Source organism: Bombina bombina, chromosome 3, assembly GCF_027579735.1.
Source record: "Bombina bombina isolate aBomBom1 chromosome 3, aBomBom1.pri, whole genome shotgun sequence".
In the NCBI taxonomy this organism is placed as follows: Eukaryota; Metazoa; Chordata; class Amphibia; order Anura; family Bombinatoridae; genus Bombina; species Bombina bombina.
The window spans coordinates 374,450,796-374,594,974 of NC_069501.1; the positions used below are offsets into that span (position 1 = coordinate 374,450,796).

At 38.9% G+C, this 144,179-nt stretch overlaps 1 protein-coding gene and 1 pseudogene across 1 annotated transcript; one reads left to right on the forward strand and one right to left on the reverse strand.

Moving 5' to 3' along the window:
* Window positions 1-39,078: 39,078 nt before the first annotated feature.
* Window positions 39,079-116,357, reverse strand: TMEM183A (transmembrane protein 183A). The gene is made up of 8 exons (XM_053706516.1): window positions 116,105-116,357; window positions 112,837-112,926; window positions 111,623-111,781; window positions 105,219-105,381; window positions 93,789-93,969; window positions 67,739-67,819; window positions 61,695-61,850; window positions 39,079-40,936 (listed from the first exon to the last, which is right to left on the reverse strand). The coding sequence occupies exons 1-8, from the start codon at window positions 116,166-116,168 to the stop codon at window positions 40,751-40,753; spliced, it is 1,080 nt and encodes a 359-aa protein (XP_053562491.1). The 5' UTR covers window positions 116,169-116,357; the 3' UTR covers window positions 39,079-40,750.
* Window positions 116,358-140,375: 24,018 nt separating this feature from the next.
* Window positions 140,376-140,555, forward strand: LOC128654994 (uncharacterized; annotated as a pseudogene).
* The last annotated feature ends 3,624 nt before the right edge of the window (window positions 140,556-144,179 follow it).

Here is a 144,179-nt window from a genome sequence, read left to right on the forward strand (position 1 = left end):
CCATCACTGTGTATCTAACTATAAATTTCATCTTCTGATAACCAATTAGGGACAACGTACCCCTCTCTTATATTGTCTTAGCACGGTTCCCCTTAAACTGTACCCATTTAGATAGTTCCCATTAATTAATCACCCCCCTATTTGAACTTGAATAGTTATGCAAATGTATGGGTGATAGGCTCATTCTAGATATTTGCTCCCAGGGCAGTTCACAACCCTATCTGCTAGGGTATACATATGTGACATATATAGTCTCATTGAAAGTACCAATTATGGTACAGAAGTGTGGCTCCATACTTAACATTTATTCTAGGGCTATGTCTCCTCTACAGGTTACATAATGGGTTATACCTATGGTCTTATTTTATTGTTGTACTCCCATGGACTTATATATCAGCAGGTGGTTTGGTATTTAAGTGTGCCTTTATCCCTCTGTTTCCATTTCACTGCTGTTAATTATGTTATATTGAAAGCCCAAAAGGGCCAATGTTACCACATTAATGGTCCATGAGCGACCACCTATAACATCAGTTTTCCTCCTTTATATTTTATGAACTTATTGGGGGGCCAAGAGTGTCCCCTTGTGGCATTGGAGGAACTCACATTTGTTAGAATATTGCAGTATACATGTACTTTTGTTTCCTTTGTCTATGCATGTATTGTGTATACTTATACAATCGTACTGTTATGTTTATTGAATTTTCAATAAAGCTTTTGAAAACTAAAAAAAAAAAAAAAAATCTATATACCAATGAAGCCCTTTACTAAAAAAAAAAAAAAAAAAAGGACAAACCCAGGTATAGGTCTGAAAAACTTGTTACACAGGATGAAAAAATCATCTTCAGTACAAGATACAGTAGACAATATGATTCCATTATTAAGATTATCAAAAAGAATTTACCTATACTCATGGGAGACGCACTTTTGAATCCTATTGTTAAGAAAGGTTTTCGTTTCGTCTCACTATGTAATCAAACCTTAGGAAATCGCTTGTCACCTGGCATGATCCGCAGTCAGGCTCAAAAAGACAACTGGTTAACGTACAAAGGCCACTATAAATGTGACAGAACCAATTGCAAAGCTTGTGGTCATGCCATGGTTACTAAGCAATTTCAATCCTGTGTCACCCAAAGAATATACAATTTGGATCATTTTTCAAATTGTAAGAATAAATATGTTGTCTATTTGATCAGATGTCAATCATGTAACCTACAGTATGTAGGTATGACTACTAGGGAAGTCCGAGAGAGGATCAGAGAACATCTCAATGACATCTCTAACATTACTCCATGTTCAGCATTGGCAGAACACTTTATTGTCAAACATGACTGTAAGGTGGACACATTCAAATGGCTTGTGATTGAACAAATCCGCCGTCCCCAAAGAGGGGGAAATTTGGATGAAATCCTTTCCAAAAGAGAAGCCTTTTGGATTTTTGTTTTGAGAACGAGAGTACCTTTAGGCTTTAATATTGATTCAGACATTATAAATGTCTGGACATAGAACTTTTTACTCATTAGCCTGCCCGATATAGACACATTACAGCTTAATATGTATTTAAGAGGTTATGTACAGTATAAGTTGATGATGATACTAATTGATAGCTCTTATTGCTGTTACTGTTGCCTTTATTTTTTCGTTCAGCTGTTGGGAGGATAGGAGAATAGGGTTGACTCTATGTTTAATGTGAGAGTGGACTGTAGGGTGTTTATTTAAGACCAATTTTTGGCTTTATCTTTCCACCCTTTCTCCAGTGCCGCTAAAATTTGAGGACCTGGAGTCTCTCTTCCCAAAGCTCAATCATGATGTTTGTGTTTTAAACCATAATAATGTTTTCTTTTTACATATATTTGAAGGGATAAGGCGATGCTATTCAGCATTAATGTCTATCTTTAAGAGGGCATATATCGACACCTTTACTAACTCACATCAAACAGTATGACCAACAGTTTTTTTTTGGTATGGGTTTAAGAGCTGTTTCTAAAATTATATATTAGAGAAAGTGAGAAATTGGCATTTATTAATATTAGTTTCCTAAGATCAGGGTGTACAGCATATTATAATAATATCCAGTACATAAGGTGTTCTTATTATATCCTACTGTTGATTGTCATCCTTAGTATTATTGTGTTCAATCACTATCAACATATTCTTCTTTTTAAGGGGTTAAAATTCAAGAAGGAGTTCACAAAATCTCAGCAATTAATTGTTCAATGAATTAATTAACCAACCAGTTTTGACCTTAGGGTATATACATGTCCAACATTGTATAGTTTACAGGTCACAGCTGAAGGCGTGAGCCGAAACGCGTCTGACCATTTCCTTGTCTACATGTAGTTTGTTTTTATAATCTTATCTTTCCGTGTGTTGACCACAATAAATGTGCTCTTTGTTTTGCAAATTTTTCTGCCTGAGACCCGCTTTTTTGTTAATACAGCCAGCACCTGTCCCCTTGGAATTAAAGAGGACTTTTTTATACTTAACAGTCAAAAGAGACATTTTATTTATACCAATACTCTATTCTATTGTTATTGTTGAAATATCTCCTGTATGCATGGATGTGTATATATAGATATATATATTTATTGCTTATATAGGATTGTATTATATCATATAATAAGTAAGATTTACACTATTGAATACACATTCAATGTATTTGCATATCGCTATTTTTAGGTCAGCGCCCCCTCCCTGCAGTTAGGGTCTACCTCTATTACCATGAGACAGTTAACTACACTACTCAGATTATTTACACAAATATGGGATGACACCACAAATCAACTTAGTCTCTCATATTGTATGAGGGCTAAATTCTGATGTTAAACGTAGGGTAGCCATCTCCCAATATAGAGACCTTAAAGCAAACATTCTCTACCTCCAGGAGACTCACTTCCTCAAGGAACAGATACCTAAATACTGGTCTAGATTTTTCATGCAACCCTGCCATGTCACTACCACCACCAAAAAAAGGGGAGTATCCATACTTATACACTCTTCACTAAGATTTGTTCATGAATCCACGATTGCAGACAAGGAAGGTAGATACCTGATAGTTACGGGGAAATTAAATAATGCAGAAATACCTCTATGTAATATATACGCTCTCAATGAAAACAAGAGACATTCTTTAGACACATAACGTACTGTATATGTTAACACAATGGTCCCAAAGTAAAATTATATTAGCTGGGGATTTGAATATTATAATGTCAGCAATAACCCCACAAGAGTAAATGCTATAATCAGACAGTTAAACTTATGCAGGAACACCTAGCACTACACTTGCTTATAGAAACTTGGCAAATTCTCTACAGGAAAACCACAGATACCAACTTTTACTCAGCAGCTTATAATACATACACAAGGTTAGATTAGACTTGTTGTCAAGGACGCATTGCAAACCTTTGTCCCAATTCATCAAAGGAATTGCCTTCAAAGTAATCTTAGAATATGACACTTTCAAGTTTGAGTGCCCATATATGGAGTTTCCTGCCCAAGATGTATAATATAGTTACAGACCCCCTGTAGACAACAGTCACTTAGTCTCAACTGATATTTGAATATACCAAGATTCTCAGGGATTCTGGCCCTTATCATCTAAGTGTTAACTACCCCATACTGAGTTCAAATACATGAAGCTCAGACGTACATCTCAATGGGAAATAGCAGGAGAAAACAGAGAAACATCTTTAACCCTGTAAGTGCTGAAAGCATATAAGAATTTAAATCTTGATAGCTGAAAAAGAAGTTAGAAACTCATCTATATGAATTGTGTAATTTTCAAATGTTTCATTTATACTCAGATCATATTGAAAATATCTATCTATCTATCTATCTATCTATATATATATATATATATATATATATATATATATATATATATATATATATATATATATATATACTGTATATGCATTGATCTGAAAATTATACTATATTGGATAAATGTCCTATATTAAATGAATGGCTGTATTGATGAATTCAAAATGTTTTGCAAACCTTCAGGATAAAAAAATAAATACAAAAATAATGCTTTTCTTTCTTTTTCAGAGCCTGGTTTGACAGGGAAATTCCAAGACTGATACATACTAAATAAACTGTCCTATGAATATTTATCCTAAACATAAGTCCATGCACTCAACAATTATTAGAAATATGGAATATACTGTATTTATATTAAGATACAATATAATGCCAGGATGTTGAATGCTATGATTCTGTGAAGAGCAAATAATTAACAGTACAGTATAATTGCTTACTAATATGATACTAGAAGTATACTCATGTTAAGTCTTGATAAATATATGCTAAATTATATTAGATGGGACATATATGTTGACTAGATAAGTTTATTAATATCAGGAAATAGTGAGTATACTAAATATACAATTAAACAACTATAAGAATAACTGTATTTTCTGTAGCACTTTAATAGTGAAACAGTTTTTCTATGTCTGCTGCCCCCTAGTGGACTAAAACGGTGTAACAGCCAAACGGATTGACTGTTAAAACCCATACAATCCCAGTAAGCCAATGAAATGTTCAGCACCGATAAGAGCATATCCAAATATTCACCAATCATTAGAATAGTGGTGGGCTGTATGACTTGACATAAAAGCCTGATGCATAGGAGAAAAGAGATATTTGCTGGAATTTTGACTGACTGAAAACCTGCTGCCTTTGGCACACAGTCTCAATTAGCAAAATTGGGCTAACCTTTATTTATCCATAATTACAATACCTCTCATATGAAGTGAACAGATTTATCTGAAAAAGCTGAAACTTCAAATTGGTTAAGTTGTAATGTATGGCAGTGGTTATAATTTAATATTTTAAATTTTATTTTAAATACATTCATTGTTGCTACAGTTTAATTGAAGCTGGTGAATTAAAGGGATATTTGGTATTTTAAATGTATAGTCAAAGTCCTGTGTAACTAGTCATATTAATTCTAAATAATAATCGGCTAGATTACGAGTTGTGCGTTAGGGTAAAAAAGCAGCATTAAGAGGTCCTAATGCTGCTTTTCTATGCTCGCTGCTATTACGAGTCTTGCAGGTTTAGGGTAACTGCACACTTCTTTGGCCTTACCGCAAAATGACTTACGTAAACTTCGTAAAGTCTTTTTTCTATGGGACTTCCATAATGCTGATATTACGAGTCTGTCCTGGTAGGCCAAAAAGTGAGCAGTACACCCTCCCCTGTCAAGAGTCCTAACGCATTTAAAAGTCTGTAGTTAAGAGTTTTATGGTACAACGCCGTAACATAAAACTCATAACTAAAGTGCTAAAAAGTACACTAACACCCATAAACTACCTATTAACCCCTAAACCGAGGCCCTCCCGTATCGCAAATACTAAAATAAAAATTTGAATCTGCCGCTCCGGACACCGTCGCCACCTACATTATATTTATGAACCCTTAATCTGCTGCCCCCAACATCGCCACCACCTACCTACACTTATTAATCTCTACTCTGCCGCCCCCAACGTTGCCGCCACAATATTAAAGCTATTAACCCCTAAACCTGAGTCTAACCCTAACACCTCCTAACTTAAAGATAATTTAAATAAATCTAAATAAATATTCCTATCATTAACTAAATTATTCCTATTTAAAACTAAATACTTTTCTGTAAAATAAACCCTAAGATAGCTACAATGTAACTATTAGTTATATTGTAGCTATCTTAGGGTTTATTTTACAGGTTTAGGGATAGACTTAGGTTTAGGTGTTAATAACTTTAATATAGTGGCAGTGGTTAATAAGTGTAGGTAGGTGGCGGTGACATTTGGGGCGGCAGATTAGGGGTTAATAAATATAATGTAGGTGTCGGCGATGTCGGGGGCGGCATATTAGGGGTTAATAAATATAATGTAGATGGCAGCGATGTTGGGGGCAGCAGATTAGGGGTTCATAAGTATAATGTAGGTGGCGGCGGTGTCCGGAGCGGCAGATTAGGGGTTAATAATTATAATGTAGGTGTCGGCGATGTCAGGAGCAGCATTTTAGGGGTTAATAAGTGTAAGATTAGGGGTGTTTAGACTCGGGGTTCATGTTAGGGTGTTAGGTGTAAATATAACATATATTTCCCCATAGGAATCAATGGGGCTGCGTTAAGGAGTTTTACGCTGCTTTTTCGCAGGTGTTAGGCTTTTTTTCAGCCGGATCTCCCCGTTGATTCCTATGGAGAAATCGTGCACAAGCACGTTACACCAGCTCACTGCTGACTTAAGCAGCGCTGGTATTGGAGTGTGGTAATGGGCAAAGTTTTGCTCAACGCTCACTTCTTGTCTTTTAACGATGGGTTTCTGAAAACTCGTAATACCAGCGCTGTAGGGAAGTGAGCGGTGAGAGAAAACGGCTTGTTAGCACTGCATAGCCTCTAACGCAAAACTCGTAATCTAGGTGTTTATTTGCTAGAAATGAATTTGTACTTTTATATTTATACGTCAATCTTACTTATTGTGAAATCTCTTAGAAATTGCATATAAATTGGTTATTGTTTTAATAATATACAATTTCTCCTATGGTTATAAGTTCAGCATTAGAGTTATTTGCTAATTATAGACTATTCTGGTATTATCATTTGGGGTATTTTAATGTGATTCATTGTGAGTAAGGTTAATTTTAGAGATATATTTTGGTTTGCTTTGTAAAGAATATTGTAACAGCACAAACATATAATTGGTTCATAATCTAGTTTCTACATAAATATAATATACGGTGTCTATAAAGGTAACTAATCTAGAATTAAGGAATAAATATTGATTTTAATAAATATATTGTGACGTACTGTATATACATTTTATTGGTTGGCAACTGCTGAGATAATATATACAACATTTTATTGGTGGTTACTGCTAAGATAATAATAAATAATAATTTTGTAACCTAGTCATATACTAACAGATACAAGCAATATACTTCACTCCTAAAGCACAGGTCTCGGCGGCGGGATATAAGTCTAAACTATTTCCCATTTTGAATGGGACAAGACAGGGATGCCTTCTTACCCCTTTAATATTCGCACTCTGCATGGAACCACTAGCAGCTAAAGTGAGACTTTCCCAAGATATAGCTGGGGTCACAATTCAGAAGAAGGAGTAAGATATCGCTATTTTCAGGTGATATCTTGTTAACACTTACCAAACCGCTTATAACTCTACCTAATTTATACTGCACTTTAGACAAATTTTCACAAATCCCTGGTTATAAAATCAACATAGCAAAATGTGAGGCTCTACCAATAGCTATGCCACAACAAACCAAAAAACTAATAGAAGTCAACTTCAATTTCACATGGGTGAAACACACTTTCAAATAACTAGCTACCTAGTCAATTGAACCAACTTTATAAATTTAATTAGAGAAAGAGGAAGTAAAACGGAGCACCAGATCAGCGTTAAAAATAAGATGCTTTATTTAGTACAAACTTTAAAAATAGCTCATAGCATTCAAATGGGAGATGCAGGGAAACCTCCCCAGCTAGTGAAAAGACGGCTGATGCTTTTTGGTTTCTGCCCACATATCATCTCTACTCCCACCTCTCTTCTTAGTTTTAACCTGTTCAATAATGGTCCTTCTGAAACTGTCAACTTTCTTATTGTGGACCATAGTGAAAGGGTTAAAGCCTCTTGAGCGGCAGCCTGAAACTATATATGAAACAGCATACATTATTATCTAAATAATAATTTGAATTGTATTAATAATTTATAGCTAAAGATACATAGTTTACATACATTGTCATGAAATAGTTAATTCCACTAAATATTACGATTGGTAATGAAGCCCTGAATGCAAAGGATTATGGGTGAAACACATGTTGGCTGAAGTTTGCTCGTATGCAACTCCTGGGAGCTTAAAATTTATGGTCACAAACGGCCCTGCAGTGTAGGATCAAGAAGAAGAGGTCATGTGTTTGGCTTTAAACAGTGTCTGTAATGGGGAGTACAAAGAATCCTAACAATAGCTAAAAGCCATGGGATGTCTGTGAGTAAATAACCAGAAGGGACTAAGTTATGTGAAGGGGGTATAGCTACACGTAGGTAATATATCTCTTGCTTTATGAAGTTAAAGGATTGGGAACCTTCAACTGAGCCAAATTTGCTGATAGTAAATCTCCCTGTCACAGTAATACTTGGTATGTTTCTGTCTTCCTGGTAACCTGTACATCCGGCTAATAACTAACAGCTGTCTGTCTGACATCAGTACATATTGAGACACTGCTTGAGCTGAAAGATTGAGTGAATGTTCTTTTCCAATATCAAGAACTGATGGAAAATAAATGTATATATACATAAAAAGGGGACTGCTTTTTAACCCTTGCAAATCTGGACACTCTGAAATAAGCATGCTTTGTTTCTAACAATACACCAGCACTGGTTACTATTTGTCTCAAACATGGACTTTTTTTGCTTAGTTTCTTTGTGTGCATATAAGATTTATGAATAAGATTTGTGATGAATTGCAAATTAAGAATGTATACAGGGATAGGCACGGACCAAGGCTGTGGCGGACATTTTTCAAAGTACAGACATTAGTGAAGGACATCAAGGTACATTTCAAATTAAAAACATAAAAAAACACTCTTTACAGAGAGGGTAGTGGATACATGGTGGAATAGCCATCCAGCAGAAGTGGTAGATACAGTGAAGTAGTTTAAACATGCATTGGATATGCATAAGGTTATGTTAGATATAAGATAAGGCCAGGAACTAATAAAAGTATTCAGAAAATTGGGCCGACTAGATAGGCCGAATGGTTCCTATCTGCCGACATATTCTATGTTTCTATAAGTCAGGAGAGCGACACTTTGCTGTCAAATGGGCTGCACATTGGATGCCCCTGGTTTAGTTCCACAAGAACAAATTAGTCATCTAATCAAACAAGTTTAAAATAACATTTATATAAAGACTGCTTGAGGTATTACCTTTTATTTTTTTTGGTTATATTGAGAGTCTGCAACTCCTGACCAAACCCACTCACCTTGATGTTAATTGCATGATCATCATGATTGGTTACTTACTTGGTTACATAAGGTTTGTCAGAGTAGGCAGCGGTCTTCTACACACAGAAACCAGCACCATGCTGCCGCACAGATCAATGAATTGTGATGGGTCACGACTCATGGTTAGTTGACTGCAGGCAGCTTGCTTCTTCCCTCACTTTCCCGCTACTTAGCGTGGCACCGCTTGGGTCAAGGAGGAGTGAGGACCAGCATTCATCTGTCCTTCTCCTCCCTCCCCTCCACAAAACAGGTGGCGGAGACTGCAAGGGCCAGTCACGGACACCAGTGTCCGTATACGGACACCTTGCCTATCCCTGAATGTATATATATTTATGCACCCAAGAGATAATTGCTTATGACTGCTTCTGCTGTATGAATGGGTATTAACCATTGCTGCACTTGTAGTATTCTTGTTTTTGTTTTGTTTTTTTCTCTGTTCTTTGGTCTTAAAGAACTATCGGGTAGATTACGAGTTTTGCGTTATGAGCTGTGTGGTGCTAACGTGCACTTTACTCTCACCGCTCACTTTACTTTCCTACAGCGCTGGTATTACAGGTTTTTACAAACCCGGCATTAAAAGGCAAGAAGTGAGCGTAGAGCAAAATTGTGCTCCACACCGCACTCCAATACCAGTGTTGCTTAAGTGCAAAAAAGCAGCGCAAATCTCAGTAACGCAGCCCCATTGATTCCTATGGGGAAACTAAATTTATGTTTACACCTAACACGAACCCCGAGTCTAAGCACCCCTAATCTTACACTTATTAACCCCTAATCTGCCGCTCCGGACATCGCCGCCACCTACATTATACTTATGAACCCCTAATCTGCCGCTCCGGACATCGCCGCCACCTACATTATACTTATGAACCCCTAATCTGCTGCCCCCAACATTGCCGACACCTACATTATATTTATTAACCCCTAATCTCCCTCCCTAATGTCGCCGCAACCTACCTACATTTATTAACCCCTAATCTGTCGCCCCCAACGTCGCCGCCACTATATTATATTTATTAACCCCTAAATCTAACTCTAACCCTAATCCTAACACCCTCTAACTTAAACATAATTTAAATAAATCTAAATAAAATTACTATCATTAACTAAATTATTCCTATTTAAAACTAAATACTTACCTATAAAATAAACCCTAAGCTAGCTACAATATAACTAATAGTTACATTGTATCTAGCTTAGGGTTTATTTTTATTTTACAGGCAAGTTTGTATTTATTTTAACTAGGTAGAATAGTTACTAAATAGTTATTAACTATTTAATAACTACCTAGCTAAAATAAATACAAATTGACCTGTAAAATAAAAACAAATTCACAGCAGTAGGCAACCAATGAGATTGTGAGGGGGCATTTTAAAGCCTCACAGGAAGATTGAGCAAATGTAGTCTATGAATAAGGCATAAGAGCCGAAACGCGTCAGACTGGCCTAATTCTGTGATGATTTATTCTATTTAAAGTATACTGCACGTTAGCAATAAGGATTTATTGATTGAATAAAGCTTTCACTCTTTTACCCAAGCGGCAACTCTTGCATATTTTTGAAAATTTCGGCCAAGGAGAGGGCCTTTTGTGTGCTGCTACAGGGCGTTCGGCCCGGGTTTGCTCGAGGGAACTACGGGCACTCACTTGCATTTTTTCTGCTGCCAAGACCGGTGTAAACTGACAGTTGCCTGGACGACTGTTCGCCGAGTCTGCCCCCCCATTGGTTAGGATCGGTCACGAGGGAGTGACGTCAGACGCCAACAGAAGAATCCCGCAACCACCACGGAGCGGAGGGACAGAGCGGAGAGATTCAACGGGAGGGGTAAGACGGATGAGACGAACAGAGGTGAGAGGAATTACCTTGATCTCTTTCAGTGACCGATAGCAGCACGGATACTCACAAGCCAGTGGAACAACCATTTGTCTATAAGTTACACTAACACCTAACCATACACTACAATTAAATAAATTCCCTACATTAAATACAATTAAATAAATTAAATAAAATTAGCTAAATTACAAAAAAAAACAGCAAATACTAAACAAATTACAAGATATTTAAACTAATTACACCTAATCTAAGAGCCCTATAAAAATAAAAAAGCCCCCCAAAATAAAATAAAACCCCTAGCCTAAACTAATCAGCTCTTTTACCTGTGAAAAAAAATACAAACAACCCCCCAACAGTAAATCCCACCACCCACACAACCAACTCCCCAAATAAAACCCTAACTAAAAAAACCTAAGTTCCCCATTGCCCTGAAAAGGGCATTTGGATGGGCATTGCCCTTAAAATGGCATTTAGCTCTATTGCAGCCCAAAGCCCCAACCTAAAAATAAACCCACCCAATACACCCTTAAAAAATCCTGACACTAACCCCCCAAAAAATTCACTTACTGGGAGAAGTCTTCATCCAAGCGGCAAGATGTCCTCAACGAAGCCGGCAGAAGTGGGCCTCCAGACGGGCAGAAGTGGTCCTCCAGACAGCATCTTCTATCTTCATCCTTCCGACGCGGAGCGGCTCCATCTTCAAGACATCCGGCGCGGAGCAACCTCTTCAATCGACGGCTTCTTCGGAATGAATGTACCTTTAAGTGACGTCATCCAAGATGGTATCCCTTAGATTCTGATTGGCTGATAGAATTCTATCAGTCAATCGGAATTAAGGTAGAAAAAAATCCTATTGGCTGTTCCAATAGAATGCATGCTCAATCCTATTGGCTGATTGGATCAAGTGTCAAATAGAGTTTAATGTGAATTCGAAACATCTGTAATGACGCAAGCATCGATCTGCGTTGGATTGAGATCGCTGGATCGCATCTTACGTCACAAATTTCAACATTTGACGATCTTGCCATTTTGATAACTACAGCGGATCAATCTCGCGACAAGTATGTTGTGGAATTTAAGCGTATTATTTGTTGACGCTTTGTTAAATTGACCCCTAAGTGTTAACCAGAAACATCACTGTTTTGTGAGGTCCCTGTACCAATAAAGTTTTTTTAACTGAGTCATAGCTGGAGAGTTTTCATAAATTCTTGGACATTTCTCACTGAAACAAGATCTTTCACAGCCTTGCTGATAACTACTCGACTACCCCTCTGACCGACAGCCTGTGAGGATAGGGTTGCCAGGTATCCGGTATTGGACCGGACTGTCCGATATTTCAGGTTACTGCCCAGTAATATTATTTCCCAAAAAACGATATAGCCTTAGGTAGTTAAGACGCGTTTTTAATTTTTTTAAATGTTTTTACTTCCGTGGCCGGGGTCCAGGCCGCATTCGGCTATACCCAACCTACCTACCCAGTATGTTAGTAACCCGTTTCCACCGGCACCCCTTCTAGGTCTACTAGTCATCTCTCAGCTCAGCTGTAGCGATTCCTGATGTGCCTCTGCCTCAGCCTGCACTGTGCGTGCTGCCTGTGTGAGACTGTCGGGATGCGCTGTCTACCACATACTGGTGTGTGACTTTGAGTGTGAATTCACTCAGTCAAAGCCAGCAAGATAGGACCTACTGGGATCTTTAAATAATTTACTTTGCAGCCAGGCAGCACCAGCCAATAAGCCACTGAATTAGTCACAGTGAGATCTTAGATCAGACTCTCTACAATTAAATACAATCAAACAATGAGGTATGTCTAAGTCTCAGTTCTTTTAAATATTTGTTATATTTTAATATCATCCTTCCTTCACCTACACAAAAAAATATATATAGACACACACACATATACATATATATAGTACCCTGGTAGAATTTATGATTTTTTTGGCCATTTTTAAGAGAATATGAATGATAACACAAAAACGTTTCTTTCACTCATGGTTAGTGTTTGGCTGAAGCCATTTATTATCAATCAACTGTTTTTACTCTTTTTAAATCATAATGACAACAGAAACTACCCAAATGACCCTGATCAAAAGTTTACATACCCTGGTGATTTTGGCCTGATAACATGCACACAAGTTGACACAAAGCGGTTTGAATGGCTATTAAAGGTAATCATCCTCACCTGTGATCTGTTTGCTTGTAATTAGTGTGTGTGTATAAAAGGTCAATGAGTTTATGGACTCCTGACAAACCCTTGCATCTTTCATCCAGTGCTGCACTGACGTTTCTGGATTCTGAGTCATGGGGAAAGAAAAAGAATTGTCAAAGGATCTGTGGGAAAAAAAGGTAGTTGAACTGTATAAAACAGGAAATGGATATAAAAAGATATCCAAGGAATTGAGAATGCAAATCAGCAGTGTTCAAACTCTAATCAAGAAGTGGAAAAAAAAAGAAAAAATTGTAACTGCACATACCTCATAGCAGAGTAACCTGCACGCCATTCTCCCGCTGAAGTTACCTCTCTCCTCAGACATATGTGAGAACAGCAATGGATCTTAGTTACAACCTGCTAAGATCATAGAAAACTCAGGCAGATTCTTCTTCTATTTACTGCCTGGGATAAAATAGTACAACTCCGGTACCATTTAAAATAACAAACTTTTGATTGAAGATAAAAAACTAACTATATTTCACCACTCTCTCTTACTACCTCCATGCGTGTTGAGAGTTGCAAGAGAATGACTGGATATGGCAGTTAGGGGAGGAGCTATATAACAGCTCTGCTGTGGGTGTCCTCTTGCAACTTCCTGTTGGGAATAAGAATATCCCACAAGTAATGGATGATCCGTGGACTGGATACACCTTACAAGAGAAACCCCTGTTTTCCACCAACTGTCTTTTTACAACTGAACAGTGTAACTGTCCTTCTGCAACCAGAATCACATACTCATGCTCCTTAAACTAGTTCCAAGCATCACATTGTCTATCATAAAGTTCCTAGTCATCCTGGAAACTGTGAGACCACCCAAATAGGTGGTTTGGATACATTAGAATGCATTTGTTTCGGATTAATTCGGATTCATTTGGATTCAAATAAATTTGGATGTATTTGGATGGATTCGGTTCGGATTCGATTTGTAAATTCCGAAGTTCGGTTTGTGTTAGGTGGGATGTGCTGTGTATTAGACTAGTATAATACACAGCACATAGTATTTGGGTGGTCTCACAGTTTCCAGGATGACTAGGAACTTTATGATAGACAATGTGATGCCTGAAACTGGTTTAAGGAGCATGAGTATGTGATTCTGGTTGCAGTAAGACAGTTACACTGTTCAGTTGTAAAAAGACAGTTGGTGGAAAACAGGTGTTTTGATTGTTGAGTAGTGATGTCGCGAATAGTTTGCCGGCGAATAGTTCCCGGCGAACATAGCATGTTCGCGTTCGCCGCGGTGGGCGAACATATGCGATGTTCGATCCGCCCCTATTCTTCATCATTGAGTAAACTTTGACCCTTTACCTCACAGTCAGCAGACACATTACAGCCATCAGCGGCAGACACTCCCTCCCAGACCCTCCCACCTCCTGGACAGCATCCATTTTAGATTCATTTGGAAGCTGCATTCTTAGTGAGAGGAGGGACAGTGTAGCTGCTGCTGATTTAATAGGGAAATTGATAGCTAGGCTAGTGTATTCAGTGTCCACTACAGTCCTGAAGGACTCATCTGATCTCTGCTGTAAGGACAGCACCCCAAAAAGCCCTTTTTAGGGCTAGAACATCAGTCTGCTTTTTTTTCCTGTGTAATCTAATTGCAGTTGCCTGCCTGCCAGCGTGTGTCAGGCTCACAGCGTATACTGTGCCCACTTGCCCAGTGCCACCACTCATATCTGGTGTAACAGTAGTGTACATTTAAAAAAACAACACTTTTTTGACTGTGAAATAATAGCAGACAGCTGCCAGTACCCAAGATGGCTGCTAATAAGGCAGATGGGGAGGGTTAGAGAGTTGTTTTGGGGGGATCAGGGAGGTTGGGGGCTAAGGGGGGATGCTACACCACAGCATATGTAAATATGCTAAAAAAAATTACAAAAAATTTAAAAACCTTTTATTTTAGTACTGGCAGACTTTCTGCTTAAGATGGCGGGGACAATTGTGGTGTGGGGGAGGGAAGGGAGCTGTTTGGGAGGGATCAGGGGGTCTGATGTGTCAGGTGGGAGGCTGATCTCTACACTAAAGCTAAAATTAACCCTGCAAGATCCCTACAAACTACCTAATTAACCCCATCACTGCTAACCATAATACACGTGTGATGCGCAGCAGCATTTAGCGGCCTTCTAATTACTAGAAAGCAACGCCAAAGTCATATATGTCTGCTATTTCTGAACAAAGGGGATCCCAGAAAAGCATTTACAACCATTTGTGCCATAATTGCACAAGCTGTTTGTAAATGATTTCAGTGAGAAACCTAAAATTGTGAAAAATGTAAAGTTTTTTTTTTATTTGATCGCATTTGGCGGTGAAATAGTGGCATGAAATATACCAAAATGGGCCTAGATCAATACTTTGGGTTGTCTACTACACTACGCTTAAGCTAAAATTAACTCTACAAGCTCCCTACATGCTCCCTAATTAACCCCTTCACTGCTGGGCATAAAACACACGTGGTGCGCAGTGGCATTTAGCAGCCTTCTAATTACCAAAAAGCAACGCCAAAGCCATATAAGTCTGCTATTTCTGAACAAAGGGGATCCCAGAGAAGCATTTACAACCATTTATGCCATAATTGCATAAGTTGTTTGTAAATAATTTCTGTGAGAAACCTAAAGTTTGTGAAAAAGTGAACAATTTTTTTTTATTTGATCGCATTTGGCGGTGAAATGGTGGCATGAAATATACCAAAATGGGCCTAGATCAATACTTTGGGATGTCTTCTAAAAAAAATATATACATGTCAAGGAATATTCAGGTATTCCTGACAGATATCAGGGTTCCAATGTAACTAGCGCTCATTTTGAAAAAAAGTGGTTTTGAAATAGCAAAGTGCTTCTTGTATTTATTTCCCTATAACTTGCAAAAAAAGCAAAGAACATGTTAACATTGGGTATTTCTAAACTATTTAGCATGGTTGTTTTTTGGTGGTTGTAGATGTGTAACAGATTTTGGGGGTCAAAGTTAGAAAAAGTGTGTTTTTTTCCATTTTTTCCTCATATTTTATAATATTTTAATAATAAATTATATGATATGATGAAAATAATGGTATCTTTAGAAAGTCCATTTAGTGGTGAGAAAAACGGTATATAATATGTGTGGGTACAGTAAATGAGTAAGAGGAAAATTACAGCTAAACACAAACACAGCAGAAATGTAAAAATAGCCCTGGTCCTTAAGGGAAAGAAATTGAAAAATGACCTTGGTCCTTAAGGGGTTAAAAAAACTAGAAATTTGACTGTAAAATAATAGCAGTCAGTGGAGGGGGGCGGGATCGCGTGTGCACGTGAGGGCGGGCGCGTGCACGGGGAGGGAGCGGGTGTGAACCGCTACACTACAGAAAAAGTTGGTGTACAATTTTTTAAAAAAAGGAATAAAAATTATAAAAAAAAAGATCAGGCAGGTGGTGGGGGTTGGTCTGTGGGGGGGGGGGGGGAAGCTACACTACAGAAAAAAAAAATAAAAACAGAAAAAACTACTTTTTTTGCAAACTGGGTACTGGCAGACAGCTGCCAGTACCCAAGATGGCCGCCAATACGGCAGATGGGGAGGGTTAGAGAGCTGTTTTGGGGTGATCAGGGAGGTTGGGGGCTAAGGGGGGATGCTACACCACAGCATATGTAAATATGCTAAAAAAAAATAATTAAATTTCAATTTAAAAACCTTTTATTTTAGTACTGGCAGACTTTCTGCCAGTACTTAAGATGGCGGGGACAATTGTGGGGTGGGGGAGGGAAAGGAGCTGTTTGAGAGAGATCAGGGGGTCTGATGTGTCAGGTGGGAGGCTGATCTCTACACTAAAGCTAAAATTAACCCTGCAAGCTCCATTTGAGGCGCAGCAGCATTTAGCGGCCTTCTAATTACCAGAAAGCAACGCCAAAGTCATATATGTCTGCTATTTCTGAACAAAAGGGATCCCAGAGAAGCATTTACAACCATTTATGCCATAATTGCATAAGTTGTTTGTAAATAATTTCTGTGAGAAACCTAAAGTTTGTGAAAAAGTGAACAATTTTTTTTTATTTGATCGCATTTGGCGGTGAAATGGTGGCATGAAATATATCAAAATAGGCCTAGATCAATACTTTGGGATGTCTTCTAAAAAAATATATATACATGTCAAGGGATATTCAGGTATTCCTGACAGATATCAGGGTTCCAATGTAACTAGCGCTCATTTTGAAAAAAAGTGGTTTTGAAATAGCAAAGTGCTTCTTGTATTTATTTCCCTATAACTTGCAAAAAAAGCAAAGAACATGTTAACATTGGGTATTTCTAAACTCAGGACAAAATATAGAAACTATTTAGCATGGTTGTTTTTTGGTGGTTGTAAATGTGTAACAGATTTTTCAGGGCCTGCCAGGGCACAGTGTCACCCCAGTGCAACTCATATCTGGTGTAACAGTAGTGTACATTAAAAATTTTTTGACTGTAATAGATTGAATAGCAGTTAGTTGTCTGCAAGCATGTGTGTCAGGCCTACAGCGTCTACTCTGCCAACTTCTGCCAGTGCACAGTGCCACTCATATCTGTTGTCACAGTAGCTTGCACGCATAGTACCACTAATCGAAAAAAAAATGACAGACAGAGGCAGGCCACCCCGCAGGGGCCGTCGTGGTTGTGGTGCTGTGATTCCCTTTGGCCCTAGAATAATGCCCAGTGTTCAGAGGCCACGTACCCTGAACTCGAAAAGTTCTGAGGACATAGTTGACTGGCTAACACAGGACACCCAATCTTCTACAGCTTCCGCTCAGAACCTTGACGCACCATCCTCCTCCAGCTTAGCTTCGACACCTCTCAAGTTACCACTCTCCCGCCTGCCGCCACCACCAACACTAGCACCACAGCCGCTTCACTCGATCTGTCAGAGGAGTTATTTACACATCAGTTGGAAGAAATGAGTGATGCGCAACCATTATTGCCAGAAGGCAGTATTACACACATGGACGTACGGTGTGATGATGATGATGTTGTACCCGCTGAGGGAGTTTGGTCTGTCACTGTGAAGCAGGCGTAACCCTTACAATACCTGATCGATACAACATCATACCTGATGTTTTAAAGCACGTTATTCCAAACAATTTAGGAATGTTAGGTGATTTATGCCCTTTATGGAGTAAAACCAGACTCTGTGCTTAGGCTGGTTATTGAACTCTATCGAACACTATGACAGATATGGAGGTACCTAGTGAACATAGGAACTACTTTTCGCTTGCTGAAGTTAACGATTTGGACTTGGCAGGTCTTGAATTAGAGGAGTTCTTTACATTGGACATTGCTAATACTAAATTAAGTGACTTATTTTACAACATGGAACAACTACATACTAAAGAATTGAGACTTAAGTTGGATACTTGGATAATGAACAAATATGTGTCTCAAAATATGATCCCTCATGGTTTGAGGGTTAAAAAGTTCCCTACATTTGAAGTATCAGACTCTGATTTTATCAGGGAGTGGAATGGCATACTTTCAGAATGTTCTATACGCCTTATGCTTATCAAATATAAAACTGACCAATTATTTGTTATCAGAAATGAAATTGTTTCTTTACAGGCTGAACTTAATAAGCATCAATTAAATGAGGGGTATGGTGAGTTTGACAAAATGTTACAAGATGTAATTGAAAATGTTAAGAAAGAAATCATACAAGTCAAACATGTTAAATTTCTCAGAGACCAAAAAGATTACTCTACTGGTCAAATTTTTATTTGGCATAAGACACATAGACGTAGGCCATCCTGGTTTAATCGCGATAATGAGAATGGTGATAGTAATGAAATTGTATCAGGAACCACTGGGAACAATTGTAGGAGAAGGAGGAGAAGGAATAGAGGAAAAAGTGTTTGCCACAGAAAATGTTGCCAGCCGGTTGGCATTATGAAGTGTAGATGATATGTCGCCCATAGACAAGCACCCTAGCATAAACACTAAAGGGTGTGTCAGATGAGAGAATATATGATATGAACCATATATGGTGGCAAGTGTACTGACAGAATGTGTGCTGGCCAATTTCTATGATCCTTGTAAAAAGTAGACATGTGCGTTTCGTTTTGTTCTGAATTGAAATTCGGATGAATTTGTCATATTCGGAGCTTCGGATCAATTCGAATTTTGAAATTACTGTAGCAACAAAACTAATGAATAAATCTGAATTAGTTTGGATTTATTTGTTACATTCGTATGGCCAGTATATTAGGTGATATCACTCTGCTATGGGTTACACCTAATTTTACAGTACATAATACTAGTCTAATACACAGCACATCCCACCTAACACATACCGAACTTCCGAATTTACAAATCGAATCCGAACCGAATACATCCAAATACATTAAAATGTATACTAATCCAAATGAATCCGAAACAAATGCATTTGAATGTATCCGAATTCGAATCGATCCGAAAATGAAATTCGAAAAAATCTGAATCGTTCCGAAACAAATTTTTCCGCCGCGCACACGTCTAGTAAAAAGAGCTACTCTAGAATATGAGAGATATTTAGTAGACATGAGCACGGGCAAACAAAAAATTATATATAATTTTCAAAATGTTCAGTTTAGCCGAATATTGGCTTCAGTTTAGTTATTGTTTTTGTTTCCAATGGCATGGAGAGTCCACAAATCCATTCAATTACTAGTGGGAATTCAACTCCAGGCCACCAGGTGGAGGCAAAGAATACCCCAGCAAAACGTCAAGTATCCTCCCACTACCCACAATCCCCAGTCATTATTTGCCTGCGTAACATTGTAGGTGATGTGCAAAGGTGTCTGAAGAAATCAAGTTGTTAAAGGGACATAATACTCATATGCTAACTCACTTGAAACTGATGCAGTATAACTATAAAAAGCTGACAGGAAAATATCACCTGAGCAGCTGTATGTAAAAAAGGAAGATATATTACCTCACAACTTCCTCAGCTCAGCTGAGTTAGTTCTGTGTAAAAAGTTATACTTCAGCTGCTGCCCAGCTGTAGGTAAGAAAAATAAATAAATGAAAAAATTAAAAGCAGCCAATCAGCATCAGCATTGCTGAGGTCATGAACTTTTACTGTGATCTCATGAGATTTGACCTAACTCTCATGAGATTTCATGGTAAACTTCCTTAAAGGGACACTGAACCCAAATGTTTTTTTCGTGATTCAGATAGAGCATGACATTTTAAGCAACTTTCTAATTTACTCCTATTATCAAATTTTCTTCATTCTCTTGGTATCTTTATTTGAAATGCAAGAATGTAAGTTTAGATGCCGGCTCATTTTTGGTGAACAACCTGAGTTGTCCTTTCTGCTTGGTGGATAAATTCATCCACCAATAAAAAAGTGCTGTCCAGAGGACTGAACCAAAAAAAGCTCAGATGACTTCTTTTTCAAATATAGATACCAAGAGAACGAAGGAAAATTGATAATAGGAGTAAATTGGAAAGTGGCTTAAAAGTGCATGCTCTATCTGAATCACACACAAAAAATAATTGGATTCAGTGTCCCTTCAAACTGAATAGGGAAATAAGATGAGTGTGCACGAAAGCTCACTCCCTTAGCTGTCCCGGGACAGACATACTGATTTGCTGCTTAGAAGTCCTTTACAATGGGATGTGGCTACTGAGGAACTTTTGAGGTAAAATATCCATCCAAATCCATCCAAGCTTCTGTCTCTACCTTTTAAGGGTAAGACTTTATTTGGTCCTGGTTTGGCAGAGATCATTTCCATGGTTACTGGTGGAAAAGGAGTGTTTTTACCACAAGATAAGAAGAATAGACACAAGGGTCGTCAGACTTCTAATTTTCGTTCCTTTCGTAACTTTAAGGGACAGAAATCTTCCTCTTCTAAATCTGAGCAAGCCAAGACTTCTTGGAGAGGTAGCCCGTCCTGGAATAAGGGTAAGCAGTCCAGAAATCCTTCCGCTGATGCTAAGTCAGCATGAAGGGACCGCACTCGATCCAGTTCTTTATCAGGTAGGGAGCAGGCTTTCCTTCTTTCAGCAGGCTTGGATTTGCGATGTTCCAGATCCTTGGGCAGTGAATGTAGTCTCCCAGGGATACAGGATAGGATTTAGATCTTGTTCCCAAAGGGACAGATTTCTTATTATCAAGATTATCAATAAACCAGGTAAAGACAGAGGCCTTCTTAAATTGCGTAAGGGGTCGGTTTTCTCTGGGAGTAATTATCCCAGTTCCTCTAGCAGAACAGGGTCAGGGATTTAATCAAATCTTTTTGTGGTTCCCAAAAAGGGAGGGAACTTTTCAATGCTTTCTAGACCTCAAGTCTCACAAGGTTCCGTCCTTCAAAATGGAGACTATTCATTCTATTCTCCCTCTGGTTCAGGAGGGTCAATTTATGACCATCATAGGCCTAAAGGATGCATATCTTCATGTGCCTAACTACAGGGAACATTTCAAGTTCCTGATGTTCACTTTTTTGGATCAACATTTCCAATTTGTAGCCCTTCCTTTTGGCCTTTCCACTGCTCCTCGAATCTTTACGAAGGTTCTAGGGGCTCTTCTGACTGGGGCCAGGTCTCCAGGGATTGCAGTGGCTCCTTACCTGGACTATATATTGGTTCAGGTACCATCTTTTCAGTTAGCAAAATTTCCATACAGATTCTCTGTTAGTCATTCTCTGCTCTCTCAGGTGGAAGGAGAATCTAAGGAAAACTTCCTTGGTGCCAAATACAAGGGTATGTTTTCTGGGAACAATCATAGACTCAGAGGTCAGAAAATTCAAGTTTCTGAAGGCCTGTCATTCTCTTCAGTCCTCTGTTCATCCATCAGTGGCAGTATGCATGGAAGAAATTGGTCTCATGGTGGCATCCATGGACATTATTCCATTTGCTTGCTTCCATCTGTGTCCTCTACAGTTATGTATGCTGAGTTAATATAATGGAGACCATTTGGATCTCTCTCAGAGGCTAATTTTAGACAAGGATTTCTCTGTCTTGGTGGATCTACCAGGACCATTTGTCTCAGGGTGTTTGTTTCCTGAGACCTTATTGGGAGATTGTGACCATGTATGCCAGCCTGATGGGCTGGGGAGCAGTTTGGGGGTCCCTAAGAGCTCAGGGATTTTGGACTCAGAAGGAGTCTGCCCTCCCTATAAATATTCTAAAATTGAGAGCAATTCTCAATGCTCTAACAGCTTGGCCTCAACTAAGTTTAGTCCGGTTTATCAGATTTCAATTGGACAACCTCACTGTGGTGGCGTATATATCAAACACCAAGCAGGAACTCCAAGCTTGTTAGCTATGAAGGAGGTGACTCACATTCTTCAGTGGGCAGAATCTCACAATTGTCATCTCTCTGCCATTTATATCCCATGGGTGGACAACTGTGCAGCGGATTATCTAAGCAGGAAGACGTTTCATTCAGGGGAATGGGCTCTCCATCTGGAAGTTTTCTCATGTTAACACTCAAATGGGGAGTTCCGGAGCTGGATCTGATGGCATCTCGATTAAGCTTCCAAAATACGGAGCAAGATCAAGAGATCCTCAAGCAGCTCTGGTAGACGCCCTGTCAGTGCCATGGGACTTCAGTCTAATTTATCTGTTTTCTCCGGTTGCCCTCCTTCCTCGGGTGATAGCTTGTATCAAACAGGAGCAGGCTTCTAATAGCTCCAGTGTGGCCTAGCAGAACTTGGTTTGCGGAACTAGTGAAGATGTAATTTCCCCTGTGGAAATTTCCTCTGAGGAAGGATCTTCTACTTCAGGGTTCCTTGATCCATCCAAACTTAGTCTCTTTGAAGCTGTTTGGAGATTGAACTCTTAGTCTTGTCCAGGCAAGGTTTTTCTGTGAAGGTTATTGAGACTATGATTCAGGCTTGTAAGCACCTTCATTGGTGTGGATCTAGGGGTTTTTCTTGGAGTCAGGTGAGAATTCCCCATATCTTGTCCTTTCTTCAGGAGGGCCTGGAGAAGGGTTTATCAGTCAGTACCCTAAAGAGTCAGATTTCGGCTCTGTCGATTCTTCTGCAGAAGAGTCTGGCAATTTTGCCAGATGTTCAATATTTTGTCCAGGTTTTGGTTAGAATCAGGCCTGTGTTTAGGTCAATTGCTCCTCCTTGGAGACTTACTCTAGTTCTTAAAGTTCTGCAGCAGGCTCCATTTGAGCCTATGCATTCTATTGATATTAAGTTATTGTCCTGGGAGGTTTTTGTTTCTGCTGGCAATTTCCTCTGCCCATAGTTTCGGAGCTTTCGGCTCTACAGTGTGATTCTTCTGATCTTATTCTTCATGCAGATAAGGCGGTTCTCCATACTAAATTAGGATTCCTACCTAAGGTGGTTTCGGAACGAAATATTAACCAAGAAATTGTTGTTCCTTCTTTTTGTTCTAATCCTTCCTCTAAGAAGGAGCGGTTGTTGCACAATCTGGATGTTGTGTGTGCTTTGTAGTTTTATTTACAGGCTACGGAAGATTTTCATCAATCTTCTGCTCTTTTTGGGTAAACTGAGGGGTCAGAAGGCCACTTCTTCTACTTTCTCCTGGTTGAGAAGTGTTTTTCGATTGGCTTATGAGACAGCTGGACAGCAGCCTCCAGAAAAAATTACGGCTCACTCCACTAGGGCTGTCGCTTCCTCTTGGGCCTTTAAAAATGATGCTTCTATGGAACAGATTTGCAAGGCGGCCACTTAGTGGTCATTGCATACTTTTTACAAATTTTATGTTTTTGCCTCAGCTGAGGCTTTTTTTGGGAGGAAAGTTCTTCAAGCAGTGGTGCCTTCTGTTTAGGTTCTCCTGTCTTGTGTATCCCTCCCTTCCATTCTGTGGACTCTAGCTTTGGTATTGGTTTCCACTAGTAATTGAATGGATTTGTGGACTCTCCAAGCCATTGGAAAGAAAACAATTTATACTTACCTGATAAATTATTTTCTTTCCTGGCATGGAAAGTCCACGACCCGCCCTTATTTTAAGACGGCATTTTGTTATTTTTTAAACCTCAGGCACCTCTATACCTTTTGTGTCTTCTTCTCTTTCCATAATTCCTCATCTGAATGACTAGGGATTGTGGGTAGTGGGAGGATACTTGAAGCTTTGCTGGGGTGTGCTTTGCCTCCACCTGGTGACCAGGAGTTGAATTCCCACTAGTAATTGATTGGATTCATGGACTCTCCATGCGAGGGAAGAAAATAATTTATCAGGTAAGTATAAATTATGTTTTTTATAAATGGGATCAACAAATTTACAACTAATTAAAAAAAAAAATCAAATTCAAACATTTAAAAGACCCTTTCTTTTAATACAAACAGAACATATTGTGGTCAATTATAATCCTTTATAAAACTTATTTACTGATTTTTCTACAAAATTCATTATAGCTTATGTGGATTTTTGTAGTTAAACCATTTGATGGTGCTGGAAAAAAAACACAGAAGCACAAAAAACAGATCTAAGTGTAGTAAAAAGTCAATATATCATAGATGCTCTAAAAACCACACTCACACTTTTAAACCTCAAACAGTCATGGTATGGTAAAAGCACATCTGAAGACAGTTAAACAATATTTCAGGTGATCACTCTGAGATCACCACTCTGACCTGTGAATTTCATCGGTCATAAGGATCTAACTCCATGTCCGATCTATGATCCCTGTATAACGAATAAGGGTCCTGAGATGACACTGGGCTTCCCAGAGTAGGCGTGTCCACTCCAATTCACTGATGATCCTTTCAGTCAGAAAACCTCTCTATTGCTAGAGTAGCATTCTCAAGCCGGCGTGAACGCTCAGTATGTTTCATCAGTGGTAGAGGATCTAGTCATATATTTTACAACCATTCATGGTTTTTATTATTTTGTGTGTATATTAATATATATATATATTTTACATTATATTGTGTTTAATCTCAATTATTAATACAAAGGGGAACAATATAACACGTGTTTATATATAAACATTCCTTTTAGGGGGCGCTCTTATGGTGAATTTTATATCACTGTTTACTGGCTTAAATCATTTGATATTTCTCAATTTGTTAACTCTCCTATAATGGCAATACATTTTTTTCAATTACTTGAAGTTTTAAAGGGACATTAAACTGCTAGGGATAACTACCCTAGGATAATTACTATCTAGATTGTAAGTTCCCACAGGAACAGGACTCCCAATTCCCCCTGTATTTATTTGTTACATTTTGTCTGGTGTCTCATATTGTATGGTCCTTTTATCTTTGTTACCCATGGACAGTGCTGCGGAATCTGTTGGCGCTTTATAAATAATGAATAATAATACTTACTGTTATTGTATTTGATATTGTTCATGCAGCTCTCTTCAAACTCATTCTCCTATTTTAATAGCTGGCTGCCACGGTAATCTTACAGCCTGTGAGAGGAGCTGTGCACACTCACAGATCAGTAATACTGCCTATTTTGTACAGCTGTGTAATGTGCTTCAGGTTAGTGTGCATGATACATCATATGAGCTTTACACTTTGGCAGTTGCTGCATTGCTCTATATTATTGCCATGTTCTTTATTAAATATATTTTCTGTAACTACAAAACTGGGTAAAAAAATACAAAAATGTAAAACTCACATGATATATTATGCACACTAACCTGAAGCACATTATACAGCTGTAAAAAATAAGCAAAATTACTGATCTGTGAGTGTGCACAGCTTCTGTCACAGGCTGGGAGAATACCCGAGATCGAAGATGGCTGCCCGCAGTACAAAGCTTTAGTATCTGGCACCTTCAAGCTATAAAAACAGGAGAACTAATTTATAAAGAGCTGAAGTAACAAGAGGAAATTGAACAACATAGTCAAAAGTTACTATTCTTTTGTAATTGTGCTCAGCAGTTTAGTTGAAATGATTTTTTATTAAACTCAAGTAGTCATGACAATGGCAGAACAGGTAATCACTTAACACACATGATCATAAAAGACCTTCATAACATTTGTGTAAGCAGCAAAAGATTAACATTTCTTTCCCTAAGCAGGGTAATGTCAATTTAGAAAGTTCTTGTAAATGTCCTTGATATGTTTTACCACAAAAGTCTTTTTCCTGGATCAAAAAGCTCCATCATGGTTCACAACCTTCTAACGTAGATATATATATATGTATATATATTCCCCTTTTTTTTACATGAACAAATAAACAATAAAAACATTGTAAAACAAACAATGGTCCTTTGCTGTGTACTTATAGTCTAATAGTTGTCCAACTATATTTAAGTTTATCTAACCAAAATAGTGAGATAGAGATATAATCTATAAGCTTTATAGAATCTATGTATAGGGGTGATTGTAACTGTAGAAAGGAACATCTTTACTTGGACTAAATATTCTCAGAGTATCTCCATTCGTCTAACTAGCCTAGTGCTTTTTCCTCATACCTTCCTGTAGGATACAATAGAACCATATTTTCTGAAATTGTTCTCTATTCCCTTGTATCGTGGATGAAATTTCTGACATTATAAGTTATCTATTTTATCGATTACTTCTTGCCACGATGGTACCCCCACTTTCCAGTATCTAGAAATACTAATTCTCGTTGCTGTACAAAGTGTCTTAATGAACGTGCTGATTGCCGAGTTAAAGGCAGCAAGATGTTGATTTAATAGGGCATGGGCTATTGTCAGAGAGATAGGTTTTCTGAGTGTTTCACTTAGTAACTTTTGTAGTTGATCCCAAATAGGTTGGACCCTAGGGCAGTCCCACTACATGTGTAAATAGGTTCACTAGACCTCTACATGAGTCATAAAATATTTGATCCCAATTTCTTTATGTTTGTGTCCTCAGCAGTTTAAAGGGACATTCTGGTCAAAATTTAAATGCACATTGATTAATTACATATTTGATTAGAAACATATTTGCAATATACACTGTTTTAGTGTTCACATTTTTCTCTGCACATGCATGTGAAGCATAACTAGATATTCTCAGTGCACCAGCATTTTAAATACCGCAGATGCTCAGAGCACCAGTGGGCTTGTATCATGTGAGCAATTAACAAATTAAGGATTTACCAGAGGGCACAAGCACCTTAGGATTTCTGACCAAGTGTGTTTAAAATGTTTAAATACAATTTTGAAAAAGCTATAGTTTTTATTAGAAGCATTTTTGCTAATATATATATATATATATATATATATATATATATATATATATATATATATATATATATATATATATATATAACAAAAATGCTTCTATTCAAAACTGAAATGCATCCATGTGGATTCCAATTTTGGCTAAAATGATCCTTTAATAATAAAATGTATGCTTACCTGATAAATTATTTTCCTTATTGGCAGTGAGAGTCCACAAAAACATTCTTAACCTATGGGAATTACTCGACATGACCACCAAGAGGAGGCAGACACCCCAAACAAGACTATAAATATCCCTCCTACTTCCCCTACCCCTTTCACTAATTCAGCCGAGGATAAGAAAAAGTGAAGAGGGATACAAGGGGTACAGAGGTGCAAATAAACGACTGCCACCACTACACATTTAGTATTTAGTGCACAAAAACATTCTTCATGAATGTTCGGGAGGGAGAGGTAGGGAAGGCAATCCTAATTAATTGGCATCAACGCTGGTAGAACCCTTCTCCCATAAGCTGCCTCCACCGAAGCAAAAATATAGAATTTATAGAACTTTGTGAAAGAGTGCAATGATGACCAGGTTGCAGCCTTACAGATTTGTTCAACTGAGGCATCATTTGAGAAGGCCAACGTGGTTGCCACTGCACGAGTTGAATGAGCTGTGATTCTCATAAGGGGGTTTTGACCAACTTCTTGATATGCTATGCGAATTAGACTTCTAAACCAAAAGGAAATGGTTACAGCTGAGGCCTTCTGCCCCTTGCGCTTACTAGTATAAAGGACGAATAAGGAAGACTGACAAAATTCCTTAGTAGTGTGAAGGTGGAACTGCAACACTCTGACCACATCCAAATGATGTAACAATCTCTCATTGGAGGATGACGGATTAGGTCTAAGTGAACGTATCACAATCTCCTGGTTGATGATGTGGGTATTCACTACCTTAGATAGAAAGCCTAGTCCTCAACACAGCCTTATCCTGATGGATCACCAGATACGGAGGATCACACATTAAATCTAAAAGCTCTGATACTCTGCAAGCAGAAGAAATAGCCAGTAGGTAAACTACCATCCAAGTGAGTAACAATATTTAACGGCATGCAGAGGCTCAAATGGAGCTCTCTGAAGAACATTAAGAGCTAAATTTAGGCTCCAAGGGGGAGCAACAAGTTTGAAAACAGGTTTAATTCTAAGCAGAGCCTGAAAAAGTTCTTTAACATCTGGCAAACTAGCTAATTTCTTGTGAAACAGAACAAAAAGGGCAGAGATCTGACCCTTGATAAAGCTGGCCGACAGGCCTTTCTCCAGACCCTCCTGGAGAAACTGAAGTATTTTTGGAGTCTTCACTCAGCTCCAAGAGAAACTTTGCTGGTCACACCAGTGAAGATAAGTCCTCCAGTATTAATCACAGTCAGAGAAGCCGCTGTGAGCTAAGACCAACCGTTCAATCTCCAGGCAGTCAGCTTAAGAGTATCTAGGTTTTGATTAAAGAATGCACCCTGAGTCAGTAGGTCCTGATGAAGATGCAGCTGCCAAGACTGAGCAGACGACAAGCTCACCAGGTCTGCGTACAAAGTCCTGCATGGCCACACAGGAGCTATTAAGATAGTCGGTATGTACTCCTGCTTTATTCGAGCTACCACTGGGCCAAAAAACATAATTTATGTAAGAACTTACCTGATAAATTCATTTCTTTCATATTAGCAAGAGTCCATGAGCTGGTGACGTATGGGATATACATTCCTACCAGGAGGGGCAAAGTTTCCCAAACCTCAAAATGCCTATAAATACACCCCTCACCACACCCACAAATCAGTTTAACGAATAGCCAAGAAGTGGGGTGATAAGAAAAAAGTGCGAAAGCATAAAAAATAAGGAATTGGAATAATTGTGCTTTATACAAAAAAATCATATCCACCACAAAAAAAGGGTGGGCCTCATGGACTCTTGCTAATATGAAAGAAATTAATTTATCAGGTAAGTTCTTACATAAATTATGTTTTCTTTCATGTAATTAGCAAGAGTCCATGAGCTAGTGACGTATGGGATAATGAATACCCAAGATGTGGATCTTCCACGCAAGAGTCACTAGAGAGGGAGGGATAAAATAAAGACAGCCAATTCCGCTGAAAAATAATCCACAACCAAAACAAAGTTTAAATCTTATAATGAAAAAAACTGAAAATATAAGCAGAAGAATCAAACTGAAACAGCTGCCTGAAGAACTTTTCTACCAAAGACTGCTTCTGAGGAAGAAAACACATCAAAATGGTTGCTGCTTTGCAAATCTGATCAACCGAAGCTTCATTCCTAAATGCCCAGGAAGTAGAGACTGACCTAGTTGAATGAGCTGTAATCCTTTGAGGCGGAGTTCTACCTGACTCAACATAAACATGATGAATCAAAGACTTTAACCACGATGCCAAAGAAATGGCAGAAGCCTTCTGACCTTTTCTTGAACCAGAAAAGATAACAAATAGACTAGAAGTCTTCCGGAAATCTTAGTAGCTTCAACATAATATTTCAAAGCTCTAACTACATCCAAAGAATGCAACGATCTTTCCTTAGAGATCTTAGGATTAGGACACAATGAAGGAACTACAATTCCTCTACTAATGTTGTTAGAATTCACAACCTTAGGAAAAAATATAAATGAAGTTCGCAAAACCGCCTTATCCTGATGAAAAATCAGAAAAGGAGACTCACAAGAAAGAGCAGATAATTCAGAAACTCTTCTAGCAGAAGAGATGGCAAAAAGAAACAAAACTTTCCAAGAAAGTAATTTAATATCCAGCGAATGCATAGGTTCAAACGGAGGAGCTTGAAGAGCCCCTAGAACCAAATTCAAACTCCAAGGAGGAGAAATTGACTTAATAACAGGTTTTATACGAACCAAAGCTTGTACAAAACAATAAATATCAGGAAGACTAGCAATCTTTCTGTGAAAAAGAACAGAAAGAGCAGAGATTTGTCCTTTCAAGGAACTTGCAGACAAACCTTTATCCAAACCATCCTGAAGAAACTGTAAAATTCTAGGAATTCTAAAAGTATGCCAAGAAAAATGATGAGAAAAACACCTGGAAATGGAAGTCTTCCAGACTCGATAACATATCATCCTAGATACAGATTTACGAGCCTGTAACATAGTATTAATTACGGAGTCAGAGAAACCTCTATGACTGAGAATCAAGTGTTCAATCTCCATACCTTCAAATTTAAGGATTTGAGATCCTGATGGAAAAAAGGACCTTACGATAGAAGGTCTGGTCTTAACGGAAGAGTCCACGGTTGGCAAGTAGCCATCCGGACAAGATCCGCATACCAAAACCTGTGAGGCCATGCTGGAGCCAGCAGCAGAATAAACGAACGCTCCTTTAGAATCTTGGAAATCACTCTTGGAAGAAGAACTAGAGGCAAAAAGATATAAGCAGGATGATACTTCCAAGGAAGTGACAATGCATCCACTGCTTCCGCCTGAGGATCCCTGGATCTGGACAGATACCCGGAAAGTTTCTTGTTTAGATGAGAAGAGATGAGATCTATTTCTGGAAGTCCCCATATTTGAACAATCTGAAGAAATACCTCTGGGTGAAGAGACCATTCACCCGGATGTAGTGTTTGGCGACTGAGATAATCCGCTTCCCAATTGTCTATACCTGGGATATGATCCGCAGAAATTAGACAGGAGCTGGATTCCGCCCATACAAGTATTCGAGAGACTTCTTTCATAGCCAGGGGACTGTGAGTCCCTCCTTGATGATTGACATATGCCACGGTTGTGACATTGTCCATCTGGAAACAAATGAACGACTCTCTCTTTAGAAGAGGCCACGACTGAAGAGCTCTGAAAATTGCACGGAGTTCCAAAATGTTGATTGGTAATCTCGCCTCCTGAGATTCCCAAACCCCTTGTGCTGTCAGAAACCCCCATACAGCTCCCCAACCTGTCAGACTTGCACCTGATGAGATCACAGTCTAGGTTGGAAGAACAAAAGAAGCCCCCTGAACTAAACGATGGTGGTCTGTCCACCACGTCAGAGAGTGTCGAACAATCGGTTTTAAAGATATTAATTGAGAAATCTTTGTATAATCCCTTCACCACTGGTTCAGCATACAGAGCTGAAGAGGTCGCATGTGAAAACGAGCAAAGGGGATCGCGTCCAATGCAGCAGTCATAAGACCTAGAATTTCCATGCATAAGGCTACCGAAGGGAAAAATTGAGACTGAAGGTTTCGACAAGCTGAAACCAATTTCAGACGTCTCTTGTCCGTCAGAGACAGAGTCATGGACACTGAATCTATCTGGAAACCTAAAAAGGTTACCCTTGTCTGAGGAATCAACAAACTTTTTGGTAAATTGATCCTCCAACCATGTTCTTGAAGAAACAACACTCATAAAAGACTGGAAAGGTTCTTTCTATTGAAAATGAGCAAAGGGAATTGAATCCAATGCTGTGGCCATAAGACCTAAAACCTCTATGCATATATAGCAACTGAAGGAGACTAAAGGTACAGACAGACGGAACCTAATAAAATTATCCCTTGTCTGATAGAGACAAAGACAGTGACACAAACTATCTGGAAACCTAAAAAAAGGTGACCCTTGTGTGAGGAATCAAGAGCTTTTGAAAAAAAAGATCCTCTAACTATGTCCTGAAGAGCAAGTGAATCATATGAGATTCCGCATCCTCAGAAAATAATCTGAATGAAAACAGAAAAATGGAAATATGCATTTATTGTATCTAATGAAAACAAATAATGCTATCAATGACCATAAAAAGGCAAAATAGTTTGAATAAAACTCCAAAACCCGGTTCCTAAAAAAGGAACTGGAAGAAATACCCCAGAAGATTCCAGGTCTGAGCAGCGCTTGAACCCCATGGGTGCCCAGCCATGCTTCAACAGTACCCAAAATATATAGGACAGAAACACACTTAAAGAAAGTGTTAGCCTTACTGGAATAAAATCAAAGAAATTTGGACAAAATAAATTTCAAAGAAGTCTTAACCTGCCTCTTACCAGCCAAGCTGGAATACGGCACGTACATCGCAATATTAGGGAGCTGATTTCAAACTCCAATGATGAACATGTTACTTGGGAAAGAACTCAAAAATTCATTCCTTAATAAGAACAACCAAACTAGTATAAGCTTAAAGTTTTAGTCTTAGAACTCAATCTTGAAGCCCAGAGTAACAGTTAAGAATTGAATCCAATTATAAAACAAATAATTGATTATCTTAGAACAAAAGAAATATGGATTTTTTTTTTTTTTAAATCACAAAATTCTTCTAGCTAAAATAGCTAAAGACATAGATTAACCCTCATTTGCAAAAATATTCAATAAAATGAAGACACAAATGAAATTATTAGCATGATAATCCAGTTAAAAGGACCAGTCAATACAGTGGACTTGCATAATCAATAAATGCAAAACAACAAGACAAATGCAACAGCACCTAGTCTAGTAAATGTTGTCCCTTTAACAATGCTAAAATAAATCATAATTTGATACTTGAAACAATTGCAATATCCAAATAAATCACAGGACCAAGAAAAGTACCTGAAACTAAATAATTTTCCATAAATAAGATACAACTATCTAAAGGAAAATAAATACTATTTTGCTATAGAAACAATAGCATAATTAGTAGAAGTAGAGATAGCCCCAATAAATTGGAGAACCCTCTAAATTGAATTAAACTGCTGGCAAAGAATATAGTTTAAAACCTTTGAAGAAGGAATAAAAGAAAATTCTCAGCCTATTCCATTCCCTAGTATGGGGATTTGGAAAGAAAACCTCTGAAAACACAGAAGAATAAATAGGCAGAAATAGTGTCAGCTAGTCTTAAAGAACTAGTTACCTTAATATCCAAAATAATCAACACCTTTTCAACAAAGAACAAATGTACTTTAATAATAGAAAAATAATAAAAAAAGTAGATTTGTTAGTGTCAATATCTGATGAAGAAAATTTCTGAAAGAGAAAAAACATCATCAGAGAAGGATAAATCAGTATGTTGTTGGTCATTTGAACTTTCAATAATTAAAATAGAAGTGAAAAAGACCTAAAAAATGTTATTAGAAGGCACGAAGTCAGACAAAGCCTTTAAAATAGAATCAGAATTTTTTTTCTTATAAATCTTCTAAATATTTCTTGTACATAAGATGTAAGAATGGAAATATATAAAGCATAAATACTAATGGATTCTGCATGTAAAAGTATATCATAATAACTTATTACAAACCATAGCTAAAGATAAACATTTATAACATTTAAAATAAATGAACTTAGCTTTGGTAGAACTGAAACTCAGTTAAGCGTTTTTCCAGAAGTGGCTTCTGATTCAGGGTCAATCTGAGACATCTTGCAATATGTAATAGAAAAAACAACATATAAAGCAAAATTGATCAAATTCCTTAAATGACAGTTTCAGGAATGGGAAAAAAAAATGCCAATGAACAAGCTTCTAGCAACCAGAAGCAATAAATAACGAGACTTAAATATTGTGGAGACAACAATGACGCTCAAATTTTTTAGCGCCAAAAAAGCCGCCCACATTAATTGGTGCCTAAATGCTTTTGGCGCCAAAAATGGCGTCACATCCGGTAACGCCGACATTTTTTGGCGCAAAAACGTCAAAAAAATGACGCAACTTCCGGCGACACGTATGACGCCGGAAATGACAAGAAAATTTTTTGCGCCAAGAAAGTCCGCGCCAAGAATGACGCAATAAAATGAAGCATTTTCAGCCCCCGCGAGCCTAACAGCCCACAGGAAAAAAGTCAAATTTTAAGGTAAGAAAAAATTGATTAATTCATATGCATTATCCCAAATATGAAACTGACTGTCTGAAATAAGGAACGTTGAACATCCTGAATCAAGGCAAATAAATGTTTAAACACATATATTTAGAACTTTATATAAAAGTGCCCAACCATAGCTTAGAGTGTCACAGAAAATAAGACTTACTTACCCCAGGACACTCATCTACATGTAGTAGAAAGCCAAACCAGTACTGAAACGAGAATCAGTAGAGGTAATGGTATATATAAGAGTATATCGTCGATCTGAAAAGGGAGGTAAGAGATGAATCTCTACGACCGATAACAGAGAACCTATGAAATAGACGCCGTAGAAGGAGATCATAGAATTCAAATAGGCAATACTCTCTTCACATCCCTCTGACATTCACTGCACACTGAGAGGAAAACCAGGCTCCAGCCTGCTGTGAAGCGCATATCAACGTAGAATCTAGCACAAACTTACTTCACCACCTCCATGGGAGGCAAAGTTTGTAAAACTGATTTGTGGGTGTGGTGAGGGGTGTATTTATAGGCATTTTGAGGTTTGGGAAACTTTGCCCCTCCTGGTAGGAATGTATATCCCATACGTCACTAGCTCATGGACTCTTGCTAATTACATGAAAGAAATATAATTGGTGGAAACAAATAGACCAAGTTGAAGTTTCACAGAACCGCTAGAGCGTCCACTAGCTCCACCTGAGGATCTGTGGATCCCAATTTGTATCTTGAGAGCTTTGCATTAAAGCGGGAAGCCATCAGATCTATATCTAGAACACCCAATCTGCGGGTTAGTTCCAGAAATACCTCCTGTTACAGGGACCACTCCCCTGAGTAAAGCGTCTGCCTGCTCAGGAAATCTGGCACCCAATTGTCTACACCTGGGATGCGAATAGCGGAGATCTGACCTTGTTGTCTGTCCGTCCACTGCAGGATTGGAGAAACCTCCTGCATCGCCATGGAGCTCAGAGTGCCTCCCTGATAGTTGATGTAGGCTAATGTTGTGATATTGTCCGATTTAAATCTGATATGCCAGACAGGACACAGTTGAGGCCACGCCAGAAGCATGTAGTATATTCGAGAATGTTGATTGGGAGGGACACTTCCTCCTGACATCAAGTTCCCTGGGCACTGAGAGAACCACACACCATATCCCATCCTGAGACTTGCATCTGTGGTGATTATGATCCAAGAAGGGCAGTGGAAACTCACTCCTAGGACAGTAGTTGGGAGATTGCCAAACCATACTCTCTCTTGTCTGGGCGTCCAGAGAGATGACCTGCGATATATCTGAATGGTCTCCATTCCATTATCTGAGCATACACAACTGTAGTGGTCTCAGATGAAAGCGAGCAAACGGTATAGCATCCGAGGTGCACTGTTCCAGACCTCTGTGTGGGCAGCTGGAACAGGAAACAACCTCTTAAATGCCGCTGAATGGGCAAATAGAGTGCCTGGCTTCTTCCATTCCATAGAGATAATTTCAGATATAATTATCATTATTATCTGTTATTTGTAGAGCGCCAACAGATTCCAAAGCACTAGAATGGGTGGTATGGGAAAAACATCCGGGTCCCTAGACCTAAATACTGATTTCAGTCTCTGGACCTGTTCGTCCTCAGGCGGCTTCGCTGCGGGAACCCCAAGGATAGACAATACCCTCTTCTACAGGAGCCTGAGCTGCTACACTTTATACCTAATCATACCCTCTTCCAAGTCTTCTTCCAACACTTCTTCAGAGCAGCCAGAGGAAGGGAGTTCACCCACAGAGATAACTATAGGTTCGTCTTTAGAAGCCTGCTCATAACTGTCGGTCATGGCCTCCGCCACCGTGCCTGGGCTACGTATAGGAGAATTTTTTTTTAAATGTTTTGCCCGACACTTGGCTAGCGCTCAGGGCCAGGGCCGTCTTTAATATTGACTGGACCCTGGGCAAAAATTTTCTTGGGCCCCCCCATGCAATTTCGCTCTCCACCCCAACATCCCAAAAAACAACTAAATCAAATTTTTTTTTTAATTATTAGCCCAGCAGTGGATCATCCACTGCTGGGCTAATCATTTAAAAAAAAAAAAAAATACATTGCAATATGTGAAACTGGACCTAAGCAGAACTAATAAGTAAATAAATATATAAATTCCTCCACTGTGGATTAATTTAATATTCTTTTGAATGTGATTCTAGTGTGAGGTTAGCTGGTTAAAGAGATTTAGGGCAGCCAACAGGAGCAAAGCAAGGTAAAGACTGAGGAGGAAGCATGGAGGTGCAGACAAAAATAAGTTTACTGACTGGAACAGCAGAACTACTATGGGAATCTGTAAAATCTGAGACAGAGAGAAAACAAAAACTATAAAAATAAAACTTACATTAATCTGTGAAGTATCAGCATGACACTATACATCAGCCACAGCAGCACATGTCACTTCTTTGCTAGGAACAAGTTCCCTCTCACCCTGCACTAGACAATGCTGCATGGGGAGTGGCGTGTGTGCACTCACTTATTCTTCCCACTGACACCTTTCTACAAAGCACTGTTCCCCTAACAAACTTCGGTTAGTTGATCTTAGGGCCACAGCAGAAAGAGCAGGACTAAGGGGACCAGCAGACAGGATGCTGTCTGTCAAAGGCTGCATGGATACAGTGTGGGATGAGTCACACAGCCTCAAGACTGAAGAGAGCAGTGTATGCAGCTGCACAGATGCTCAAATCCTCACGTCCTTGCCGCTCCAGCTTTCTGCTGCATGCACCTACAGTCAGCCCTACCCAGAAACAATCCCCACCACCAGAGCAGTGACCTGGTAACAGTGGTAACCCCAGTAGGACCTTTTCTGATGCAGTGGGATAGGCTGGATACCAAGTTAAGGCTTCGCATTCAGTGCTGCACAGTGCACATCTACAACAGCACATGGCAATAGCTTGGCATGTCACATGACACCGGCACGGTCTGGCACAGTTTAAAAAATAAATAAATATATATATATATATATATATATATATATAAACAGAGTACTTTTGACTGTGACAGTATTAGATTGAATGTATGTGTTCCCCATGTCACATCAGCAGTCTGGTATGAACCATAAAAAAAAAAAAAAATTTTTTTTTTTTTTTTTAGGACTCTTGGGCCCCTCAACAGAAACTGGGCCCTGGGCAGCTGCCCCTTTTGCCCTGTGTTAAAGACGGTCCTGCTCAGGGCAGAAGACACAGCAGCCTGTATACGGGTTGTGAGGTCATCAGGTAAGGGGCCTACCCCAGCCGGAGTCAGGCCGCTTTCTGCACATTGCTCTGGAGCAACTGAAGCTACATTAATGTGCTGTTGGACAAGAATATCTGCATCGGCCGAAGCCTAAGAACCCTCAGTAGAACCTGCTGGCGATAAGACATGCTGGAGCTCATCCGAGGTTTGACCACTTGGGCCTCTTGAATAAGATGTCAGGACATAATTCCGGCAGCAATTGAATAGTTGAGCTGGGGGGATTAACAGTGATAATTTTGCGAAGCATACATTTACTGTTGTCAAATGGAATTTACTGAGGAAGATTCCTCCAGACTCTCTATTAAAATAGTCGTCCATTATGTGTGCCGTGAAAAAAATTATTGTAATAGCAATCGTGAACCCTACGGCAGGGTATCTGGGTCCCAATACACAAAATACTGTCCCCTTATTAAGCCCTGGTTAGGGCGACTTATCCCCTCTGGATAGACCGAATCTCTCCCACAGCACTGTTGTGCAGTTGATCTGAAGAGTAAATGGCGCAAAAAGCGCCATATATGGCAGGAAAAACGTCCCCGCTGCTCTGCGGCCTATATCAAACTAAGCCTGCGGTCTAAAGTAATGGCATCCCCCACCCAAAGATGGAGCGTGCCCGCACAAGTGGAACTTGTAACGCCAGGGCCGGTAACAACATCCGGTGCGATTAGGTGTTATAATGTCCCACTAGGACGAAATGCTTGTCAGAATCCTGCATCTCAATGCGCACTCATCCCTATATCGAAATAACTCTGGGATCCGTCACCAGATCTAGTGGCATGATAGTGCCTATCATCAAGGGGCCAGAGAGTAAACAAAACACTTGATACACAGGAACAAGACTTAATACCACCTCTTTATTAGACAAAGAGGGGAGAACTTATCCATGAAAAGTCTGTCATTAAGTGTGAAATACACTGCGTTATCAGACAGGGGATTTCGGTTAAACTGCAAGAGGCATGGGAGACCCAGTGTCAATCAGTTATATAAACCTACTCTATAGAGATTTACATGATTAAATTATCCACAACTTTAGACACGCTAATCCATGATAAACTTCATTCTTTACAGACCACCTCCCTATGCCTACCTCCATGAAACAAGGCAAATAACTACTGGAGGGTAGGGGAAGTGGGAGATTATATATATATATATATATATATATATATATATATATATATATATATATATATATATATATATATATATATATATATATATATATATATATAGTCTTGTTTGGGGTGTCTTTGCCTCCTCTTGGTGGCCAGATCAAGTAATTTCCATAGGTTAAGAATTTTTTGTGGACTCTCACTGCCAATAGCAGGAAATCTTTTTAAAGACAGATTATGCTTTGTAATACATGGTCTTGAGAAGTAAGAGCAAACATCATCTGAAATTGTATTACATATGTTCCCTGAATCTTGAAAATGACCTTCCTAGGTCTTCCCTACTTATCGTATACAACTCCTCAATAAGGTAATTAATACACAACAAAAGTTGCGCAACAATTAATTAAATATGAGGTGTTGTTGTTTAAAAAGATAGATAATACCTTTATTATCCATTCTTCAGTTTTGCATAATCAATTCTGTTATAATACACGTCTTACCTCTGTAATTACCTTGTATCTATGCCTCTGCAAACTGCCCCCTTATTTCTGTTCTTTTGACAGCCATTCAGTGGTGACTCCTAGGTAACTTCACATGTGTGAGCTCAATGTTATATATATGAGACATGTGTATGCCCTCTAATGGTGAAAAACTGTCAAAATGCATTCAGATTAGAGGCGGCCTTCAAGGTCTAAGAAATTAGCATATGAGTCTACCTAGGTTTTGCTTTCAGCTAAGAATACCAAGAGAACAAAGCAAAATTGGTGATAAAAGTAAATTGGAAAGTTGTTTAAAATTACATGCCCTATTTGAATCATGACTACAATTTGCCACCTTCATTTCTCATCAACTTTATTTAACATATTTACACATTTAGTATATCGCCCTAAACTTAAAAAAGTTTACAGAAACTGCAGAAGGGTTTGTGCATACAATTTCAGAACAGTTATGAACATTGCAGTGAAAAAAAAAAATACAGACCTAGCATACCATTTTAAGCTAATTTTTTTTTATTATTATTTAGAATGTGCTTCCCCTTTTTTAGCATCCATGGTGTAAAAAGGTTCTGATCTTAGAATTTATAAGTAAATAAATAAAAAAGGTATAATTAACAGTAGAATGTCCCTTTACATATTTGAAAATAAGGGCCTACTTAATGCAATGGCCAAAATAAGGAAAACAAAAATCATAGCCAGATTTACAGATTGGTCTTTACATCTTAATCAGTTATTTTACACTGCAGTAAATAAAAGGGACTAGAAGATGAATATATTAAAAGTGCCAAACCTTTTATAAGAAAAAGGGTGGAAAAAAAAAGTTTTTTTTTTAATAGTTGGAACAATATATATTTATTGAATTCATTATAAGGGACAGTCTACTCCAGATTTGTTATTGTCTTAACAGATAATGCCTTTATTACCCTCCCCCCCAGTTTTGCATAACCCACACAGCTATATTATACTTTTAAGATCTGTGATTACCTTGTATCTAAGCCTCTGCAGACTGCCCCCTTATTTTAGTTCTTTTGACAGACTTGCATTTAAGTCAATCAGTGCTGACTACTAGGCAACTCCCTGTGCGTGAGCACAATGTTATCTATATGAAACACATGAACTAACGCTCTCTAGATGTGAAAACTGTCAAAATGCCCTGAGATAAGAGGCGACCTTCAAAGGTTTAGAAATTAGAATATGAGCTTACCTAGGGTTATCTTTCAACAAAGAATACCAAGAGAACAAAGACAATTTGATGATAAAAGTAAATTGAAAAGGTGTTTAAAATTGCATGCCCTATCTGAATCATGGAAGTGTATTTTTGTCTAGACTGTCCCTTTAATGTTCTAATACATGGACATGACATTGGCAATATACATCTTAATGCAACCCAAAAAAGAAAAACAATTTAGAGAATAAACATTATGCAGTAAAGTAATTCAGACACCTGAATACTTGTTGGCCACGTTATGAAGCCTGCATATTTTGTTGCTTGCTCTACCACTGGGTCGTTGGTTATCCAGTTAAAAAAACAGCTACACACATATGTCCCTAACAGCAATTTTTATGGTATTACTGACCTGCATGGTGTCACAGATGATCAACAACCCCCAAAACTCAAAGAGTTGGCAAATTGCAAGCACTTACTGGCAAATCAATAAATGTACATGTATTTTTAGAACACTGATCCATATAAAAAAATCTGGCTTCAAAATGAAAAATTTGTTCTTTAAGTCTGTTAAGAGCGCATTATTTTGAAGTTGAGCACTGGAATGACAGATATATATATATATATATATAACCCCTCAATACTTTGTGTATTTCAGAAAAGTCTAGAATGAATTTTGAAAGATCGACTTGCTTGGAAAAAAAATGATATTGGGATTCTTTAGATTTGAGTAGAAAAAAAAGAAAAGTTAATAGTCACTTAGCTGAAGGATAGTACTACTATTTAATTGCTCATGTTCAAGATGGAACTATGCTATTAAATAGGTCTCAGCAGTTGCACAGATGTCAGACCATTGTTGAGAATGGATATTTTGGATGCCACCAGTCAAGGAGATGGACACTGTGTACAGGATCTAAGACAACTTGCACTCCTTGTTCACCACGAGGTTTCTTTCCATTTCTCACAGGAGTGTCTTGAAAAATTAGTCTCACTCTATGGTGCCTCATATCCGTGCTGACATTTATGGTAAACTAAGGAAAGAAAGAAACATTTTTTTTATACAATGATTTGATTTAGATTTTTCTTCTGTTCACTCACTTTGCATTTAGTTAATTGATAAAAACAAAATATATGCTTAAAAGGGACAATGAACAAAATTTTTTTCTTTTGTAATTCAGAATGAGCATGCAATTTTAAGCAACTTTCTAATTTACTCCTATTATCAATTTTTCTTCGTTCTCTTGCTATCATTATTTGAAAAAGAAGGCATCTAAGCTTTTTTTTGGCTTCAGTACTCTGGACAGCACTTTTTTATTGGTGGATGAATTTATCCCAGGTTGTTCACCAAAAATGGGCCGGAATCTAAGCTTACATTCTTGCATTTCAAATAAATATACCAAGAGAATGAAGAAAATTTGATAATAGGAGTAAATTAGAAAGTTGCTTAAAATTTCATGCTCAATCTGAATCACGAAAGAAAAATTTTGGGTACAGTGTCCCTTTAAAGAGATAGTCTAGTCAAAAATAAACTTTCATGATTCAGATAGCGCATGCAATTTTAAGCAACTTTCTAATTTACTCCTATTATCATTTTTTCTTCGCTCTCTTGGTAACTTTATTTTAAAAAGCTGGAACGTCTAGGAGCCAGCCTATTTTTGGTTCAGCACCTGGGTAGCGCTTGCTGATTGGATGGCTGCATTTAGACATCAATCAGCAAGCGCTACCCAGGTGCTGAACCAAAAATTGTCCGGCTTATAAGCTTACATTCCAGCTTTTTTAAATAAAGATACCAAGAGAACGAAGAAAAATTGAAAATAGGAGAAAGTTAGAAAGTTGCTTAAAATTACATGCTCTATCTGAATCATGAAAGTTTAATTTTGACTAGAGTATCCCTTTAACTAATTAATTTCTTTCATGGTGTAAGTAGAATTCAAATGCTCTAACATCATCTAAAACAAGTAAGCAACCATTAAAGGGATACTTAAAAAGAATAGTCTAATCAAAATTTTACTTTCATGATTCAGATAAAGCATGCATTTTTAAGCAACTTTCTAATTTACTCCTATTATCAATTGTTCTTCATTTTCTTGGTATCTTTATCTGAAAAGCAAGAATGTAATTTAGGAGCCGGCCCAGTTTTGGTTCAGGACCTGGGTAGCGCTTGCCGATTGGTGGCTAGTTACGCGACCCCCGGCAATCGATCCCACAGGTTTTGCAGATCTGTAAAATATTTAATACATTTTCTGGATATAAAATCAATTTTGAAAAATCTGAACTACTTTGGATATACAAACCAGTGCAGGTAAAAAGGAAGCAAATCAGATTAAATACCTAGGCATCAATCTGAGTATCAATCCAGAACAATGGTACAAACTGAATTTTACAAACTGTATTAATGGATTCCAGACTAAACTTCAAAATTGGGCTAACCTCCCAATTTCAATCACTGCTCGTGTAATGTTCATTAAGAACATTTTATTTCCTAAGCTACTTTATTTTCTGCAAAATTTACCACTTTTGCTGTATAAAAAAAGACATTGGTTTCCTTAATAGGATTTTTAGCAAATTTATCTGGCAGAATAAAAAAAACGTGTATTTCGTTTTTCTCATTAACTCTAGCTAAAACTCACGGGGGGGGGGGGGGGGGGGGGGGGCGGCCTGGCATGTCCAAATATTCAATTCTATAATTATGCAATGCTCTCAAAATTTGTGTTAGATTGGATAATGGAAAAAGACTATGTTACGTGTTATGAGTTAGAAACCAGATTGATTTCCCCTTTTGATTTAAAAGCAATTCTACACTGTCCTTTTGCTAGACTCCCTAGTAATATTTAGGCATTGTACTCATTTAAATGTATTATCTAAGCATGGCAAAAAATGTGTACGGTAATCCAATTAAACTATCGTATAACTGAATTTCTCCCTTTTTTGGGTAACGTTGATTTTCCCCAGGGACTGGATTCTCCCGACTTTTTTGAGGTGGATAGATAAGGGGCTTAAAAGTGTAGGGCAACTTTGTGAAAATAAGATATTGAGGGTTAAAACTTTCGAGGAACTGAGACAATGTTACGGCCTCCCGAGGACCGACTTCTTTGCATATCTCCAGATAAGACATTGGATAGGGAACCTGAGGCAAGAAACAGGATCAGAGTTAGACCTCAGGAAACTAGGTGTAGTAATAAGGAACTGTTGTGAGGGGGTGACCACTATCGCTCAGATCTATAATCTAATGTTGAAAATTCATGGAGAAAGACATATTATGAATATGCTAGTTAAATGGGATAAGGCGAGGATACATGTAGATAGAGATAAAATTATACACAGCATGACATTAGTAATTAAGGCAGCTGCTCCAGTCAGCTGGAGAGAATCACATATGAAGATAGTAAATATGGCCTATCTTACGCCATCCAGATTGGCCAAATGGTCGCAGGAGGAAGGGCAGTGTTGTAAGTGTGGATTGGAAAATGCAGATAGTGCACTGATTTTGGGCATGCCCAAAAATATTTCAATTTGAGAGGCTGTCTTTAGTGGCTTAGAAACAGGCAGACAACATTTAGCGGTTTCAATGTTATAAAGTATTTTAATATAAAAATGCTGGTTGTGCTAAGCTGGTGGATGGGTAGTAAAGGCATTATCTATATTTTTAAACAATAACAATTTTAGTGTTGAGTCCACAACGTCATTCAATTACTAGTGGGAATATCACTCCTGGCCAGCAGGAGGTGGCAAAGCGCACCACAGCAAAGCTGTTAAAGGGACATTATACACTCATTTTTTCTTTGCATAAATGTTTTGTAGATGATCTATTTATATAGATGAGGGAAATAGACCAAGCACCCTGGAGATACCTCTAGCTGTGTACAAAGGCCGCCTAGCCGGCCGAAGGAAGAAGAATTAGATGGTGTAATGTACAAAGCTCCTAAATGAAAGGCTGAGGTGATAATGAATGAGAAAGTACCTAATGAGATGTGTGTAAGAAGTTTAATCCTAACAAAGACACCTAAAAGCATACAATAAAACAGTGATAATAAAATCAGAAAAAATTATACAATAAAAATTAACATGGATCCATGTGAACTGTACAGTAATTGCAAATGACAGGTAAATAACAATAATTGCATATGAGAAGAAGGTTGACCTGTGCAATAATTACAAGTGATAGGTGAAGTGCATAAAGTTGGTATTAGTACCAAATATGAAGCTGGTGAGCAACAGAGGATGGCAAAAGCAAAAATAAAAGTCCAGCAACAAATTAAATACAAATGTCCTGCAAATGTCCAAAAGTCAATCGTGTCAACTAATCCTATGTGAAGAAAAAAAAGAGATAAAAAAAAATAGTATATATATATATATATATATATATCAGCAATCAACAAAAAATGACGAAAAAAAATGTGAAGATAAAAATAAATGCAATGAGTGAATGTGATGTAGTGATCCTCAATCAGAAAACAAAAGGTGGGGTGCTATATACTTCTGGTATTTCATATATAGTTCTGCAAGTCCCTGTAAAAAATTCAAAATAATAGTGTAGATGGTACAGGTCTATTGAATAATATTGAAATAGTTCTTACCAGTTGTCGATGCGTTTCGGCCTATACAAGGCCTTATAGCCTTATATATTTACCTGTCATTTGCAATTACTGTACAGTTCACATGGATCCATGTTAATTTTTATTGTATAATTTTTATTGTATAATTTTTACTGATTTTATTATCACTGTTTGATTGTATGCTTTTAGGTGTCTTTGTTAGGATCTATTTATATAGCCCATAAAGTTTTTTTGTTTTTTTAAAATGTATAGTTTTGCTTATGTTTAAATAACATTGCTCGGATTTTCAGACTCCTATCCAAGCCCCAAAGTTTTATGTGAATACCATCAGCTACCTACTCCAGCTTGCTCCTGTTTGTGTAAAGGGTCTTTTCATATGCAAAAGAAGGGGGAGGGGGGAGTGTCTTATTTCCCACTTGCAGTGGGCTTTCCAGCTGCCTTTTCAACAGAGCTAAACTGAAAGCTTCTAAGTAAGTTTTTAAACAGTTTTATACTGGATTTTTATATCAGTATCTGTGCATCTTGTTCTTTATAGTAGTGTCTATTACATGCAGTTATATGAAAATGAGTGTATACTGTCCCTTTAAGTGTCACTCCCCTACCCATAATCCCCAGTCATTTGACATGGAAAAGGAATAACACAAGGGTGTAGAGGTGCCTGAGGTTTAGTCAAAAATAAATGTCTTAATAAAGGGTGGGGTTGTGGACTCTCCATATCCGCAAATAAATAAATTTATCAGGTAAGCATAAATGTTTTTTTTCCTAAGATATGGAGAGTCCACTACATCATTCAATTACTAGTGGGAACCAATACCCAAGCTAGAGGACACAGAATGAACAAGGAGGGAGAACAAGACAGGCAGACCTAAACAGAAAGCACCACCGCTTGAAAAACCTCTCTCCCAAGGCAAAAGTACCAAATTTGGAAAAAGTATGCAGAGAGGACCAAGTTGCAGCCTTGCAAATCTGTTCCACAGAAGCTTCATTTTTGAAAGCCCAAGAAGGAGACAGCCCTAGTGGAATGAGCTGTAATTCTCTCAGGAGGCTGCCGTCCAGCAGTCTCATAAGCAAAACAAATCATACTTCTCAACCAGAGGGAAAGAGAAGTAGCAGTAGCCTTCTGACCCTCTCGCTTTCCTGAAAAACAAACAAACAGGGCAAAAGACTGGCGAAAATCCTTAGTCGCCTGTAGGTAGAATTTTAGAGCACGCACAACATCCAAGTTGTTCAACAGACGTTCTTTATGAGGAGGATTGGGACAGAGAGAAGGAACAATTTCCCGATTAATATTTCTATCCGAAAACACTTTATGAAGAAACCCCAATTTATTATGAAGAACCGCCTTATCCGCATGAAAGATAAGGCAAGGCGAATCACACTGCAAAGCTGAGTTCCGAAACTCTCTGAGCAGAAGAGATAGCAATAAGAAACAAAACCTTCCAAGATAGCAACTTAATATCTATGGAATGCATTGGCTCAAACGGAACCTACTGCAAAACTTTAAGAACAAGATTAAGGCTCCAAGGAGGAGCAACAGGTTTAAACACAGGCCTGATTCTGACCAGGGCCTGACAAAAAAAATTGAACTTTCCCCCATCCATGTCTGGTGGACTTGTCCTAAATTGGCGACTTACTGGCAGAAAATAGGGAAAATCTGCAAAGACTTAGAGCTAACACCAACTCTGCAGCCTGCCTTGGCCATACTACACCTAGACGTAGATAAGCTCCCCAAAGTCAAACAAAATCTCCTGATATACATCCTTATTTCCGCTAAATTGCTCATAGCTAGAAATAGGAAAAAGAGCCAACCCCCCAGATTGCAAAGTGTGTTAGAGTCTGTGAACTATATCAAAAATATGGAAAACTATGTGGCTAGGGAACGAGGGCAACTGAACGATTACGGCCTCACATGGGAACCCTGGGAATCTATGCTGACCCGCTTCACCCCTATCTAACTTTTCTGGGCTGGAGAGATGAGTAGATCCTTACCCACCTTGTTTCACCACTTCCCATTTACAATCTGGTCCGCTATCCCCGCATCTTTCTAGAATCTAAACTGTCACCCCAGAGTCTTGTCCGTACTTTCCAAACCCCCCATATGAGGCTTATTAAGTAAAGAATAAGTTAGCGAAAGAGATTTGACTTACGAACCAATAAATAACAGACGGAGAGGGGTTTCAGGACCCCACATATTAAAAGGTAGTCTATATTATATTGTATTGTATTGTACAGTAATATTTAATACCATACCACTTGATCATCTCAATTGAATGGCTTATTGTTACGAGGATTGCACCTTTGCAGACTAATGTTACATGACTATATACTTCTGAAAGTTTATTGTACATAGATAAGGTGGCCTCTGTAAAAACGAGGACCCTCATACAGGATCGCCTTCACACTCTCATGTGTCATAAAGTACCCTGTATATATATGCATTTATACCTTTCATGTAATACTCAGCATTACTATTTTGCTTCTATCATTATTTGAGAAAGGTTGTATATTGATTCTATGTCCTCAATAAAAATAAAAAAATATTAAAAAAAAAATTAAAAAAAAATTGAACTTCTGGCACATCCGCCAGACGCTTGTGTAACAAAATAGATAATGTAGAAATCTGACATTTCAGAGAACTGACTGACAACCCTTTCTCCAGACCTTCCTGGAGAAAAGACAAAATTCTAGGAATCCTGACCCTACTCCAAAAGTAGCCCTTAGATTCACACCAATAAAGGTATTTACGCCATACCTTATGGTAAATTTTTCGAGTAACAGGCTTGCGAGCCTGGATCATGGTCTCAATGACCGACTCAGAAAATCCACACTTAGACAGAACTAAGCATTCAATCTCCAAGCTGTCAGCTTCAGAGAAACAAGATTTGGATGGAGAAATGGACCCTGAGTTAGAAGGTCCTTCCTCAGAGGCAACCTCCAAGGCGGCTGAGAAGACATCTTCACTAGGTCTGCATACCAGATCCTGCGAGGCCATGCAGTAGATATTAGAATTGCAGATGCTCTCTCTTGTTTGATACAAGCAATAACTCGTGGAAGGAGCGCAAACGGAGGAAACAGGTATGCTAGACCGAAATCCCAAGGAACCGCCAGAGCATCTATCAGAGCGGCCTGAGGATCTCTTGACCTTGAACCGTACCTTGGAAGCTTTGCGTTCTGCCGAGACGCCATCAGATCCGACTCCGACACCCCCCATTTGAGGGTTAACATGGAGAACCCCTCCAGATGGAGAGCCCACTCCCCGGGATGAAATGTCTGTTTGCTCAGGAAATCCCAGTTGTTTTCCTAGCATAGGAAAAGCATATTATGTCGCAGATACCACAGAAGATACCTGTGCAGCAAAATCTGCATGCAAATAAACTCTTTCAGGAGGCTGTGAGGAACTGCAGGGCACTGTATGTGACGCCATAGAGGCTTGGGACGTTTGAGGAGAAAGCTGTGGCATTGCCTGAACAGCATCATCCTAAGAGACATTAGGCTCAGAGGGCAACAATTTATCTTTAAACTGAAGTGTTCTAGCTAAGCATGCAGCACAGAATTGCATAGGCAAAACAAGCATTTGTCAAAAGACACAGTCTTGGTTCATGTCCATAATACTAAAATAAAAAAATCCCCAAAATTGTAGAAATTTTTTAAGTACACTGTCACTTTAAGAATTTTTAATACCACAGCCGCTTAACGTTATGCAAAAATTCTTTAAAATAATAAACCAATCAGGCCCCCTACACCTCAGACAGGCTGAGGTGCCTTACCATAACACTTATACACAATTTGGCTGCCAGAAGTCTCTAAAACGTAGTAGATCAACATTGAAGAGACTGAAATTCAATGACGCTGCTCCCCTCCGAAAATATCCGACAGCAGAGAGAAGTCACATGACCGACAGAGAGAGGAAACTACGCAAGTAAAAGGCGCACGTTTTCCTCTGCCTACAACACCGGAGCTTAATTTACACAAATGCTCAAGCAGTTTGTCAGTTAGCCTGTTCTAGCTAAGCAAGCAAAGAAAACCAACTGCCAAATTTTAAGTTTATACATAAATCCCTGTATAAAACATAAGCCACACACATAGTAATAAAGCATTTCAACAAAATCAGCCCAAAGAGGAAAAACTTCCCAATAAAGGAAAGATTAACCCCTAGTCTCAACATACATAATTTGCCTGTCCACTGCCAAAGAAAATCCTGTATAAAGGATTTTAAAAATGTCCCCATCTACTGCATATGACATATTCTTCTGAAGTGCAAGTCTCCAAGACCTAGAAGACAAAAGCACTTACCTGCAGTCTAGCTCTCCGGCAGGAAAACAGCTCACAAGGCGTGAAAGGACACAATCCTTACAGAGACCTATAGAAAAAGAAAGAACAGAGTAACCAACTCTGGTTTTCTGTACCAAGGGCAGCAGTGTGTCAGGAAACAAAGCAAGGACTACCTCACAACTTCCTAACTGCTTAAAAGCCACCACTACTCTACTTAAGAGATTGACGTGGACTCAGCTAAACCCAAATAGTTGCTTGCAGGGAAAAGTACCCCCCCAAAAAAAGGGAAAAAAGGAATTAATTTCTTCAGACACCAAACTTCACCTCCTCCATCCAAAGGCAAATAGAATGACTAGGGATTATGGGTAGGGGAGTGACACTTAACAGCTTTGCTGTGGTGCTCTTTGCCTTCTCCTGCTGGCCAGGAGTGATATTCCCACTAGTAATTGAATGACGTTGTGGACTCTCCATATTTCTTAAAAAAGATAAAGTAATGTTCCCAAGAGGAGAAATTGGATTAAACACTGGATATATCCGGACTAAGAAAAAAGCCTTGATGTCAGGATACTTAATTTTACTGTTGTATGAAACAGAAAAAGTATAAATAAGACTATGCATTTATTACCCACGGGCGGAGATATTCGGCTCTTATCCACCCGACCTCTCCTCTGGTGGGCAGCAATCCACTTCCCGAATTTAACATTGCACACAAAAGGGGAGATTGAAATTCTCCACCTAAGATTTGGAGAACAGGGTAGGTCTAATGACTGCTGCTTGAGAAATCGTCACTGCAGGTTCTCTTGTGCAAACCTGCAGTCAAAGGGAGGAGAAGGGCTTGATAAATCGAGCCCTATAAAGAGCTAACAGACAAGGCCTTATCTGAACCGTCTTGCATACCAAAGAAATATTGAAATTCTAAATAAATGGCAAATAAAAACAGAATTTATGCTTACCTGATAAATTACTTTCTCCAACGGTGTGTCCGGTCCACGGCGTCATCCATTACTTGTGGGAAATATTCTCCCCCACAGGGAAAGGCAAGGAGAGCACACAGCAAGAGCTGTCCATATAGCTCCCCCTCTGGCTCCGCCCCCCAGTCATTCGACCGACGGTTAGGAGAAAAAGGAGAAACTATAGGGTGCCGTGGTGACTGTAGTGTATAAAGAAAAATTTTTCAACCTGATTAAAAAACCAGGGCGGGCCGTGGACCGGACACATCGTTGGAGAAAGTAATTTATCAGGTAAGCATAAATTCTGTTTTCTCCAACATTGGTGTGTCCGGTCCACGGCGTCATCCATTACTTGTGGGAACCAATACCAAAGCTTTAGGACACGGATGAAGGGAGGGAGCAAATCAGGTTACCTAAACGGAAGGCACCACGGCTTGCAAAACCTTTCTCCCAAAAATAGCCTCCGAAGAAGCAAAAGTATCAAATTTGTAGAATTTGGCAAAAGTGTGCAGAGAAGACCAAGTTGCTGCCTTACATATCTGGTCAACAGAAGCCTCGTTCTTGTAGGCCCATGTGGAAGCCACAGCCCTAGTAGAGTGAGCTGTGATACGGTCAGGAGGCTGCCGTCCGGCAGTCTCATAAGCCAAGCGGATAATGCTTTTCAGCCAGAAAGAGAGAGAGGTAGCAGTAGCTTTTTGACCTCTCCTCTTACCAGAGTAAACGACAAACAAAGATGAGGTTTGTCTAAAATCTTTTGTTGCTTCTAAATAGAACTTTAAAGCACGAACAACATCTAAATTGTGTAATAAACGTTCCTTCTTTGAAACTGGATTCGGACACAAAGAAGGAACAACTATTTCCTGGTTGATGTTCTTGTTGGAAACAACTTTTGGAAGAAAACCAGGCTTAGTATGCAAAACAACCTTATCTGAATGAAAAACCAGATATGGTGGATTACACTGCAAAGCAGATAATTCAGAAACTCTTCTAGCAGAAGAAATAACAACCAAAAACAGAACTTTCCAAGATAATAACTTAATATCTATGGAATGTAAAGGTTCAAACGGAACCCCTTGAAGAACTGAAAGAACTAAATTTAGACTCCAAGGAGGAGTCATGGGTCTGTAAACAGGCTTGATTCTAACCAAAGCCTGAACAAAAGCTTGTACATCTGGCAAAGCTGCCAGTCGTTTGTGCAACAAGACGGATAATGCAGAATCTGTCCTTTTAGAGAACTAGCTGACAACCCTTTATCCAAACCTTCTTGGAGAAAGGAGAGAATCTTTGGAATTTTAATCTTACTCCAGGAGAATCCTTTGGATTCACACCAACAGATATATCTTTTCCATATTTTATGGTAAATCTTTCTAGTCACAGGTTTTCTGGCTTGGACCAGAGTATCTATCACAGAATTTGAAAACCCACGCTTGGATAAAATCAAGCGTTCAATTTCCAAGCAGTCAGCTGCAGAGAAACTAGATTTGGATGTTCGAATGGACCTTGTACTAGAAGATCCTGTCTCAAAGGTAGCTTCCATGGTGGAGCCGATGACATATTCACCAGGTCTGCATACCAAGTCCTGCGTGGCCACGCAGGAGCTATCAGAATCACCGAGGCCTTCTCCTGTTTGATCCTGGCTATGAGCCTGGGAAGGAGAGGAAACGGTGGAAACACATATGCTAGGTTGAACGACCAAGGCGCCACTAATGCATCCACTAGAGTCGCCTTGGGATCCCTGGATCTGGACCTGTAGCAAGGTATCTTGAAGTTCTGACGGGACGCCATTAGATCCATGTCTGGAATGCCCCATAATTGAGTTAACTGAGCAAAGACCTCCGGATGGAGTTCCCACTCCCCCGGATGGAAAGTCTGACGACTCAAATAGTCCGCCTCCCAGTTGTCTACTCCTGGGATGTGAATAGCAGATAGATGGCAGGAGTGATTCTCTGCCCATTGGATTATCTTGGTTACTTCCTTCATCGCTAGGGAACTCTTTGTTCCCCCCTGATGATTGATGTACGCAACAGTCGTTATGTTGTCCGACTGAAATCTTATGAACCTGGCTTCCGCTAGCTGAGGCCAAGCCAGGAGCGCATTGAATATAGCTCTTAGTTCCAAAATGTTTATCGGGAGAAGCGACTCTTCCCGCGACCATAGGCCCTGAGCTTTCAGGGAGTCCCAGACCGCGCCCCACCCCAAGAGGCTGGCGTCGGTCGTGACGATGACCCACTCCGGTCTGCGGAAACTCATTCCCTGAGACAGGTGATCCTGGGTCAACCACCAGAGAAGTGAGTCCCTGGTTACCTGATCTACTTGAATTTGGGGAGACAAGTCTGTATAGTCCCCATTCCACTGATTGAGCATGCATAGCTGTAATGGTCTTAGATGAATTCGAGCAAAAGGAACCAAATCCATTGCTGCGACCATTAGTCCTATTACTTCCATGCATTGAGCTATGGAGGGTTGAGGAATAGAATGAAGAACTCGACAAGCTTTTAGAAGCTTTGCCTTTCTGACTTCTGTGAGAAAGATCTTCATTTCCACAGAATCTATTATTGTTCCCAGAAAAGGAACCCTTGTGGACGGTGACAGTGAACTTTTTTCTATGTTCACCTTCCACCCGTGAGATCTGAGAAAGGCCAACACAATGTCTGTATGAGCCCTCGCTTTGGAAAGGGACGACGCTTGGATTAGGATGTCGTCTAGATAAGGTGCTACAGCGATGCCCCTCGGCCTTAGGACTGCTAGAAGGGACCCTAGCACCTTTGTGAAAATTCTGGGAGCGGTGGCTAAACCGAATGGAAGAGCCACAAACTGGTAATGTTTGTCCAGAAAGGCGAACCTCAGGAACTGATGATGAGATTTGTGGATTGGGATATGCAGATACGCATCCTTTAGATCCACGGTAGTCAAAAATTGACCCTGCTGGATTGTCGGTAAGATTGTCCGAATGGTTTCCATCTTGAAGGATGGAACTCTGAGGAACTTGTTTAATATCTTTAAATCCAGAATTGGCCTGAAAGTTCCCTCTTTTTTGGGAACCACAAACAGGTTTGAGTAAAAACCTAGACCTTGTTCCCCGGAGGGGACTGGGTTTATCACTCCCATCTTTGATAGGTCTCTTACACAATGTAAGAATGCCTATTTCTTTATCTGGTCTGAAGATAAGCGAGACAGGTGGAACCTTCCCTTTGGAGGAAGTCCCTTGAATTCTAACAGGTATCCCTTGGAAACTATCTCTAGTGCCCAGGGATCCAGAACATCTCTTGCCCAAGCCTGAGCGAAGAGAGATAGTCTGCCCCCTACCAGATCCGGTCCCGGATCGGGGGCTACCCCTTCATGCTGTCTTGGTAGCAGCAGCAGGTTTCTTGGTTTGTTTACCCTTGTTCCAGCCTTGCATGGGCTTCCAAGCGGGTTTGGGCTGGGCCGCGTTACCTTCTTGTCTAGCGGCAGTGGAGTTATTAGCCGGTCCGTTCCTGAAATTGCGAAAGGAACGAAAATTAGACTTGTTCTTAGCCTTAAAAGGCCTATCCTGTGGGAGGGCATGGCCCTTACCCCCAGTGATGTCTGAAATAATTTCCTTCAATTCCGGCCCAAAAAGGGTCTTACCCTTGAAAGGAATATTCAGTAACTTAGTCTTGGACGACACATCTGCCGACCAGGATTTTAGCCAAAGCGCCCTCCGCGCTACTATAGCAAAACCTGAGTTTTTCGCCGCCAATTTCGTTATTTGAAAGGCGGCATCCAATATAAAGGAATGAGCTAACTTTAATGCGTGAATTCTGTCCATGACTTCTTCATAGGAAGTCTCTTTCTGGAGCGACCTTTCTAGTTCTTCGAACCAAAAGGACGCCGCTGAAGTGACAGTAATAACACACGTAGCTGGTTGAAGGATGAACCCTTGCTGAACAAAAATCTTTTTAAGCAATCCTTCCAATTTTTTATCCATAGGATCTTTGAAAGCGCAGCTGTCCTCTATAGGAATAGTTGTGCGCTTCGCTAGTGTTGAAACAGCTCCCTCAACCTTCGGGACCGTTTGCCATGCGTCCCTTCTAGGGTCTACTATGGGAAACATTTTCTTAAATATAGGGGGTGGGGCAAAGGGTACACCTGGCTTCTCCCACTCCTTTTCCACTATGTTCGCTACCCTCTTAGGTATTGGAAAAGCGTCGTCGTGCACTGGGACCTCTAAAAATTTGTCCAATTTGCACAACTTCTCTGGTACTACCATGGAATCACAGTCATCCAGAGTAGCTAATACCTCCTTAAGCAAAGCGCGGAGATGTTCTAGTTTAAACTTAAATGCCACTAGATCAGGTTCTGCCTGTTGAGAAATTTTTCCTGAATCTGAAATTTCACCCTCAGACAGCCCTTCCCTTACAGCCAATTCCGAATGATGCGAGGGTAAAATAGATAAGGCATCGTCAGCGTCTGATTGTTCATCCTTTTTATCTGTATTTAAAACTGAACAATCACGCTTTCTCTGAAAAGCTGGCAGTTTGGATAAAAGATTTGCTATAGAATTATCCACTACTACTGATAATTGTTGCATAGAAAACAGAATTTATGTTTACCTGATAAATTACTTTCTCCAACGGTGTGTCCGGTCCACAGCGTCATCCTTACTTGTGGGATATTCTCTTCCCCAACAGGAAATGGCAAAGAGCCCAGCAAAGCTGGTCACATGATCCCTCCTAGGCTCCGCCTACCCCAGTCATTCGACCGACGTTAAGGAGGAATATTTGCATAGGAGAAACCATATGGTACCGTGGTGACTGTAGTTAAAGAAAATAAATTATCAGACCTGATTAAAAAAACCAGGGCGGGCCGTGGACCGGACACACCGTTGGAGAAAGTAATTTATCAGGTAAACATAAATTCTGTTTTCTCCAACATAGGTGTGTCCGGTCCACGGCGTCATCCTTACTTGTGGGAACCAATACCAAAGCTTTAGGACACGGATGAAGGGAGGGAGCAAATCAGGTCACCTAAATGGAAGGCACCACAGCTTGCAAAACCTTTCTCCCAAAAATAGCCTCAGAAGAAGCAAAAGTATCAAACTTGTAAAATTTGGTAAAAGTGTGCAGTGAAGACCAAGTCGCTGCCCTACATATCTGATCAACAGAAGCCTCGTTCTTGAAGGCCCATGTGGAGGCCACAGCCCTAGTGGAATGAGCCGTGATTCTTTCGGGAGGCTGCCGTCCGGCAGTCTCGTAAGCCAATCTGATGATGCTTTTAATCCAAAAAGAGAGAGAGATAGAAGTTGCTTTTTGACCTCTCCTTTTACCGGAATAAACAACAAACAAGGAAGATGTTTGTCTAAAATCCTTTGTAGCATCTAAATAGAATTTTAGAGCGCGAACAACATCCAAATTGTGCAACAAACGTTCCTTCTTTGAAACTGGTTTCGGACACAGAGAAGGTACGATAATCTCCTGGTTAATGTTTTTGTTAGAAACAACTTTTGGAAGAAAACCAGGTTTAGTACGTAAAACCACCTTATCTGCATGGAACACCAGATAAGGAGGAGAACACTGCAGAGCAGATAATTCTGAAACTCTTCTAGCAGAAGAAATTGCAACTAAAAACAAAACTTTCCAAGATAATAACTTAATATCAACGGAATGTAAGGGTTCAAACGGAACCCCCTGAAGAACTGAAAGAACTAAGTTGAGACTCCAAGGAGGAGTCAAAGGTTTGTAAACAGGCTTAATTCTAACCAGAGCCTGAACAAAGGCTTGAACATCTGGCACAGCTGCCAGCTTTTTGTGAAGTAACACAGACAAGGCAGAAATCTGTCCCTTCAGGGAACTAGCAGATAATCCTTTTTCCAATCCTTCTTGAAGGAAGGATAGAATCTTAGGAATCTTAACCTTGTCCCAAGGGAATCCTTTAGATTCACACCAACAGATATATTTTTTCCAAATTTTGTGGTAAATCTTCTTGATTGAATAATAAAAACTACAGTTAAACACTAAAAAACTCTAAGCCATCTCCGTGGAGATGTTGCCTGTACAACGGCAAAGAGAATGACTGGGGTAGGCGGAGCCTAGGAGGGATCATGTGACCAGCTTTGCTGGGCTCTTTGCCATTTCCTGTTGGGGAAGAGAATATCCCACAAGTAAGGATGACGCCGTGGACCGGACACACCTATGTTGGAGAAATAAGCACTGGCGCGCTAGGTGTCGCCTGCGCGGGCAAAGCTGGTGTAGACACAGAAGGAGAGGATGTAGAGCTATCCCCACTACCTTCATTAGATAAATCATCTTGGGCAACATTATGAAAAATAACAGAGCTGTCCTGATTTTGTTTGGACGCTATGGCGCAATTATCACAAACACTCGAAGGGGGAACCACATTTGTCTCTATACACACAGAACATAGGTTATCTGATGGAACAGACATGTTAAACAGATTTAGGCAGGCAAACAATGCAATAAAAACGATTTTAAACAAAAACGTTACTGTCTCTTTAAATAATAAAATGACACATTTATTTCTGAATGTTCAAAAAACTATGAAGGCAATATCCGATTTTTCTGAAATTTGGACCCCAGTGTCTTAATGCTTAGAAAGTATTGCACAGCAAATATGGAGACTCTAGCTCTTAAAACAAGCAAACCGGAGCTAATTGTTGGATTTAACCGTTTTTATACACTACAATCCCTGCTACAGACTTGTTGCAGCTTTTTACCTTCCTTAGGGGTCACCATTCACAGAAAAAAGCCTTTTGGAGTCACTTTCTGAGCCACAGGACCCTATCTGCATGCACTGCCTTGTAAATCAACTGTGCAGCTGAAGCACCAAAATGAGGCTTCCTCCCTCAGCACACTAGAGTGAAGGGGCCTTCCTGACTAGATTTAGGTGTCTAAAACAAGCCAGATCAATAAAAAACGTTCCCCAGTGTATGTGAGCTTATAAAATATTTCAAATGGTATCATATTGTAATAAAAACCAATCGATTTTGCCCCTAACAGTGTCTACCAGCATAAAAAACAAAAAGGGGAAGCCTGTTATCTTTTTTGCTGAGGTGAAAGAAAAATGGCTTACCTTTTCCCCTGAGGGGAAATATGACTGTCATCTAGCATTAGCCTGTGTTGTTAGAAGGAGACCAGTCATACCTGAAGCAGATGAGTCTGCAAACTGTTACCCCCAACTGAAGTTCTCTTGTTTCAACAGTCCTGCGTGATAACAGTAATGGATTTTAGTTACTGTCTGCTAAAATCATAGCCCTCTTAAACAGAAATCATCACTTTTCTGTTATAGAGTAAATAGTACAAGCCAGCACTATTTTAAAATAACAAACTCTTGATAGAAGAATAAAAAACTACAACTAACACCACAAACTCCTCGCCATCCCCGTGGTAGATGCTACTTGTTCAGAGCGGCAAGGAGAATGACTGGGGGGCGGAGCCAGAGGGGGAGCTATATGGACAGCTCTTGCTGTGTGCTCTCCTTGCCTTTCCCTGTGGGGGAGAATATTTCCCACAAGTAATGGATGACGCCGTGGACCGGACACACCAATGTTGGAGAAAACACTTTTTCACAGCAGGAAAGAAACTGATTACCTCTACGTGGTATTAATCCCCCCCCCCCCCCTTGAACCTTAAGGAAGACGTTGTGATGCGAGAACTGAAATATGAAAATACAGCACTACAGTATGTGGCACAACCATGGCTAAACTGTTCAGGAACAGGGCTACCCATCATTCCAGAGATGATGGATACAACTCCAATAATCCAGGACTCTTCTGATCAGCTGTTTGCTTCAATGTAGATTTTGGTAGTTCAGACTTCCGGCTGTGTCACTGGGATGAATAACCTAATATCACCTTGTCTGCCTAAACTAGCATCACTGGAGTGGTGTAGGAGATTGCTGGAATGTCCCTGCTGAAAACTAGTTGCTTAAAGGGACATGAAACCCCCAAAAAATATATCTAGATTCAGATAGAGCCTACAATTTTAAATAACTTTCCAATTTATCGCCTAGATTTAGAGTTCTGCGTTAGCTATCAAAAGCAGCGTTAAGGGGTCCTAACGCTGCTCTTTACCGCCCGCTGGTATTTAGAGTCAGCCAGGAAAGGGTCTAACACTCACTTTCCAGCCGCGACTTTTCCATACATCAGATCCCCTTACGCCAATTGCGTATCCTATCTTTTCAATGGGATCTTCCTAACGCCGGTATTTAGAGTCTTGGCTGAAGTGAGCGGTAGAGCCTCTACCGACAAGAAAAAAGTCAGGAGTTAAGAGCTTTCTGGGCTAACGCCGGTTCATAAATCTCTTAACTACTGTGCTCTAAAGTAAACTAACACCCATAAACTACCTATGTACCCCTAAACCGAGGCCCCCCCCACATCGCCACCACTATAATAAAAAAATTTAACCCCTAATCTGCCGACCGCACACCGCCGCCACCTACATTATCCCTATGTACCCCTAATCTGCTGCCCCTAACATCGCCGACATCTACATAATATTTATTAACCCCTAATCTGCCCCCCCAACGTCACCGCTACCTTACCTACACTTATTAACCCCTAATCTGCCGACCGGACCTCGTCGTCACTATAATAAATGTATTAACCCCTAAACCGCCGCACTCCCGCCTCAAAAACCCTATAATAAATAGTATTAACCCCTAATCTGCCCTCCCTAACATCGGCGACACCTAACTTCAAGTATTAACCCCTAATCTGCCGACCAGACCTCGCCGCTACTCTAATAAATGTATTAACCCCTAAAGCTAAGTCTAACCCTAACACCCCCCTAAGTTAAATATAATTTTTATCTAACAAAATAAATTAAATATTATTAACTAAAGTCTTCCTCTTTAAAACTAAATACTTACCTGTAAAATAAACCCTAATATAGCTACAATATAACGAATAATTATATTGTAGCTATTTTAGGATTTATATTTATTTTACAGGCAACTTTGTATTTATTTTAACTAGGTACAATAGCTATTAAATAGTTATTTACTATTTAATAGCTACCTAGTTAAAATAATTTCAAAATTACCTGTAAAATAAATCCTAACCTAAGTTACAATTAAACCTAACACTGCACTATCAATAAATTAAATCAATTAACTACAAGTACCTACAATTAAATAAACTAAACTAAATTACAAAAAAAACCAAACACTAAATTACAAAATATAAAAAAAGATTACAAGAATTTTAAGCTAATTACACCTACTCTAAGCCCCACTAATAAAATAACAAAACCCCCCAAAATAAAAAAATTCCCTACCCTAATCTAAATTAAAATACTTAACAGCTCTATTACCTTACCAGCCCTTAAAAGGGCTTTTTGCGGGGCATGCCCCAAAGAAATCAGCTCTTTTGCCTGTAAAAAAAACCCACAATACCACCCCCCAACATTACAACCCACCACCCACATACCCCTACTCTAACCCAAACCCCCCTTAAATAAACCTAACACTACCCCCCTGAAGATCTCCCTACCTTGAGTCGTCTTCACTCAGCCGAGCAGCGATGGACCAAAAGAAGACATCCGGAGCGGCAAAAGTCTTCATCCTATCCGGGCAGAAGAGGACATCCGGACCGGCAAACATCTTCATCCAAGCGGCATCTTCTATCTTCATCCATCTGACGAGGAGCGGCTCCATCTTCAAGACCTCCAGCGTGTAACATCCTCTTCTACCGACGACGAATGAAAGTTCCGTTAAGTGACGTCATCCAAGATGGCGTCCCTCGAATTCCGATTGGCTGATAGGATTCTATCAGCCAATCGGAATTAAGGTAGGAAAAATCTGATTGGCTGATTGAATCAGCCAATCAGATTCAAGTTCAATCGGATTGGCTGATCCAATCAGATTGAGCTCGCATTCTATTGGCTGATCGGAACAGCCAATAGAATGCGAGCTCAATCTGATTGGCTGATTGGATCAGCCAATCCGATTGAACTTGAATCTGATTGGCTGATTCAATCAGCCAATCAGATTTTTCCTACCTTAATTCCGATTGGCTGATAGAATCCTATCAGCCAATCGGAATTTGAGGGACGCCATCTTGGATGACGTCACTTAAAGGAACCTTCATTTGTCGTCTAGTCGTCGGGAGAAGAGGATGTTCCGCGCCGGAGGTCTTGAAGATGGAGCCGCTCCTCGTCGGATGGATGAAGATAGAAGATGCCGCTTGGATGAAGATGTTTGCCGGTCCGGATGTCCTCTTCTGCCCGGATAGGATGAAGACTTCTGCCGCTCCGGATGTCTTCTTTTGGTCCATCGCTGCTCAGCTGAGTGAAGACGACTCAAGGTAGGGAGATTTTCAGGGGGGTAGTGTTAGGTTTATTTAAGGGGGGTTTGGGTTAGAGTAGGGGTATGTGGGTGGTGGGTTGTAATGTTGGGGGGTGCTATTGTGTTTTTTTTTACAGGCAAAAGAGCTGATTTTTTGGGGGCATGCCCCGCAAAAAGCCCTGGGCTGGTAAGGTAATAGAGCTGTTAAGTATTTTAATTTAGATTAGGGTAGGGAATTTTTTTATTTTGGGGGGCTTTGTTATTTTATTAGGGGGCTTTGAGTAGGTGTAATTAGCTTAAAATTCTTGTAATCTTTTTTTATTTTTTGTAATTTAGTTTTTTTTTTTTTTTTTTGTAATTTAGTTTAGTTATTTAATTGTAGGTACTTGTAGTTAATTGATTTAATTTATTTATCGATAGTGTAGTGTTAGGTTTAATTGTAACTTAGGTTAGGATTTATTTTACAGGTAATTTTGAAATTATTTTAACTAGGTAGCTATTAAATAGTAAATAACTATTTAATAGCTATTGTACCTAGTTAAAATAAATATAAATCCTAAAATAGCTACAATATAATTATTTGTTATATTGTAGCTATATTAGGGTTTATTTTACAGGTAAGTATTTAGTTTTAAATAGGAAGACTTTAGTTAATAATATTTAATTTAATACTTGAAGTTAGGTGTCGCTGATGTCAGGGAGGGCAGATTAGGGGTTAATACAATTTACTATAGGGTTTGCGAGGCGGGAGTGCGGCGGTTTAGGGGTTAATACATTTATTATAGTGGCGGCGAGGTCCGGTCGGCAGATTAGGGGTTAATAATCTGGGGGGGCAGATTAGGGGTTAATAAATATAATATAGGGGTCGGCGATGTTAGGGGCAGCAGATTAGGGGTACATAGGTATAATGTAGGTTGCGGCGGTGTACGGAGCGGCAGATTAGGGGTTAATAATATAATGCAGGGGTCAGCGATAGCCGGGGGCGGCAGATTAGGGGTTAATAAGTGTAAGGTTAGGGGTGTTTAGACTCGGGGTTCATGTTAGGGTGTTAGGTGCAGACTTAGAAAGTGTTTCCCTATAGGAAACAATGGGGCTGCGTTGGGAGCTTAACGCTGCTTTTTTGCAGGTGTTAGTTTTTTTTTTCAGCCCCATTGTTTCCTATGGGGGAATTGTGCACGAGCACGTTTTTTCAGCTAGCCGCTACCGTAAGCAACGCTGGTATTGAGAGTTGAAGTGGCGGTAAATATGCTTCTACGCGCTCTTTTTGGAGCCTAACGCAGCCCTTTAGAGAACTCTAAATACCAGCGTTATTTAAAAGGTGCAGGGGAAAAAAAACATGCGTAGCTAACGCACCCCTTTGGCCGCTAAACTCTAAATCTAGGCATTTGTTTTTTATCTAATTTGCTTTGTTCTCTTGGTATCTTTTTTTAAAAAAAAGAATACCTAGGTAGGCTCAGGAGCAGCAATGCACTACTGTGAGTTAGCTACTGATTGGTGCTTGTACATATACACCTCTTGCCATTGGTTCACCCAGTGTGTTCAGCTAGCTTCCTATATTGTAATGCTGCTCCTGCAACAAAGAATAGTAAAGGAATTAAGCAAATTTGCTAATTGAAGTAAATTGGAAAGTTGTTTAAAATTGCATGCTCTGTCTGAATCATAAAAAAAAGGATTTCCCTTTAATGCAATATGGTTGCCCTTTGTGAGTGTGTGTTACATAGTTAGTACTAACAGTTTGGTATACTCACATAAGACAGAGTCATTCCCATGACGATAGGTATGAAAATAAAATTTAACGTGGTCACTTGTAGAAGACAACATTCATGATCAGGATTAACATGAACTTCTTTGTATTTTGCAGGGGGCTGCAGTCCATTAAGACAATGATTCTTCAGTTTACGAGACTAAGTGGGAAAAGAGAAATTATGAATTCATGGCTATAAAACAAAATATCTATATTAAATAAATAAAAAAAATAAAAAAATTTTTGCAAGAAAAATAAAGCAAATCAAATGTGCCTATTGGTCAGGTAAACTTCTAATCAAATGATTACTGAAAAACATAATTTATGCTTACCTGATAAATTCCTTTCTCCTGTAGTGTAGTCAGTCCACGGGTCATCCATTACTTATGGAATATATCTCTTCCTAACAGGAAACTGCAAGAGAATTACCCAGCAGAGCTGCTATATAGCTCCTCCCCTCACCTATCATACTCAGTCATTCGACCAAAGCAGACGAGAAAGGAGGAACCACAGGGTACAGTGGTGACTGGAGTTTAATTAAAATTTAGACCTGCCGTAAAAACAGGGCGGGCCGTGGACTGACTACACTACAGGAGAAAGGAATTTATCAGGTAAGCATAAATTATGTTTTCTCCTGTTAAGTGTAGTCAGTCCACGGGTCATCCATTTCTTATGGAATACCAATACCAAAGCTAAAGTACACGGATGAAGGGAGGGACAAGGCAGGAACATTAAACAGAAGGAACCACTGCCTGAAGTACCTTTCTCCCAAAAATAGCCTCCGACGAAGCAAAAGTGTCAAATTTGTAAAATTTTGAAAAAGTGTGAAGCGAAGACCAAGTCGCAGCCTTGCAAATCTGTTCAACAGAGGCCTCATTTTTAAAGGCCCAGGTGGAAGCCACAGCTCTAGTAGAATGAGCTGTAATCCTTTCAGGAGGCTGCTGTCCAGCAGTCTCATAGGCTAAGCGTATTATGCTACGAAGCCAAAAAGAGAGAGAGGTAGCCGAAGCCTTTTGACCTCTCCTGTGTCCAGAGTAAACGACAAACAGGGAAGAAGTTTGACGAAAATCCTTAGTTGCCTGCAAATAGAATTTCAGGGCACGGACTACGTCCAGATTATGCAAAAGTCGTTCCTTCTTTGAAGAAGGGTTAGGACACAGAGATGGAACAACAATCTCTTGATTGATATTCCTGTTAGTAACTACCTTAGGTAAGAACCCAGGTTTAGTACGCAGGACTACCTTGTCTGAATGAAAAATCAGATAAGGAGAATCACAATGTAAGGCAGATAACTCAGAGACTCTTCGAGCCGAGGAAATAGCCATCAAAAACAGAACTTTCCAAGATAACAGCTTGATATCAATGGAATGAAGGGGTTCAAATGGAACGCCTTGGAGGACATTAAGAACTAAGTTTAAGCTCCACGGCGGAGCAACAGTCTTAAACACAGGCTTAATCCTAGTTAAAGCCTGACAGAAAGCCTGAACGTCTGGAACTTCAGCCAGACGTTTGTGTAGAAGAATAGACAGAGCAGAAATCTGTCCCTTTAACGAACTAGCAGATAAGCCCTTTTCTAAACCCTCTTGTAGAAAGGACAATATCCTAGGAATCCTAACCTTACTCCATGAGTAACTCTTGGATTCGCACCAATGTAAATATTTACGCCATATCTTATGGTAAATTTTTCTGGTAACAGGCTTCCTAGCCTGTATTAAGGTATCAATAACCGACTCCGAGAAGCCACGCTTTGATAGAATCAAGCGTTCAATCTCCATGCAGTCAGCCTCAGAGAAATTAGATTTGGATGTTAGAAAGGACCCTGAATTAGAAGGTCCTGTCTCAGAGGCAGAGACCACGGTGGACAGGACGACATGTCCACTAGGTCTGCATACCAGATCCTGCGTGGTCACGCAGGCGCTATCAGAATCACCGAAGCTCTCTCCTGTTTGATCTTGGCAATCAAACGAGGAAGCATCGGGAATGGTGGAAACACATAAGCCATGTTGAAGACCCAAGGGGCTGTCAGAGCATCTATCAGCACCGCTCCCGGGTCCCTGGACCTGGATCCGTAACAAGGAAGCTTGGCGTTCTGACGAGACGCCATGAGATCCAGATCTGGTTTGCCCCAATGACGAATCAGTTGAGCAAAGACCTCCGGATGAAGCTCCCACTCCCCCGGATGAAAAGTCTGGCGACTTAGAAAATCCGCCTCCCAGTTCTCCACGCCTGGGATGTAGATCGCTGACAGGTGGCAAGAGTGAGACTCTGCCCAGCTAATTATCTTTGAGACTTCCAACATCGCTAGGGAACTTCTGGTTCCCCCTTGATGGTTGATGTAAGCCACAGTCGTGATGTTGTCCGACTGAAATCTGATGAACCTCAGAGTTGCTAACTGAGGCCAAGCTAGGAGAGCATTGAATATTGCTCTTAACTCCAGAATATTTATTGGGAGGAGTTTCTCCTCCTGAGTCCATAATCCCTGAGCTTTCAGAGAATTCCAGACTGCTCCCCAGCCTAGAAGGCTGGCGTCTGTTGTTACAATCGTCCAATCTGGCCTTCGAAAGGTCATCCCCTTGGACAGATGTGGCCGAGAAAGCCACCATAGAAGAGAATCTCTGGTCTCTTGATCCAGATTTAGTAGGGGGGACAAATCTGAGTAATCCCTGTTCCACTGACTTAGCATGCACAATTGCAGCGGTCTGAGATGCAGGCGCGCAAATGGAACTATGTCCATTGCCGCTACCATTAAGCCGATTACTTCCATGCACTGAGCTACTGACGGGTGTGGAATGGAGTGAAGGACACGGCAAGCATTTAGAAGTTTTAATAACCTGGCCTCTGTCAGGTAAATTTTCATCTCTACAGAATCTATAAGAGTCCCTAGAAAGGGAACTCTTGTAAGTGGTACTAGAGAACTCTTTTCCACGTTCACCTTCCACCCATGCGACCTCAGAAATGCCAGAACTATCTCTGTATGAGACTTGGCAGTTTGAAAACTTGACGCTTGTATCAGAATGTCGTCTAGGTACGGAGTCACCGCTATGCCTCGCGGTCTTAGTACCGCCAGAAGTGATCCTAGAATTTTTGTAAAGATTCTTGGAGCCGTAGCTAATCCGAAGGGAAGAGCTACAAACTGGTAATGCCTGTCTAGGAAGGCAAATCTCAGATACCGGTAATGGTCCTTGTGAATCGGTATGTGAAGGTAGGCATCCTTTAGATCCACTGTGGTCATGTACTGACCCTCTTGGATCATGGGAAGGATGGTTCGAATAGTTTCCATTTTGAATGATGGAACTCTTAGAAATTTGTTTAGGATCTTTAAGTCCAAGATTGGCCTGAAGGTTCCCTCTTTCTTGGGAACCACAAATAGGTTTGAATAGAATCCCTGCCCGTGTTCCGTCCGCGGAACTGGGTGGATTACCCCCATTAGTAAGAGGTCTTGTACACAGCGTAGAAACGCCTCTTTCTTTATTTGGTTTGCTGATAACCTTGAAAGATGAAATCTCCCCCGTGGAGGAGAAGTTTTGAAGTCCAGGAGATATCCCTGAGATATGATCTCCAACGCCCAGGGATCCTGGACATCTCTTGCCCAAGCCTGGGCGAAGAGAGAAAGTCTGCCCCCCACTAGATCCGTTTCCGGATAGGGGGCCCTCTCTTCATGCTGTTTTGGGGGCAGCAGCAGGTTTCTTGGCCTGCTTGCCCCTGTTCCAGGACTGGTTAACTTTCCAGCCCTGTCTGAAACGAGCAACAGCTCCTTCCTGTTTTGGAGCGGAGGAAGTTGATGTTGCTCCTGCCTTGAAGTTACGAAAGGCACGAAAATTAGACCGTTTGGCCTTTGATTTGGCCCTGTCCTGAGGTAGAGCATGGCCCTTACCTCCCGTAATGTCAGCAATAATTTCTTTCAAGCCGGGCCCGAATAAGGTCGGCCCTTTGAAAGGAATATTAAGCAATTTAGATTTAGAAGTCACGTCAGCTGACCAGGATTTAAGCCATAGCGCTCTGCGCGCTTGGATGGCGAATCCGGAGTTCTTAGCCGTAAGTTTGGTTAAATGCACAACGGCATCAGAAACAAATGCGTTAGCTAGCTTAAGTGTCTTAAGCTTGTTGATTATTTCATCCAATGGAGCTGAGCGAATGGCCTCTTCCAGAGACTCAAACCAGAATGCTGCCGCAGCAGTGACAGGCGCAATGCATGCGAGGGGCTGTAAAATAAAACCTTGTTGAACAAACATTTTCTTAAGGTAACCCTCTAATTTTTTATCCATTGGATCTGAAAAGGCACAACTATCCTCCACCGGGATAGTGGTACGCTTAGCTAAAGTAGAAACTGCTCCCTCCACCTTAGGGACCGTCTGCCATAAGTCTGGTGTGGTGGCGTCAATAGGAAACATTTTCCTAAATATGGGAGGAGGGGTAAAAGGCACACCCGGTCTATCCCACTCCTTGCCAATAATCTCTGTAAGCCTTTTTGGTATAGGAAATACGTCAGTACACACCGGTACCGCATAGTATCTATCCAACCTACATAATTTCTCTGGAATTGCAACCGTGTTACAATCATTCAGAGCCGCTAATACCTCCCCTAGCAATGTGCGGAGGTTCTCTAGCTTAAATTTAAAATTGGAAATCTCTGAATCCAGTCTCCCTGGATCAGATCCGTCACCCACAGAATGAAGCTCTCCGTCCTCACGTTCTGCAAACTGTGACGCAGTATCTGACATGGCTCTCATCTCATCCGCTCGCTCTATCCTTAACCCAGAGCTATCGCGCTTGCCTCTTAATTCTGGCAACTTAGATAATACTTCTGTCATAACAGTAGCCATGTCTTGCAAAGTGATTTGTAAGGGCCTCCCTGATGTACTTGGCGCCACAAAATCACGCACCTCCTGAGCGGGAGGCGAAGGTACTGACACGTGAGGAGAGTTAGTCGGCATAACTTCCCCCTCGTCGTCTGGTGATAATTTCTTTACATGTAAAGATTGACTTTTATTTAAAGTAGCATCAATGCAATTAGTACACAAATTTCTATTGGGCTCCACATTGGCCTTTAAACATAGTGAACAAAGAGATTCATCTAAGTCAGACATGTTTAAACAAACTAGCAATGAGACTAGCAAACTTGGAAATACTCCCACTCATATTACAACAGTGGGGAAGCTCAGAAACTGTTTCTATGCAGAAAACAAAAATGGCCATGTGGTAAAAATCATGCCCTAATAAGTTTTATCACCAAGTACCTCACAAAAACGATTAACAAGCCAGTAAACGTTTTAAACATACATTTGAAAGTTATGTATTATTATTAATAAGCCTGCTACCAGTCATTTTTACTGCAGTTAAGGCTCATACATTATTTCAGTATTAACAGTATTTTCAGAGTCAATTCCATTCCTTAGAAAAATACATTCAGTGTACACACACACACACATCAGCCTGATACCAGTCGCTATCACTGCATTTAAGGCTGAACTTACTTTACAATGGTATCAGCAGTATTTTCTCAGTCAATTCCATTCCTCAGAAAATAAATTACTGCACATACCTCATTTGTTGCAGGGGAGCCCTGCATGCTATTCCCCTTCTCTGAAGTTACCTCACTCCTCAGATGAGAAACAGCCAGTGGATCTTAGTTACGTCTGCTAAGACCATAGAAAAAAACCCCAGGCAGATTCTTCTTCTAATGCTGCCTGAGAATAAACAGCACACTCCGGTGCCATTTAAAAATAACAAACTTTTGATTGTAGAAATAAACTAAGTTAAAAAACACCACAGATCTCTCACAGCTTCCTTTTTAGTTAGGCTGCAAGAGAATGACTGAGTATGATAGGTGAGGGGAGGAGCTATATAGCAGCTCTGCTGGGTAATTCTCTTGCAGTTTCCTGTTAGGAAGAGATATATTCCATAAGTAATGGATGACCCGTGGACTGACTACACTTAACAGGAGAAAACTGATATTTTATCAACATTGGGAAAAATACTCCAGAATAGTTAAGGTGGCATTGTACATTACAATTTTCTCCCATTTAATTAGTTCCCATAATGACAAACCTGTTTCATAAATTTGAAGTTAAATTCCCAAAGTGCTTCGGATCTGTTTCCAGTTATTTTTGTGCACCAGAATAGTAAGCACTAGAGAAAGGAAACATGAAGATTGCTGTATTTACAGATATTGTAGAATTTCAACATTCTATGAAATATTTTTTTTGTTTTGTTTTTTAAATTTCATAATATACAATTGAAGGATATGAAAACAAAATAAAACAAATATTAATACAGAATTGATAAACATGACCAGGCTTTTCAGCAGCCTGCATAGCCCTATTACACCTTATTGAGGGCCAGATTACAAGTGGGGCACTAATTAATGCTCCCTCTCGATGTAACTGCACTATAAGTTTGGCTTTTTGCGCTCGTTGGGTTGGCGCTAGTATTATGAGTTAAAAGTAAACTGTTTTCGTTTGCTAAACTGACAAGCACAAAAAGCCGAACTTAGGATATTGCGTGTGCGTTCACGTATTTCCCCATAGAAATCAATGGGGAAAAAAAAAAAAAATTACATCCTACTCGCCCGCAAACCTGATTGCATGTTCTGATGTACGCTAACCCGACATAAAAATATAAGCGATTTTTTTCTCTTGTGTGGTGACTAGGGATGCCACTCTCAGGCGAAAACTTTCAATGTAACTGTCCAATCTGATGTTACGTCCTGCTGTCAGTGTAAAATCTTTGTTCTTTTTCCTACCATTATTATCTTGTTTAAAAGTCGTGTTTTTAAACAAGACTCATCTAACTCATCTAACTCCTAGTTTGAAGTTGCCGGGTTAGATGAGCGCCAACGTGACTCGTTTCGCCCCTCCCACAAACTGGGCTGGCTTTCAGGGCTTCATCAGATGCTGTGACTCCGGGGTGTTGCCTTTTTATCTTGTTTCCAACACCTCCTCCATTGCGATCTAATCAATCTTTTAATTTAAAAGGCAATGACAATGATAAATTACTGAGTACTGTTGTCTCCTTGGCATCTGTGTAGGCCTTTATTTGTTACACGGGGGACACAGCATTGCACTCCGAGTCTTGATCACAGATACTCTATTTGCTGTAGGCGATTATGGGGACGCTAGTTATGCCATAGATGAGTAGATTAAGATGTCATTTTGCTACTTGTTGTTGCTTGTGTCGACTTAATGGTGACAGTCGAATTGTTTTTATTTTTGTATGGCAGTATCACACCTCTATGTAGTTGATGGTGATGTGAACCTTTATTTTATTGAGAAAGCAAAGAATTGCCCAAGCACCAAGGGTATAACAAAACTTGTTTGCAGGTGTGCCAACTATTGGACCTGCACCAAGGTCCCAAGAAGTCAGTCCAAAAATAATGATATAGCTGCACCACCAACTGTATTAAAACATCATGATTTTATTGTGCCACTTAAAACAGACAACGTTTCGGACCCATGTCCTTATTCATGTCTCAGACATGAATAAGGACATGGGTCCGAAACGTTGTCTGTTTTAAGTGGCACAATAAAATCATGATGTTTTAATACAGTTGGTGGTGCAGCTATATCATTATTTTTGGACTTTATTTTATTGACGGTCATTACATCTTTTGTGTGCGCACTACAGGGTGATCGTTCCACCAGGGTGACTGTGTGGATGGCGTGGACGCTTAAGTTCCGTGTCTGTGGGTTTGCTTGATTGCGCCCCGATGATTGGCTAGTCTTTTTGGGATTGCCCTATTTATTGACTGCACTTTCCATTTCCGGTATCTTCACTGGGAGTCCGGCATTGAACGCTGGTGCATGAAGTGCTGTTTGCACTAATAACCGTAAGTGGTTTATTGCTATGGCTATGTTTTCTATTCATTTTTGCCAGTATTGTTATATTGAATATTTGGTTGCAGCTTACGATAATGTGCTGGGCGTTCATGATTTCGGTAACATTCTTTATTGGCTACGTGTGGGTCCATAGCAGTATAGGGGTACACAAGAATATGTACTTTTTATGGGTTTGAGTAGGTTTTTGAAGTGTTAGTGCTGGGTCCACTTGTTGGATAATCACATTGGGAGTTTGCTGCACATTATGTTTTGGGCTATTAACGGTACACACTATTGTCATGTATATATTCACAGCTGATTATATAGCGTTGGGATTTCTATTACGCAGGTCAGTGCTGTTACTACTGATATTCTATTTAAATGGTGTTGATCCCCTCAGTATGGGGTATATTGGTTTTCGTGTAGTTGGGTAGCCATATATCTTATTGCAGATTCTGACTCATTTTCTTTGATAGCTGTGGCTCATGTATTCTTGTTCATAGTGGAAAGAGGTGGTTGTGTGATTACTATGTGAGAGCGACCTTATCTTTTTTTTTCCTTGGCTTTTATTGTGGTGATAATAGTCTTGAAGAAGGCCCCTAAATGGGTCAAAACGTCGTCATTTTACGAATGTGAAACTAATTTGAAAATAAAGTTGTATATTCATTTTTTCAATAAGTCCTGTGAGTGCCCTCCAACAACAATACTACCTTACATATTATATATATATATATACATATATATATATATATATATATATATATGTATATATACACACACACACACACACACACATACATACATATATATATATATACACACATATATATACACACATACACACACATATATATATATATATATATATATATATATATATATATATATATATATATATATATATATATATATATAACGAACATCTAATTTGTAACGAGAGATGAAAGTGTTATAAAGTTTCCAAACTGCGGCTTGACAGATTTCTTCAGGAGAAGCATCAGCTTGAAGTGCCCAAGAGGTTGATACAGCCCTAGTGGAACGAGCCTTAAGCCCTTCAGGTACCTGTTCCTCTTTTTGTTTATAGGCTCTGGTAATAGCCTGCACAATCCAGCGCGAAATTGACGATCTTGATGGAGTTTGACCCTGACGAGGGCCTTTGGGAACAACAAACAATTGTTCTGTCTCACAAACATCTTGAGTCCTTTTGGCATAAATATGGAGACATCGGACCACATCCAAACGATATTATGGTTTTGTTTGCGAGTCTGAGTTCTTCAGGCAAAATGAAGGAAGAATAATATCTTGGTGTTATGAAAGTCAGATACCACTTTAGGAAGGAATTCAGGAATAGTATGGAGAACCACCTTGTCCTGATGAAAAACAATGTTTGTTTCTTTTACTGACAGAGCTTGGAGTTATCAGCCACTGCCAATATTTTGGAACTTAATGCTAAATCCATGGCTACTGCAAATCTTGTAAGAAGGGCCCTATGGCTACGACATTGGGAGGCAGACCCAGGTTCCAAGATGAACTTGTTGAGTCTTCCCTTTAAAGGGGATATGTTTGGCAAACAATTAGAAGCACTCATATCTAAAAGAACAGGAAGTAAGAGTCCTTTCCTCCCACGGGTTACCAGAGGCCATAGAGGGTTTTATTTTGCCCACAGGCAACGTGGTCAATATCAAAATTTTTAAACGTACCTCTCAAAGAGAATTTTTTCAACCTCAGGAGACAAGATCTAACTTTCAGTTTAGAGGCAGGGGACGTGGTAAGTCCTTTCCTTCCTTTCAGTCTAGAAAACAATGATGTGGGTCACCCCAGACCTGGCCACTAGGAGGAAGGCTACACAATTTCAGAGAGGTCTGGGTATCCACTATACCAGACCAATGGGTTTTGGAAATTCTATCAGGTTATCATCTGGAGTTCAAAAAGAAACCAGCTCTGTCATGCTTGGTAAAATCTCCACTCCCCAGAGATCCTGTAAAACTGAAGACAATTCAAGAGTTTATCAGCAAACTTATGTACGACAGTGTTATCCAACAGGTACCAACTTAAGCTCAAAACAAAGGGTTTTATGTTCACCTCTCTCTCTGGTAGAAAAGGACGGTTCCTGGAGATCTGTTCTGGATCTTCGTGTTCAATACTTTTCTCAAAGTTCAAAGCTTCAAGATGGAGTCTGTTCTTAAGTAATCAATCTCATCCCTCCAAGAACCTATTTGCTTTCCGTAGACCTCAAGGATGAATACTTCCACATTCCCATTGCAGAAGTGCACAGAAAGTTCTGTTGTTTCACGGTCGGAGACCGACATTTTCCATTTTCAGCTTTTCCCTTCGGAATCTCTACTGCTCCAAGGGTCTTTACAAAGGTTTTGGTGCCTCTCATAGCGGAACTTCGCATCAGAGGGTTATTCGTCATTCATTATTTAGACGATATTCACCTCAACAGGCCTATGCTTACAGAGCCATCCTACTGAAGTTCCTTTAAGATCACGGCTTGAACATAAATTTCAAGAAGAGCCAGCTTCAACCCTGTCAGGAACTAGTGTTCCTAGGAGCACAGTTCAACACTCAAAAGGAGATTGTTTCTCTTCCAGATGTTTGCATCAAATTTCTTCAGAAATATTTTCAGCTCTTTCGCCATGTCAAATATCTCACAGCTCGTCAGTGGATGAAACTTCTGGGGCATATATCCTCAGTAATTCACATGGTGAGATGGGCAAGGTGGAGAATGCACCCATTTCAGATACATTTTCTACAGAGATTCAAAAGAGGCAAAGGTCTATTCCAGCACATCACAATACCTGCAAGTCTGAAAATATCCCTCCTTTGGTGGTTAAAGATCAAGAACCTATCAAAGGGGCTTCCTCTTCAAGAGTCGGACTGGATCCTTGTACAGATGGATGCCAGCAAGACCGGGTGGGGAGCACATTGTCAAGGCATATTCGCTCAAGGAACATAGGAGAAACAATTGCAGTCTCTTCCATCAAACATCCTGAAGATCAGGGCAGTCTTCTTGGCTCTTCATGCCTTTCAGCAACTACTAATAGGAAAGGTGGTGGAAATCCTCACAGACAACAGGACAGCTGCATCATATCTACAATTTCAAGGAGTTTCGGTGCCTTAAAAGAGGTGTCTCCAATCTTCAAGTGGGCTCAACACCACATTCAGTTACTCTCTGCGGTCCATGTTCCAGGATCAGAGAATATTCAGGCAGACTACTTGAGCAGAAGTCAAATTCTTCCAACAGAATGGCAACTAAACAGGTGGCTGTTTCAGAGAATAGTCGATTTTTGGGGACTTCCAGAAATAGATGTCATGGCCTCTGCCTTGAATCATAAAGTTCCGAGGTTTTTCAGCCATTACCCAACACCTCTGTACATGGGAGTAGATGCCTTTCTTCACAAATGGTCGTGCCATCTCATATATGTGTTTCCTCCAATCGCTCTCATTCCAAGACTATTGAAGAGAATTATTCTGGAGTCAGCAACTTTCATTGTCATCCTTCCCTCGCAGATCTTGGTTTCCTCTTGTACACAAACTGGCGATTCAACCTCCATGGCATCGCCCAGTCTCCTGGGACTTGCTGAACCAGGGGCCAGTAATTCATCAAAAAACACAACAATTGAAGCTAGTGGCTTGGTTGCTGAGATCTCCAGACTGCAACAAATTAATGTTTCAGCGCCCGTTATTCAGACACTTCTACAAGCAAGAAAGGGAACTACTTCTAAGGCATACAAACAATTGTTCTGTCTCACAAACATCTTGAGTCCTTTTGGCATAAATATGGAGACATCGGACCACATCCAAACGATATTATGGTTTTGTTTGCGAGTCTGAGTTCTTCAGGCAAAATGAAGGAAGAATAATATCTTGGTGTTATGAAAGTCAGATACCACTTTAGGAAGGAATTCAGGAATAGTATGGAGAACCACCTTGTCCTGATGAAAAACAATGTTTGTTTCTTTTACTGACAGAGCTTGGAGTTATCAGCCACTGCCAATATTTTGGAACTTAATGCTAAATCCATGGCTACTGCAAATCTTGTAAGAAGGGCCCTATGGCTACGACATTGGGAGGCAGACCCAGGTTCCAAGATGAACTTGTTGAGTCTTCCCTTTAAAGGGGATATGTTTGGCAAACAATTAGAAGCACTCATATCTAAAAGAACAGGAAGTAAGAGTCCTTTCCTCCCACGGGTTACCAGAGGCCATAGAGGGTTTTATTTTGCCCACAGGCAACGTGGTCAATATCAAAATTTTTAAACGTACCTCTCAAAGAGAATTTTTTCAACCTCAGGAGACAAGATCTAACTTTCAGTTTAGAGGCAGGGGACGTGGTAAGTCCTTTCCTTCCTTTCAGTCTAGAAAACAATGATGTGGGTCACCCCAGACCTGGCCACTAGGAGGAAGGCTACACAATTTCAGAGAGGTCTGGGTATCCACTATACCAGACCAATGGGTTTTGGAAATTCTATCAGGTTATCATCTGGAGTTCAAAAAGAAACCAGCTCTGTCATGCTTGGTAAAATCTCCACTCCCCAGAGATCCTGTAAAACTGAAGACAATTCAAGAGTTTATCAGCAAACTTATGTACGACAGTGTTATCCAACAGGTACCAACTTAAGCTCAAAACAAAGGGTTTTATGTTCACCTCTCTCTCTGGTAGAAAAGGACGGTTCCTGGAGATCTGTTCTGGATCTTCGTGTTCAATACTTTTCTCAAAGTTCAAAGCTTCAAGATGGAGTCTGTTCTTAAGTAATCAATCTCATCCCTCCAAGAACCTATTTGCTTTCCGTAGACCTCAAGGATGAATACTTCCACATTCCCATTGCAGAAGTGCACAGAAAGTTCTGTTGTTTCACGGTCGGAGACCGACATTTTCCATTTTCAGCTTTTCCCTTCGGAATCTCTACTGCTCCAAGGGTCTTTACAAAGGTTTTGGTGCCTCTCATAGCGGAACTTCGCATCAGAGGGTTATTCGTCATTCATTATTTAGACGATATTCACCTCAACAGGCCTATGCTTACAGAGCCATCCTACTGAAGTTCCTTTAAGATCACGGCTTGAACATAAATTTCAAGAAGAGCCAGCTTCAACCCTGTCAGGAACTAGTGTTCCTAGGAGCACAGTTCAACACTCAAAAGGAGATTGTTTCTCTTCCAGATGTTTGCATCAAATTTCTTCAGAAATATTTTCAGCTCTTTCGCCATGTCAAATATCTCACAGCTCGTCAGTGGATGAAACTTCTGGGGCATATATCCTCAGTAATTCACATGGTGAGATGGGCAAGGTGGAGAATGCACCCATTTCAGATACATTTTCTACAGAGATTCAAAAGAGGCAAAGGTCTATTCCAGCACATCACAATACCTGCAAGTCTGAAAATATCCCTCCTTTGGTGGTTAAAGATCAAGAACCTATCAAAGGGGCTTCCTCTTCAAGAGTCGGACTGGATCCTTGTACAGATGGATGCCAGCAAGACCGGGTGGGGAGCACATTGTCAAGGCATATTCGCTCAAGGAACATAGGAGAAACAATTGCAGTCTCTTCCATCAAACATCCTGAAGATCAGGGCAGTCTTCTTGGCTCTTCATGCCTTTCAGCAACTACTAATAGGAAAGGTGGTGGAAATCCTCACAGACAACAGGACAGCTGCATCATATCTACAATTTCAAGGAGTTTCGGTGCCTTAAAAGAGGTGTCTCCAATCTTCAAGTGGGCTCAACACCACATTCAGTTACTCTCTGCGGTCCATGTTCCAGGATCAGAGAATATTCAGGCAGACTACTTGAGCAGAAGTCAAATTCTTCCAACAGAATGGCAACTAAACAGGTGGCTGTTTCAGAGAATAGTCGATTTTTGGGGACTTCCAGAAATAGATGTCATGGCCTCTGCCTTGAATCATAAAGTTCCGAGGTTTTTCAGCCATTACCCAACACCTCTGTACATGGGAGTAGATGCCTTTCTTCACAAATGGTCGTGCCATCTCATATATGTGTTTCCTCCAATCGCTCTCATTCCAAGACTATTGAAGAGAATTATTCTGGAGTCAGCAACTTTCATTGTCATCCTTCCCTCGCAGATCTTGGTTTCCTCTTGTACACAAACTGGCGATTCAACCTCCATGGCATCGCCCAGTCTCCTGGGACTTGCTGAACCAGGGGCCAGTAATTCATCAAAAAACACAACAATTGAAGCTAGTGGCTTGGTTGCTGAGATCTCCAGACTGCAACAAATTAATGTTTCAGCGCCCGTTATTCAGACACTTCTACAAGCAAGAAAGGGAACTACTTCTAAGGCATACTATCGCATATGGGACATTTTATCATCATGGATGATTAAACACCATAGTTCCACTGCAACTATCAAGGTATTTCATCTACTTGATTTTCTACACAATGGTTTTCTTCAGGGTCTTAGTGACAAAACCCTTAAAGTTCAAATTTCTGCAATTTCTGGAATAAGGTGGGCTCAGGATCCATCAATTGTTTGAGAGTCTAGCATCAATTTTAGGAGGGTAAACAAAATTGGGTATGCAAAGTCTTTTCCAATGGAAAATTCTTATATATTTTTTCAGGAACAGCAAACTGTTTATCTGGCTTTGAAAAGACGTTTAAACATATAGATTTCAGGTTATCAGGAAAAGCCTGATCTGGGGTAGAACCTGTATTAAATCAATCAGATGGCCCTTGAGACTGTTCATCTTCAATGCCCAGGGAACTCTTGATCCCCTTAATAAACTCAGAAATATTTGCAGTGTCAAACACCATAGGAAGGTCAGACTCTAAACCTTCACCATCAGAGGCACAATCAGCATTCAGCAAATTATTCACAGAACCTTCAGGTGATTCATAAAAGCTTCCACCATAAATCTGCCCAATACACACGTAAAGTGTCTTGTCTTGCCAGCAAGGATTAGCACAAAGGGAACAGGTGGGCATAGGCTGGGCTGTATCACTATGAAAAAGCATAACCAGCCATAAATAAATAGTATGTACATAAGATATTCAAGATACACACATAGGGGCAACTATAAAGGTACAATTTGTTTTCTGATTCCTTCTGGACTGTAAATGGCTTGAGGCCGGAGCTGATACTGATCATTCTCCTCCTCCATGTTAATGCTAAACATAAAATATATTAAGCCCCAGAAGCTTTAAAAAAACAAATGTATCCCCTTTTTCTTATAAAGCATTTGTGTGCCAAAAACGAGTGCTATAGCACTTACTGGAATGCAGTTTCAATGATGCCGGTTCTCAAAAGCTGAAAGGAAGTATCAATACTTTCATGGGGAAGGAGAAATGCTCTCCGTTAAAGGCTGCGCCAAGGTATTGAAGGATTTGTGCGCACGCGGTCATGACAGCCCTCAGACGCAGCCCCCGTGAGGTCCTTTACCAATGACGTCACAGTAACATGGCGGCCCCCAGAAGGAAACCATAACGAACGGTATTCCCACTGCTTATCGCCATATCAGTGACCGTGGTCACAGAAACCATGGAGCCGGACAGCTGGAAGGATTATCAGCTCAATATGCAGCTAAGTAAGCCATATGTACGAAGGGAAAAAATCTTGCAGCCCAGAAGGATGGACAGAACTAGGGAGGAGGAAGGGGTGGTGTCCTACTACAAGTTTTTATGGTTAATGAGGGGAGTGGCTTATTCTGTCCACGCCCCTCTGGAGAGGGGGTCCCACTGGTAAGTATTACCAGGGGGGCCAAGAGATAGTATATATATATATATATATATATATATATATATATATATATATATATATATATATATATATATATATATATATATATATAAATATGTAAGACAGAAAGCTATTGGGTATACACCCTTTAGCTCACCCTTTAGCGCTACTGAGGTAGAGATAGGGTACTTAAATACTTATTAAGCACCTCTATGTATCAATAAACTCTCTTATTCATATAGACTGCCAATCTCTTAGGGTAGAAGGAATCCCAAATTTCCCAATAATTAAATAGAAACACAAGAGATATAGAGATGGCGCTAAGCAAAATAGAGAATAAAAATCACTAAAAAAGCTAAACTATGCTAATATCAATATACATGCGTATTTTAGAGCTCAAAAGGCCCCAGAGTACAATATCAAATATTTAAAAGTCTCTCATAAATGACATTCACAAGATGTAATAATAATGATATTGATGAACATCAAGTGCTACTAGTCCCCAATATATCAAATGAACAAGTGAAATTGTAGTAAACAGTTCAGTTTTCTTCTTTAAATTGGTGTGTGTCCCCTTTTGGGTTTGCACTTACGTTAAAATCCCCCAATCATATGAGGTAAGGATGATTCGGTAACACTGATAAGGATTAAGCCCTCTGGAGTGTGTATCCACCGGTAGATAGAACTTTCTTTGCTGTAAATATCACTTGCCACTCTTGGTATTCAGGTAGATGGAAACTTACGATCTCAATCACCATGCCATAAAAGAGAACCAAGAGAGATATATAGTGTAATACCGTTTAATAATAACACATATATATACACACAAGTAGACAAATTCAAACTCACATGTTAAAACCTCAACAAATGAGGTATGACAAAGGCACATAAACGTTTTCCAATAAAATCAGGCACAGCCACAGGAAAAAGTTTTACAAATCCCAGCAAAAGTCCCAGAGTACACTGAGGGTAATCCTTCTTAACACAATACCTTACGCGTTTCAAAGGGCTTAGTATGTCTAGTTCCCTTCTTCATCAGAGGTAAATTGTAATGTAAGCTCATACCTTATATATGATACTCCGTGTAATGTTACAGATCATCCTAATTTCGTAATTCCCCTTTACTTCCTGTATTTTGAACCGCATATCTCATATCCGGAATAGTGACACGCATGTCGTCACTTCCGGTTTCTTTGTTATAGGCTAAGTTTGGTATACAACCCTCTTTATTTCCTGCATTTTGAACCGCATATCCTATATCCGGAATAGTGACACGCACAACGTCACTTCCGGTATCATTGTTATAGGCTATGCTTAGTATGCAACCCTCTTAGACCTTAATCGGAATTTGTTGGAACGCATAAGTCCTTCCGGTATAGTGACACGCATGACGTCACTTCCGGATTCAGTTTAGAATAACGGCCGCTTTTTATTTAACAATATATATGTAAAGGCCGTAATGAATGATTCCTCATTATGTGTACCATAAAAACGTTCCAGGAGGGAATTACTTATATGAACCAGCTCTATATCATTGCAATATTGGATCGTGTTACTATGGCAACCGCAATGTAAACACTTATACTCTCCCTTACCTAATATAGAACGCTTTATAGGGATTATAACCTACTGAATCCTAAAGTTAATTGGTTGATACATACATAAATAAAATTGATGAATAGTTAAACACATAGATAAAAGATATTTCAAAATTCCATTACCATAAAAACTTTTTTCATCTGTCATAGATAAATGATTGATTAAAAACAAATTTATAAAATTCCATTCTAGAATAAATATGTTATATACAAAAATGTTAAATTTTTTTTTTTTTATATGTGAATTGAATGCAATAAAAAGGAGAATTCTAATGGACCATATTTAAAATCACATAAAAATAAAACCTTTCGTATTATCATAGGGACATAAATAATTCTATATAAACTGTATAAGAAGTACATTATAGTACTACTCTAATAGGAAATAGGTCTTAAAGGGGACACGCTAAATTACATAAGTGCCAGTTTCTTAGGGATCACAGATTTTATAGGAAGGCTGCTATATCGATGTCTTCATTTAGACCTGCTGGAGTTCTAGTTCCAAATGCATGGATCCAGAAGGTTTCTCTTTGTCTAAGCAGCATTTCTCTATCACCTCCCCTCTTTCCCACATGCACATGTTCTAAAGATTGTACCCCTTAAACACTCAGGATTCTGGTCATGGGCCCGTCTATAGTGGTCTGACAGACTGTGGGACTTAAGGCCCTCCTTAATATTAGTTATATGTTCGTATAACCTTTTCTTATAGGGCCTAGTAGTTCTCCCTATATATTGGAGGTTACATCCACATTGTACCAAATATACTACATATGTAGTTTTACAATTAGTAAGATGGCTAATTTTGCATTCTTTATCATTGGTAGCGGAATTCACCACTTTAGTGGGTCTGTTGCCATGATACATATGCTCACAAGACACGCAGTTTAGCCTGTTACACTTATAAAAACCTACAGTGCCTTTGTTCAGCCATGTCCCCTTAGTTTTTAGGTCTTTTAGTTGGCTAGGAGCCATAATAGTCTTCAGATTTCGGTTTCTCCTAAAGATACAATTAGGTTTAGCTCCTATTTTATTTCGTAGCAAATGATCTTTTTTCAGGATATACCAATGTTTATTTAGTATTTGTTTAATACCTGCAGATCCCTTGTTGCATGTGGATATAAAGCTAGTATACTGGTTATTAGACTTGTTTTCTACTTTCAGTCCATCTTGACTATTATCTTCTTTGTTTGAATATTTATTTTCCACCTTATTAAGTGCTCTGTCAACCCACTTCCTCTTGTAGCCTTTCTCTAAGAATTTATTTGTTAGTTTCGTAGACTCTTTTTCAAAGTCACTTAGCTTAGTACAGTTTCTTCTTACCCTCTCAAATTGTCCTACCAGAATATTTTTTATGTTTTATGGTAATGGAATTTTGAAACATCTTTTATCTATGTGTTTAACTATTCATCAATTTTATTTATGTATGTATTAACCAATTAACTTTAGAATTCAGGGGGTTATAATCCCTATAAAGCGTTATATATTAGGTAAGGGAGAGTATAAGTGTTTACATTCCGGTTGCCATAGTAACACGATCCAATATTGCAATGATATGGAGCTGGTTCATATAAGTAATTCCCTCATGGAACGTTTTTATGGTACACATAATGAGGAATCATTCATTACGGCCTTTACATATATATTGTTAAATAAAAAGCGGCTGTTATTCTAAACTGAATCCGGAAGTGACGTCATGCGTGTCACTATACCGGAAGGACTTATGCGTTCCAACGAATTCCGATTAAGGTCTAAGAGGGTTGCATACTAAGCATAGCCTATAACAATGATACCGGAAGTGACGTTGTGCGTGTCACTATTCCGGATATAGGATATGCGGTTCAAAATGCAGGAAATAAAGAGGGTTGTATACCAAACTTAGCCTATAACAAAGAAACCGGAAGTGACGACATGCGTGTCACTATTCCGGATATGGGATATGCGGTTCAAAATACAGGAAGTAAAGGGGAATTATGAAATTAGGATGATCTGTAACATTACACGGAGTATCATATATAAGGTATGAGCTTACATTACAATTTACCTCTGATGAAGAAGGGAACTAGACATACTAAGCCCTTTGAAACGCGTAAGGTATTGTGTTAAGAAGGATTACCCTCAGTGTACTCTGGGACTTTGAACATGAACTTTTGCTGGGATTTGTAAAACTTTTTCCTGTGGCTGTGCCTGATTTTATTGGAATTTGTCTACTTGTGTATATATATGTGTTATTATTAAACGGTATTACACTATATATCTCTCTTGGTTCTCTTTTATGGCATGGTGATTGAGATCGTAAGTTTCCATCTACCTGAATACCAAGAGTGGCAAGTGATATTTACAGCAAAGAAAGTTCTATCTACCGGTGGATACACACTCCAGAGGGCTTAATCCTTATCAGTGTTACCGAATCATCCTTACCTCATATGATTGGGGGATTTTAACGTAAGTGCAAACCCAAAAGGGGACACACACCAATTTAAAGAAGAAAACTGAACTGTTTACTACAATTTCACTTGTTCATTTGCTATATTGGGGACTAGTAGCACTTGATGTTCATCAATATCATTATTATTACATCTTGTGAATGTCGTTTATGAGAGACTTTTGAATATTTGATATTGTACTCTGGGGCCTTTTGAGCTCTAAAATACGCATGTATATTGATATTAGCATAGTTTAGCTTTTTTTAGTGATTTTATTCTCTATTTTGCTTAGCGCCATCTCTATATCTCTTGTGTTTCTATATATATATATATATATATATATATATATATATATATATATATATATATACATATACACACATATATATATATATATATATATATATATATATATATATATATATATATATATATATATATATATATATATAGATAGATAGATAGATAGAGTTTATTTAGTCAGCCACCAATTGTGCAAGTTTTCCCACTTAAGAAGATGAGAGACGCCTGTCATTTTCATCATAGGTATACCTCAACTATGAGAGACAAAATGTGGAAACAAATCCAGACAATCACATTGTCTGATTTGGAAAGAATTTATTTGCAAATTATGGTGGAAAATAAGTATTTGGTCACCTACAAACAAGCAAGATTTCTGTCTCTCACAGACCTGTATCTTCTTCTTTAAGAGGCTCCTCTGTCCTCCACTCATTACCTGTATTAATGGCACCTGTTTGAACTTGTTATCAGTATAAAAGACACCTGTCCACAACCTCAAACAGTCACACTCCAAACTCCACTATGGTGAAGACCAAAGAGCTGTCGAAGGACACCAGAAACAAAATTGTAGACCTGCACCAGGCTGGGAAGACTGAATCTGCAATAGGCAAGCAGCTTGGTGTGAAGAAATCAACTGTGGGAGCAATAATTAGAAAATGGAAGACATACAAGTGATAATCTCCCTCGATCTGGGGCTCCACGCAAGATCTCACCCGTGGGGTCAAAATAATCACAAGAACGGTGAGCAAACATCCCAGAACCACACGGGGGGATCTAGTGAATGACCTGCAGAAAGCTGGGACCAACGTAACAAAGGCTACCATCAGTAACACAATACGCCGCCAGGGACTCAGATCCTGCAGTGCCAGATGTGTCCCCCTGCTTAAGCCAGTATATGTCCGGGCCGTCTGAAGAATGCTAGAGAGCATTTGGATGATCCAGAAGCGGATTGGGAGAATGTCATCTGGTCAGATGAAACCAAAGTAGAACTGTTTGGTAGAAACACAACTTGTCGTGTTTGGAGGAGAGAGAATGCCGAGTTGCAACCAAAGAACACCATACCTACTGTGAAGCATGGGGGTGGCTACCTCATGCTTTGGGGCTGTTTCTCTGCAAAGGGAACAGGATGACTGATCCGTGTACATGAAAGAATGAATGGGGCCATGTATTGTGAGATTTTGAGTGCAAACCTCCTTCCATCAGCAAGGGCATTGAAGATGAAACGTGGCTGGGTCTTTCAGCATGTCAATGATCCCAAACACACCGCCCGGGCAACGAAGGAGTGGCTTCGTAAGAAGCATTTCAAGGTCCTGGAGTGGCTAGCCAGTCTCCAGATCTCAACCCCATAGAAAACCTTTGGAGGGAGTTGAAAGTCCGTGTTGCCCAGCGACAGCCCCAAATCATCATTGCTCTAGAGGAGATCTGCATGCAGGAATGGGCCAACATACCAGCAACAGTGTGTGACAACCTTGTGAAGACTTACAGAAAACGTTTGACCTCTCTCATTGCCAACAAAGGATATATAACAAAGTATTGAGATGAACTTTTGATATTGACCAAATACTTATTTTCCACCATTATTTGCAAATAAATTCTTTCCAAATCAGACAATGTGATTGTCTGGATTTGTTTCCACATTTTGTCTCTCATAGATGAGGTATACCTATGATGAAAATGACAGGCCTCTCTCATCTTCTTAAGTGGGAGAACTTGCACAATTGGTGGCTGACTAAATACTTTTTTCCCCCACTGTATATACACACACATATATACACGCACACATATATATATATATATATACACACACACACACACACCAGCCACTTTATTAGTTACACCCTTCTAGTAAAGGGTTGGACCCCCTTTTCCTTAAGAACTGCCTTAATTCTTTGTGACATAGATTCAGCAAGGTGTAGGAAACATTCCTCAGACATTTTGGTCCATAACGACAGAGCATCACGCAATTGCTGCAGATATGTAGGCTGCACATCCATGATGTGAATCTCTCGTTCCACCACATCCCAAAGGTGCTCTATTGGATTCAAAATCCGGTGACTACGGAGGCCATTGGAGTACAGTGAACTCATTATGTTCAATAAACCAGTTTGGGATTATCTGAGCTTTGTGACATGGTGCATTATCCTGTTGGAAGTAGCCATCAGAATATGGGTACACTGTAGTCATAAAGGGATGGACATGGTCAGCAACAATACTCAGGTAGGCTGTGGCGTTTAAACTATGCTCAATTGGTACTAAGGGGCCCAAAGTGTGCCAAGAAAATATTCCCCACACCATTACACCCCCACCACCAGCCTGAACCGTTGATACAAGGCAGGATGGACCCATGCTTTCATGTTGTTTATGCCAAATGCTGACCCTACCATCTGAATGTTGCAGCTGAAATTGAGACTCGTCAGACCAGGCAAGGTTTTTCCAATCTTCTAGTGTCCAATTTTGGTGAGCCTGTGTGAATTGTAGCCTCAGTTTCCTGTTCTTAGCCGACAGGAGTGGCATCCGGTGTTGTCTTCTGCTTTGTAGCCATCTGCTTCAAGGTTCAACGTGTTGTGCATTCAGAGATGGTATTCTGCATACCTTGGTTGTAACTGCCGCTAGAGATGGTTGTGTGTGAAAATCCCAGTAGATCAGCATTTTTTTTTTTTAAATACTCAGACCAGCCTGTCTGGAACTAACACCCATGCCACGTTCAAAGTCACTTAACTCCCTTTTCTTCCCCATTCTGATTCTCAGTTTGAACTTCAGCAAGTCGTCTTCACCACGTCTAGATGCCTAAATGCATTAAGTTGCTGCCATGTGATTGATTAGCAATTTGTGTTACCAAGAAATTGAACAGGTGTACCTTATAAAGTGGCGTGTGTATATATATACAGGGAGTGCAGAATTATTAGGCAAATTAGTATTTTGACCACATCATCCTCTTTATGCATGTTGTCTTACTCCAAGCTGTATAGGCTCGAAAGCCTACTACCAATTAAGCATATTAGGTGATGTGCATCTCTGTAATGAGAAGGGGTGTGGTCTAATGACATCAACACCCTATATCAGGTGTGCATAATTATTAGGCAACTTCCTTTCCTTTGGCAAAATGGGTCAAAAGAAGGACTTGACAGGCTCAGAAAAGTCAAAAATAGTGAGATATCTTGCAGAGGGATGCAGCACTCTTAAAATTGCAAAGCTTCTGAAGCGTGATCATCGAACAATCAAGCGTTTCATTCAAAATAGTCAACAGGGTCGCAAGAAGCGTGTGGAAAAACCAAGGCGCAAAATAACTGCCCATGAACTGAGAAAAGTCAAGCGTGCAGCTGCCAAGATGCCACTTGCCACCAGTTTGGCCATATTTCAGAGCTGCAACATCACTGGAGTGCCCAAAAGCACAAGGTGTGCAATACTCAGAGACATGGCCAAGCTAAGAAAGGCTGAAAGATGACCACCACTGAACAAGACACACAAGCTGAAACGTCAAGACTGGGCCAAGAAATATCTCAAGACTGATTTTTCTAAGGTTTTATGGACTGATGAAATGAGAGTGAGTCTTGATGGGCCAGATGGATGGGTCCGTGGCTGGATTGGTAAAGGGCAGAGAGCTCCAGTCCGACTCAGACGCCAGCAAGGTGGAGGTGGAGTACTGGTTTGGGCTGGTATCATCAAAGATGAGCTTGTGGGGCCTTTTCGGGTTGAGGATGGAGTCAAGCTCAACTCCCAGTCCTACTGCCAGTTTCTGGAAGACACCTTCTTCAAGCAGTGGTACAGGAAGAAGTCTGCATCCTTCAAGAAAAACATGATTTTCATGCAGGACAATGCTCCATCACACGCGTCCAAGTACTCCACAGCGTGGCTGGCAAGAAAGGGTATAAAAGAAGAAAATCTAATGACATGGCCTCCTTGTTCACCTGATCTGAACCCCATTGAGAACCTGTGGTCCATCATCAAATGTGAGATTTACAAGGAGGGAAAACAGTACACCTCTCTGAACAGTGTCTGGGAGGCTGTGGTTGCTGCTGCACGCAATGTTGATGGTGAACTGATCAAAACACTGACAGAATCCATGGATGGCAGGCTTTTGAGTGTCCTTGCAAAGAAAGATGGCTATATTGGTCACTGATTTGTTTTTGTTTTGTTTTTGAATGTCAGAAATGTATATTTGTGAATGTTGAGATGTTATATTGGTTTCACTGGTAAAAATAAATAATTGAAATGGGTATATATTTGTTTTTTGTTAAGTTGCCTAATAATTATGCATAGTAATAGTCACCTGCACACACAGATATCCCCCTAAAATAGCTAAAACTAAAAACAAACTAAAAACTACTTCCAAAAATATTCAGCTTTGATATTAATGAGTTTTTTGGGTTCATTGAGAACATGGTTTTTGTTCAATAATAAAATTAATCCTCAAAAATACAACTTGCCTAATAATTCTGCACTCCCTGTATATATATATATATTTTTTTTATTTTTTTTATTTATTTATTTATAAAATACACTGAATATTTTCTGCTATGTGACATTGGAATGTCAAAAATGTACAATAAAAACCTTTATTAAAAAATGAATATTGCATACATGTTTTCATCTACTTAACTGAAAAAGGGCTTTAATGCACATATATTTGTCTATACATGTATTTATGTGTTTCTATGTGTATAATTGTCTGTAAATACATACACACACACACTGTATATATATATATATATATATATATATATATATATATATATATATATATATATATATATATATATATATATATATATATATATATACATATACACACACACACATATATACAGTGGATATAAAAGGTCTACACACCCCTGTTAAAATGTCAGTTTCTGTGATGTAAAAAAATGAGACAAAGATAAATCATTTCAGAACATTTTCCACCTTTAATGTGACCTATAAACTGTACAACTCAACAACTCAATTGAAAAACAAACTGAAATCTTTTAGGTAGAGGGAAGAAAAAATATAAAAATAAAATAATATGGTTGCATAAGTGTGCACACGCTTAAACTAATACTTTGTTGAAGCACCTTTTGATTTTATTACAGCACTCAGTCTTTTTGGGTACGAGTCTATCAGCATGGCACATTTTGACTTGGCAAGATTTGCCCACTCTTCTTTGCAAAAACACTCCAAATCTAACAGATTGCGAGGGCATCTCCTGTGAACAGCCCTCTTCAGATCACCCCACAGATTTTCAAATCGGATTCAGGTCTGGGCTCTGGCTGAGCCATTCCAAAAAACTTCTTCTTCTGGTGAAGCCATTCCTTTGTTGATTTGGATGTATGCTTTGAGTCGTAATGCTGAAAGATGAAGTTCCTCTTCATGTTCAGGTTTCTAGCAGAAGCCTGAAGGTTTTGTGACAATATTGTCTGGTATTTGGTTTGATGTACTAGTTTCTGGACAACATAATTCCCTCTACCTTGACTAAGGCCCCAGTTCCAGCTGAACAAAAACAGACCCAAAGCATGATGCTGCCACCAAAATGCTTCACTGTGGGTATGGTGTTCTTTTGGTTATATGCAGTGTTGTTTTTGCGCCGAACATATCTTTAATCTTGGTTTCATCAAAGCAGAACACCTTTTGCGACATGCTTTTGGGATACTTCAGATGTGTTTTTGCAAAATTTAGCTGGGCTTGGATGTTTTTTTTCATAAGAAAAGGCTTCCGTCCTGCCACTCTACCCCATAGCCCAGACATATGAAGAATACGGGCGATTGTTGTCACATGCTCCACACAGCCAGTACTTGCCAGATATTCCTGCAGCTCCTTTAATGGTGCGGTAGGCCTCTTGGCAGCCTCCCAGACCAGTTTTCTTCTCGTCTTTTCATTCCAGTTCTTGGTAATGTCACTGTTGCACCATTTCTCCACTTGATGATGTGTTCCATGGTATATCTAATTCCTTGGAAATTCTTTTGTACCGTTCTCCTGACTGATACCTTTTTTTTTTTTTTTTTTTTATTTTATTGAGGTTATATAATATACAGGAACAACAAGGTTATATCGCTGACAAATCCAATGTTGGCAATATTATACAGGTCTCTCGGATATATTAAAATTGCAACATATAATAAAAGTAAGTCCTTAAAGGGACATTAAACACTAAATACATGCTAGATAGAATGATGCATTCAAAGAAAAGATTAGTCCATGACTAACATGTAGATGTATTTTTTAAAGTTTCATTAGTGACAAAATAAGTGTAAAGTTTTAGTGTCTATAAAACACTGGGAGCTGCCATGTTGTAACTTGTGTTACCTTCTCTGCTGTGGCCAATTAGGGACAGTTATACATAGGTCATTAGAGTGTGCAGCCAATGGTTGTGCTGGATTTAACAGTGTTCTGCACTTCCATTTCTAACAGGAACTGAAAAGCTCACAATTTCAGAATGGAATTACAGGCAAAGAGGACAAAATAAATAATGAAAGTATATTGCAGAGTTGTTTTATACATACAATTTATCATTTTATATTACCATCTCAAAGTGTTTAATGTCCCTTTAATTGGAAAATTAGTATAAAATCTCAGCAAGATATAACAACAGTAAATAACATTTGTAAGTAATTAACATACAATATTAGAAGCAAACCTCTTATTTATCCATTTTTCAAATATGATCATATTTCCCCTTTAACTCATAATAAAGCCGCTCACTAACCTTTACCTTCTTCTAATAAGCTACCTTGTCATAATTTTACTCGCCTCCATAACAATAGAACGTGGTAAGACTTACTTTGGCTCAGAACAAGCCAGAAACATGGCTATATTATAATAAAGTAATCCCATCATCTGGGCATGGGCCCTATGCCCAGCGACGGGCATGTGCAATAAAGAAACACACGCTTATGACCAGGAGGAAGGATAATATACTAAGCTCAATGGGCCTAACACTCAGGTATAGGTATATATGTACATAATGTGTATGGGACTCAACTGTTTAAAGAGCGTGGTTTAATATCTGCTGTCCACCGTCAACTTATTAAGGAAAATATTAAAATGTTGTTATCCTCTAATGGCTCAGGCGTTTATACTCAAAGGAAGTGTTGCAGCACCAAACGTGCAACTTGTACCTTGTTCCTTGCATACTTGTTCCTTATACCTGGGAATGGCAATAATACCTCTATGTAGGGTAAAGCATAAAACAAGGAAATTGGTTACAGGCTATGCCTATTAATCTTTGCACCTTATTAGATAAGTGGCGTAGGGTCAAAGCATATGTGTCTAAATAATCAGAACTGTACCCATATACATATACAAACCTTAAACACAGTTAACAGCAAACATCTAGACATCCATTGTATCACATGCATATAAAAACATAGCAACACAAACCATGGAGAAAATTATACAGCTAATAGTAACCCATGTCAACCCTTGGCAATTGAGAGCAGCAGGCACCGGGGTTTATTAAGTGAGGTAGTAATCATAACATTTCTATCAATATTTGCATAAGGGTAAACTGTTATAAGATAGTTCCCTAAAACAAATAATCCATGTATAAAAGAATTATATTAGCAGTTATTGACTCAATTTACCCTTGTCAGCTCATAGAAGAAACATATAGAGATGTTAAGGTTTAACATGTCACCAACTATGGAAAGCAAAATACCACATAGCTGCGCAAAAAATGATGGTGTTACTCTAACTGGCCTAACAAGAGGGCAATTAAAGAAGTATAAGCTATTTTGCAACTCAAACATAAGATGTTTGAAACTTTAGTTAAGTAAAAACGTAGGTTATTGGCCTTTATTTAATCTGGTAGCTTTGTGGATAATAGCTGTCACAAAAACATTTTAGTATGAAGTGCTATGAGGGTTAGTCTATAGGTATGGAGGAATTTTATCCTGTTTCTCTCAGAACGTACCGTCCTGCATGGTCATCAGAATCAACTAATGTAATAATGCACTGCATGCACAACTATTAAGCATTAATTGCAACGTATTATCAAATAAACACCAGTCATATTGCTCTCTAAAGCAATGATAACATTGTCTCCCTGATATATGACTATAGCTATGCTTTGACTCCCATCTAGTGGAGAGAGTTAGAATTTATTTTGTATTTCAGAATAATGGACTAATAACCCACAACATATCCAGTAAAACATCAAAGTAGAGAAAATTCTCATAAAAAGATAAATAAATTGAGCTATATAATATCCTGGTGGAACTCTTTCTAACCTGGTAATCACATATATACACATTGGAGAAAAACATAATAGCATATTGAGTGTAAATATTCTATGTGTATCCGATACAAAGAAAATAAAAATAAAGGAGCTATAGACCTGGATTGATCTTATGACCATATACATACGGTCAGTGCAGGATGGGAAAGGTGGTGAAAAAGGATCAAAGAGATAAGTTAAATCATTAATAAAAGGTATTCGTATAGTCTGTCCCAGAAGTCCCTGAGTTGTCCAGAAACTAGTACATCAAACCTTGAAGTCGTCATGACTGGGTCCAATAATGAGTGGGGCTGTTAGGAACTCCAGGTGAGTAACTATTTGTAGACTTGTATGGTCTCTTCTGCATGAAATAAATTAATCTGCCCTATCCCGGTTGGTCCTAAGCGCAAGGTAACCATCCAGCTGTCTCGGTCTGGGCCACTGACACCACATCAGCCTTCACGAGACCAGCAAACGTTGTCACTGTAGTAGCCATCATAGGATCGTCCCTCTGCTCACGTAAAGAACCCAGGTCCTGTTCTTGAGGATCAGCTGCGTCTCTACCAGTTCCGACAATATTTAAAAGAGGAAGCTCTTCCAGAGTACAGCGGGTGTTTATGCCTGCTACAGCAAATGCAGCCAAATGCAAGCGTAGCAGAGATTTGCGGTGTCGCCTGGGGTTTGACAGCTCAGTAGGCAACCATATAGGAAAATCCTCATCTAGGTTATTCTGCCCCTCTTTACTTATTAGATTGTAGACATCGTGGCATGGCCTCTCTGTATAGCTGTAGGTTGAGACATCTACTTGTAGAACGCATCCGATGCGGCTGCCCATAGACTGGTAAGCGGATGTGTCGGTAAGGTTTCCCTGGTAGTTGGTGAAATTAGTATTTTCAAGGCTAGAGCCTGGGAGCCGGTCATCTGCTTGCATATGTGCATCATTGTCTAGCACTGCATCCTCACAAAGCTTACGCGCTGCCAGAGCTAAGCTGGAAAAATGTTCAGTGAAAAGCTGCATCATAGCCGATTCCCATGCATCTAAGGCCTCCAGCATGGTTATAGTCTCTTTAAGACTGCCAAACGAAGAATACAAATTCGATCCTCCACAATCTCCAATATGTCTGAGTGCTATTGGGTTCCCCTTGTAATGTGTATAGGGTTTTTAAAGACAATTACACTTTCTTTTAGCCGCTAAGAGCTCTTCACACACGTCTTGTCTCTTTGGTAGTTGGCTCCGCCCCCCCGACTGATGCCTTTTAACAATGAGATCCCTCTGATGCTTTGGAAGCTCTCAGCGAACCATGTAGGTCACGACTAAGAAAATGTCGGGGAAGACCTACTAGAACAGCTGAACTTTATTTGGGGTTAATCAGAGGCATTTTAAATGATGGCAGGTGTGTACTGACTCCTATTTAACATGATTTTGAATGTGATTGCTCAATTCTAAACACAGCTACATCCCCAGTTATATTATTTTAGTTTTTTAGTTTTACTTCCCTCCACCTAGAAGTTTCAGTTTGTTGTTCAATCAAGTTGTACAGTTTATAGGTCACTTAAAGGTGGAAAACGTTCTGAGATGATTTATCTTTGTCTCATTTTTTACATCACAGAAACCTGACATTTAAACAGGAGTGTGTAGACACATACATACATACACACATTATATATATACATATATACATATACATACATAATCCAGAAAAAAGGCAGGCACTCTCTGTTATAAATCCACAAAATTTTACTAAGTGACGTTTCAGGGTTTCACCCCCGTCTGAGGACGGGGGTGAAACCCCGAAACGTCACTTAGTAAAATTTTGTGGATTTATAACGGAGAGTGCCTGCCTTTTTTCTGGATTATGTGAACTTTTATGCCGTGCACCCCGGACATTAATTGAGAGTGCTATACCATATGACATTATGTGTATATATATATATATATATATATATATATATATATATATATATATATATATATATATATATATATATATATATATATATATATATATATATATACACATATATATTTTTTTAATTACACACACACTTCTTTAGATATATGTATGTATCTGTTAAATTCTTTTTTTTTTAAAAACCTGATATCACTTATCTTTGAGCCCTTATAACTTTTGTGTGTAATATTTTTTTTAATTTTTTTTATTAGATGGTGTTATGAGTAACTGTACTTTGTAATGTATTTTTGATCTGTTTTGTGACACTTTTTTGTTTTGCAAAACAGTTAACCACAGCTCTGAGGATGCGGTAATCAATCTAGCGTATATCGCAATTGCGTTTACTCTCAACTTGAACTTTGAGTGATAAACCCCTTTTCACTTGTGCACAAACATTAGTGCTCCACTCATAATCTGGCCCTGAATGTTTGGTAGATGTTGCATATATGGTTCTTAACACAAATTTGTATCAGTAGTTACAACCATATCCTCCAGCAAAGTCAATCTGAAAAACTCACAATACATTACTGTGGAGTGGGATCTTTTTAAAAAAAATACAATAAATTTTAGTTTCATTTTAATACTTGTGATCTTATTCTAGTTATTTTAAAAGGGATATTAAACACTAACTATATTTCATGCACCTCTCTGTAATCATGAGTGCTGCCATTTTGGAACCTAAGTTTCACTGCAGGTATCTGAAGGAGAGTTGCTGTTCATGAGCAAAATGTAAGCACTGGAATGCAGTGAAAGCTAGATTTTACCATGGTGGCACCCAAAAGTATTTAGTGTTTAATGTCCCCTTGTAATCAGAGTGCTACGTTTGTTGATTGCGGTAAACATGAAGAAATACTATGATGATGAAAAAGGATTTGTTTTACTATAGGTATTTTAAAAATGACTGTCAAATCAACATAGCAAATTATTAATGTGTTTTTGTAAAAAAACAACCACTGTGTTAAGGGAATCTCAACAAAATCCTCATGCCAAAAATATAAAAAGTGGGGAATTTTCCCAACACCTTTAACTCAAATATTCAATTTGCGAATCTGACTTGCTCAAAAAAGCAACACTTACCAGAAACCATGACAAAAAAAGTTTGCAGTGTTCACATAAATACACAAATAGGAAAAAAAAATTGGACATTTTATTTTAATACTGTCTTGCCTAGGAAGCCGAGGGGCTAAAACCTACTCGCAATCACACTTAGAGCTGAGTTATCGCTCTTATTAGTACCTGACTTGAATTGGAAGTTCCTACTATATACACAGAGTGCACTATTGTCTCTCTCTCTTTTCCTTACATATCTCCCCCTGGAGACACAGTGTAGATTTACTTGGATCCTCCAAAGCGGACCATCATAAGAACTATATCCTTTACAGATGTATGCACATATTTTGGACACTTTCCATAAAACCAACTTGGCACTGTTAAAAGGGATAGAAAGATCAAAATTAAAAATGTGCATGGATGCATTCCAATTTTAAATAGAAGCATCCTTAGAATATACTTCCATTAGCATAAATGCTTCTAGTAAAAAGTTTTGTTTCTTTAGCAGCATACACAAATATGCTGTGTGGGCCCGTTTACCAGTATTCAGGCTCAGAGAGTTGGTGGCGGTGTGTATTGTGCCTGGCAAGACTTAAAATGTTTGTCATACAAGCCACTGCTGACTCTCTGAGAAGGTGTAGTGTTTGAACACGGGTGCACAGGTCCTCACAACATATCTGTGTATGCTGCTGAAAAACAGTAATACCGTTTAGTAGCAGCATTATTGCCAATGGAAGTATAGTACAAAAATGCTTCAATTGAAAAGGGCCCCATGCACATTTCAAATTATGACCTTTCTATCCCTTTAAATGCTGCTGAGAATGAAACCATTTGTGAATGTTTCTGGCACAGTGTTTATTTCAGGCCAAAAAATTGGCAACAAATGCTGAAGAATGAGGATGTAGCTAAAAATATAAAATGAGCCACAATTTCAGGTCACTACCCAGAAAGCTTAGGTGCAGTAGAAGTCATGAATAATGCTACATGAAGACTGATATTCTAATATGCCAGAAACATGCTGCATAAGTACAACCTTCATAAACATACATTTCAGGCAATCAAAGAAAATATTTATTACTAACTTTTGCATTTGCCAAGGTACTTGGTGTGGATTCCGGAACTGGAATATTTTTAGACACTCTAGAACAAAACGGCTCGTACATGTGGTACAAAGAACGAATCACACAAGCACGTAGGGAGCGTAGCTTATACATACACTCCGGAAGTAAGCGCACCGGAAGATAGGCTTTCATGTGATAATGTCTACAAGACAATGACACAGAGATTAGGTCAAACAAAACACATATTTGCATAGGTGACGCATGACAAAAACAATGTAAAAAAACCCAAACAATGTTATATAACTACATATTAACATATGTATTTTACTTATTAACAAATACAAAATTATTGAAATAAAGTTTTCAGAGAACCAATTATGGTTTAAAGGGTCAATAAAAGTATGTTTAGCATATATTAACAATCAAATACCACAAAGATCTGCACAGAATTTCCCCCCCCAAAATAGTTGAAATATAAAATTTTACTTGGCACAACCTATCACATTTTACAAATGAAGAACAGTTCAGGCATACACCCCTTGAAACAATTGCTAGCATTTATGTTACTGGATTCCTTTATAGTGGCAAAATATGGACAAATATTTACAATCAGGTTTTCAGATCTAAGCAATTACTGTTGTGTAGCTTGTTACATGGTCAGGTACATTTTCTAATTCTTAAGTATGATACAGGTATTCCAGTCTCTCTGAGGGAAGAGGAACAAGCACAATTTACAAAAGGTGTTTTACAGGAAAATCAGGGACCTCTCTATACATCACTACACTAAGAAAGGGGGAGGAGTGAAAACATGCAACATTGAAAGAAAAACTATCTTTTTAAAACATATGAAGTCATATTTACAAAAAATAATGCAGTGGTTTACTTCTATACAACATTTAGGATATACTAGTAAGTTTACATTTTTAATTTACTATCACTTTAAAGGGACATGATTCAAATAGAGAAAGTCATTTTAAACAACTTCCAATGTACTTCTATTAACTAATTTGTTTTGTTCTCTTGGTATCCTTTGTTGAAAAGGATACCTAGGTAGGCTCAGGAGCTGCTGATTAGTGGCTGCACATATATGCCTCATGTTATTGGCTCACACATATGTATTGCGGTTTCTTCAATAAAGGATACCAAGAGAAGCAAATTGGAAAGTTGTTTAAAATTGTATTCTCTCTCTGAATCATAAAATGTTGTGTTTTATATCCCTTTAAGTATTGGCTTTATTAAAACTATGTAAAGCAAGCCAGCAGAAGAAATAACACTCACAGTAGGGAGAGTATAGATAAGTAACAAAATGTTAATCTTAAATTGTTCTCTCTAAGTATTGGGCTTTGGTATACAGACAAACATAAGATAAAAGGAAGCATTTGTGTGTATAGAACGTAATAAAATAAAGAAATCTGATTTCCTTGCAAGCTCAGCCCAGTTTAATGGGTTGTGGTATCAAAGAACAAACCATGTTATTTAATATACATAAAAAAACCTAACCTATTAATTTTATACTCTGATGCTTGTATAACAAGTCATTGTTGGAAACATATTAAAGGGACATTAAACCACAAATTTTTCTTTCATGATTCAGACAGAGAATACAATTATAAACAACATTCCAACTTACTTCTATTATCTAATTTGCTTCTTTCTTTAGATATCCTTTGTTGAAGAAATAGCAATGCACATGGATCAGCCAATCACACCAGGCATCTATGTGCAGCCACCAATCAGCACCTACTGAGCCTATCTAGATATGCTTTTCAGGAAAGAATATCAAGATAATTAAGCAAATTAGATAATAGAAGTAAATTACAAAGTTGTTTATAATTGTATTCTCTATCTGAATTATGAAAGAAAAATTTGGGGTTTAATGTCCCTTTAAGGGTAAATCAATTTTAATCTTCTACTCCAAAACAAATCCAGCTTGGGGAGAAAAAAAAAAATCAATAAAGCTTTCTAATGTATACGTCTAGAGGCATATGAGTGGATGATGCCGTTTGTCAGATGGTTAGCCACAGAATGAATGTGCAGGCATATAAACATTTCCTATGATGCTTGTGTTACTTTAATTGGAAATCATAAACTAATTGGATTTTGGTCAACTTACTAGTAATTAAAATGCAACAATAACATCAAACGGACACTCAGATCAAATTAAACTTTGATGATTCAGATAGAGCAGCAATTGTAAACAACTTTCCAATTTACTTCCATTAAAAAAAATGTGCACAGTCTTTTTATATTTACACTTTTTGAGTCACCAGCTCCTACTGAGCATGTGCAAGAATTCACAGACTATACGTATATGCATTTGTGATTGGCTGATAGCTGTCACATGGTACAAGGGGAGTGGAAATAGACATAACTTTGAAATTTGTTATAAATATACTACTCATTTTAATTTAAAGGGACATTCAACACTTAGTGTAACAGGTTTTAATATTGTAAATTAAGAAACGGAGGTCCGCCTACACTATACCCCTCCTCCCTTGCCGCCTTGCTTCTGTCCTAATCAGCGGCGCTAACTACTCTAATACCCGGTCAATATGGATGCCGAACTCCCCCCACTATTACGTAGCTGCCTTCTTCTTAAACTGATAAGCAAATCAGAATCCAGTCCTCGGACTGAAATTGCACGCGCGTGCAATTTCAGTCCGAGGACTGGATTCTGATTTGCTTATCAGTTTAAGAAGAAGGCAGCTACGTAATAGTGGGGGGAGTTCGGCATCCATATTGACCGGGTATTAGAGTAGTTAGCGCCGCTGATTAGGACAGAAGCAAGGCGGCAAGGGAGGAGGGGTATAGTGTAGGCGGACCTCCGTTTCTTAATTTACAACATTAAAACCTGTTACACTAAGTGTTGAATGTCCCTTTAAGACTTAGGGGGTCAATTTATCAAAGGCTTTCGTCAGCCTTTGAGCCTCTACGGGTGCAGGTTCTCACACGAGAACCTGCATGCCGTATTTAACAATGCTAACCTCTTTGCCACCTCTTGTTTGGCGAAATTCCATCTCCCTGGGCCTTTCTGACCGATTAGATGAACAGCTCCTGCCCACGCGTGATTGGCTGTGCATGGGCAGGGGGTGGGATTGCACGCAAGCTCACAATAGCGCTTGTGTGCAATGCTAAATTCCTTCAGGAGAATTCAGAGCGCCATAGGCGAGCTGCGGCAGTCAGGGGCGCGTATATGCGCCCCTGTCCGCCTCAGCTTGCTAAATTGCCCCCTAAGTGCTAGTGCATTGTCATTTTATTGGAAATAAATTGGAAAGTTGATTAAAATCACACAACTCTCTCACTGGTTTTCAAACCTGTCCTCAGGCCTCCCTAATGGGCCACATTTTAAGGTTATCTGAACTGGAGTAAAGATGAAACAATCAGCCGATTAGTAAACATGGTTATTGTACCGGCTCTCATCCAAGGTAACCCTGAAGACCTGGCCTGTTGGGGGGCCTGAGGACAAGTTTGAAAACCAGTGCTCTATCTGAATCATAAAAGAAAAAACATTTGGTTTTCATGTCCCTTTAAAAGGGACAGTCTACTCAAGAAATGTTTGTTTAAAAAGAGATAACACCTTTATTACCCATTCCCCAGTTTTGCATAACCAACTGCCCCTTATTTCAGTTCTTTTGACAGACATGGATTTTTGCCAATCAGTGTCGACTCCAAGGTAACTCCACAGGAGTGAGCACAATGCTATCTATATGGCACACATGAACTAGCACTGTTACCTCAGCACTAGTTAATGTGTGCCATATAGATAACATTGTGCTCATTCCCGTGGAGTTATTTATGAGTCCACACTGAATGGCTAAAATGTAAGTCTGTCAAAAGAACTGAAATAAGGGGGCAGTCTACAGAGGCTTAGATACAAGGTAATCACATAAGTAAAAAGTGTATTAAATGGACATTCCGGTCAAAATTTAGATGAATTACATCTTTGAATAGAAACATATTTGAAATATATAAGTAATGTCAAAATTATTAATAAAAGTTATCACTGTTTCAGTGTTAACATTTTTCTCTGCACGTGCATGTGAGGCATAGCTAGATATTCTCAGTGCACCAGCATTTTAAATACTGCAGCTGCTCAGAACACCAGTGGGGCATGTATCATGTTAGCAATTAACAAATGGAGTCATTACTAGATGGTACACCTTATGCTCTCTGAGCAAGTGCTGTGTTTAAAATGTTGGTGCACAGTGCATACTTAAAGGGCCACTAAACCCAAAATCTTTCTTTCGTGATTCAGATAGACAATATAAATTTAAACAACATTACAATTTACTTCTATTATTTATTTTGCTTAATTTTTTAGATATCCTTAGTTGAAGTAAAAGCAATGCACATGGTGAGCCAACCACACAAGGCTTCTATGTGCAGCAAACAATCAGCAGCTACTGAGCATATCTAGATAAAGAAAAGCAAAGAATATCAAGATAATAAAACATATTAGATAATATAAGTAAATTAGAAAGATGTTTAAAACTGCAATCTCTTTCTAAATCATGAAAGACAAAATGTGGGTTTCATGTCCCTTTAACGACACTTTTGAAACAGATAAAGCTTTTATTAGCAGCATGTATATTACAAAAAAAACCCCCCAAAAAACCCCCCACTTCTATTCAAAACTGAAATGCATCTACATGGATTCCAATTTTGGTTGGGATGTCCCTTTAATATAACAGTGTTGGTTATGCAAAACCGGGGAATGGGTAATAAAGAGATTATATATATTTTTTAAACCAACGTTTTCAAGTAAACTGTCCCTTTAACATGAATTATAAAGCCCACAATATTAAATAAAATTGCAGGAATGGAGAGCAAAATAAATAATGAAAAGGTAAAGTGAATAGCTGTTTTACTACATGTAATTAAACAATATATATTAATATCTTGGGGTGTTTAATGCCCCTTAATGTGTATTTTATTATTGCACTTTTGCATGTACTATCAAGCGCTGCAAAGGGACTAAACACATCATTAAGGTCAACTTCAGAGAAGCAATGCTATAAATAGGTGAGCCAACGATACGTTTGTAGCCACCAATCACCAGCTAGCTCCCAGTAGCGCATTGCTGCTCTTCAAAAGGAAAAAGGTTGCCAAAAGAACAAACTCATTTTGATAAGAGAAGTAAACTGACAATTCTCTTAAGATTACTGTATCTGAACCATGAGAGTAATGAATGTTTAGACAGCCTGCCAGAGACCAGGTATAGGACGATATGGCAACATCAGCATTCGGACTTCTCTACTGCCTACATTGTGCGGACACTCGCATCCCAGCTAAATTACCAAGTCAGAAACCTCTCATCTCTCCAGCTATATTAACCCCTTAAGGACACGGCCATTTTTCAATTTCTTTCCCTGAAGGACCAGGGCTTTTTTTAAATTTCTGCAGTGTTTGTGTTTAGCTGTAATTTTCCTCTTACTCATTTACTGTACCCACACATATTATATACCGTTTTTCTCGCCATTAAATGGACTTTCTAAAGATACCATTATTTTTATCATATCTTATCATTTACTTTAAAAAAATGATAAGATATGATAAAAATAATGGAAAAAAACACACTTTTTCTAACTTTGACCCCCACAATCTGTTACACATCTACAACCACCAAAAAACACCCATGCTAAATAGTTTCTAAATTTTGTCCTGAGTTTAGAAATACCCAATGTTTACATGTTCTTTGCTTTTTTTGCAAGTTATAGGGCCATAAATACAAGTAGCACTTTGCTATTTCCAAACCACTTTTTTTTCAAAATTAGCGCTAGTTACATTGGAACACTGATATCTTTCAGGAATCCCTGAATATCCCTTTACATGTATATTTTTTTTTAGAAGACATCCCAAAGTATTGATGTAGGCCCATTTTGGTATATTTCATGCCACCATTTCACCACCAAATGCGATCAAATAAAAAAAAATGTTCACTTTTTCCCAAATATTTTCACAAACTTTAGGTTCCTCAATGAAATTATTTACAAACAACTTGTGCAATTATGGCATAAATGGTTGTAAATGCTTCTCTGGGATCCCCTTTGTTCAGAAATAGCAGACATATATGACTTTGGCGTTGCTTTTTGGTAATTAGAAGGCCGCTAAATGCCACTGCGCATCACACGTGTATTATGCCCAGCAGTGAAGGGGTTAATTAGGGAGCATGTAGGGAGCGTCTAGGGTTAATTTTAGCTTTAGTGTAGTGTAGTAGACAACCCCAAGTATTGATCTAGGCCCATCTTGGTATATTTCATGCTACCATTTCACCGCTAAATGCGATTAAATAAAAAAAACGTAAACTTTTTCACAATTTTAGGTTTCTCACTGAAATTATTTACAAACAACTTTTGCAAGCATGGCATAAATGATTGTAAATACTTCTCTGGGATCCCCTTTGTTCAGAAACAGCAGACATATATGGCTTTGGCGTTGCTTTTTGGTAATTATAAGACCGCTAAATGCCGCTGCGCACCACACGTGTATTATGCCCAGCAGTGCAGGGGTTAATTAGGTCATTTGTAGGGAGCGTGCAGGGTTAATTTTAGCTTTAGCGTAGAGATCAGCCTCCCACCTGACACATCCCACCCCCTGATCCCTCCCAAACAGCTCCCTTCCCTCCCCCACCCCACAATTGCCCCCGCCATCTTAAGTACTGGCAGAAAGTCTGCCAGTACTAAAATAAAAGGTGTATTTAAAAAATAAAAAAAAAAATTGTATAGCATATTTACATATGCAGCTGTGTAGGATCCCCCCTTAGCCCCCAACCTCCCTGATCCCCCCCAAACAGCTCTCTACCCTCCACCTCTAACTTACTGGGAGCCATCTTGGGTACTGGCAGCTGTCTGCCAGTACCCAGTTTGCAAATAAAAATGTATTTTTTAAAAATTTTTTTTATTTATTTTCCTTTTTTCTGTAGTGTAGTGTAGCTTCCCCCCCCCCCACCAATCCCCCACCCGCTCCCAGATCCCTTAGATTAACTTTTATTAGGGATTTTATCCCCCCTTACTGCCACTTCTGTACAATGTCTTTTTCCGTAGTGAAGTGGTTCCCACCCGCTCCCTCCCCGTGCACGCGCCCGCCCGCCGCCCCCCGTGCACGCGCGCGCTCCGGTGCACACTCCCGACAACCCCGCCCGCGATCCCGCCCTCCTCTCTCTTCAGCCTTTCATCGATGGCCGCCCACCCGCCTCCCACGTCAGCTCCCACCCACCAACGATTGCGGCCATCGATGCCGGTGCAGAGAGGGCCACAGAGTGGCTCTCTCTGCATCGGATGGGGGAAAAATGTTATTGCAGGATGCCTCGATATCGAGGCATCACTGCAATAACTGTAAAGCGGCTGGAAGCGATCAGGATCGCTTCCAGCCGCTTTAATCCCCAAAGTCGTACAGGGTACGTCGCTGGTCTTTAAAGACCAGGTTGTGTGCGACGTACCCTGTACGACTCGTGTCGTTAAGGGGTTAAAGGGACCGCGTACACAAAATTATACTAAACTTTAATTTGCTTCCGATGATCCATTTTACCTGCTGTAAATCGGTTACAAATAGATCCTTTAACTTTATTTCGGCACTTGAAATAGCTAATTTCCCTGTGGGTTTCCCTACCTATTCCAAGTGTGTCTAAACTTAAGTATAGGTTAATGAACACCTGTGTAAACATAGCCAGGAGAAGAAATTACACTCCCAGTAGGTAGAAGAGATAAGCAATAAAATGTTAATTTCCAAATGTTCTAAGTATTGGGCTTTGGTTTGCAGACATAATATAAAGCAGCATGTTTTTTTTTTTTTATAAAGTGAAACTTTGGATATTTGATTTCACTGCAAGCTCAACCCATTTTAATGGGTTGTGGTTTCAAAGAACAAAACCAGTTATTTGAAACACAAAAATAAACATAAAGAAGCATTTTATCGTACATTTTATACTCTGCAGCTGGTATAACAAGTGACTGGAAACACATTAAGGTAAAAACAGTTTTACAGTACACTGTCCCTTTAATTGGCAAGTAACAATTAGATTTTGGAAGGTGACAGGCAGGTTTGAACAGAACACTCATGAAGGAAAACTGTGGCTGTGCAGAGAGTTAGGATAAAGGTGTCCATCTCCCTCAGACCAACAAGCCTGCATAGATACTCTTCTTTCATTTGTGCGGTCTCATTCTGGAATCAGCTGATAAATAGATGTGACCTGGCTTACTCATTAGTCCAGAGGTGCAAGATGAATAGATGAGAGGTTTCCCTATTTCAGTTTGAGGGACACTCAATCAAAATTAAACTTTCATTATTCAGATAGAGTAGCCATTTTAAACAACTTCCCAATTTACTTCCATTAACAAAATGTGCACAGTCTTTTTATATTTAAACTTTTTGAGTAACCAGCTCCTACTGAGCATGTGCAAGAATAAATGTGTATGCATTTGTGAATGGCTGATGGCTGTCACATGGTATGTGTATGCATTTGTGATTGGCTGATGGCTATCACATGGTACAGGGGGAGTGGAAAAAGACAACTTTTAAAATTGTCAGAAAAAAAAATCTACTACTCATTTGAAGTTCAGACTAAATGCTATTGCATTGTCTTGTTATCTTGCATTTGTTGATTATGCAAATCAACTGTGTTGACTGATCCTTTAAGCTGGTTGTATACAGCAAACCTGTCTGAATAGTGGTGACATCACACGTGAGTTTGCCAGTTTAGTGAGAACTGCTACTTAACAGTAATATGAAACCCAAAATGTTTCTTTCATGATTCAGATACAGCATGCCATTTTTATTAAAAAGTTCTAATTTACTTCTATTGTCAATTTTTCTTTGTTCTATTGGTATCTTTTGTTGAAAAGCAGGGACATATGCTTAGGAGCAGGTGTTCTGTTGAGATTTGCCACTGCGATTTGCACATGCATATAGTTACGTAATCGCACACCAAACTTAGGTAAAGGGCATGTGTTTGTGTCTATTATATGACAGCATGCCATTTTAAAGCAATATTTACATCCTGGCTATCAAACAGTTAAATGTATGCACTATATACATGCCCTTTACTTACATTATAGTCTTGTCAAAATTACACTTTCATGATTCAGACGGAGCATGCAATTTTAAGCAACTTTCTAATTATCAATGTTTCTTCCTTCCAAATGATGTGCGCATGTTTGTATTTACGTAATCGCATTCCACGCATTCTTGCGCAAAGCACAGTAGCAAATATAGACGGATAATCAAATCTTGACAGAACACTGGCCCATTTCTGTAGAAGGGTCTAGCTGTAGTGATGTGCAGTTCATGAACGAATCGTTCATTTGAACTGGTTCTTTTTACTGAACTGTATGAATCGGTTCACCAGACTGAACTGATTCGTTTGTAACAGTTCAGTTCCACAGGCAGCATGTAATATGATCCTAGAGTGAGGTCTCTGTTATAACTCTGCTTCTGCTATGAATCACTGAGACCTCACTCTAGGATCATATTACATGCTGTTGAATCAGTGTACTGTGTACTGTTAACTCAGTGATTCATTAGCAACTGTGTTATAACTCCGGTTCTGCTATGAATCACTCAGTTGCTAATGAATCACTGAGTTAACAGTACACAGTACACTGATTCAGTACACTGATTCAACAGCACAGCACTCATATATATCATCCTAGGCTAGAGTGAGCATTGCAAATTAACTGCCCGATCCCCCCCCCCCCAGGTTTTTAAGTTCTAACTAGCATTAAATTGTTATGTCTAGATTATTGTAATTATTTGTGTTTTAAATTGATTAAACTTTATATATAATTTTCAGGGGAAAATTATAAGTAGATATGTTTTTTGAGGTGTTATATATATATATATATATAAAAAACTAACAGGGATTATGTGGTCCACATTCCTTGATTGTGACTGAACCTAGGGTTGTCGTGTGTTTATTATTTAATTGGAAAGTAAAGTATTTCAAATACCTGTCCAGGAAAACATATGTAAAAAATGCAGACAAGGGCTTCAGGATCGGGGGTTTGGTCTGAAGCAACTAGCAGCAGAGAGCAGTACAGACACAGTGACTCAGGACTCATTCTAAATGATTCAGAATCGCTGCGTCTGTACTGAATCTGTGATTCTCCTGCTCTGCCCCTCAAGCGCATCACGTGATTAGTAGGTGAACTGATGAATCGGTTCATGAATCGGTTCAGTTAATCGAACTGTCCGAAATGAACCGATTCATCAGGATGAACCGAACTTCACATCACTATCTAGCTGCACACTGGAGCTCCACTCTAGACAGGAAACATATGACCTCCACTCACAGCTTTTTTTTTTTTTTTTTTTTAAATCAACTTTAATTTAACAAACAACCTATAGACAATCATTCTGTTCACTCACAGTGGTTACCTTATAAATGACAATCAGCATAAACCACTGTGAGTGCACATTAAGAAGAACAAGAAAGCTGCAAAATGTTTCGTTTTTTTAGAATGATTGTCTATAGGTTGTTTGTTACATTAAAGTTGATTAAAAAAAAAAAAAAAGCTTTGAGTGGAGGTCACATGTTTCCTGTCTAGAGTGGAGCTCCAGTCTGCAGCTAGACTACTTTGCATTTCTGGAGCACTATATGGCAGCAGTTTTGCAAGAATATTATTCATTTGCAGCACTATTTTTAACGAAGAATATCATGGAATAAATAAAAATGTGATAATAGAAGTAAATTGTTTTTGTTTTTTTTAAATGGCATGCTCTGTCTGAATCATAAAAGAAAAGATTTAAGTTTCATATCCCTTTAACCCTTTCGTGACCGGGTTATAAAGTCTACATCAGAACAACGATCCGATGTAGACAAATTGAAATCATGAGATCGTGCAAACGATCGCGAGTTTTCAATTATAGGATCGGGTCTGGGGGGCGTCCCTATGACGCTAGGAACGCCCTCCAGACCGCAATCAAATCCTGCAAGCACAGTAGGCTTCAGGATAGCCGTTGGCTAGGACGTTGTATTCCGTCATAACGGCTTTAAAGCCCAGCGCCGTTGTGACGGAATACAACGGCATAACGGCAGGAAAAGGTTAAAGGGACAGTGCGACAGGCTTGCTCATGTGAGTGTGCTAACCACTTGTTAAGAAGTGAAGGTTGTAAGACCATGTCTTCCTACCCACTTCCTCAGAAGTAAAGAACGTTTTTTTTGGGTGATTAACATGTAGCACAACAGCAAGGGGCAGCCCTGCACAAGCACTTGCCTGTGCTATAATAAATGCAGGAAGGATACTTGTCCATAAATACTTCCTGTAAATGCTCATTGCTTAAAATATATTTATAATAAGTATTAGCAGGAAGTACACAAAAAAAAGAAAAAACCCACACTGGTCAGTTAGCATCATAAGCAAGATAAAAGTTAATATTTGCTATGATTGCAAAGGGTATCAAGCTACATGATCTGTAAAAAGAAACAAGATTATTATTCTACTGTACTGGTCGCACCTTTTGTACAATCTCATCCAAAAGACAGCAGTGCAAGTAACGCTCCAAGCATCCTTACAAATAAGAGCAAACTTCATAATATCTTCGGGCCGAAGGTAAGAAGCAAGCATGAGCCAAACATCAGTGGGATATTGCTCCCCAATACTTTCTGCATCATCATTCTCTGAAAATAAAAATATGTGTATTTGTTAAGTAGATGATTCATTTATAAGGTTCTTGTCTTACAAAGTTGAGCACATTCTTGCTACACAAAAATATAGAATCCACAACATCTTGCTGTAAAAGGAAAGAAGGTGTATTTTAGAGTATTTTTCATTACAGGCTTCTCCAACCTTAATGCACTTTATTCCTGCTCCAACCACTCCAAAATGTATGTGACTGAAGCCAAGAAACCTCTATTATTTTGATCTTATAATATCAATACTATATCTCCAATAGAAACTGTGCAATGAAAGAAATTTTGGAATCAGAACATTTGTGTGTGGGCGAGGGGACACACCATGTATATGTCTGCGGTATGAGCACAGTAACATAGGTACATTATTCCACCATGCTGCCAGGTCAATGCTAGAACAGAAGAGCAGACATTTATCCACTTAAAGTACTGCTCATTTCAGGATTATTCTACTAAACACTGCATTTTTTTTCTTCAAAATTCAACCAAACAAATTTCAACGTGGTGCCTTCATTTGAAAAGGTCAGACTAGTAAGAATATGCGAGTCTGCAGAAAACATATTGATGCTTGAGACACACCAAGGACACAAATGTAGAGATATTAGAAAAGCTTATCATACAATTTATCTACAATATGCCATTTCCATGTCTTCCTAACAGCGCTGGCTTTAACACTGTTAAACGGCATGGAACGTTCTACCTTATATGGCGCCCTGCAGCTTCCACCTTTGATGAAATCAAGAATCTGCCTGTGGGAAGTGATTAGCTGCGTAGGCAGTCCCCCATGATCTGATCCTGGGCTTGAAATCATGTGACCACCTCGACAATCTCGTGATTTCATTCTTTATTAACAGTGTTTGCATCGGAACGAACATTATTGTACTGGCACAAAGAGGTTAAAGGGGCATTAACACCACTTGCTTTTCGGGTTAAAAAATAAAATAAATGTGTTTAATGTCTATAAATTTTTCAGAAAAACAAAAAACAAAGTCTTTTGATGAGCTTTTCTAAAAGGCTGAAATATAGCCCACAGAATGCAAACTACGTAGTGCAAATGCAAACCAACTATATTAATTGTTGCAATTTTATGGAAACTAGCAGACATTTTTTTTATGATACGGTAATGAAAACTAGAATTACTGTTTTATATTTACACTAGTCCTAAAGCCCGTACACACGGGCCATTTTAGCAGTATAGCGGTCCCACCCCTTGATCTCTCTCCCCTCTCTTTTGTGCTCTCTCCCCCTCTCTTTTGCGCTCTCTCCCCCTCTCTTTTGCGCTCTCCTCCCCCTCTCTTTTGCGCTCTCTCCCCCTCTCTTTTGCGCTCTCTCTCGCTCCACCTCTCTTTTGCTCTCTCCCCCTCTATTTTGCTCTCCCCCCCCCCTCTCTTTTGCTCTCTCTCCCCCTCTTTTTGCTCTCTCTCGCTCACCTCTCTTTTGCTGTCTCTTTCTTCCACCTATCTTTTGCTCCCCCCCTCTCTTTTTGCTCCCTCTCTCCCCCCTCTTTTGCTCTCTCTCCTTCTCTCTTTTGCGCTCTCTCTCCCCTCTCTTTTACGCTCTCTCTCTCCCCCTCTATTTTGCGTTCTCTCTCTCCCCCTCTATTTTGTGCTCTCTCTCTCCCCCTCTCTTTTGCGCTCTCTCTATCCTCCCTCTCTTTTGCACTCTCTCCCCCCTCTCTTTTGTGCTCTCTCTCTTCCCCCTCTCTTTTGTGCTCTCTCTCTTCCCCCTCTCTTTTTGTGCTCTCTCCTCCCCCTCTCTTTGCTCTGTCTCTCTCTTTCCTTTTTTTTTGCTCTCTCTCTCCATCCCTCTCTTTTGCTCTTTCTTTCCATCCCTCTCTTTTGCTCTCTCTCTCCCGCCTCTCTTTTGCTCTCTCTCTCCTCCCTCTATTTTGCTCTCTCTCTCCTCCCTCTATTTTGCTCTCTCTCTCCTCCCTCTATTTTGCTCTCTCTCCCCCTCTCTTTTGTGCTCTCTACCCCTCTCTTTTGCACTCTATCCACCTCTCTTTTGCGCTCTCTCTCACTCCACCTCTCTTTTGCTCTCTCTCTTTCCCCTCTCTTTGCGCAAACAGCAGCATGTCAGGTAAGGCCAGGTTGTTTGTCCTCAACGCTGTCCTTCTACTGCGCATGACAGCTTCGGACAAACACACTTGGCCCTTTTATATAATAGAAAAGCTGTTGTGAACTATTTGAAATCAATTTTATTCACAGATATAATAAAAAAATGTAGAAGAAATAACATTTATCGCATCATCCTTATGGGTATATATTATACATTGTGATCACCTGACCAAGGACCTCACTGAACTGTTTGTGTGCACACAATATCAGCTTCTTGTAAAAGAGAATAGACCGGTTAAAACGCCAAAGCTGAAACCCTGTCATCTCTGTTTTATTCACCACAAGTGTTATAAGCAGAACGGAATCCTAGGAATCATTGATCCTGAGGGGTTAGCCGTTGTGGAGCTTTTTTTCACGAAGACAAAAGTTTTTCTCTAAACTGCAAGTCACGACTGATTAAAAGAAGAAAAACAAAAGGAAATCTGGGCAATACCGATAATACCAGCCTACTACCGAAAGGTGAGCGATATATTTATATCACATCAAAAACTCACATAAGAGACTACCTAAAATTATATATCTGGAGAATAAGATATCCTTTTTGATACACTTACAATAAGGAAGAACACAAGAAATAACAACTGTTACAAAGTAACCCCTATCATAGGATTCAAGCATAACATACATTCCTAAGAACCAACATATTGCTATTCCCACTAATCAGAGACTATAGTAACATACAAAACCGATGATAAAATATCAACTCACTTGTCCGTTCTGGCAAATCTGTTAATGAACTCTCCAAAATATTGGGAATTTTAATCAAGTACTAACTCCCATTAAGTGTTTATTTTTTAACAAGCAGTAATTGTTTGAAATATTTTCTTACAAATTGTCTTAAAATAAGTTTTGAGTGCGTATTCCGTTTTATAAAGAGTATTTTTTTATAGATATCTGTACTACTTAAATTCACCAGCAGACACCGGTGTCTGATCTACATATACAATTTTTAATGTGAGATCTCATCCATTTTTTACTATCTATGTTTACCATTTTGGTGTTTTCAAGTCTAATGTTTTTTAAATAGTTTGTTAATATAATGAATAAATGCATTTTCTTTCTGATCATATTCTCAGAATGAAATAATTTCCAATTAATTTCCAAAACTCTCATATAAACATAAGATATATTCACATCCTCAGCCCCTACAGCGCCACCTATTGTTCCTTATTTTTATCACTCACTATCTTTTGAGGAGTATAGTGTCATTTCAGGTGTAGCAGCTATTTTTGACAAGTTTTGTAGACTATTGTATCTTCTTCTGTTTTTTCGATTATATTATTACATTGTACCTCATTCACCACCATCCAATCTTATGACAGATTTCCAACCAGATATTAGAAACATTACTTAAAGGGACATGATACCCAAATGTTGAAACACTTGAAAGTGCTGCAGCATAGCTGTACAAAGCTGACTATAAAATATCACCTGAACATCTCTATGTAAAAAAGAAAGATATTTTACCTCAAAATGTTTCTAAGTATTCAAACCCCATTGTAAAGGGCTTTAAGCAGCAAATCAGTATGACTGTCCCGGGACTTGCAAGGGAGCGTGCCTCATGCACACTCATATTTTCCTATTCCGTTTAAGGAAGTTTACTATGAAATCTCATGAGATCAAAATAAAAGTTCATGAACTCAGCACTGCTGATGCTGATTGGCTGATGTTCATTTCTTTTCTTTTTTTTTACCCTGCAGCTGGATAGCAGCTGAAGAATAACTTTTTACACAGCACTTACTCTGGTGAGCTGAGGAAATTGTGGTAAAATAGATATTTTACCCTCAAAATGTCCTCAGCTCACCAGAGTAAGAGGCTGTTTAAAAAGTTATTCTTCAGCTGCTATCCAACTGCAGGTAAAAAAAAAAAAAAAAAAAAGAAAGAAATGAACATCAGCTAATCAGTCATCAGCATGCTGAGGTCATGAACTCCGGATTCCCCCACTCCAGGTCGTCTCTTCTTACATCAGAAATGACAAATCCGTTATTGGAGGAAGCCGGATTCGTAATTTCTGATGACCTAATCAGCATCAGCAGTGCTGAGTTCGATGAACTCTTATTTCTGATCTCATGAAATTTCATTAGTAAACTTCCTTAAACGGAATAGGGAAATATCATGAGTGTTGCATGAGGCATGCTCCCTTGCAATGTCACGGGACAGTCACATTGATTTGCTGCTTAAAGTCCTTTACAATGGGGTTTGAAATACTCTAGAACATTTTGAGTAAAATATCTTTCTTTTTTACATAGAGATGTTCAGGTGATATTTTCTTGTCAGCTTTTTACAGTTATGCAGCTTTCTCTTTAAGTAATTTAGCATACAAGTATTATGTCCCTTTAACTTTAAAGGGGCATCCCACTGTTTGTTATTATGAGCTAACTCTACCCCTGGCAGATTTCCCTACGCATCAGGTCATTCAAAGTGGTAATTCACTTATCTACATGTTTAAACTGCTCCAATTAAATGTGCAATAAAGGAGCAAAACAAAAAATGATCTAGTGCGGTGAATATTGCCAAGCATCAGTGCACAAATGAAATACTCTTACTATAGATTTAATCCCTGCAAAGTTGAAAATAGAAGTAGGTTAAAAGGTCTCTTAACCCCTTAGTGACAAACCATTTTTCAATTTTCTTACACTTAAAAGTGAATGTCAACTTTCACGAATGAAAGCCCTGTTTTTAAAAATACTATTAAAAACAGGGGCACTACTTTCATTCATGAAAGTTTACATTGAAGCAGTTCTTTTAAAATACTTACCTTTTATACCTAGCAAGCATGGAAAACCGGGGGAGCAGCGATTCCCCCACCTCCAGGTCGTCTCTTCTTACATCAGAAATGACAAATCCGTTATTGGAGGACGCCGGATTCGTAATTTCTGATGACCTAGAGGCGGGGGAATCGCTGCTACGGTGTGCCATGCTTGCTAGGAATAAAAGGTAAGTATTTTAAAAGAACAACTTCAATGTAAACTTTCATTAATGAAAGTGCCCCTGTTTTTAATAGTATTCTTAGAAACAGGGCTTTCATTCTTGAAATGGTTGTAAATGCTTATCTGGGATCTTCTTTGTTCAGAAATAGCAGACATATATGGCTTTGGCATTACTTTTTGGCAATTAGAAGGCCGCTAAATGCCGCTGTGCACCATACTTGTATTATGCCCAACAGTGAAGAAATTAATTAGATAGCTTGTAGGGTTAATTTTAGCTTAAGTATAGAGATCAGCCTCCCACCTGACACATTGCGCCCCCTGATACCTCCCTGACCCCCCTCAAACAGCTCTCTTCCCTCCCCCACATCAGAATTGTCACCGCCATCTTAAGTACTGGCGGAAAGTTTGCCAGTATAAAAAAAAAACCACACCTTTATTTTTAAAGATTTTATCTGAAGTGTAGGATCCCCCATTACCCCCCAACCTCCCTGAACCCCTCCAAACATCTCTCTAAGCCTCCCCCCTCGACTTATTGGCCCCCATCTTAGGTACTGGCAGCTGTCTGCCAGGACCCATTTACTACAAAATTTGACCTTTTTTTTGTCTTAAAAAAAAAAAACCCCTCCAATTTCTGTAGTGTAGCTGCCCACCCTTAATAACCTACCCACCCTCCCCCTCACAGATCCCTTCCCAAACATTTCACCCCCTCACTCTCCCTTCTTTGACTCCTGTTAATGTATTGTAAACTGAATGTAGCGTGCGTACACCCGCGTCTCCTTGCGCGCACCAGGGGAGAGGATCCGGATGTCTACCGACGATGAGCCGCCCACCCGCCTCCCTACTATGGCACCTACCCACCAGCGATCGGCACCATCGCTGGCCGATGCAGAGAGGGCCACAGAGTTGAAAACCATGAGGACGTACAGGGTACGTCCTTGGTCTTCAAGGGGTTAAACTCGCATGCCCAATCTGGACTTTCATGTCCTTTTAATGAAAATGTCTTGGCTATTGTCACATTAATGGGCAAGATGATCAATTCATTAAAAAGAATCCCCATCCTTTCCTTCTTCACCAGTTTATATGTTATTCTGGCTAATGATTCACTAAAGAATGGGGAAACCAGTGAGCTTTAGTAAATTAGCTGCACAGAATAATACCATGAAGTGCCCACTGTAACTTTACCTTTATGCCTTTTACTTTTCTTTTTCTTGTAGGAGAAGCCATTTAGGTTTTCCGTGTCATCAAGCTCATCACTGCTCAAACAGTGCGGGCCGTTCTCCGATAGAGATTCCCCATCTTCAGTGGGGACATGAGAGGCTTCAAGACCACAAAGTGCTTTCACTAAAAAAGTAAAACACAGCCTGAAGTTAAGTGTTATAACATTACAATTCTGGTTTTATATTTATAGTCAACTGCATATTGCGGTAGACATTCCATGCAATCTATTCTAGTGCTCTATAGCAACATAAAAGTTCTATGTTTAATAAACAGATAAAGCCTCACAGTTTATAAGTCCACAGCACCAATGCCAGGCGAGTATTCCACCTCCGGTGCTGGCACCAAACACCTGCAGGCTAAGATTGGCACAGATGCCATACAGGATTCTAACGGATCCACCCACACAGATAAAATAAAATGGTAAATATTTTAAAAAAGAAGTGTCATTATAAAGTTTAATTAATTAAAGTGCCCTGCTTTTAAGATTATTTTTAGAAACTGGGCACTAATTCATTAAACCTTACAATCACTTTAATTTTGACTTTACTGTCCCTTTGGACACCTCTAATTTTAATTTGCATAATTTAAAGTGAGCATCAGTACAGTGAGGGATATGCGTTTGGCAATTCTAAATGTCATCCTATTTTGGCAGTCTCAGAGTCCCAGGTCATAATGTTGAAGTAAGAAAAGTGCAGAATGCCGATTAACAGGTTAAAATAAGCCACACTGCAATAATGCAAATTATTTCTCTAAAATCTGCCATAAAAAAATCCAATTATTTGATGGATTACAGATATGTTAAAAGGCCCATTATATACAGCAGAATTGCATAATTACAAGTGCATAATAAAAAGACAACGCAACAGCACTTACTTTGAATTTTAAATCAGCAGTAGATTTTTTTTCTGACCAATTTCAAAATGTATTTCAATTTGCCAACCCTATTGTATCATGTGACAGCCATCAGCCAGTCACAGACTCATATGTATACACTGAACTTTTGCATATTTTCAGTAATACTTGGTGCCTCAGGAAGTGTGCATATAAAAAAAGACTGCACAATTTGATAATGGAAGTAAAAATTGGAAAGTTGTTTAAAACTGCATATTCTGAATCATGAAAGTTTATTTAGACTTCAGTGTCCCTTTAAATTCAGTTTATGAGCATATCAGTCTCACCTTCCTTTTGAAGTGCATTAGCTATAGCCTTTTTTACGCGTCCAGACTTCACAATGGCTGGATCAGAATTGGCGTAATCTGCCACCGTAACTGTGAAATAAATAACACATTAATATTACTAAGTGTCCCAAAGACAAGTTACAAAAAGTTTGGGAAGATTGCAAAGATTTTAAAGAAGAACAAAAAGATGTGCTACATTCCGTTACAACCTATTAAAATCAATGTTTAGTCTAACGAACTAGCGAAACGAGAACATTTAGTAAATATGAGCACACAATATGAACAAATATTTGAAGGTTTTGTCAGCTCACAAAAGCAACAAAAAAGGAGCAAAGAAATAATATATACAGTATCTGAGGTTGAGAATTTGTATAACTTAAAGGGACACTGAACCCAATTTTTTTCTTTTGTGATTCAAATAGAGCATGCAATTTTAAGCAACTTTCCAATTTTACTCCTATTATCAATTTTTATTCGTTCTTTTGCTTTCTTTATTTGAAAAAGAAGGCATCTAAGCTATTTTTTTGGTTCAGACCATGGAAAGCACTTTTTTATTGGTGGGTGAATTTATCCACCAATCAGCAAGAACAACTTAGTGTGTTCACCAAAAATGGGCCGGCATCTAAACTAACATTCTTGCATTTCAAATAAAGATACCAAGAGAATGAAGAACATTTGATAATATGAGTAAATTAGAAAGATGCTTAAAATTGCATGCTCTACCTGAATCTCGAAAGAAAAATTTTGGGTTCAATGTCCCTTTAATTTTGGTTTGATTGCAAGAAAACTGTAAAATTTTAAACTGGTTAAAGTGAAGTTCAATTTCAAACAACTGCGCACCACCCATGTATACATTAACCTCCCAATATAATAGTCGCTTACTTTTTTTTTGCAGAAAATGGATATGATTTCGGAGTTATTTATATATATATATATATATTATATCACTCTTTCTTACCTTTACCCCTCCCCCGGGTCTACTTCCTTATTTCCCTCAACTGACGTCGTGATCGTAAGAACAAGCTGACGTCGTCACTTCAATGCTCGTGCACAAGAACGGATGCGATATGCGCATGCGTATCCTGTCTTCATTCGCGCATGCGTAAAATTTTTCGTTACGTTCCGCAGTTCATACAGGATCAGAGTATCGGATCCAGAGACACAGGCTAACACGCAAGCGCAAGTCATGCACGAGCATGACGACAAACGAGACAATCGCTGTTATACGCATGCGCGAAACTGTGTTATGACGCGGGGAAAAAGGGGCAGGACGCCCCGGGGGAAGTGAAGGGATTGGAAATCAAATTCTGAAAAAATGTCAATCAAAAGGCAAACAATGTCGGGCGGACAATTGCGAGAATACGGAGGGTAAATTAAAATTAAAAAATGAAACGTTAGCGATTATTTAGAGAGTTTTGATGAATGAACATTATAGTTTTTTATTATGATAAATAGAATTATGTAATTGAGAGCAGCGGACTTGAACTTCACTTTAAGTAGTTTTTGGGATATATTTTAAAAAGGAACATTAAACAATTGGTTAAAACTACAATACATGGCTATTACCAACAAAATGTCTTCTTTCATATACATTTCTCTTCAAAGTTGTTCTATTTTAACTCATTAAAGGTGCCAGCTGGCAAAGTTTGAAACTGGGCAATTTCATTTGGAGCTTCTGCTGTCTTACTCCCTGTGATAGGTGTGTATTTACAGACTGGTGATTTTACCGGCTGTAAGTTGTATTGTGTTCTTTGGGTTATAGTGCACAATACAGAGTGGGAGCTTTATATTTTTGTGGCAGCTGTGTTTATTTTTAGAAGTTTTTAAAATCTGTCAAAAATAAATAAATCTGAAAACAAAAACAAACAAAAACGTAGCCCTCGAGCGCTGAATTGTGCATACTAATCCACAGCACCCGATACAGCTGGGGAAAAAACAAAATCACTGCAACTGATCTGTGAATAAGCACTGCTTTTGTCACAGGGTGCAAGAACGCATAAAGTCAAGGATAGTGGCACCCACTCAGAAGAAACAGAGCTTTACCAATCAGCACATGTAAGGGGCTAAAATAAGAAAACTTTTTTTTTAATAGAATTGCATGTAAAGGATTTAAAGGGATAGTAAAGGTTAATTAATTAAACCCCAGTGTTTAAAAATAATCTTAAAACATGGGCACTTTAATTAAAGTTTACAAAGACGCTTTTTAAAAAAAAATTTAAAAAAATTAACAATTCGTTAGGGTTTACATACCACCAGATCCTCCACCCGCATCTCCTTTTGTAGTTAGCTTATCTATGAAAAATCTGGTTTCCTTCAATCGTTGCGTGCCCTTTGGCGTACAGCTCGTGGGGCATGCAACGATTGAAGGAAGCGAATTTGTCATCGATATGCCCAATACAGAAGGAGATGTGGGTGGAGGATCGGCGGTATGTTTACCATAACGAAATGGTAAGTATTTTTTTTTTTAAAAGAGGTGTCTTCGTTTAGTTTAATGACTTAAAGTGCCCCTGTTTTTAAGATTATTTTTAAAAGGGATAAAAGAATATGCACATATCCTACACTAGTGGGAGATAGTTGCTGATTGGTGCCTGCACACATTTGTCTCTTGCGATTGGCTAACTAGATGTGTTCAGCTTATTGCCAGTAGTGCAATGCTGTTCCTTCAGCAAAGGATAGCAAGATAATAAAGCAAATTTGATAATAGAAATAAATTGGAAAGTTGTTTAAAATTGTTTGTTCTATCCAAATCATTAAATAATTGTTTGGGGTTTCCTGTTCCTTTAAATACTGGGCTTTAAATCATTAAACTTTACAATAACTGTAAAATAAAATAGAACAGATTTTGAACTAGTTACTACTAATAATAACAAGACATCAGTATTTCATATTTTCTTTTAAAGGGTCAACAATGGCAATTTTCCTCATAGGATAACATGAAATACCATTAGCTCATTTCTACCAAGTTGCAAGAAATTATTATTAGCTGTTTGTCCATTTAACAGAAAACAACCTATACAATAATACACAGCACACGTGAAATCACAAAAATAGGAGAACATAACAAAAGATCAATTTTTAGAAGAGTACATTTTATTTCTGAATAAAAGATTTAAGCCATAATTTCATTCTTAGTTTATGTAAATGTTGTCCCCTTTACGAAGAGAAAAGCGCACACACTGTGTAGTTGCGTTCTCTAGCTACCAAGGGGTTAACGTTTGCCACGTGACTCTGGAGTTAGATAACCCTACCACGCCCCTTTCGCAGTCACCTCTCTGGGCGCTCAAGTCATCGGCCCTATATTTCAGCCGTTTTCCGTTGCCTTTCTTGGGCATGTCTGCGGCAGGCTGTCCGCTGCACAAATTGCGCAACCTCTGGCCACAATGAAGTCGTCCGTCAACATGACTCCAAACAGCGTAGCAGAGAAGTGAAGAGAAAACAAAGCAGAGAAAAGTCGCCGAAATCTTCTGCCATCATGGATTCACGTCACACCCGCTAGACCCTCGCCACGTCATAACCCTTGCAAAACTTCCGACCGCCAATGCAGCGTAACCCATTGGTTGGCAGCTTGAGAGTGACAAACGCATGCGTATACCCCTCATTCCCTCAAATCCAAGGGTGTGCTAGAAGGTTGCATCACTCACTTACCGGGTGACGACAACGTCTCCTCCCAGTGTTCTGGCACACCCACTAATGCCATAGTGTAAGTTAGCTAGACCGTCGTGTAATACTTTTCAAGCGGTTCCTTGTGACTCGGAACTATAGCTTTCGATAGTTTTTTTTTTTTTTTTTTTTTATACGTTGCATTTTGACTGATTCATCATGGGAGAAGTAAATCATAACTGCTGTTTCTAAAGTGAATAAACTGACATGATTTAAGTGATTAATACATTTGAAAACGATTTACTGTTCTCAATAAAAGCAATGTTATGAAACATTAAATCATAAAGTCAATTTGAAAACAATTTATCCCATAAAAAGCATTTTTCTACACAATTTTTGATACGTAGATGGTGCCATAACTAAATCATACAATTTTTCTAACAGTCACAGATTTTTGCCTCCTGTCATATAATTATCTCTGGTGTCAGACCTGTATTGTAAAAGCTGCTGTAGGTGTTGGACTTATGTGACTTTGGGAATTCAATATTTCGGGGCATATTTATCAAGCTCTGAGGCCCGATCGAATACGATATATTTTCGCGAGTGCAGTTTTTGCATTAGTGGTGGGGCTTATCTGGAAAAGATCCCAATATGCTCCTGTCTCTACCTTTACAATACGGTATAAAAGCCAGAGCGGAACAGGCCGCAACAGGCCCATTATGAAGGAAATGTGAAAGAAAATATTCTGGGATGTGTTAAGAGACTCTTGATAACTAGAGATGTGCATGGAAACATTTTTCATTGTGGACAAAATTTTCATCTGAAATGGGTTCATTGCAGTATTCATTTAGTATTCGAAATTCGTTACATTTTTTATTTTTAATGTAATTCGTTAATGTTCTGCTTGGCATTTCCCCTTTATCTGAAGTTGTAATCGGCTATATTAGCTTTAACTTTGTAATTCTATGTTAACGGACATTAAACCCATTTTTTCTGTCATGATTCAGATAGAGCTTACAATATTAAGCAACTTTCTAATTTACTCCTATTATCAATTTTTCTTCGTTGGCACATTGTAAGCAACATAAAGAGACCAAATTTACCAGCCATCCAATAGTAGATGTGATAAATGTAATCTGCCACAAAATATCCATGGTAAACATTTTCTGATACCTGTTCTGTCTGTAATAATCATTTTTTATGAAATGTGATGGAGTTGCACATTCCCAGCAATCCCTGACAGACAAAATTCACCAGCTACGCATGTCTAGATGTCACAAGTGTAGTCAGCCACAGAACATTAACGGAAACCAGGTTCTGATACCCATTCCACCTGTGAAATTTTTGTTCTCGCAAAATGGGACAGAACAGCAATTTCCAGGCACCTAGAAAGACTAAATTCACCAGTTACACATGACTAGATGTGATAAGTGTAATCGACCACAAACCGTCCATGGAAACTGTGTTCTGATACTTTTTCTTGCCAGTAATATGGTTTTTAGGGAAATGTCACAGAACACCACCTTCCTATCAACATAGACAGACCAACTTTACCAGCCACACATGAATAGATGTGGCAAGTGTAATCAGCCACAAGCCATCTACGAAAAAAACACATTCCAATACCCATTCAATCTTCTACATGTGTTTTTGCTTCACATGACTAGATATAGGTGTAATCAGCCACAAAACGTTCACAGAAACATCCAAGGTTTGCAAGGGCTCTGCCCGGCTCCCGGAACTACATGTCATGGACATCGGGCGATATGAATTCCATATCCCTGTGTTCAGTCGACTGCCCCATTTAAGCACAAATATAAGATTAATCCATCAAAATGATCATAAATTAATACCTGTGTATGTTTTGTGACTGACTGCACTTATCACATCTAGTCATAAAGTCTGGTGAATGTGGTCTGTCTATGTTGCTGATAAGTGCAGTTCTGCCACATTTCACAAAAAAAAATGTATTACATGCCAGAATGGGGTTTGGAACACGTTTTCTGTAAATCTTTTGTGACTGATTACATTTATCACTTTTACATTTATTATTTAGCAACTTTCTAATTTACTCCTAGTATCAAATTCTCTTCATTCTCTTGGTATCTTTATTTGAAATGCAAGAATGTAAGTTTAGATGCCGGCCCATTTTTGGTGAACACACTGTGTTCTTGCTGATTGGTGGATACATTCACCCACCAATAAACAAGTGCTTTCCATGGTTCTGAACCAAAAAATAGCTTAGATGTCGTCTTTTTCAAATAAAGAAAGCAAGAGAACGAAGAAAAATTGATAATAGGAGTAAATTAGAAAGTTGCTTAAATTTGCATGCTCTATCTAAATCACAAAATAATTTTTTTGGGTTAAGTGTCCCTTTAAGCATAGAATGCAGAATGTTTCAATTAATGGAGTACATTCAAATGAGGGGTCAGTTACTAGAAAAAAAATTATGCATATAGGACCCAAAGGCCAGCTATTGAGACCCATTTATCAAGCTCCGTATGGAGCTTGTGGGCCTGTGTTTCTGGCGAGTCTGAAGACTCGCCAGAAACAGCAGTTATGAAGCAGCAGTCTAAAGACCGCTGCTCCATAACCCTGTCCGTCTGCTCTGAGCAGGCTGACGGGAATTACCACAATTCAAGCAGATAGAGTACGATCGGGTTGATTGACACCTCCCTGCTGGCGGCTGATTTGCTGCGAGTTTGCAGGCGGCGTTGCACCAGCAGCTCTTGTGAGCTGCTGGTGCAATGCTGAATACGGAGAGCGTATTGCTCTCGTATTTTGTTTCTGGACAGCACTATTCATATTCCTCCCTGCAGCATGTGTAACTTATAAGTGTTCTGCATTTTAAGGGACGGGTAGCAACCCTAGTAAAGCCAGTCAAATACTTTGGTTGCATTGGGAGAGGTATTAGTAGCATAATAGCAGGGTTTTATGCCAATTTATAGATCATTAGTTAGGCCACATATGGAATACTGTCTACAGTTCTGGAGACCATATCTTCAGAAAGTTATAAATTAACTAGAAACTATCCAAAGGAGGGCTACTAAAATGGTACACAGTCTAAAATATAAAATGTACAAGTAATGACTCTGAACTAAATATGTATAATTTAGAAGAGAGAAGGGAAAGAGGTGACACGATAGAAACCTTCAAATATATGAAGAGACTTAATAAAGTGGAAACTGAAAGCATTTTCCACAATAAAAAAAACCCCACATGGCTAAACAAGGGGTCACAATCTTAAATTGGGGGTAGCAGATTCAGGAGATATGTGAGGAAGATTTTTTCTTTATACAGAAAGGGTGGTGGATTCATGGAATAAACTTCCAATTTAGGTGGTAAACACAGGGACTGTAAAATAATTCAAAAATGCCTGGGACATGCATAAGGCTATCCTAAGAAAAAAGTATTATGTAATATGAGTAGACTTGATGGGCCTTTTTGGTTCTTATCTGTAAGCATATTACAGGCAGAACGGGCATTGGAATGTGGTTTCCTTGGATGTTATATGGCTGGTTGCACTTATTACATCTAGTCATGTCTGGCTGGTGTCAGTATATTTATAAGAATCTCAGTAGTGCTCTCCAAATAATATGTTAGTCTATGGCAGGGTTATAACACAATATACTTAATAATTATCCTTTAAAAATAAACCCTCAATCAATATGCATCTACTAGAAACCATAAAATTAATATAAATACCTGAATTCTTTTTATTAGTTAATATCTATGAACACATTGGAATATATTTGTAATACCAGAATATGAAACAATATTATACACGTTTAAAAACTATTAAGATATGCTATACTTCTTACAAAGCTCATAAAAGTTTACCTTTAAAATTAGCCTCACTTACAATAGAATTTCATTCAGTTAGCACAATGAGATTCCAAGATCTTTAGCTACTAACATCCAAGCAATACAATTTTAACAATGCTTATTTAAACAATAGGACAATATATATACTCTAATTGAAACACTAGAAATTATATATGTTGTTTGTGTCAACAATCAAACTCTGAGATATAACTCTATATTTGCACAGATAAAAACAACTTAGCATTAAGGATATATGTTTAACAATATACAGACTGAATATAAACTAAAATATAAACTGCTCTTTAAATCTATCAACTGTAATTTAAACTGCAGTGACTATACATATATTTGTGTTAAAATATTTATTGCAACCCTCTTTCTTTTATATATATATATATATATATATATATATATATATATATATATATATATATATATATATATATATATATATACACGTTACCAAAATGACCAAAATTGATAGTTCAGTTACCAAAAACTCCTTGTTTCATCTCAGAAGACAGATAAGTAAAGTTTGTAATCAATGAGAAAAAGGCAGTCAGCTTATCAGAATGAATGTATTTCGAACGCCCAGCAGTAGTTATCACTCAAAGTTATCAGCCTGTATCCCCTCTTTCTCTCTCCTGCTTTTACTTATATAAGTTTTCACTCATTTATGAAACCATATGGGTGGCCCTATGGGAGCTGACTATCCCATTGGTTACCTGGGATGTCTATTCGGATTGGCCCTCCGCTTGGCATGGTTACCATGGAAACACATCTTTTAACAGTTAAATCCCTTAACTGTCATACTGGGTTCTGGCCCTCGGGGGGCAGCAGATAGCAACACAGCAATACATTTACTTTCCAACACTTTTAACAATTCAATATTTCTATGGAATGGGTATTCATTAGACCATAACTTCCTGCATCAATCACTCACAATATCAATCACAGATGGGGTAGTATCACATCACCTCTCTGATCATTTTGATATGAAACATCATGTGTCTAACATTACATTATACTAAAGCAATCTATACTGCTAATTATTCTGAAATTAATGGCATTTATACATCTGTTATATATATATTCATACAATTACAGCATGTTTTACATTTCTAACAAATTCTGCATGCATGAATCTTCTTGTTTATGTTCCATCTGAAATAAAAATATGTGTTATTAATCATTTCTTTTTAGGTCCACAAATATTCTTAAAATATAGATGCTAAGACATTTTATGCTTTAAAAAAAAAATAATAAATATATATATATATATATATATATATATATATATATATATTCATTTCTATGCAGTAGCTTGTATTTATCATCTTTGAAAAATAAAAGTAAATACAGAGGTTATTATTCTGACATAGTGGTTATTATTCTGACATTTTAGACCAACTAAAATAGTCACCTTTCAAGCTTAGCAACTACTCATGTAATATTAGAAAATGTCAGGCTCTGTCAGGCTTGTCAGCAACCTACAATGACTGGAGAGATTAACTGTTACTAAAACTTGAACACAGCTGCTGAGATGAAAAATTAAGGATTTGTTTCTGGGAGATGTGAGGGTAACAGATAAATCACCTAGGTGGTGAACTGAATCCCAATTACTACCAGAATGTTAATATACAGGTTCATAAGTAGTTGCTAGTAACTGTAGCTACATAAGTATAGTATAACCAGGCAGCTTAGTTAAAGCAAGAACCGAATTATGCTCAGCAAAAATAAGAGAAAATAATATGCCACTTAGTAAACTTTAACTAAACAGGTTTTTCACAGTATGGAACGTTTAGGCAGGAATTATGTAGTAAGCCGTTTTTAAGTTTATGTTTATATACATCTAATTACCTTAACCACTTAGATTCAAGTTTAGGCAGAGCTTCGGTAGTCAGATGGGTAAGAAATCAGAGGCTTGAGAGTAACGGAGCGGAGCAGCAGCTCGCAATGTCGGATGTTCCGTGAAGCTGGCGTGTGACGTCACCGCAGATGGATACAGGCTCCGGCAGACAGAGTATGAGGTTCCGTGTGGGAAATAGTGACAGGCAGTCCTGGAGGATAACAGCACGAACACAGAGAGTGCTGCTGTTACTTTTAATTTAGAAGTAGTAAGGAATACTGAATCCACAAAAGGATAGATTATTTCCAATAATAGTGCAATGCACAGGCTGGATATTTCTGTAGGCACAACAATACCAAGCAAAGGTAAATGGGCTGCTGGGAATTTAAAGGAAGTGAGCATGATCCTAATTGAAATTTAAAGGTACAGAACGGTAAAAAGACGTAAGTCCAGTTTGGAGAATGATATCCTGACAGAAAATTAGACAATCTCCTGAATTTCTATATTCAATACATTCTGAGACATACATTCAAATATGTTTATTTGCTGTATTTTTAGTAAATTTCAAAGTTACACTAAAACATATGTTTTTGCTGGCCAAGTTCTCATTGTCCCACTTACACAGCATGGGGTCAATCTGCATTTGAAATGTACATGGTTACTTTCTCACAAAATATCTCACCTAGGTCAGACTTCTAGGCAACGTTTGTGAGGGGGTAAGAGATTTTATCACACATTTTCAGGCAGTAACACATGGTCTCTTGAAATGGCTGTTAAATTTAATTAAACCAACTGTCTTATTGTTCTCACTTGGATGCCCTATTAACTTTTGCATCCTGAATGGGGGAAGAACTGAATCAGTTTTTCTGAATGAATCATTTGCTACTAACTAGCCAAATATATGATTACAATATATATATATTTATTAATCTTTATATATACCTTGACACTGGTGACTTTGGTCTGTCTATGTTGCTGGGAGGCTGCTGTTCCTTCACATTTAGCGAAATAGTGTACTACAGGCAGAACAGGTATTGGACCACGGTTTCTGTGGATGTCTTGTGGCTGGATACACTTATCACCTCTGGTCATGTGTGGCTGGTGACTTTGGTCTGCCCATGCTGCTGGCAGGGTGCCGTTCCCCAAAAAAGTGTATTACCGGCGGAACAGGTATTGGACCACGGTTTTTGTGGATGTCTTGTGACTGGTTACACTTATCACATCTAGTCATGTGTGGCTGGTAACCTTGGTCTATCTGGGTTGCTGAGAAGATGCCGTTCTTTCACATTTCTCAAAAAAGTGTATTACAGGCGTAACGGGTATCAGAACATAGTTTCCATAGATGGTTTGTGGCTGATTACACTTAAGTTGGTCTGTCTATAATGCAGGGAAGGTGCCGTTCGATCACAGTTTGCATAAAAGAGTTTTAAATGCGAAACAGGTATAGGAACTCAGTTTCTGTGGGTGTTTTGTGGGTGATTACACTTACCACATCTAGTTATGTGTGACTGGTGAATTTTGTCTGTCTGGGTTACTGGGAAGGTCCCATTCCGGGCTGTTCTGGATAATATTTTGGTCATATAAGGGTTAATTAAATATAATATCACAATGATTCTTTTTCTTAAATATTGTTCTCAAAAGTCTCAGAATATTTTCTATCAATTTAATTCATAAAGGGCCTGTTCCGGCCCATTCCGTTTTGTTCTGGCTTATACACTGTCCCTACATTTATATGTTGTTACTTCTCAGTCTCTACACTTTACTATAGAAAGGCAAAATAATAATACAGGTATATCTAAGTTGGTGAGTTGATATGTGTACATCAGATGCAGTTTACAGTAGGGCGGCAACAACTAATCGGCATAATCGATAATAATCGATTATGAAAATAGTTGTCAACGAATCTCATAATCGATTAGTTGGTTTGCAATTAGTTGGTCTGTGCACAGCACCAGCTGCTTCACTCCATAGAGCTCCTGCACATGGTATTGTGTTTTATGGTTATGCCCTTAGCCTAAAGGACGTCTACAGACATTTTAGTTTTCACTTTTTCAGGACAGTATTAGTTTCTTTTTAAGTTTACAACTACTCCTGTCTTATGTGCAACCCATTAATAAAATAAGAGTCATAATTTGGATTGTTTATATTAAATCAGGTTATTTGGGGCTATGCTTTGCATGATATAGTGCAGAGCTTGTTATTTACACCTAGCCCTAGATTGATGGTATTTGTTATATGAATTGATAACTTGCTATTGCTGATATATGTACTCTATAGATAAATGTGTAAGGCTGTGTCCTGTTACTGATATACTGTATAGTCTTTAGCCTTTTTGCATTTTCTTTTTTTTCCAATTTTTTATTAATTGGAATATGTACAAAACTCAACCTCTAAGTATATATCTGTTATTTTAAGAGCGAACTAGATATTTTACCTTAGCGGCATTCTCTTTTTTCTGTAGATATTTTTTTCCCTAACCTTATAGCTGGTTATTTACCATTGCATATAGATATTCAAGATATTTTTATAGTGAATAGATAGAGAATATTGGCACTGTGATAGAGTGTATATTTAAGGAATAAAAGGATATAATAATCCCTGGTGCTAACCCTTAATAATATACTATAAGGTACAAGGAAAAGGGGAAGAGGGGACAAGAAGGGGTTAAATAGCACTCATTCCTATTAAGATAGTAATATTGTTGAGAAATACTCAACCAAGTAATGTGCAATTGTTTACTTAAAAACTAATTTATTAACAACTATTAAAAAGAAGGATGTAATAAACATTACATATATTATCATGGAATAAACCACGAAATCTCCATTAAACTCCACGCTACAAATTGTTGAGCACAGAAGGAAACACAGCCCAACCACCCCCCTGTATTCCTGGCCGATAACTGGATACTTCGGCTTCAGGTGTCAGGGATGGCCAGAACTGCGCTCCTAACAAGCTAAAAACTAAACACTGATGGAGTGAAAAAAATATATATATATTTTTTTTAAATCAACACTGTCACACAAACACGTTTCGGCCGAGATATGGCCTTTCTTAATGTGTATGAAAACTGACAAGCCTTGTCAGTTTTCATACACATTGAGAAAGGCCATATCTCGGCCGAAACGCGTTTCTGTGACAGTGTTGATTTAAAAAAAAAAAAAATATATATTTTTTTTTTTCACTCCATCAGTGTTTAGTTTTTAGCTTGTTAGGAGCGCAGTTCTGGCCATCCCTGACACCTGAAGCCGAAGTATCCAGTTATCGGCCAGGAATACAGGGGGGTGGTTGGGCTGTGTTTCCTTCTGTGCTCAACAATTTGTAGCGTGGAGTTTAATGGAGATTTCGTGGTTTATTCCATGATAATATATGTAATGTTTATTACATCCTTCTTTTTAATAGTTGTTAATAAATTAGTTTTTAAGTAAACAATTGCACATTACTTGGTTGAGTATTTCTCAACAATATTACTATCTTAATAGGAATGAGTGCTATTTAACCCCTTCTTGTCCCCTCTTCCCCTTTTGCTTGTACCTTACAAGATATTTTTATATCAGAATGAAGTTCAGGCTTACTTTGTTGAGGGGCCTTTTGCATTGGTGGAGAGCTAACAAAGATAAATAGCCCACCTTGGTGAAATTGGCAAAACCCTACTTATGCATCTCAAGCACCTCAACACCATCTGAGTACCTCTTCTCTGCTGCAGGCAAAATAGCATGCAGAAAAGAGAGCCAGCCTCAGCCAGGAGCATGTGGACATGTTAACATTTTTGCATTTCAATGCAAAGTTTCTGAAAGAGTGACTAACAGAATGTTATAAACAGTGGTAGTCTACCTCTTTCTACTTCTACCTCTTTTCAAACAGTTTGTGGTTTTGTTTTGCTTAATTATAAAAATTTGTTCTGCTGCTTAAAAAATTGGACCAACAGTTGTTTTAATGTAAAGTTTTAGTCGGAAGTTTATATTTATAACACTCAGTATGTGAATTTTTTTTAAATATAGGAAAAAATGTATTTATTGTTTACCCGATTAGACGATTAATCGAAAAAATAATCTGCCGATTAATCGATTATGAAAATAATTGTTAGTTGCAGCTCTAGTTTACAGATTAGATTGTTGAATACAATATTTAACATTTTATGTATACTGTGTGCAATTTACATAGCGTGATTTAGGGTGGATAAGGGTTAAGCTATGAAAATCATCAATAAATGTGGTCAACACTCCTATGGTCTGATATGTAAATATGAAAAAAGAGATTTATGAGTTCTGTTGTCTCAAGGAAAGGTGTGAAAGATTGGCACCATTAGCACTTGGTGGGAAGAGTTTTCAGGATTGTAGACTAGGTTTGATATACTGCTTGGTAGATTATGGTAGTCTTGACAAAGGTTCCAGTGGGAGCTGAAATGTCAATTTGGCTTTAATTATGGATGGAAAAATAAAGGCATTGTTATGGTAAGACCTGAGAGTGCCATTTTGAATCACTTTTCTTATATGATTTGTTTGTAACGAGCAACCAGGAAAAATGTGATACATATTCATATTTATTTATCTTTATTTCTAATAATGTTATTAGTTACAGTATTAATTGTATAACAATGTGTCATGGGGTTTATGATGTTTTAAGAATGGTTATATTGTATTTTATGATGCTCATATAACTATATTAATGCATATTTATTATTATGTGTTTATGCGTAACTAGGATTGTAATGTAGTTTCTCACTAGGGAGCTTGCCCTACTTTCTGTTTTTCACTCTGATTCTGGTTATTGCCTGTGGGGTGACAAAACTTTTGGTATCTTTTTTTTAATTGCTTCATTATTTTAATTGTTTGCAAATTGTAACAAACTAAATCACCCGAAATGTTAACTTGTATTAAATATTGTGTTAATGGATGAGTATATAGCGATTATTATTGTCTTTTTAGTATGATGTTTATTATCAATATTATGATTTTGTTTTTTTAACAAGGTTTTTTTTTTAGAATCTTGACATTTGGTTAAGCACCATAGTCCAATAGATAAAACGAGAAAAATGTACAGGTAGCCCTCAGTTTACGCCGGGGTTAGGTTCCAGAAGGAATGGTTGTAAATCGAAACTGTTGTAAATTGAAACCCAGTTTATAATGTAAGTCAATGGGAAGTGAGGGAGATAGGTTCCAGGCCCCTCTCAAAATTGTCATAAGTAACACCTAATACATTATTTTTAAAGCTTTGAAATTAGGACTTTAAATGCTAAACAGCATTATAAACCTAATAAAATAATCACACAACACAGAATATATCATTAAACTAAGTTAAATGAACAAAAGCATTTGCTAAACAGCATTATAAACCTAATAAAATAATCACACAACACAGACTTCACTTTCATTTTTCTGCAAACAGTTCTTTCTATGCATTCCAATCTGGACTGATTTATAGACAGGAAGATCTTGTTCCTTTGAAATCTGCTCGATAGCTCAGGTCTGGTTAAACTGATTGATTAATTTCAGCTTGCTTGGCTTTGCTACAACACAAGCGGACAGCTCCACCTACTGGCTATTTTAATAAATGCACTGCTTCTCAATGCTTTTCAATAGCAGTCACATGACTGGAAAAAAAGGTTGTTATTCTGAAACGGTGTAAATGGAACCGTTGTAAAACGAGGGCCGTCTGTATTCTCTTGTGTAGATTACAGACCATTATACACCGTATCAATGGGATCTATTTTCTATTTGTGGTAGGGGATATTTTATGCTTGCAAAACTTTCACAACATTCTTTTGATGATGAATCATATATTTTAAGAAAATATTTTACAGACAATTCTTTGCAATTTTTGATTCTAGAAAGCTATCATCTTCAGGTAAAGTTTTTTTTAAATTATTTTATTAAGCAGTAGGTATTATCAAGTGCATTGCAACAGACATTTAAAAACTTAAGTTTTTTTTTTTTTTTTTAGAAAAGTATGCATGGTTTTGCAGTCTTGGGACACACCCTTTGAAAAATGTAATTAATTATATGCATCTTAATTTCCTTAATGTGGTTAAAGGGCCATTTTAGTAAAATAATGTCATGCTATAATCTGTTAGAGCATGTAATGTTAAGATTATTGATCCTAGACTACTGTGTGTTTAACTCCCACAAAGGGATTAAACACACAGTAGAAATACCGTTTGGGGCTTGCAGATAGGGTTGCCACCTCAGCCATGTTTTCCTGGACACTTATGAGTTACACATGCTGCAGGGTGTGCAGGGAGGAACATGTATTGTGTTTCTAGACAGCACTATTCATATTCCTCCCTGCACACCCTGCAGCATGTGTAACTTATAAGTGTTCTGTATTTTAAGGGACGGGTGACAACCCTACTTGCAGAACACTGCTGGTCCAGAGCGGAAAACGCAGAGGATCCAATCAGGAGCACTAGTTGGAAAACTCAGATGTGAAACTAGCACTTCTTATTTAATCCGTGAACTTTTCCATTTTCTTCCAGCAGTGCTCAGTGAGTCTCGAGCGGTATTTCTACTGTGTGCTTAACCACTTTGTGGGGTTACACACAGTAGTCTAGGGTCAGTAGTCTTAAAATGACACGTACTTACAGATTAGAGCATGTCATTTTTTTAACTCTATTAGCCCTTTAATTAGTGACAAATATAAATGAGCTCCTGCACTGTTCCACCAATTACGGTGCAGCATATTGGAGGCTCAGTGTTCTGCATTAAAGGGAACATATGTGGAAAGAACATATATCATTACACAGATCACATTTAAGAAAATCCTGGGAAAATAAACACACTGAGCATTCCGTGGCTCAGCATTTTTTGGTGTATGGACATGTTAAAGGGACACTAAAACCAAAAATGTTTTTTCATTATTCCTATAGAGAATACAATTTGAAACAACATTCCAATTTACTTCTATTATCTAATTTGCTTCAATCTTTAGATATCCTTTGTTGAAGAAATATCAATGAACACGGGTTAGCCAATCACACGAAGCATCTATGTGCAGCAACCAATCAGCAGCTACTGGGCCTATCTAGATATGCTTTTTCAGCAAAGTATATCAAGAGAATGAAGCAAATTATATACTAGAAGTAAATTAGAAAGTTGTTTAAAATTGCATGCTCTATCTAAATCACGAAAGAAAAAAAATTGGGTTTCATGTCCCTTTAAGATGCTCCCCAGTCAATCACATTCCATTGTTTAATTGTTGATATCAATTAAAAAGAGTATGTCATGTGAAAATAATTGTTCATGGTAAATGAGTAACCAGTTAATAATACTCTGACATTGCTTTCTTGCAGTAAGAATGTAAAAAAGAAATGAGATGCAAAGGGTGTGGTTTTAAATGTTGACCACTGGATGGCAGCAGAGGCAAATATTTTTCACAGACTAGAGGCAAGTGGCAAAATAGATTAAAGCTTCTAGTGCCAAAATATGTGCACTGGGCTATTTAAGGCTGGCGATAACATAGTACACTTACCATGATAAAATGGTTGTGCTGTACATGTTTAATGTAATTTAATACATTATTGACATTTTTAAAATAAGTGCCTTAGTTTTTAAAGGGACAGTAAACACCTAGAAATTTGTTAGCAAAATATTATTTATGCTAAATGAAACAACTTTGCAATATATTTTTTATTTCCCCCTTTCAACAAATTACTGCCCCTTTAAGTTTAATTTTTAAGTTTAATTTCAGATTTTCCATGCTGTTTACCATTTCATTGGAGACTGATACTCTGGAATTATTAATGTAAAGTTTTTATTTGCCATTTTCTAGTTATTTTATTTATCTATCTATTTATTATTATTATTATTATTATTATTAAAATAATATATAAAATTGAAATTTAAAAAGTAACCAACCTGGCGAGAAACACTATGTTCTGTCCAAACTGTGTATGCTGCATGTATGCAATACAAATCAAACACAGAATACCACACATTATCTTGATATTCAAACATAAAAATAAACTGTTGGTATAAACAGTAAAATATAAAGATGTGCAAACATACACATGTCTAGAAGGTTCGGATATGAAAATCAAGTGCATTAAACACAAAAGCAGGGCTACCGAACCATCATTTCATGCAGGTGTACCGGTTTCTTATAGAAAATCATTGCCTTGTTATTAATGCAGTTTCCAATAATGTTTATTAACCAAAGCTCTGTATGTCAAATAACATAAAACTGGTATTTTAAAGTTAAAGGAACATTGTAGAGCTAACATGGCATGCTGTAATTGGTTCAGCCATATTGACCCAGCAAGTCTAAGGGCCCCATTTATCACTTCCGGGAACCTGTCCTCCTGGGATCGCAGCCAGCATGCAGCAGTATGCTGCCCTCATTTAACATTGCACAAACGGCCAGGCCAATGGCGCACAAGCAGGGGCTGTCAATCACCACTGGGGTAGGTTTAATCTGCCAGCTAAGAGCGCATACAGGTAAGGAAGGAAGCAGCGGTCTGATGAAGCTAAATATATGTAGACATGAACTATTTAAATTGTTCAATAAAGGCCCATTATTGTGGAAAAATGATATGCTCTCATTTTTAAAACTAGATACCCTGCACTTCTGTGTGTATCTAGTGCACTGTAGTCCAGAGCAAAAATGGCTGCCTACCCAATCAGCAGCGCTAGTTACAAAGCTAAGTCGTGTGGCTAGTGTTGCTTATGGGGTAAACACATATTAGAAGTACTGTTCGAGACCAACAGAGACCTGCAGGTCCTGAACCGAAACTGACGCTGACCCAATCAGCAGTGTTAGTCTCATGACTCAGCTTTGTAACTAGCGCTGCTGATTGGGTAGGCAGCAATTTCTGCTCAAGACCAACAGTGTTCTGTGGGTCCCAAGTGGTACTTTTACTATGCGTTTAACCCATTTGCAGGGGTTAAACACATAGAGGCGCAGGGTGTCTTGTCATCAAAATTATATGCTCTAACAAATGAAAGCATGTCATTTTTTTTATTACTATATTCAATATACATAGACTTAAAGGGACAGGAAAGTCAAGATAAAAATGTTATGATTCAGATAGAGCATGGAACTTTAAACACCTTCCCAATTGACATATTATCAAATTTGCTTTGTTCTCTACTTATCCTTTGTTGAAAGGTATGCTCAAAGTAGCAGAAGTACACTGCTGGGAACTAGCTGAACACCTTGACATCAATTAGGGAGCCATGTTTGGTAGCCAGAGAGTGGCCCAAAAAATGTGCTGCCATTATTTTATTTATTTTTTTTCTTTCCTTTATATTGAAAAAATTCTGACTGCAGAACATGGCTCCTCATATGACATCAAGGTATCCGGTTATTGACCAGAAAATGGAGTAACCATGTATAGCGAGAGGCTGCAGCGTTCAGTTTTTTTTCTGCCCTTCTCTTATAAATTGAAGAGTATTTTCTCCCTTTTTTGCTATGCTGCAATGAATGTCCTAATACTGCTCTGAGCGGAGATTCTATAGCAGCTAGGCATAGGCAGTTTAGTGATTTAGCTCTTTATGAGTATGTTGCTGTTGATAGTTTGTACATTTTAATATTTTTAATACAATTTTATTTTTAAGAGTTCAGTTCACCACAATTCTCCCATTTTTTGTGCTTCTGTATATATGTTGTTTTGTTATGGGGCAGTAAACCCCCAATATAACATTATTATCCTTATAAACCAATCAAATTAATACAGGAGGAGGAGGGCTTTCCTCTGAAGAGCTTACAGTCTACAGGCTATGGGCAGGGAGACATAACATTTGGAGGAGAAACATAGAAACATAGATATTGACAGCAGATAAGAGCCAAAGGCCCAGCAAGTTTGCACGATATTTCCTAAAAGTATAAACTTATCTAGTTTGTAGGATAGCCTTATGCTTGTCCCAGGCATTCTTAAAGTCCCCCACAGCGTTTGTCATTACTACCTCTTAAGGAAGTTTATTCCATGAATAATAGAAACATAAGGTTTGTGTTTTTCTTACTACTTATCCTTCAACCATTCACATAAAACGTTTCATTGCACTGCAACATTTGTTCAAATGATCTTAGTTTTACAGATCTTAATATACAGAGCATTTATTTTCTTTCCAATGGCATGGAGATTCCACGAATCCATTCAATTACTAGTGGGAATTCAACTCCTGGCCACCAGGGGGAAGCAAAGAACACTCCCAGTTCCCAGAACTCCCAGTCATTCTTTGCTTCATACATCATGGGGGGGGTGTGAAGATGTGTCTGAAGGTGATCAACTATTTCATCCTGTAATGGGTACTTTTCCCTGCAAGCAAGGATTGGGGCTATGCTGTGTCCATGTCAATCTTTTTATGAAGAGTATGTCACGCTGCGCTGCTCTAGCTGTTGCTAGTGATGCAGTGCCTGCTACTCTGCTCGTTGCCCAGGGCTGAGTCGGCTCCTGTTGCGTGCGACGGTGATGTCATCGCCGCACGCTCCTCTCACTCTGAAGCCTGTCAGGATCTCCTGTGGTGCATATACTGCGCCTATGTAAGTTGCTCACTTTCTGCCTATCACTGACCAAGTATAGGTGTTACTTTGTGTGCTCCTGGGTGTGATTGTTATTACTGAATTCTGGATTGCAATATCGTTATTGAACTCTGCCTGTCTGACTATTCTGCTTGCTTAATCCCTAAAGTACTGGATTGCCTCATTGTTGACAAACTCTGCCTGTCTGACTACTCTGCTTGCTTAACCCCTAAGCTACTGGATTGCATCACTGTTAATGAACTCTGCCTGCCTGATTACTCTGCTTGCTTAACCCCTAAGCTACTGGATTGCCTCACTGTTAATTAACTCTGCCTGTCTGACTACTCTGCTTGCTTAACCCCTAAATTCTGGATTGCTATACAGTTGCTGAACATTGCCTGTCTGACCACTCTGCTTGTTTATCCCTTGAATCTTTGGACTGCCTTACTGTTGCCAAACTCTGCCTTCCTGACCATTCTAGTGGTTTAGCCTTGAACTGCGTTACCGCTGGTTTCTTTACCTGTTGCCGTCAAAGGCTATCCTGTTTGTCGCCAGTCCTTGAAGTGCTTTACCCTTGAACCGCCTAACCGCTGATTCCCTACCTGTTGCTGTCAAGGACTACCCTGTCTACTGTGAGTACCGCTTACCTCATTTTGCAAACTTTCTCTGCCTGGGATATTCCCTATCATTCCAGCTTGACACTGGGGTAACAAGACTACTGGCAAAGTTTGATCTGATAGTGGAATATCCCACGAACATTACAGAGTAATGGTGGCTTTTAGCAGTTGGAAGACGTCGAGGTAGTCTCACTGTTGGGATTTTGTCTAATGGCTTGGAAGTTTATGCAATTGCTCTGTTAATATATAGAGAGCAGCTTAAAAAGGGAAGCGACAGGATTAGCCGGCGCCCGCGTGGAAAATCAGCTATAAGCTAAGACCAAGGGAATCAAACCTTATAGCCCTGTTTGCCTATCTATATTCCCCTAATATACATTAATGTGAGGGGAGGTATTTTTAGCTCTTCTAGGAGCTTTACTGTAAGGGATTACTGCCGGTACGTTTCCCCCTTCTCAGTGGCAGCACCTCCGTTCTTTTTTGGTAGAGGAGGTTACCGCAGTTTGTATCCGTATCCTAAATGGGTCAATATACGTATCTTTAGCTTGGCACCTTGCTTTCAATACCTTGTAATGATGAGGCTCATAATGTGCAACATTAGCTTGGTTTCTTTTTCTCAGGGGCCATGTTTTTATCTTTCCTGCAGCATTGCATACTTCTCTGCAATTCCTGCCATGGATAGGACATTTGGCGCTCTTTACATGTACGGCACCAGGGGGGGTTTTCAGTATGTGACCCCGGTGCGATATTGGGATATACAGTTATCTCTATTAGTACTGGGACCAAAGTGTTTTAGTCAAAGTTAAGCCTGTCTCGTACATCAAGAGGCTCTGAAGACCTTATAAGCGGAGTATCTGCTTTTTATTCAGCTTGTTTGTAAGGCTATACTTTTCCTGTTTCGCAGCAGGAAGTATCTAGAGGCGTCTCAGTTATTGTGTCAACGTCCGTTCATCAGTTTTCTGATTACTGCTTAATAGTCCGACAAGTCTCTTTAGCAGAGATATCAAAAATATATAAGAAACAAAAGAAACCCCATAACAGCACTCTTCGTCTAATTAAACCTTATTTAATACACATATAGTAAAATGTACTGTATATGTGTAGTTAGGCTATACAAATATGCGTAATACATATAACCGTGATTACCAGAAAAATAAACAAAATTATAAACTAAGTATGAAAGAGAGAAGGAGAACTCAAGGGGACAAAAAACAAGGCATAAACATCAAACAAACATGCCAAGAGATACAAATATACTCATTGAATAGTGTCCAAATGTGTAGTAGCTCAGTTCCGTGAACTAAGAAATATATATTGTATCATCACACAGTAGGTGGCCACAGTCCTGGTAAATAAACTGCAGTTTCTTGATAGAAGAAATCTCCAAGGGAGCGTCAGGTCATGAACATATGTCAGGGGAGAATTGATACTACCAGAAACAGACACATGTAAACCTAGTAATAGTAATAAAGGGATCCTCAAAGGAATAGCACAATTAGGGGCTAGACCTAAACAGGGTGGAGCGAACACCAATACGGGGTCTAGTAAAGTTAATACCCAGGTTTTTCAAGAGGCCGGGAGGCAGTTTCAAGGAGGTAGAGGCCAGAAACAAGGAAATGTGGGACAGCCCATGGGAATACAGGCTCAACCCAGGTACACATTGAGAGTCAAAAACCAAAACAAAAAACAGAAGTATCAATAAATATGGTAATTAACATTTCTTCACATGTCCTTACTGAAATTGAGGAGAGGGTCTTGAATTATGTAAATGATAGAAGAAGGTACGATCCACACCAACAAAATTTTAAAAACGGATCTTTATTTTGAATATTAAAAATGGATGGAAAGTTGAACAGCAAACAGGGATCGAAAAGTCCAAGGTGGAGGATAAGAGAGCACTGTGTGTGCCTGGCCGTGTTTGTATATAAATTTCTGGCTGCACAGAATATTGACGTACATTGGGAGTGACTTTGGCTTCATTGATCCAGCAGGGAGGCATTTGATTTGCATTCTATTGGTGCTTAACCAACTCTCACCACTCTAATCTTTTTGTATGACTGGTCTTGAATTATGGTCTCGGTTTTGTTCCATCCAAATTGTTCGATTTATTTCAAACTATTTTGAATGTTAATAAATAAGTTAGAGATCTCACTTTACAGAAATATTTCTCAAGTAGTAATATAACAGAACAAACATCTAGAAATGAGGACCTTTCAAGCCCCCCTGCTTTAAGTTCTATGTTTTTTGAGGATACCTGTACTCCGGTGTCCCTAGAAAGTTTGCAGAGTTAGGGTCAAGTTATTGATGACCCCCACCGGCAGACTTCGAACCCTATGCTGAAATCCAAATCAACCTTCTATCCCCTACAAGCTAGAGGTAAGGCCCTAGAAGTTTTTCATCAGCGGGTAGTGGAGGACTTAACGCAGCTATCCAGGTCTGTAAAAGAGGGTCCATACAATTTAACATTAAAAGAAAAAGTAGCACTAACTCAGTTACGAGACAACGATCAAATCGTAATTAAACATTTGGACAAGGGTGGGAGTGTGGTGTTGATGGATAGGGTACACTACATCAATGAGGCTATTCGCCAATTAAGTGATGTAGATACCTATATGGTGCTGCCCCAAAACCCAGCTTTTAGGTTCTCTAGTGAACTTAGGCAACTTTTGGATGAGGCGGAGGAGGATGGGCTGATTGATACACAGTCTGCAGATCAGATGATGGTTAATGATCCCGTCATTCCCATCTTCCACCATCTCCCCAAAGTCCATAAAAGCATAAATGAAGTTAAGGGGAGATCAATAGTGGCTGGCATTGGCTCCCTTTTGGAACCATTGTCAAAATGGGTTGATTCCTTTTTACAGCCACTTGTATCAAAATTGCCTAGTTATGTAAGGGATACCACCCATACCCTACAGGTGATGGAGAGTATTGATTGCAAAGATGAGTACAGTTGGCTTACCATAGACGTGGTTTCCCTGTACTCATCTATACCTCACCAACATGGCTTAATAGTCATTAGATATTTTCTGTATACCAATTTATCGTATGAGATGAAAATATTTCTTACCAAGGTGATTAGGTTTTTTGCTGGAGCATAACTTCTTTATGTTCCAGGGAGGCTACTACCTCCAGAGGCATGGCACAGCAATGGGAGCAAAATTTACCCAGTCGTACGCCAACCTGTTTATGGGTTGGTGGAAGAGATGCCACGTCTATGAAGGTACTGGCGTCCCTGTGGAACAAATAAAAAAAAATCTATCAGGTACATTGATGACCTTCTGATCGTTTGGTGGTCTGACCAAGATCAAGCAAGGAGTTTTGTTGACAGCTTAAACTTAAAAAATGTGGGCATTCGTTTTACCTATGAGTGGCAGAAGGAAAACATTAACTATTTAGATGTGTCCCTAAGAGGCTCAACTTTACTAGGAAAAGTGGTTTCTACTCTCTTTAGGAAGCCTATTGCAGGGAACAGCCTATTATATGCCCGTAGCAGTCATCCTGGGCATGTCTTTAGATGCATAACCAAAGGACAATTCATGTGGCTTAAAAGGAATTGTACCCTGGAGGTATCATTCCAATGAGAGAGTGAAAACCTCAGTCAAAGATTGAGAGAGAGAGGCTACCCGAGAAAAGTGGTTGATAGAGCCTATCAGGAGGTTAAGCATATGAATCGTGAAACTATGCTCATGGATATGTCTAAGAGTTCACAAAATAAATTACACTCTCAACCCAGATTTGTAACTAATTTTTCAGACCAATATGAACAGGTCTGTAGGATCATAAATAAGAATCTGCTCATATTAATGGAAGAAAACAAGTGGAAAATGGATGTTCCTTTTCTGCAAAACGTAATGCCACACTAGGAAATATACTATCCCCTAGTCTCTTAAAAAGCAAATCTTCTGGGAGTTCCTGGCTACAGTGCTCGGGAACCTATATATGTGGGAGAAATACATGTATATCATGTGAACAAGACAAATATACAGGCTGCGCTTCTCTAACTTCATGTGACCATATACAGGTCTCTAAGTTGTTTACATTACACCAGACAGGGGAAGAATGCCCTACTAAGGGATGTGTAAAATGCAAGAGTGTATATGTCATTTATTTGATTGAATGCATCCAGTGTAAGAGGGCATACATAGGTAGAACCACTAGAGAGGTGGGTACCCGAATTCGGGAACACCTGTCTTACATTTCAGCCGAGAGGCCATGCTCAGCACTCTCCAGACACTTTCTGGAGTTTCACCATAAGAATGTGGATACATTCAAATGGAAAGCTATCAAACAAATACAGAGACCACCCAGGGGTGGAGATAAACTTTCAATACTATGTCGACAAGAAGCCTATTGGATATTGGATATTCAGGCTGAATAGCCTGGTTCCAGTAGGCTTCAATTCAGAACACTATATCATTAATTTTTGGCAAAGGTAGGTCATCTCTTCTGAGGGTCTACCTCTCCTTTTACAATTATACACAGCTCACACATACGGACACATATTTTCCAAAATTATGTCCCATTTTAGGTGATAAACCGCTGTCTATGGTGTTTGGTGTTTAGTTGCAATAGTTCTATGATGTAAATCTTAATGCCATATTTAATCTCATTGTCACAATTCATGATGAATTTATATTGGCTTATGCAATAACAAGGTTTAGCAAATTTAATAAGATATCTAATTTAGATTATCCATTATGGGTGTGTATATCGTCAAGAATTATGGGTTCAAAACTAGATGAGTACCCAATCTCTATTAAGAGGTTTTCCTCTTTACCACTCATGATTGGTTATTCTAATATTACTAAGCCAGTTAATAAATAAGGTTCATTGTTGATCTCTGTAAGATAAAGATGTTAAATGTTCTGTGTATATTAGTTCATTGTTACGGTTGCCTCCAGGCTGGCTGGAAGTTGGACCATAGAAAAGGATGCTCCTAGCGCTCACCAAAGGATCATCAGCACTGTAGACACCATAACTACTGCGTAGCCACCATAAGTAATGCAGACTTTACGAACCACCGCTGCTGGGCTGGTATCTCGCCGTCTGCTCTGCGCCCTGGATCTACGACCAGGCTCCAGTAGGTGAACCTCTTCCTTCTGTAGAGCGAAGCAGGATCAGGAACAAGAGCTCTTACAATAGCTCAGTAGCTAAGGGAGTATGAAGAGCATAGCAATCCCTGTAGTGATTATAGCTGTCCCCTACAAACATGAGTCAAGGCTGCAAGTTAGAGGGTCAGAAGAGGTCTGAGGTGCTGGAACACCCAGCCTGGTTTTTATTATGGTTGTGCACATACAGGACACACCCAGGGGGAGGCATAAAATAACCAATCAAATAACAAAACAACCCACACATCCCCTCCCCTCAGATAAGCAGTTAACATAATTATTACATACAGTAAAAATACAGTTTTTACACATACACTGTAACTTTAAAACCATACATTCAATCTCCATAAAAGTTACATATTCAGACTCAGCATACATCAAACATAAACACTTCCAATAATCAGCCAAATCCCTCCAGTGGATCAAAAGTTAGCTGGAGGTCCCTTTATGACCGACCGCAAGCACAATTTCCTGCCCAAAACAGTTCCATAGATTTGGGCTGTGCGGTCGGTCAATTTCATGCAGAAAAAACGACTAAGTCCCATTTTCGAACGGGACTTTTAGTCTCTGGAGCTGCAAGTTCCGTATGGGAGAAGGTAAGGGTCAGCGGTGTCCGTGTATTTGCGCATCCGATTTTAGTTCCACAGAATCTTTAGCATACACCGCTGACCGCATTCGAATGAACAAAGATGGCCGCCGCCACGTGTTCGTTTGCATGAACTGCGGCCACCCAGCGGTCGGCAATTAACCTGCAGTAACCTCACAGCCTGGGAGGTAAATTGCCTGTACACTTTAACTTCTGGGTGGTCTGCCTGTGTGGTACTTGGTTCAGTAAGCCCTATTTACTGAACCAAGTGGGAGAAAGCCAGGGACAAGTTATTTTACAGGTCTGGGGACATAGTCTTAAAGGGGCATTGTTCACCAAAGTCACAATATGTCCCCAGACGGTTCTTAAAGGGCCATACACACCCAATAAAAGTTAATACGTTTTCAGGGGCGCAATCTTCCAGGGGCCATAGTCATGAGGCTGGCAAATAGGCTTCTCCACAATCCAGGGAAGCAGGGCAATTTTCCATTTAAAGGGCCAGTTACAAATAGCAGTTTGTAACATTCATCTTATTCAATCCTAAATTTTGCCAGGTGAATGAAGGGTTATATTTAGGCCATTCCTTTCTTTTTATGTTTTAACCAATCAGAATGAGCTGTATGCTATATAGTTCTATAACAGCTGCAGTAAGTTTATGTCTATGATTACGGTGTTGTAACACCGAAACCGGTCAGACGTTTTTTGCTTGGCTTTTTTGATACACATTGCCACCTCCTGTGTGCTGTTTTAATTTTTGTATAATAAATTTGCTGCTTTTATTGTCAACATTAAGGCTCTATGAACTACTTTTTTCTTTCAGAAGAAATCTCCATCCCACGCTGTTAGCACAGATAAAGTCTGTAAATATCTTCAGCTTAAATCTTGCTATGCGCCAAGGTGTGCGCTTTTTCTCATACGCGTTCGGTTACCCAGTTGCCCTGGTATATTCAAACCGCGGCGAAATCGAGTATTTAACCCGATGCCGGCTCCTTCTACACTTACACACTAGCGGTTGGCTAATGAAATGGCTCAAGGTATGCTAAATAAGAGTAATCAGCTGTAGACTGTGTTGATGTCCTCAAAAGTTTTCCTCCATAACTCAATAGAGAGTAAGTAAAACCGACGTATGTTTCACCAAAAGTTTGGCTTCATCCGGGCATATCTATTTGTAGTCCATCATTTCCTTTTTTAAGGCTTATTGATGTGCAGCCACCTCCAGAAACTATTGCCAGTGAATATAGGTTATATATGTGGCCAGATCTCAAGGAATTGCGGTGGCTCCTTACCTGGATGATATCTTGGTTCAGGCGCCATCTTTTCATTTAGCAAATTCCCATACGGATTCCCTTGTTTTTTCTTCGCTCTCACGAGTGGAATATAAATCTAAAAAAGAGTTCCTTGGTGCCTTTATATAAGGGTATGTTTTTGGGGAACGATCATATGCTAGATTTTCATGAAGATTTCTTGACTGAGGTCAGAATATCCAGTTTTCTTGCTGCCTGTCTTTCTCAGCCTTTTGGCTAGGATCAAGTGTAGTATCTGTTCTTATCAGTTTAATAATATCAGATTAAACTGATATTAAATTGATATTTTGAACAGGGAGATGGAAGAAGAGCTTGCTCTGTCCACTCCATGCATTGGCCTAGTATTGCTATTCCTCCAAGAGCGGTACTCCCCTCTCTAAAAAATCCCTTCAGTCCATCAGTGGCTTTGCATAGGGAAGTCATTGGTCTAATGGTAGTTCCCAGGGACATTATTCTTTTTGCTCGTTTCCATCTGAGACCTTTACAGTTATGCATGCTCAGATATGGGCATGGACACCACTTGGACTTTTCTCAGAGGATAGTCTTAGACATCCAGGCGAGAGATTGCCTGTCCTGGTGGCTCTCTCAGGACCATCTGTCAAAGGGCACATGCTTCCTGAGACTATCTTGGGAAATGGTGTTTTCACATACCAGCCTGTCAGGCTGGGGTGCAGTCTGGGTTCGCTTAAGCTCCGGGATTTTGGACTCGGGAAAAGTCTACTCTCCCATTAAATATCCTAGAGAAGACAACAATCTTCATTGCACTGATAGCTTGGCCTAATTGAGTTTGGTCTGGTTTGTCAGATTTCAATCGGACATTTCTTTGGTGGTGTATATCAACCGCCAGGGAAGATCAAGAAGTTCCTTTGCCATGAAAGAGGTAACTCGCGTTCTTCAGTGGGCGGAGTCTCACAATGGACTCTCTTCTGCCTTCCACATCCCAGAAGTGGACATCTGGGAAGCAAATTATTTGAGCAGATAGACCTTCATCCAGGAGAGTGGGCCCTTCATCCGGAAGTATTCTCAGTGTTAACTTTCAGAACATCCAATTTACGGATCAAAATCAAGGGATCCGCAAGCAGCTGTGGTCAACATTCTGGCGGTTCCATTGGTCTTTGGTTTCATTTACCTATTTCCTTCGTTTACCCTCCTTCCTCTGGTGATAGCCTGTGTCAAACAGGAGTGGGCTTCGGAGTTGCTCCAGCTTGGCCTCACAGAATTTGTTTTGCAGATCTGGTGCAGATGTCGTCATTTTCCTCGTGGAAATTCCTCAGAGTAAGGACCTTCTACTTCAGGGTCCTTTTCTACATCCTAACCTAGATTTTCTGAAGCTGACTACTTGGAGATTGAACGCCTAGGGGCCTATTTATCAAAGTGTCAACCGAAAATATGCTGGAATTCCGCGTCGTAATTGTCGCGAGATTGATCCGCCATAATTATCAAAGCGTCAAGATCGTCAAATGTTAAAATTTGTGACATAACATACGATCCCGCGATCTCAATCCGACACACATCAATGCGAGTATTAAACCCATGAAATTCGAGCAGAATTGGGTTCATTCACCTTCCTATTCAATACTATTTGAAGCTTTTATGAAGTTATCAAAAATTCAACAGTTACACTTGCGTCTTTTCCAACGCAGCATACCTAGTTTTCATACTGCCACCCTTGAGATCATGGATGCCATAGAACTCAATGGGAGTAGGAAAACACTGAAATCTTATGTTCGATGCTGCAAGACAATGAAGCATATCATCTAATAAAAGTCAATTAAATATGTATACCCTTCAAAAATTAAACAATTCTATTGCTACACATTTGGTGCACTATACAGAGATAAAAAATAAAATAAACATAGCTATTTATATTTTTAAAATCTATTTACAGCATGTTTAATGTTGTATAGACGCAAAGACAAATGTTACCAACACAAAGTTATTAAATAGCATTCCCTTTCTGTCATGTTTTGCAATGTTGATACTCTACATTATTCTTTAATTCACTTTGCAAATATTTTTTGAACAAAGGATAGCAAGATAATGTAAACAGTGGCATTAAAAATACATTGACATGATTTTAAAATGGCATTTGAATTCACACAAAGGATAGCAAGAGAATGAAAACAGTGGCATTAAAAATACATTGACATGATTTTAAAAAGGCATTTGAATCCACACAAAGGATAGCAAGAGAATGAAAACTGGCATTAAAAATACATTGACATGATTTTAAAATGGCATTTGATTTTGTGCAGGTTCAACAGCTGTAATAAATGCAGGTGTATTCTTTGTGCATTTCAATCAATTACTTATGCACAACACATGAGTATTTAGCTAGGGATGAAATCTGAACTCTGATTTTCTGTGTTTGCATGGCAGCGTCGTGGAGGCTTAAAAGGTCATTAATTATATTTTTTAACAAAAAACATATTAGCACTGTTTTCAATCTCTTGCTATCCTTTGTTTGAAGTAGAAGTCATTTCTATGTATTTTGTATGCCACAGTTTTTCTTTGTGCTTGCAAAATACATTGAAATTACTTTAAAATGGCATTCTCAATCCCACAAAGGATAGCAATACATTTTAACTGTTGCACCAATTATTGCATATCATAATGTTCGACATTGCATTCTCTTTCTAACTTATGTTTGGCAATGTTAATACACCAAATTGTCCTTTAATATGGTATCTCAAAAACACAGTAATCACTGAACTTTTAAGCCTCCACAATGCTGCCATCCAAACACAGAAAATCTGAATTATGATTTCAACCAGAGCTAAATACTCATGTGTTTTGCATAAATTATTTAGTTAATTGCACAAACAATACACCTGCATTTATTACAGCTGCTGAACTCACCTGGATGATCTAATTCTAAACATATTCATTTTGACACAACATTGTGCTCGTCAAATGACGCAATAATACAGAAATTAGGTAAATTGTGAATAAATTATTCAATCAATTTGCTAGTAAAATGATGCAAGAATAATTCAATTCTGCAAGTCATTTGTTATGTAATGTGTTGTGCATCTTTTATTCAATTGCTGAAATCATTCACAGCTGTGGAACTTGGCATTATCAAAAGGGCTTTCAATCACTTCATTTCATTATTATTTTGAGCATGGACATACTAAATGCTTTACAGTTTGTCCTGTTCTTAAGGAGACACAGGGAAAGACGGGTGTTGATGGCTGTGGTTGTGCTACAATGAAGATGCCAGCAGTTGCCGAGGGTGTTCCTGCCGAGGGTGTTCCTGCCTAGGGTTGGTCTCCATGCCCTCAGTGACCGAGAGGTGATCCGTAGATTTAGACTAAATATGGCCTCTATTGAGAGGCTCTATGTCGAAATCAAGGACTCTCTCGAGCCACTCACTCGGTCCTCTATTTCTTGGCAACTGGATCATTCCAGGCTGTGGCAGGACTAGGCATAGGTATGAGGCAGGCAACCTTCTCACGTCATCTGAAGGTTGTCCTGAATGCCATGCACCAACGCCTAGGCCATCATGTCCACTTCCCCAATACACCTGAGGAGTGGCATGCTGTCAAGCTCCAGTTCTATTATATGGCTGGATTGCCAAGAGTATTGGGTGCCATAGATTGCACGCATTTATTGGTGCAGCCTCCCAGGGGTACAGAGGAGCCATACCGGGACAGGAAGCACAACCACTCGCTGAATATCCATGTCATCTGCGACGCCAGGTTGAGGATCATGAGCGTATGCTCTGGACTCCCTGGCTGCAACCACGATTCTTTTGTCCTCTGGAATTCTGCCATCTACCATCGCTTCCAGGCGGGACAAATGCCAGAGGGAATCCTGATAGGTAAATATCTCTTATATACTCCAACATATGTATATGATATATTTTATTCATTCTGATTGCTAATGTCAATGATCTATTTTGTTTATGCGGGTGATTCTGGATATTTGTGTCTTCCGTGGCTGTTCACACCCGTCCACAACCCCAACGGAGTGGAAAATGGGTGCTACAATGAGGCA

Excerpts from the sequence above, each read along its gene's own strand:
- TMEM183A (XM_053706516.1), bottom strand. The coding sequence starts at position 116,168 with ATGCCCAAGAAAGGCAACGGAAAACGGCTGAAATATAGGGCCGATGAC. Across the intron at positions 61,851-67,738 it reads ACTTCAAATTTATGAAACAG|TCTCGTAAACTGAAGAATCA; the intron begins GTTTGTCATTAT and ends TTTCCCACTTAG. Across the intron at positions 40,937-61,694 it reads TGGGAATGACTCTGTCTTAT|TTTACCATAAATGTCAGCAC; the intron begins GTGAGTATACCA and ends TTCTTTCCTTAG.